Source organism: Stomoxys calcitrans, chromosome 1 (genome assembly GCF_963082655.1).
Source record: "Stomoxys calcitrans chromosome 1, idStoCalc2.1, whole genome shotgun sequence".
NCBI lineage: Eukaryota > Metazoa > Arthropoda > Insecta > Diptera > Muscidae > Stomoxys > Stomoxys calcitrans.
In genome coordinates this window covers 271,538,073-271,680,669 of record NC_081552.1, presented here as the reverse complement: position 1 = coordinate 271,680,669, position 142,597 = coordinate 271,538,073, and the positions used below count along the sequence as shown (strand labels likewise).

The window sequence follows — 142,597 nt, the reverse complement described above, 5'->3', positions numbered from 1 at the left end:
AAATACTCGTACACATGGAAGGAGGAGATAGATGGTCACATAAAAAAAGACAACAATACCATGCACTATACTATAAAATGTTTATGAATTCAGATACAGTGGCGAAACTTGTGGCGAACCCAACACAATTCGCTATTTCTCTTGACAAACTTCAAAGGTTGATACTCTCTTCGTCTTTTCACACGAACAACTGTCAAAATCCATATCAAAAAATTAAAAATGAACGAGTAAAAATCCAATAATCCAATTAGGCGGGCCAAACTTTGGATAACCATGACCTCAGGTATATATATTCACCACATTTTGACAAAATCCAGTGAAAACGGGCCATTTATGAACCCGTAGCAGCTATATCGAAATGTGATTCGAGCTAGGCCGAACCCAGCACGGACGTCGAGTGTCTAAGTAGTTGACTGTGCCAAAATAAAGCGAAAACTCGCAATAAATGACCCTTATGTGGGCTCAAGACCGGAGATCGGTATATATGGCAGCAATATATATATATGATCCGATCAGAACCATACTCGGAAAGGATGTGAAGCAAATTCGTTTCATAAATATATCAATGTATGGGTGAAGGGGAGATCGGTTTATATGGCAAATATAGTCCGATCTGTAACATCGAACTATATATCTAAATGTTTTTATTTTACCTTCACATATTTATATAGCTAGTGTTGTTAGTAATTTTTAACCTGCTAATATAATAAGTCTGTTAAATTTTTATCAAGGTATACTGTACCCATGCACGGTGAAGGTAGACATTGGCCAAAAGTCAAAACAAATTAAAATTTAGTACTTGCTGCCAAATATGTATACATAAACTCCTAAGAGGTTAAGCTTCCCCAAAAACCAATTAAAGTTTAATATTTGGTACCAAATAAGTATACAATAATAATTGTAATTGATTCATTGAGGCCATCGTAGCGCAGAGGTTAGCATGTCCGCCAGACCCAGTCCGCCAGTCCGCGAGACCATCAGAAATAATTTTCAGCGGTGGTTTTCCCCTCCTAATGCTGGCAACATTTGTGAGGTACTATGCCATGTAAAAACTTCTCTCCAAAGAGGTGTCACACTGCGTCACGCCGTTCGGACTCGGCTATAAAAGGGAGGCCCTTTATCATTGAGCTTAAACTTGAATCGGACTGCGCTCATTGATATGTGAGAAGTTTGCCCCTGTTCCTTAGTGGAATGTTCATGGGCAAAATTTGCAAATTGATTCATTGTAGCGGTACTCTTGAACAATAGCACCAGAAGTGAGAAGAGATCTCAGTCCCTAGGTTCTCAATGTTGACACCATGTCCACTCTGTCCTCCAGCTTTCACCCACCCATATAACATGAACTTCTAGATGGCAGTACCAGAGTTCCCATCAATCCAAGACTGTGTTGCTGGGAGCTAATGCTCGCAATCAACCTCAAGTGTCGTCTCAGGTATCCGATACGAAACCTCTTCTATACACTACCTTATGCGACACTTCCACTTCAGTTTCTTATCCAAGATCATCCTAAGTATTTGACCTTGTCGGATATCGAAATCGTTCTGTTGAGGAGACGTGGAGCGTCAAATTGTAGCACCTTCGTCTTCCTCTTGAACAGGCAGATTTCGGCCTTCTGTGACCTAAGATTCTTTGAGCAGAATGTAGGTGTCAAGTGTCGTCTCAGATATCCGATTCGAAACCTCTTCCATATGCTACCTTATCCGACACTTCCACTTCAGTTTCCTGTCCAAGATCATTCCTAATTATTTGAGCTTGTCGAATATCGGACGTCAAAATGAGACAAATTGAAACTACCAAAAAAAAACTGTTTCCAAGTTATTGCCTGTTAGGACGAAGATCATAAAATTTTACAATTTTTGTTTGTTTCTCTTTCGAGACGAGCTCAATGATCGGAGATGCAAATGGAACAGGAAAGCCAAAGATAGCAACACACACCAACCACTGTGGGACGCGTTTCGTCTTTGGTTAGAAGACTTTTCAACCATATTAGGTGTGATGGCTTCAAGGGCCGTGCGTTGGCATGTTGTATTTGAATCGTAATAATAGCGAAACAAAAGTAAAAAATCATCATCTAAATACTAAAACCGAAAATAATTGAACAGCCCAATCTTACTATTGTATAAAACTAACATATCCGCACAGATAGATCTAATCGGGCTATAAATAGTGTTTTGGCATGTGATGGCAAGTTTAACACTTGTTTTATGACTAAACGTCGCCCCCGATAGGTCCATTCCTGGACGCAGTGCGAATACAATTTTCCATAAAAAAAATTGGGAGTGGTTTTAATCTATTTCAAGGTTACAGAAGGGTTTAAGAATTTTTCGATTTTGAACCACAGAGAAATTTTTCCCATATAAAGGCTGGTACCATATTCGTTTTCCACAGTTGAAAACACGCATTTTTCATGGTTACTTTTTTGAAACTACAAAAATCTCAATGAAAACATAATACTTTTATGAAGATTTGTTCAGGTAAGTAATAAGGGAGTGTCCTACTGAATGCAATCAGCAAGTTTTTTTCCTTCAATATCTACTCTGTACCTATGTTTTTTTTCACGAGCTATCCATTTTAGAAGTATTGTATCGATAACCATCTGGCGCTGATAATCTCTTCACACTCAGAAAAAAACATTTTTTGATATCAGCAAACAATGTCTGTTGATTTTAAATGGAACAGTTTAACCTTTGAAGGAAACACTTTCAAATTTGTGAACGCCTAAATAAGAGTTGAGGCATATAAGTTAAGTATACCGATCGACTCAGAAACACTTTCTGATTCGATTTAGCTATGTCCATATGTCTATATGTCTGTGTACAAAGTACAGGTCGCAGAGCTAAAGCCTGATGAAATTGGAATATAGGTTCACTACTGGTGAATTGCATAGAAATCGGCTCAGATTTGGATATAGCTCCCATATATATATATATTTATATATATCCCCGATTTTCACTCACTATCGACACTCCTGGTGATTTTCATACAAATCGGCTCAGATTTAGATATAGCTCCCATATGTATATATCGCCCGATTTTCACTTCTACAGCCACTGCAAGCGTATTTATTAACCAATCTCGCCAAAATACTGCATAACACTTTTCTCTATACGTATATATTAATTCGATTTTAAGTTATGTTGCTAAAATGGGGTCATATGTAAACCGATCTCTCGAAATTTGACAGGAAGGATTTTCTTGTGGCTCTAGAAATTACTGATACATATCATAGAAATCGGTTCTGATTTAGATATAGCTTCCATATATATGTTCGTCCGACTTTGAGTAATATTGCAATAATGGGATCATTTGTCACGATTGTCAGGAAATTGACACATATAATTCTCCTGTGAATGTGTTTAATTTTATCAAAATCGGTTCAGATTTATATTTAGCTTAGCTACAGAACCGTACTGTGTAAGAGCTGTCAAATGTGACACCAAGTATTTTGGGACACTTGATGGACAGAATAGTTACCATCCATCGTCTATCACATACAGTTGATAACTCACCTCACGCTTATTTGTAGTAACCAATGTGGCTGAAGTTTTGCTAGCAGATAGGAGAATCTAAAAATTTCTTGCAGCGAATTAAGCGGCAAGTTCGTTCGGATAGATATCGGCAATGTCTGGGGGGCCTGATGCCATGATCGCACAATCGTCCGCATATGATACGATCTCTTTGCCCTCTGGAGAGAATGGAGTGAAGGATAGGCCGAGGTTGAACAGTGACTGAGATATCACCCTGCCTTGGGGATCTCCTGTTTCACTCTGTGGTGTTTCGACTTCTTATCCTTAGATTCCACATACGGCTGGCGACCACACCGATAATTGTGTGTGAGAAGATGCATATACGACTGACGAGCAAACAATTGCAATTATTTGCAAGCCTATGTACTTGCTCGGGATTATTTTCTTGTGTACGTACACATCAATGTACAATGGTGTGAGTATTTTTGCCCATCACTTATCTATACGCTCAAATACTCACCCTTTCTCTATAGTTGGAGAGACACAAGAGAACAACTATTTGTCCAGGAAACGAATCATTGTTTGCTGTCATCGAAAAACGTTTGCCATTAAAGAGATTTTACAACAAAAAAAGTTCCTATTACCGTAGGCGAATCTGCAAAAGAATTTACAATAAACTTAGTTAGTTAGTTCAATTATGCTACGTTTATGACCAACGTTGATATGTTGAAGCGAAAAGTCACAAAGTTACAATAAAAGAAAAGTATTTTGTTTGTCACAAAAATGTCCCTAACTTTTTATTTTTTTGCCTACACCATCAGCACGACTTTTATAAACTGTGACCAGTCTAAACATTAAAAAATTATGAAATTTCTCATTTCAAAAATTCTCATTTGATAAAGACAGGCACAATTCACAATAGAAAGACTGTGAAAGATTTTACTATTCCACGTAACTAACCTGGGGTTCGACCCCAGAATACTTTCGAGCTGCCATGGGTACACGCACTATCGCACATTTTAGTGTACGTAAACAAAAACATGATCCAGCGGGTTTGAATTTGTTTCAGTTTCTGTAGCAAGGGACCACAACCTCTGGCAAAAATAAGCGAATAATCGAAACTCTAAACTAGTATTGCCGTAGAGATTAGAGTGGCCCACCGTCCGTTTAGTATGCTTCAGTTCGAGTTATTGTTTTACGTTGGGATTGTGTTACAAAAACAATACGACAAAACATAGCAATACAAAGTTTATCTGTTAACAATCTCCACTGCCACTGCATCACCGTGCCGATTGCTATAGAAAACACTCCATTAAACACACATACACACACACACCCAAACGAACGTGCACACTGGCAAGCCAACAGATATACACACATGTGCATGTGCATGTCCATGTCCATCACGAGCCAAACAAACGATAGAAAGATTATTCCTTTTTTTTGGGACAAAAAGTAAAGTTTCCACAGCATTGTTCGAAAAAGTCCGTACAAACAAAACTAAATGCCAGCTAAGTTGGCGCAAAAACAGAAGGATGCCACACGGAGCACGCCAATTCACAGGACCCCTGAATGGATGAACACATAGACCCAAACCACACATACACATTTGCAAAAAGTAGAAAACCAAATCGACAACACAATGGAACTTTTGAGTTTCCCACTAAATATGTTGCTAAAGTTAGCACACACACACACACACATACGCTTACATCCCTACATATATGCTATGTACAAAAACAATGTCGGCTTTGTACATAAGAGCGGCACCAATGCCCAATCTTCTCCCATTGCGAGTCGCACATCTCGAATGGCGTAACGAATGTTTACGTTGAAAATGGAACAAAATTCTCCGACGGATAACAACACGACGAGGAGCTGTGAAGACAGCAGCCAAAGCCAAAACAACAGCACCAACACCACTTCCAGCTACACCAACAAGAACAAGGATAAAAACCAAATGAACACAGTGTAGCAATAAAACTTGGCTAAAGCCACACCAACAGCCAAACCATTTCATGTCGTTCAGTCGCAGGAGCAAAAGTATCCAAGTTCAACTGATTGTGGCCCACCAACCCAAGCTGGGTAGGTAGGGTAGGTATTGAAGTGAACAACTTAACGAGTGCTAAGCTTCCTGCCAGAGCATGTGCTTCCTCCGCCTGCAATTCAATCCGACAGGATTCAATATTCCTGCTGGAACTGAGTTCACGTCGATTCAAATTTGTTAAATTTATTCCAGAAGAAGAAGTAAGACAACCAACTCCAGGTTCAAATCGTGGCGAAAAACCCAAATCCTGGATGTAACGGACAATGATGTGTTGAGAATTTCAAGCTAAACGCCGGTATACATGGTGAACGAAAACGATGCATTCGTTTGGCTAGTCCATCACCCATTTTATACACACCACCATGGGATGGGGAGTATACTTATCCAATCCTTGTTTTTGTATTATCAATTTGCAAACCCATATATTTAGTATATGCACGCCATAAACGAAATTTTCGCCAAGTAAACTTCTTTCGGAAAAAACGTTTTGCCTTTGTTTACTACTCCATGGCAAGATATTTCATAAAAAATTCATGCAGGAATTTGTGACGAATACAATAGTTCGGGCAAATCCTTGCAGAATTGCAACAATACGGCTCAATTATAAGTGTATATCGGACGATGCATAGCCACATCCTAATCTGAACTGATTTTGATAAGAGAATTCTAAGTGTCACATATGAAAAAATAATTCATTAGCGATAAACGAAAATTTCGCCATTTAAACTTGTCATCTAAAATTACAATACCTGTTATGCCAAATTCATCCACAAATTTGTGACGAATTCAATATTTCGGGCAAATCCTTGTAAGATTTGAATAACTACCGCTGTATTATAAGTGAAAATTGGACAATGCATAGCTACATTCTAATCTCAACGGATTTTGATAAAACTCTTCAGAGTACTGAACAGTCATAAAGAATGCTATGAGCCAGGATCGTTTCGTGAGGATCGTTTAAAACATTACAATATGTGGCAACATTACTTACACGCAAACAAAAGAGAACTTCTTTATGGGTTGTTTTTTTATTTTTTCATGAAATTATGGTCATTCAAGCGATAGTCAGCGCAGACGATAAACATGGAAAATGCCATATTTCAACTTTTGCCTTAGGTATCTGGAAATAATTTGGAGGCCATCGCAATGGTTAGTATGTCCGCCTATGACTCCGAGCGCCTGGGTTCGAATCCCGGCCTAAATATCGACAAAATTTTCAGCGGTGGGTGTCCCCTTACTAATGCTGACTAGGTTTGTGAGGTATCCTGCCATGTTAAAGCTTCTCTACCAAGTGGTGTCGCTATGCGGCTCTCCCTTCGGACTCGGCATAAAAAAGGAGGCCAATCCAATCGGACTGCATGCATTGATGTGAGGGTAGTATCCCCTGTTCCTTAATGGAATGTTCATGGGAAATTTAGTAGTTGGTAATCTGGAAATGAACAAACAAACAAGGTCAAAACACCAGCCTGGAGAAAATGAAGTCACAACTCAGTTGAATGTTAATATAGAAACATGGCAAAGAAATTCACGGAAATTCAAATAATTTTATGGATAATAGATTCGTGATACTTTTCATTCGACAAAAGAGAGTTTCCATCTCAAAGTTTATATTTTATATACAGCGGTCAAAAAAAGTATTCATCATTCAATGTTTTTTTTATAATAAGTCTACAAAAGACAATTGGAATAAAAACATATTAAACTAATGATGCAGTAGTGCTTGTGTGATATATATGTACACAATTTCATTGTTTTTAAAGAAAAAAATAGTATTTATTGGAACAAAAAGGGCCATTTTACAGCTGAACACAAAAAATTAAACAAAAAAAGTATTCATCATTGCAAAAAAACAAAAAAATAAATAACATAATTTAAAAAAATTAATACTTTGTTATTCGACCACCGCGTCTTATAACTTCTTTTAAACGGTTTGACATCGATTGGACTAATTTAGCGGTTATATTTTGGTCTATATTAGTCCATTCCTCCATTATCACCTGTTGCATTTGACTCTTGCTCGAAAAATTGCGCGTTCTCAATTTGCGTTCGAGATGTTCCCAAAGATGTTCAATTGGGTTCAAGTCGGGACTTTAAGGAGGAGTTTTAATGACTTTGGGGCAGTTATACAGCATCCACATCTTGGTATTTAAAGCAGAATGTTTGGGGTCATTATCTTGATAATATTGAAAGTTATTACCAAGCCCAGGTTTTACAGCACTATCTTTTAAATTCCTCTTTAAAATGTCATGTAATGTAATACTTATGATCCATTACTCCATTAATAATTTCAAGATTTCCCGCTCCTGAAGCCGCCATACACCCCCAAACCATTAAACCACCTCCACCATGTTTTACAGTAGCAACTGTGTTTCGTTCTTCAAGCTCTGTATTTGGTTTTCTGTACACTATGACCTTTCCATCGCACCCAAAAAGATTAAACTTGCTCTCGTCTGCAAAAATGACTGTTTTCCAAAATGATTCGGGCTGTTTTACATACATTTTTGCGAAGTTTAGCCTTTTCACTCGGTTTATTTTATTTATAAAGGGCTTCTTACGTGCAGTTCTTCCTCTGTAACTATGCCTTTTGAGTGTATTTCGAATTGTTTGTGTAGTAACTTCCTTCCCTAAATATTCCATAGTGTTTTTACGAAGAATGGTCGCATTTGTCTTCGGAGTTTTCTGAACTTGCCGCACTAGCCAACGCACATCTCCAACTGAAAGTGCTTTTGGTCGACCAGATCTTGGTTTATTGTCAACAGTTTTCGTTTCTGTCCACTTTCTGATGATGGATTGTATAGTAGATCGTGGTCTATTTAATATTTCACTGATAGTTTTTTGAGTTAAACCATTCCTGTGGTGTTTTATTATCAAAACTTTTACCTCATCAGAAACCTCGTTTTGCTTACGACCCATTTTGACAAAAACTATATTTTCAATGAAATTAAATATTTGCTGTCAAGGGCAAAGCCTCCTTTACTAAATAAAACAGAAAAGGGGGATTCCCAAATAATATTTGAATTTGACTTTGATGATAGCACATCAATGATGAATACTTTTTTTGTTCTGTTTTTGGTGTTATTATATAAAATTGCATTTTTTGCGCTAATTAAATTTATTTTTTGAATTTATTTTAAAACATATTACGAAAAATAAACTATTGCATAAAACTGCATTATTTGTTTACTTTAAATTTTCTTCAATTACCCAAAATAAGTGAATTTATTATCAATTTTGCTAATGATGAATACTTTTTTTGACCGCTGTAGAAAAATTGATTTATACATTTTCCATTTCCCTGAAATCATTTTATGCTATATTTACAGCATATGAAAATGGAATGCAACAAAAAGCATTATGTCGACCAGAAAAAGGAACCGCAAACGGATGGTTTGAATTTTAATATGTCACATAAAAACGACAAAATTTCCAAAGAAACCCTAAATATGTTTAAGCTACCTACTAAAGTGTACACAACAAGAGTAACAAAGCAGACAGCGACTGTTGCTAAAGGTCGCATAACCCACGGTCGCATTAATTTGTTTCTCACTAGATCGTTTATGGTATCTTGAAAATGGATGAAAATTGATTGAAATGCAAAAATCAATAAACAAATAAAAATCTTGAATTAACACAACAAAATTAAATGTCCAGTTTATTATGCGGTCACTCCATGTACATTAAAAGTAAAATAAATGGTTATTAAAATAAAATGTCTATTTATTAAAATACCAAATTATAACAAATTAGATACAATAATAAAATAAAAAAAAAAAACTATAACAAAACAAGTGAAAAGGCATTAAGTTCGCCCGGGTCAAACTTTGGATACCCACCTCCCTGGGTATATATAAACCACCTTTCGCCATAATCCCATACACGCAAAAAATAAAATTTTTACGACAAACTAAATACTTTTATCGCGAAGTTTTGCTTTTATTGCAACTGTGTAACGTTTCGCTTCAACATATCAAACGTAAGTCATAAACATAGCATTGTTGAGAGTAACTAACTTTGTTTAACGTAAGCCCATAAACTCCTTAATTGCAAAAGTGTTTCGATAGCCGCAAGCGATTATTCGTGTACTGGGTCAATAACTATTATCCTGTGTCTCTACTACTAAAGAGTAAGGATGAGTATTTAAGCGTATAGATCAGTGGTTAGCAAAAATACTCACTCTATTGAACATTACTTTGTACGTACACAAGAAAATAATCGCAAGCAGACCATTAAGCTGTTTTGGCAGAGCAAAGAGCAATCAGTGTATAGAGCAGTTCGGACGAGTGTAAACTCGGAAAGTGACAATTTTGAAAGTTTAGGTGCAAAAATTTTGACATTTGAATTCTACTGAAACCAGCTCTTTTTAAATCCGGGATCCAATATAGCAGCCATCCTAGTTACTGACCGTAGCTCATAAATTGATAGACGTTTTTTGATTTTGCATATTTTTTCCTTGCAATGTTTGAAGTAAAAGATTTTCCACTTTCAGTAGAGCCCATACGCCATGGGTATAATCAGCGAAAGAGTCACATATTTTCCACCAGAAATCCAGTTGCTTGTTGAAAAAATTAAAATATTTTTTCCATATCTTTTAAATAATAGATTTCTTCAGCCGTAAAAGGTAGCGGTGCTTTAGAAGTTGGTAATAGAACTGTAACGATGGCATCATTTGTTGCTAAAATTCGCTGGATCATTTGGTAGAAACAGTTGTTGTTGTTGTAGCCACATGGCTATATGTGGAGGTGGAGTTGGCGATACTCATCTAGCTCCTACAGGTGAGCAAGCTCGTTCCTGTCCCAAGGACCGATCGCCGTGGGAACATGGTGGCCATTGGTTGTTTAAATGCGCCAATAACTCGCCTTGTCATATCAAGTATCAAAGGCAATCAGGCACCGGCTCACTGAGACTCTCCGCACGATACTGCTAATTGTCTGAGACTGCAATTGCAGCTACTCCGTATAGAGCATCCGCAACCTGTGGACGCGCCCGGTAGATAGCATCTAAGCTTCTCGTGATAACAGTGAACACCACACAGATCGGAGCTCAAAGTTCCAGCCTGTGTGGTGGTCACAGTTATCTCGCGAAGCCGCTATGGTGTTTTGCTTGAAAAATCTGACGGAAGATTTCGCTTTCAGCATTGAGCTGGCATTATCCGTAACAATACAAACGGTTTTTTGAGTGCATTCCAAGGGCTTAAAATATCATATCAAAGTGTCTGCAATATTTTGAGCCGAGTTGTTAGTTGTATTCAATAGTTTTCTTGTGGCTATTGACGCTCTGTTCTAATCGTAATCATACCCGAAATGGAATTTGACGGTCAAAAAGCTGTGGTTGGCTCTCGATGTCCACAAATCACATGTGACAGATATATCAGAAATACCTTCTAGCATTATTGTTAATTTAGCTGAAGTTTCCTTGGACATATGAAGCTTCGGCACATCTCATAGGTGTGTTTTGCTTGGGAATTGATCGGGGATCCAATGCCTGACAGTAGTTTACAAAACTTTCTTTTTCAGCTATGTTATAAGGCTGCACATCGTTGGCAGTCATTTTCGTCAAAGCCTTGTCAATGTGATTCTTTCGCTTTGAGTTTATGTCACACAAAACGGCTCTTTTAAAGTAAGAAGCTACAGAATGCATCGATGATGTACAACTTGTCGATGCGATATTGTCGGCATCCGCCGAAATAGCTGGATTGCTGGATCTAGGACATACATTTCCATTCCAGAGTGGTATTTTTTTAATTGATCGTGCAAATTTCAAGTATTTCCGCTGGTTTTGTACTCCTTTCCGCAGTTAATGCACTTTACAAACTTGTTGTAATCTTTTAAAGTATTTTCCTATATGCAAGATTTTAAGTTCCTTTCTCCGAGTCCGTGGTGCTGCAATCGCATGCCTGCCTTTCAGCGTTTACCTTAAATTCAGCACATAGTCAAAATACTTCATAACAACTTTATGGGCCCAAGACCTTAAATCGAGAAATCTTCGAACTTAACCTGCTTATGGACAAAAAAAGAATCTGTGCCAGTTTAAGCTCAACATTTCTATTTTTAAAGACTATAGTGTGATTTCAGCCGACAGACTGACAAAATGACGGACTTGGCTAGATCGTCTTGGATTTTTACGACGGTGAAGAATATATATAATTTATACCCTATAAATTGATATTTCGATGTGTTGCAAACGGAATGACAAAATGAATATATCCCCATCCTCCGGTGGTGCGTATAAAAAGTAACTGCAATTTAAAAAATAAATAACGTGTTTTATTTATAGTGAATTAAAAGCACTATTTGAGCAAAACAAGCCATAAAAGTCATCCATGGTTTTATCGTAACCTATGTCTCATCTGTAATTTTACCATAGACAAGCTCTTTGGGTACGACAAAAGAAGTTAACTTGTCGAAAATGGAGTTTAAGGCTAATGAATTACAGTTTTGCGTGTATATATTGGAGTTATATCCAAACCTGAACCGATTTTTCCAGTCTTAATAGCATTCGTCAATAGGCAAAAAAGTGCCTATATCAAATTTAAAGGTCCTAATTGTAAATTTGTCCATGAACATTCCATTAAAGAACAGGGGCAAACTGCTCACATATCAATTAATGCTGTCCGATTCAAGGTTAAGCTCAATTTTATAGCCGCATCCGAACGGCGTCCCACAGTGTGACACCTCTTTGGAGAACTGATTTTGACGCAAGAATCTCAAAACAAAGATGTCATATATTTAAATCACCTTTAGGCGGTGAACTGATAAAAATTGCGATTTGTACACCAAAAAAATTAAACGTTTGGGGCATTTTTACCACAAACAAAATAATTTTATCACGAAGTTCTTTTCTATTGTTGCCGAGTAATGTTTCGCTTCAACATATCAAACGTTAGCCATTAACGTAGCATTAATGAGCCTAGCTAACTTTGTTTATTGTAAACCCTTTAGCAGCTTCGCTTACGGCAAAATGTCCTTTCTTTTGTTGTAAAACCAAAAACTTTTTAATTGCATTGCTTCGATCGCCGCAAACGATTATTCGTGTACCGGGCCAATAATTATTTTCTTGTGTCTCTCCTACTATAGAGAAAGAGTGGGTATTTGAGCGTATACACCAGTGGTTGGCAAAAATAAGCACACTGTTGCACATTACTTTGGACGTATACAAGAAATCCCAAAAGCAGGCCCATGGGCTTGCAAGGCGGATTTAAAAAGGTGGTCTCACGCGAACAGCCGCCGAGGTTTGACGGCGGCTTGCTTGCATTCTCTTTATTGTCATCTTTTTTCTCGTATATTCTCTGCTCATGTATACACACCCCCACACAAATTTCTTTGTGTGTGTTGGCAAAACGTCGAAAAGCTTGATGGCAAGATGGCGGATTGCACCATATGACTTGTAGTTGTTGTACAAATGAGACCACCTTTAAGAGTTTCGCCATGATAGGCTTGGAAATATTTGCAATTATGTGCTCGTCGCTGGTATAGACACATTCTCACACACCACATTTATAGACGAAGCAAAGAGCAGCCAGTATGTTGAACAGTTCGGTCAAGTGCGTAACTAGTGCTAAACTCGGAAAGTGGCAATTTTTAAAATTTCGCCTTTAGCCCAAAAATTTTGATATTCCTAATGACAAAAATCATTAGGGCAACACACAAACGGCTGGCAGGTACAAAAAAACATAACAAGAATTTCTAAGATAACATTTACGCGATAAAGAAATATCGATACCAAAGTATTTAAATTTGCGAAAACAACAACTCCCATAAGTATTTTTTTGTTTTATTTATAGCATTAGCAATCCAACGATCCGCTTCGCTACACCCGTTTTTGATAGAACTTCCAAAAACCCAGGTGGTCACTCAGTTTATAAGATTATGAAGTTTTGTAAAAAATGCGTATAAAATTTCAGAAATTGTCCCCTTCTGTAAGAAAGTACCAAATAGTACCAAGAATAACAATACATCGGAAAAATATATATTAAGTCGCCCAATATATATTGTCAAGGTATAAATGAATTCCAATTTTGAGCGCTTTAGCTCAAGTCGTAAAGAAAGTACCATTTTGTATGTTTTAGTACCTAAATATACGATTTTGGAAAAAAATCTACTCGTCGCCCAAAATTTATATTCAAGGTGTAACTGTATCCCAATTTTGAGAGCGCCAAGTCACTCGGTAAAGAAAGCACCATTTGGTGTGTTTAAGTAACTAAATGCACTAATTAAAAACAGATCTTCTAACCGCCCAATATTAACTGTCAAGGTGTAACCGTATCCTAATTTTGAGTGCTTTTACTAAATTCGTAAAGCATGTACAATTTTGTACGTTTTAGTACCTAAACGTACGATTTTGAATAATTCTCTGGTCACCCAAAATGTATAGTCAAGGAGTACTTGTATCCCAATTTTAAGAGCTTTTGCTCACTCCGTTACGAAAGCACCATTTTGTACGTTTGAGTACCTAAATATACGAAAAAAATTCTTATAGTTGCCCAATATAATCTTTCAAGGTACCAATTACACCACAATTAGTACATTTTCTTCCACATATCGTATTTGTATGTTTCTCAACTTTCATAATTTTAGCAGCCCCCGTTCGCTGTAGGCAAAGATCAGCTATTTTGAATATTTTGGTACCAAAATGGAATGGATCATTTAGTCACCCATTATATGTTTCTTTCTTGTACCTATATGATCGCCGTGATCGGTCAGTCAGTCACGCAGTCAGCAATCAGTCAGTAACGCAATATTTTTTTGATGTTTGACGAAAGATGCCACATGGTGACAAACTTTCGGGAATGGGGCGCAGCATGATTGTTGACTTGAGATTAGTTACTAAAAGAACAGTGGAAAGTACAGCTGCAATCAATCCACACCGCAATACAGCAGCTTTTTGTTAACACTCTGTCAACTAAGCAGCGTTGAGCGGAGTGGATCTACATAAACCATTAACAAAAGTACATATTCGATAAATAGAAGCTAATGAAAACATGAGTTGGCACCAAATACAATACGAATTGGATCTATCTGTTTCCAAACAACATATCCCACAAATATTGAAGTAATATGTTGGCCTTTCATAGCAGTGCAAAGTTCATAAGCTTTCATAACTCAGCGCTATGAAGGCACACGAAATTTGATTACTGCAATATACAAATTTTTGGGGAAGAATTCGATTTGTATAATTTTGTGACGAAATAAACTTCAATATTGATGGACCGATGATCGGTACCCTCGACAAGACTGCTGCAACTAAAACCATAACGAAGGATCCCTTATGGTATTTGGTGCATTTGGAACACTGGGGAAGTTACAAATAGGCTTTGTTCCAACTAAAATGAATGCAGAACAAAAACATAATTGAATTTGCTGACGAATTGTGTGGTCTTTCCCATAAAACCATAATGCCTTTATGTTGAACTGTTGAACGGTTGAAAAAGGCACATTTTAGATCAAGAAACGAAGCTTTACAATAGCGGCCCACCATGGATCTCGATTTGAATCACGCTGAAGATCTCTAGGGCATACTATCTACAGAGGTTTTTTTGTAAATTACAAGCCATACAGAACTCAAACAGGCAATGGTGAAAAAATAGTACAAATATTATACAGCAATCCAAAAAAATTTCTTAATGCACAAGGACAATATCGTACACTGAAAAAAGTTTGCCCAAAATTTAAGTTTTTTCCTTATTCGTGGGATTTTAGCAATGAAAACGAGCCAAAGAACCAAAGCTTTGAAATGAAGATGCTATCTTTAAATTTAATATCCTATATATTAATGGACACGACCATCCATTTCAAATTTGCTCACTGATTCATTTCTATTTTGTTACATAGATGACTGTCCAATTACTATTTTTAAAAATTCTTTCTTTAAGCTTAACATCTTAACCTAAAAAATTTAAACATTTAAAAAAGCTCCTTTTTGCGTCTTTAACTACGGTTCACCGTTGTCTCGTCCCAAGGTAACTTTCCTAACTTTCAACAATATTTTGATCTCCATTTTACATTTTTGTATTTAATACCTAGACGCAAAGCAGAGGATTTATTATCCTACCATTTAAAATAAAAAACCTTTAATATGAAGGAAAATATTTTTCATCAAAGGGAATGTTTCATTAAATAGTTGGAAAATCGGTGATCTTTTAAATAAGTTTGCTTATCTTTGGCTCGATTCATTAAAATTAGGACAAACATTTTTTCAGTGCACTAAATATTTAATTTAAAATAAAGATACATAACAATATATCATGAAAAATAAAAAAAAATAGTTATGAACCAATAAATATTTTCTTTAAAACAAATTTTGACATAATTTTTATCCTATCAAAAAAATTCCAAATGCTCTCTACACTCAACCAAATTTGTTATTCAAAACAGCAAATGTGTTTTCTAAAACAGCAGTTTTTGTCTGATGAAAATGGGAAAGCAGAGATTACTACTGTTTCAGCAAACATTCGGCTGCTGTACTAGCAAACATTTCTTACTGCTATTTCAACTAACAAAATCTGCTGTATTGAGTACACAAGTCTGCTGAAAAGAAATTTGTATGCTACTTCAATGGTTGCCTGTTACATGTTTTGATTACTTTAGACATTTTTTAGAATTTGTTTAGAAATGTTGTTGGAAGAGATGATTCTCATTTGCAGAACATTACTGTAAAGAAGCTACCTGATCCATCTATTGGTATACATTTCAAAATTTGGCTTAGTTAGGTGATGGCCTTTTGTATCTAAATTTAAAGAAAAAAGGTTATGGAAAGTATGCATTCAGTGGTGATCATAAACATCCAATGAGACACACACATTTACATTTGTATTTTCTTTTTATACCCACCACCGAAGGATGGGGGTATATTCATTTTGTCATTCCGTTTGCAACACATCGAAATATCCATTTCTGACCCTATAAAGTATATATATTCTTGATCAGCGTAAAAATCTAAGACGATCTAGACATGTCCGTCCGTCTGCCCGACTGTCTGTTGAAATCACGCTACAGTGTTTAAAAATAGAGATATTGAGCTGAAACTTTGCACAGATTTTTTTTTTTTTTTTGTTCATAAGCAGGTTAAGTTCGAAGATGGACTTTATCTTGATATACCCCCCATAGAGACCGATCCGCCGATTTTGGGTCTTAAGCTTATAAAAGCCACATTTATTATCCGATTTTGTTAAAATTTGGGGCAGTGAGTTGTGTTAAGCCAGTCGACATCCTTCTTCAATTTGACTCGGATCGGTTCAGATTTGGATATAGCTTTATTGTCTGATATCGCCGAAATTTAGGGCATTGAGTTAGGTTATTCTTGCCGAAATCTTTCTGCAATTTGGTCTAGATCGGTCCATATTTGGATTTAGCTGTCATATAGACCGATCTCTCGATTTAAGGTTTTGGACCCATAAAAGGCGCATTTATTGTCCGATGTCGCTGAAATTTGGGACAGTGAGTTACGTTATTATTTTCGATATTTTTCTGCAATATGGCTCAGATCGGTCCAGATTTGGATATAGCTGCCATATAGACCGATCTCTCGATTCAAGGTTTTGGACCCATAAAAGGCGCATTTATTGTCCGATTTCGCCGAAATTTGGGACAGTGAGTTGTGTTAGGCGCTTCAACATTCTTCTTCAATTTGGCTCAGATCGGTCCAGATTTGGATATTGCTGGCATATAGACCGATCTCTCGATTTAGGGTCTTGGCCCCATAGAAGGCACATTTAAAATCCGATTTCGCCGAAATTTGGGACAGTGACTTATGTTAGGCTACCGATGTCGGTATCGTATATGGTTCAGATCGGTCTATATTTGGATAAAGCTACCAAAAAACTTATATTTTTTCACAAAAGTAAACAATGACTTGTACTTATTAGACCAATACCTTTTACTCCTGAGATATAACATTTTATCATCACGCTTATGTGATATATGCACAGTCTTTTTAATTTTAAAATAGATTGTACATTTAGGACAGAATCCCAAGTTAAATTTAATGTTGTAGCATAATTCTAGCTCAAATTTTTGCCAATTATAATCAGATCTAAGTTGGTAATTCAAACTCTTTCAGATTATATTTGGATATATTTCGATGTTATGATACACAACTACATTAATTAAAATCCTTTCATATTGTCCAATGATTTTTGTCATTGTCATTTTCCGAGTTTACCATCCGCTCATCACTGGTGTACACGCCAAAATACTCACCGTCTCTCCCTCTATTAGGAGAGACACAAGAGAACATTTATTGATCCAGTAAACGAATAAACGTTTGCGGCTAACGAAACACTTTTGCCAACAAAAGAAAGGTACTTTTACCGTAGCCGAAGTTGCTACAGGGCCTACAACAAACAAAGTTAGTTGCATTCAATAATGCTACGTTTATGGCTACCATTTAATATGTTGATGTCTCAAACGTTTTATTTTTTTGCGTATACCTTACGCTCAGTAAGGAGAAATGTTAAACAGCTACGACCTCCCCAAGAAAAAAAGATTCGTTTGCCGGAAAGATATGTCAAACGTTTAATCTATTTTCGTGTATATTCTTGATCGTCTTGACGTTCTAAGCCGATTTAGTCCATCTGCCATTTTTTTTACTCGGGTGGGCAAATTTACATTTGCAGTGTTTCAAAACGAATGAATTATAAGAAGGTATTTTGGTCAACAATGGGTTTAAAGCCATCGGCGATTTAGCAATGTGCGCATGCCTTTTTGTTGTAATCTTTAGACGGCTCTTTGCTCAATCAAAATATGAAACAAATTTTGTCGTATGTGAGAATGTTAATGAAAGCTTAAAGAATAGCACGGTTTCATTCTCAAACACAACATTTTTACATTTTTCAATTTTGGCTGAGCAAAGAGCAGTCAGTATGTTGAGTAGTTCGATCGAGTGCGGATGGTTAACTCGGAAAGTGACAAATATTAAAGTTTCGCCTTAACCAATTAACGACGAATGGGTAGAAAAATACGCAAGTATAGAAAAATGGATTGACGCAAAGGTCATGTTTAAAGGAAAAATTGGTTAGTCGAAAGTAGGCAATTTTTTATATCCAAAAAAACCTAACAAAAAATGTTCTCAAAATTCTTAGGAGCGAGATTTCTGGAAACCGTTATAGTGTCTTGTTGCATTTTATAGTTTCTATATAAAAAAAACTAATTTATGGCGATAGGCGTACTACTTTAGAAACATAGTGGTTTATTAAATAAAAAGAAAACTTGCTTCTAATTTTTTCAAGTCAATATAAATGCTCTAAGTAATGAGCGTATGCAACTTCATCAAAATCGGACAAAGGAATCGAGATTCAGGCGTTAATAGGTTCAGGTGGATATTAAATTCGATTTTTTCAATTTGAATTTTCGTTTTCAGAAATATGCAATTTTTTTCATTTTACAGATTACAACAATTCTAAGAAAAAAATAAAAATTTCTTAATAATTCTTTTTGATTTTTGCAGGTGATAGCGTATTTAAAAAACCAAAAATGCAAATGTTGACCGTGACTGCGCCTCAAATGGTCCATCCGCTTAGTTCAATTTTGGCATACTCTCTCCAACATTTCAGCCGGTATCTCACGAATAAATACTTCAATGTTGTCTTCCAATGCGTCAATTGTCTGTCTGTATAGAATTGAGCTTAAACATAGCCCCACGAAAAATAGTCCGAAGGCGTTTAATTTATTTATTTATTTCAGTCTATGGAAATACCATTCCTTACAGACTATTGCTTAATAATAAATTAATTCAACAATACTTTTAAAATCATTAATACCGATTGAGAAATTCAGATTTGTTAATTTAGAAAAGTTTGTTAAACTCTCTTAGTGATCTATCCATGAGTCGCCTCTCAATTGTAACGCGTGCTGTGTGGCATGTGGCACCGTCTTCTTAAAACCACATGTCATGCAAGTCAAGCCCTTGCATTTTGGGCAAAAAAAAAGTTGGATATCATCTCACGATAGCGCTCACCATTCACAGTTAGGTTCTGATTCCCATCATCTTTGGAGAAGTACGGTCCAATGATGCCACCAGCCCATAAACCGCACCAAACTGTGACTTTTTCTGCATGCATTGGTAGTTCTTGCAATGCTTCTGGCTGATCTTCACTCCAAAATCGACAATTTTGCTTACCGGCGTAGCCGTTGATCCAGAAATGAGCTTCGTCGCTGAACACAATTTGAGCGCGAGGAACTTTCTTAACAGAGCACGTATTTTGATAATAAAATTCAATAATTTGCAAGTGTTGTTCGTTTGTAAGACGCTTCATGGTTAAATTACAGACCAAACTGAAGATGTTTGACAGTGAAACAAAACACGAATCGTGCGTGAGCTATTTAAACCAATGTTCCCAAAAAAAATAACTAAAAAATCACCCTTTACAATTGCGAAATATCGGCAAATAAAGGAAGATTAATTATGCAAAAAGACCTCGAGCTTGATGAATTTTTACTCATTTTTGATTTGTTGGAAAAACCTGTCAAAAATAAGGTCAGCCTACCAGCCTACTAATTTTGGTAAGGACCTACCAAAAACGTAGAAACTATCAGCAAAGAACTTGGTGGATGCTATCCATATTTTTTTACGACAAACAAAATACTTTTATCGCGAAGTTTTTCCCTTATTGTAACCGTGCAACATTTCGCTTCAACATATCAAACGTTAACTAGAGATGTAGCTTTATTGAATGTAACTAACTTTGTTTATTTTAACCTCTTTAGCAGCTTCGCCTACGGTAAAAGGAGCTTTTTTTGTTCTAAAACCAAAAACTATTTAGTTGCAAAGGTGCTTTGATAACCGCAAACGATTATTCGTGTACCGGACCAATAATTATTCTCCTGTGTTTCTCCTACTAGAGAGAAAGAGCGAGTATTTGAGCGAATAGACCATGTCATCTCGGGTATATATGTAAGTAAAAAACCATGATGAAAAATGCATAATTTATGCACACTTAGCAGCTTTATCGAAATATGGTCCGATTAAGCATAAAGGGAATAATAAAAACAATTCACTGTAAAATTTTGTTGAACAAAATATTGGTCATTTTTTTGTTGAACAAAATATTAGTCATTTTTTTGTTGAACAAAATATTGGGCATCTATATCCAAATATAGACCGTTCTGAATCATATAGAACACGGATGTCGAAAAACCTATTATAAGTCACTGTGTCAAATTTCAGCGAAATCGAATAATAAATGCGGCTTTTATGGACCAAGACTTGAATCGAGAGATCGATCTATATGGCAGCCAAATCCAAATCTGTACCGGTCTGGGCTATATTACAAAAGGATCTCGAAGTTCCTAGCACTCACTGTCCAAATTTTAGCAAACTCGGACAATAAATGTGGCTTTTATGGGCCCAAGACCTTAAATCAAGAGATCGGTCTATATGGCAGCTATATCCAAATCTGGACCGATCTGGGCCAAATTGAAGAAGAATGTCGAGAGGCCGAAATCTGACAATAAATGCCCCTTTTATGGTGCCAAGACCTCAAATCGAGAGATCGGTCTATATGGCAGCTATATCCAAATCTGGACCGATCTGAACGAAATTGGAGAAGAATGTTGAGTGGCCAAACACAACTCAGTGTCCCTAAATTTCAGCAAATTCGGACAATAAATGATGCTTTTATGGGCCTAAGACCTTAAATCGGGGATCGGTCTATATGGGGGCTATATCAAGATATAGTCCGATATAACCCATCTTCGAACTTAACCTGCTTATGGAGAAAAGAAAAGAATTAGTGCAAAGTTTCAGCCCAAAATCTCTATTTTTAAACAGAAAGACGGGCGAACACAACTATTGTAGATCGTCTTAGATTTTTTCGATGTCTCCAAGGAAGTCGTTTATGCTCCAGCTTCACTCCTTTATCGATCCCGAAAGGTCGGCTCTCTTTTCCATTGAAGCGGACTGGAACTTTAACATTTCCATACAGCTCCTTAAATAGTGTCACGATCTTTTCAGGGATGCTCTTATTCAACAGCGTGTTCCACATTGAAGTTCTCGAAATTGTGTCAAACGCACACTCGAAGTCTATGAATAAAAGGTATAGGTGTGTATAAAGTTCTGCAGACTATTCAATGATTATGCGCGAGGAGTTAATGTGGTCGGCACAAGAACGCCCTGGCCGAAAACCTGCCTGTTCCTTCCTCAAAATGCTGTCAAGTGCAGGCGAAATACGCTGCAAAAGAAGACTTGCCATCACTTCATTTATTGCGTTTAGCAATGTAATCCCCTTCCAGTTTTAATACTGGGTGAGGTCACCCTTCCTTGGGATTGTGACCATGATCACTTTCTTGCATTCCGTGGGGACAGCGTTTGTATCCCAGGCCTCTCTGATAATTGAGGTGATCGCTTGAGCTATGGGGTGTGCCCCATACAGTTCAACAGGTTTATTTGGCAAGCCTGTTGAAGGTCATAGGAGAAGTCGTTGTACAAAATTTCAGCCAAATCGTATAAGAAAAGCGCCCTCTACAGGCTCATGAAGTATAATCGGGAGACTGGTTTAGGTGGGAGCTATATTAGGTTATGAACGGATTTGGCATTGTTTTTGCCACACTTGGCATAGTTTTTGGAAGTCAGAACAAAAGACTTCATGCAAGATGAGTATATAACGACATTTGTTTTGGTGAACATTTGAAGAATTTCGCCATACACGGCTGGAGAGCTATTAATTCACTCATAGAAAAAAGTTTGCTGAAAATAACGAACACTGTCTGCTGAATATTAGTAGTTAATTTTGGGAAAAGAATTCCACACGATCCGCTGGACTTGAATATGTTGTTTGCAAAGACGAAATTCCAAAATTTGTCCTTTTATAGCTCAAACACCTGAAAATTTGCAACATATGCCAGCATAGTTTGCAAACAGATGCCATTTCTCAAGTATTTGACACATATAAAACTCCCAATTACCGATCAAACGCTGAAGAATCAACGCAGGTCTTTATTTAAATGAGAATTTTTATATACACAGAATTATTAAAATTAATGGTTTGAGCAAATCCCCTTAATCTGTTTCAATCTTTAATAAATTAAAAAAGACCCTAAAATTATTGGGGCGTTATTTCCTTTTCTATTTGGGGACTTATTTCATTTTTTGGGGAATTATTTCATTACAAAATTGGGGGAGTTTTTTCATTTCCAGTTTTAGGGAGTTATTTCATGTGGAGTTAATTCGTGGAACCGCAAACAAAAACTTATATTTGCAAGAATTCATCGCAAAAAGCATGTACTTTTATCGTAAATAAAGTCCAACGTTTTTCCCAGAAGAAATTTACTGGACGAAATTTTACTTTAGGTGAAACGAATTATTTTTTTGCGTGTGGTGGGCGAATGGTACAATTCGAACAGCCAATCGTAACCCTTTATACACGCTGTATCCAACTTTTTAAACATTTAAATCTGAATACAACAAACATTTTGAAAGCTCCACTCGAAAAGATATCGCTTTGTTGGAACCGGAGAGCGCGGAAGGATGGGTTCGAATGAATGATTTTGGGGCTGTTTAATCGAATAAATGTTGACAACAGCAACAACAATTATCTAAGCAGGCAGCCTTCAGCACACAATCATGCTAATCAAGTCCAGTTTAGCGAACGATTATGTGTTTATTTTAAACGTGCTGGCACAGTCCAAGGGTAGATACAGCCAAGCCAAAGCACGTCCCCCTACAGACTGCCCCGCAACCATGTCGATGTTCGGCTGCGACGATGTCATCGTCATGTTGGGCCGTCTTCGCCAGTGATACTTATAAAGTTCTCAGCCTGTTAAAGAAAGGCCATCCATCCATGACATTCATAGGGTCATACTGTATAAACGCGACTGGACAGAGGCGCAGTTGCTGCGGGGTCTCATACATCTTTGGCTCACCGCGGCCATATCATTTCGGCTCACCTTCTGAGGCAGACAAACCTTGACTATCCCACCACGACTCTGGCCACTTTGGATGCATATACAGACAAACGCGTTGCTAAATTCAAGCAGCAGTCTGTCAGTCAGTCACTGGTAAATGTTATTCAAGTGTTTGGTTATAAATACAAACAATGTATCCGTATCCGCATCCGTATCCCTCTCTGGCCCTAGTAGTTAGTAATGGTTGATTCTAAACGAGTGGCAGCTACTGCCACCGACGCCGATGTGTTCTGGATGTGGAACGGACGGTTGGTTGAACGAAAATAGTCAAACGCTGTCTGCCACTGCGTCAGAACGACTCATAATGCCACTTCCACGCAATGAATGCCATGCGGCAAACGTCAAATGCAACGTCACATACGGCCACTGCACGCTGCTTTGGTAACAGGAGCCCAGGTTCCCCAGAAAGGTTCCAAGCAAGTCAGCCAACCAAGCCCTTACACAACCCCCCCCCCCCCCCAATCCCCTTTTTTGGCCATTGTTTGCAATCGCTTGTGTGTCGTTGTTTTTGTTTTTCTCTACTAAACTCGACTGGTTGCGTCTCGTTGTCGTTTTCAACTTCATTCTCCACATCCCATGCCATGTACAAACATAACTTTGCACACACTCAGCTGGATGGGTGTACGTGGACGCCCATAGCCAGCAATAGAAGATGAGAGTCGATTATTTATGTACTAAGGCGACGAGTATTTAGGACTCCTGCTCCATGCTTTTATTGGATGCAGTTGATCTCGATGCGTTAGCAACAGTTGTAATAGAAAACGATGGATGCTCCAGTGCCATTACGAAACCACGATGGAACGGGACCCTAAATGTTAAGGTTATTTAAAAGAAATGCATGTTTCATTAACAACCTGATATTGCCGACAGATGGCACATAAAAGTGTTGCTATGGCATCAACTTTGGCAGTCCATTTCTTACAAGAATTTTCATTTCCGAATTCGGAACGTCAAGCGATCCCAAATCGTCAAGGTAAAAGGCTAAATATATAGAACTTGGGATATGTTATATCCCATACACAAAATTTCGTAAATCAACTGCTTTTAATTGATGAAGAGTTAGTGCGGTGGCTATATTAGCGCGGTGGCTATGTTATATTGGCAGACTCACTTAGAAAATATTTGCCCCTTGTAATACCGAAGTGACGACACATCAAAGCCGCTGGGCAGAATCCAAACCACGACCCAATCCCTAATAATTTATAATATGGGGTGTCAACTGGGATAATCAAGAATAACAAGTAAAAAAGGCGTTAAGTTCGGCCGGGCCGAACTATGGATACCCACCAACTCGGGTATATATGTAAATCACCTATCATCAAAACCCGGTGAAAATTGCATAGCTTATGTCCCATAGTAGTTATAACGAAATATGTTCCGATTTGGACCAAATACAAATAAATACAAGTCATTGTTCAACTGTGTATAACAAAATATTGGTCTTTTTAGTAGCTTTATAAAGGGTGATTTTTATGAGGTTAGGATTTTCATGCATTAGTATTTGACAGATCACGTGGGATTTCAGACATGGTGTCAAAGAGAAAGATGCTCAGTATGCTTTGACATTTCATCATGAATAGACTTACTAACGAGCAACGCTTGCAAATCATTGAATTTTATTACCAAAATCAGTGTTCGGTTCGAAATGTGTTCATTCACCGTTCAGCGATGAGGCTCATTTCTGGTTGAATGGCTACGTAAATAAGCAAAATTGCCGCATTTGGAGTGAAGAGCAACCAGAAGCCGTTCAAGAACTGCCCATGCATCCCGAAAAATGCACTGTTTGGTGTGGTTTGTACGCTGGTGGAATCATTGGACCGTATTTTTTCAAAGATGCTGTTGGACGCAACGTTACGGTGAATGAACACATTTCGAACCGAACACTGATTTTGGTAATAAAATTCAATGATTTGCAAGCGTTGCTCGTTAGTAAGTCTATTCATGATGAAATGTCAAAGCATACTGAGCATCTTTCTCTTTGACACCATGTCTGAAATCCTACGTGATCTGTCAAATACTAATGCATGAAAATCCTAACCTCAAAAAAATCACCCTTTATAAAAATAAAGCGATCTGAACCATAACAACATAGATGTCGAAAGCCTAACATAAGTCACTGTATCAAATTTCAGTAATCAAATTTTAAAATTTCGGCGACATCGGACAATAAATGCGCCTTTTATGGACCCAAAACCTTAAATCGAGAGATTGGTCTATATGGCAGCTATATCCAAATCTGGTCCGATTAAGGCCAAATTGCAGAAAGATGTCGAAGGGATAGACAACTCACTGTGCCAAATTTTAGCAAAAGCGGATAATAAATGTGGCTTTTATGGGCATAAGACCCTTTATCGGAGGGTCGGTTTATATGGCAGCTATAACCAAATCTGGACCGATCCGGGCCAAATTAACCAAGGATGTCGAAGGGCCTTACACAACTCACCGTACCAAATTTCAGCAAAATCGGATAAAAAATGTGGCTTTTATAGGCCTAAGACCCTAAATCGGAGGATCGGTCTATATGGCAGCTATATCGAAATCTGGACCGATCCGGGCCAAATTAACAAAGCATGTCGAAGAGCCAACGCTACTCACTGTCTCAAATTTCAGCAAAATCGGATAATAAATGTGGCTTTTATTGACCTAAGACCCTAAATCGGCGGATCGGTTTATATGGGGGCTATATCAAGATATAGTCCGATATAACCCATCTTCGAACTTAACCTGCTTATGGACCAAAAAAGAGTCTGTGCAAAGTTTCAGCTCAGTATCACTATTTTTAAACACTGTAGGGTGATTTCAACAAACAGACGGACGGACATGTCTAGATCATCTTAGATTTTTACGCTGATCAAGAATATATATACTTTATAGGGTTAGAAATGGATATTTCGATGTTTTGCAAACGGAATGACAAAATGCATATACCCTCACCCTTCGGTGGTGGGTAGAAAAAACAACAAACAAAAAGTTATACAAATTTTTCTCTACTGCCGTCCTATATCATCGCGACGGGTCCAAGTCCCCGGTGAAGGGTCTTTTGGGTGTGGGCGGCCACCCGGATACTTAATCCCTAATATTAGTATCAGATTCGTAATCTACTATCAAAGGCCTTTCATTTGATTATCGTACTGTCCTGCCATGCCAATATCTCCTATTTTGGGGTTTTTATAGTGGGCGGCCAACATACTTTGCGCTAAACATTTATACGACATTCGGTGTTTACTCTCAAGTATTTCTATTTGAAACCCTTTTAATATCGCCTTGTCCTGCATTCTATGACTATTTCATGAAAATCGATTCAACCGTTTTTGAGTCTTTATGTAACATACCAACAGATAAACTAACAATATGTAGAATAGTCTATAATAACAAGCAAAAAGGCGTTGAGTTCGGCCGGGCCGAACTTTGGATACCCACCACCTCGGGTGAAAAATACATTCTTTATTCCCCATAGCAGCTATATCGAAATATGTTCCGCTTTGGACCAAATACTAATAAGTAGAAGTCATTGTTCAATGGTGTATAACAAAATATTGGTCTTTTTAGTAGCATTATCTAAAATTAAACCGATCTGAACCATGTACGACACGGATGCCGAAAAGCCTAAAATATGTCACTGTGTTAAATTTCAGTGAAATCGGATTCTAAATGCACCTTTTATGGGACCAAAACCTTAAATCGAGATATCGGCCTATATGGCAAATATATCCAAATCAGGACCGATTTGGGCCAAGTTGCAGAGAAATAAATCCAAATCTGGACCGATCTGATCCAAATTTAAAAAGGGTGTCTAAGGGGCTAACACAATTCACTGTCCCAAATTTTGGCAAAATCGGACAATAAATGGGCCTTTTATGGATGCAATACCTTAAATCGAGAGATCGGTCTATATGGCAGCTATATCCAAATCTGGACCGATCGGGGCCAAATTGAAGAAGGATGTCGAAGGGCCTAACGCAACTCACTGTCCCAAATTGCAGCAAAATCGGATAATAATAATTATGGGCCTAAGACCCTAAATCGGAGGATCGATCAATATGGCAGGTATATCCAAATCTGGACCGATAGGGGCCAAATTAACAAAGGATGTCGAAGGGCCTAACGCAACTCACCGTCCCATAATAAATGTGGCTTTTATGGGCCTAAGACCCTAAATCGGCGGATCGTTCTATATGACAGCAATATCCAAATCTGGACCGATCGGGGCCAAATTGAAGAAGGATGTCGAAGGGCCTAACACAACTCAATGGCCCAAATGTCAGCAAAATCGGATAACAAATGTGGCTTTTATCTTAAATCGGCAGATCGGTCTATATGGGGGCTATATTAATATATAGTACGATATAGCCCATCTTCGAACTTAACCTGCTAACGGAAAAAAAAAGAATTTGTACAAATTTTCAGCTCAATATCTCTATTTTTATACCCACCACCGAAGGATGGGGGTATATTCATTTTGTCATTCCGTTTGCAACACATCGAAATATCCATTTCCGACCCTATAAAGTATATATATTCTTGATCAGCGTAAAAATCTAAGACGATCTAGACATGTCCGTCCGTCTGTCTGTTGAAATCACGCTACAGCCTTTAAAAATAGAGATATTGAGCTGAAATTTTGCTCAGATTCTTTTTTTGTCCATAAGCAGGTTAAGTTCGAAGATGGGCTATATCGGACTATATCTTGATATAGCCCCCATATAGACCGATCGGCCGATTTAGGGTCTTAGGCCCATAAAAGCCACATTTATTATCCGATTTTGCTGAAATTTGGGACAGTGAGTTGCGTTGAGCCCTTCGACATCCTTCGTCAATTTGGCCTAGATCGGTTCAAATTTGGATATAGCTGCCATATAGACCGATCCTCCGATTTAGGGTTTTAGGCCCATAAAAGCCACATTTATTATCCGATTTTGCTGAAATTTGGGACAGTGAGTTGCGTTGAGCCCTTCGACATCCTCCGTCAATTTGGCTCAGATCGGTCCAGATTTGGATATAGCTGCCATATAGACCGATCATCCGATTTAGGGTCTAAGTCCCATAAAAGCCACATTTATTATCCGATCTTGCTGAAATTTGAGACAGTAAGTTGTGTTGAGCCCTTCGACATCCTTCGTCAATTTGGCCCAGATCGGTCCAAATTTGGATAAAGCTGCCATATAGACCGATCCTCCGATTTATGGTCTTAGGCCCATAAAAGCCACATTTATTATCCGATTTTGCTGAAATTTGGGACAGTGATTTGCCTTACGCCCTTCAACATCTTTCTTCTATTTGGCCCTGATCGGTTCAGATTTGGATATAGCTGCCATATAGACCGATCTCTCGATTTAAGGTTTTGGGCCCATAAAAAGCGCATTTATTGTCCGATGTCGCCGAAATTTGGGACAATGACTTGTGTTGGGCCCTTCGATATTTGTCTTCTATTTGGCTCAGATCGGTCCAGATTTGGATATAGCTGCCATAAGACCGATCTCTCGGTTGAACAATGACTTGTACTTATAAGCATTTGGTCTAAATCGGATGATATCTATAGAGCTGCTATGGAGCATAAGGTATGCATTTTTCACTGGATTTTGACGAAATGTGGTTCACATATATACCCGAGGTGGTGGGTATCCAAAGTTCGGCCCTGCCGAACTTAACGCCTTCTTACTTGTTAAAGACTGTAGCGTGATTTCAACAGACAGACGGACTGACATAGCTAGATCGTCTTAGATTTTTACGCTGATCAAGAATATATCTTGATATAGCCCCCATATAGACCGATCGGCCGATTTAGGGTCTTAGGCCCATAAAAGCCACATTTATTATCCGATTTTGCTGAAATTTGGGACAGTGAGTTGCGTTGAGCCCTTCGACATCCTTCGTCAATTTGGCCTAGATCGGTTCAAATTTGGATATAGCTGCCATATAGACCGATCCTCCGATTTAGGGTTTTAGGCCCATAAAAGCCACATTTATTATCCGATTTTGCTGAAATTTGGGACAGTGAGTTGCGTTGAGCCCTTCGACATCCTCCGTCAATTTGGCTCAGATCGGTCCAGATTTGGATATAGCTGCCATATAGACCGATCATCCGATTTAGGGTCTAAGTCCCATAAAAGCCACATTTATTATCCGATCTTGCTGAAATTTGAGACAGTAAGTTGTGTTGAGCCCTTCGACATCCTTCGTCAATTTGGCCCAGATCGGTCCAAATTTGGATAAAGCTGCCATATAGACCGATCCTCCGATTTATGGTCTTAGGCCCATAAAAGCCACATTTATTATCCGATTTTGCTGAAATTTGGGACAGTGATTTGCCTTACACCCTTCAACATCTTTCTTCTATTTGGCCCTGATCGGTTCAGATTTGGATATAGCTGCCATATAGACCGATCTCTCGATTTAAGGTTTTGGGCCCATAAAAAGCGCATTTATTGTCCGATGTCGCCGAAATTTGGGACAATGACTTGTGTTGGGCCCTTCGATATTTGTCTTCTATTTGGCTCAGATCGGTCCAGATTTGGATATAGCTGCCATAAGACCGATCTCTCGGTTGAACAATGACTTGTACTTATAAGCATTTGGTCTAAATCGGATGATATCTATAGAGCTGTTATGGAGCATAAGGTATGCATTTTTCACTGGATTTTGACGAAATGTGGTTCACATATATACCCGAGGTGGTGGGTATCCAAAGTTCGGCCCTGCCGAACTTAACGCCTTCTTACTTGTTAAAGACTGTAGCGTGATTTCAACAGACAGACGGACTGACATAGCTAGATCGTCTTAGATTTTTACGCTGATCAAGAATATATATATATATATACTTTATAGGAAATGGATATTTCGATGTGTTGGAAACGGAATGACAAAATTAATATACCCCCATCCTGCAGTGGTGGGTACAAAAACAAACAGGGTTTTTACAGAAGAAAAGAAGACATGGCCCACCCCTTAAAATAAACACAAACACTGCACTGAGTGACTGAGCAGGTTCGTTCGCAACTCCCTTTTTTTAATCTCCACTTCAATCTGTACACACAGTAAGTGCGCTTCCATAGCTGTTCTTAGCCATTGTCAACATCATAAAGTAAAATATATATAGCCCCATACAGTTTGCATACAAAAAAAAAACAAACGATAAATACAAATCATTCGATAAATTCAAAATGCATAGTTTAAAGAAGAAGCATATGCAATTCGCTGTCCTCCGTATAAACGAACCAAGCCCATCACCCACCACTACAACACCCCACCCATCACAACAATGATCTCTATCTCTTAGACATCCAACTTTTATCTCTCATGCTCACACCAAGTGCTCTCAATTATTATTTGTTGGGGCGTAATAATGATTGCTATTAGTATACTCACTGACTTGCACCGATTTTCTCTCGTATTTTTACCAAACTACCGCTGTTGTAATATGGCTTTCCCACCCTTGTACCAAGAGTGACCTTTATGCAAAATTTCGAGTTTGTAGGTTCACCTAATTCATCTACTCTATTCGATTGCTCCTGAGCTCACGAGTGGATCTCGAACAGCGGATACTCGATTATTACCGCATTCGTTAACGAAACAAAAATTTTCGAACAATTTTACTCGTTCATGTATGCGGTAATTCGGCCCAGCTTACAGACGGATCCATGGATATCGCTAGACTCTTTAAAGTTGTGCAAATGAAGTAACTATAAAAATATCCTCTCACCCCATATGGTGGAGTGCAAAAAACCTGTTCACCTTTTTTCGGCAATGAAAAGACGTCGACTATACACTCAAGTCTTGAACAACTAATTTTTACTCAATCGGCTGTTATTAAATTCTAGCAAACTTAAATAAAATGAGCATTGCCAACGGATGAGACTAAAAATACCAAAGGAGAAAAGAATTTTCATGGATACACAAACACGAATGCAATTTCTCCCCCACATACACATACACAAAAAATACAACAAAAAAGAAAGAAAGATTGTGTACAAAATCAAAGGGTTCACTTTTGGGATACGATAGCTTAGGATCGAAGGAGCTTAGTGTCTTGTGAATAAAATTTTAAAATATTTTTATACCCTCCACCATAGGATGGGGAGTATACTTATTTCGTCATTCTGTTTGTAACTACTCGAAATATTCGTCTGAGATCGCATAAAGTATATATATTCTTGATCGTCATGTCATTTTATGTCGATCTAGTCCTGTTCGTCCGTCTGTCTGTCGAAAGCACGCGAACTTTCGAAGGAAATACTTCTTATTAGTGTAGGTCGGTTGGTATTGTAAATGGGCCATATCGATCCATGTTTTGATATAGCTGCCATATAAACCGATCTTGGGTCTTGAGTTCTTGAGCCTCTAGAGTGCGCAATTCTTATCCGATTGGAATGAAATTTTGCACAACGTGTTTTGTTATGATATCAAATAACTGTGCCAAGTAAGGTTCAAATCGGTTCACAACCTGATATAGCTGTCATATAAACAGATCTGGGCACTTGACTTCTTGAGCTTCTAGAGGTCGCAATTAATATCCGATTTGGCTGAAATTTTGCATGACGTACTTTATTCTTACTTTCAATAACTGTGCCAAATAAGGTTCAAATCGGTTCATAATCTGATATAGCTGCCATATAAATCGACGTGGGATCTTGACTTCTTAAGCCTCTAGAGGTCGCAATTATTATCCGATTTGCCTGAAATTTTGTACGACGGATCCTCTCATGACCATCAACATACATGGTCTGAATCGGTCTTTTGCTTGATACAGCTCCCATATAAATCGATCTCTCTATTTTACTTCTTGAGCCCCCAAAGGGCGCAATTCTTATTCGAATTGGCTGACATTTTACACAGGTCTCCAACAAATAATTTAATTGTGGTACAAACCGGACCATATCTTGATATCGCTCTAATAGCAGAGCAAATCTTTTCTTATATCCTTTTTTGCCTAAGAAGAGATGCCGGGAAAAGAACGCGACAAATGCGATCCATGGTGGAGGGTATATAAGATTCGGCCCGGCCGAACTTAGCACGCTCTTACTTGTTATATATGCATTGACATTTTGGGCTTTTGGGTTTTCTAACCTTTCCTGACAAAACAAAATAACATGTACATACATATGTACATTTTTATTTTTAGGTAACTAAATTAATTATTGTTAAATGTTGCAATAACGATCCTGTGCGGATGCTCGAGGAGAATTATTAAATTCTCTTTGTCATGTGATGTCATTAAAAAATGGGAATAAAATGTCATGAGTTTTATGAAAACTGTTAGTTGCGGAGAATGTGCAAGCGTTTTTTTCTGATTTCATGCGAATGTGTATAATTAAATCTGATCTCACAAAGTAAATCGATGGATCGGTTTATACGGGCCTTTATTTATGGACCGAGCTGGCCAGTGCTATTGGGCGCAGTACACCTTGAGTACCAATCAAAATAGACAAGTTGGTAACATTCGGAAGACACTGATGTTGGTAACATGTTAGAAGAACAAAGAAACAAAAATTTTAAAGTTTTATGACGCCTTTGTCATTTTTTTTTTTCAAAATTTTATTCGACGCCATGAAAAATGAGGTAAATTACATTCCTTCGGTTTTCTTTTATTCCCTCCAATGTCCATGTACAATAGCAAGTAAAAACATCATTTGGATTTTTTTCATTTCACTCAAATGATTTCAATCGCTTAATAATCTTAATAATTGGCATATGCAGACCTTTGATAGAGAAGGATTTTTTGTTTTTTTTTTTTTCAGGCAGTCCTTTGATAGGGAAGTATGTCCGCATGGGTTTCAACCAAAGAAAATTTTCAGCGGTTCTCATAAATACTAACGACATTTGTGAGATTAGTCGTGTTAAACTTCTGTACATTTTGGCTTCGCTCAGCGGCACATTATTCGGACTCAGTTACAAACACGAGGTCGCTTATGGTTGAGTTATAAACTGAAATCAGACAGCATTTACTGAAATAAGAGAAATCTCTTGTTCTCTAATGAGATGTTTATAAAAAAATTGGCAATTTACAAAACAAAAATCAAAGCGTTCTGCCCGATGCAAGTTTAAGCTCAATAATGCAAATGTAAATTTTGCCCATGAACATTCCACTGAGAAACTGGGGCAAACTTCTCACATATCAATGAGTGCAGTCCGATTCAAGTTTAAGCTCAACGATAAGGGGCCTCCTTTTTAAAACCGAGACCGAACGGCATGCCGCAGTGCGTCACCTCTTTGGAGAGAAGTTTTATTTGGCATAGTACCTCACAAATGATGCAGCACCTCGGATATATATGTGAACCACCTTTCTTCAAAATCCGGTGCAAAACTCATACCTTATGCCCCATAGCAGCTATATCAATATATGTTCCGATTTGGACCAAATACTAATAAGTAAACGTCATTGTTCAATTGTATATAACAAAATATTGGTCTTTTTAGTAGTTATATCTTAAAATAAACCGATCTGAACTATATACGACATGGACGTCGAAAAGCATAACATAAGTCAGTGTGTCAAATTTCAGTGCAATCGGATTAAAAATGCGCCTTTTATGGGGCCAAGACTTTAAATCGAGAGATAGGTCTATATGGCAGCTATATGCGAATCTTGATCGATCTAGACCAAATTGCGGAAATATGTGGAGGGGCTTAACTAAACTCTTTGTCCCAAATTTTCGGCAACATCGGACAATAAATGGCAGCTATATCCAAATCTGGACCGATCTGAGCCAAATTGACAGAGGATGTTGAAGGGCCTAACATAACACGCTGTCCCACATTTCCGCAAAATCGGATAATAAATGTGGCTTTTATGGGCCTAATATCCTAAATTGCAGGATAGGTCTATATGGCAGCTATATCCAAATCTGAACCGATCTGAGCCATATTGACGGAGGATGTTGAAGGGCCTAAGACAACTCACTTTCCCGAATTTCAGCAAAATCGGATAATAAATGTAGCGTTTATGGCCCAAAGACCCTAAATTGGAGGATCGGTCTATATGGCAGCTATATTCAAATCTGGACCGATCTGAGCCATATTGACGGAGGATGTCGAAGGGCCTAGGACAACTCACTGTCCCAAATTTCAGCAAAATCGGATAATAAATGTGGCTTTTATAGGCCTAAGACCCTAAATCGGACGATCGGTCTATATGGCGGCTATATCCAAATCTGAACCGATCTGAGCCAAATTGACGGAGAAAGTCGAGGGCCTTAACACAACTCACTGTTCCAAATTTCAGGGTAATAAATGTGGCTTTTATTGGCCAAAGACCCTAAATCGGCGGATCGGTCTATATGGGGGCTATATCAAGATATAGTCCGATGTAGCCCATCTTCGAACTTAACCTGCTTATGGACAAAAAAAAAGACTGTGCAAAGTTTCAGCTCAATATCTCTATTTTTGAAGACTGTAGCGTCAAGATATAGTCCGATGTAGCCCATCTTCGAACTTAACCTGCTTATGGACAAAAAAAAGACTGTGCAAAGTTTCAGCTCAATATCTCTATTTTTGAAGACTGTAGCGTGATTTCAACAGACAGACGGACGGACATGTCTAGATCGTCTTAGATTTTTACGCTGATCAAGAATATATATACTTTATAGGGTCGCAAATGGATATTTCGATGTGTTGCAAACGGAATGACAAAAGGATTATACCCCCATCCGTCGGTGGTGGGTATAAAAACAAAGAAGAAACACACATGCATTGGAAAATGAGACAGCCAGTAGGACAAAGTATAGACTTTGGTAAGTGTTGTATGCATTTCATAGAGGTAATTTCGCAATTTCTTCGATATAAATACAACTCATAAATGTACGACCTTGGAAGCCCGCACACCCACAGATTTCTAACGATGACACCTTACTAATCACAATGGACAAAATTTTCAAAGTGATCCTAATGCCCATAACCTACCAGCAAAGATTCTAATAGTAAATTGAAAGTCGGTGCGGATCACTTATCATTTGTAAACCAAAACCAAGTTATGTTCATCTTCATAGTGTTTATACCCTCTGAATTGTATCAGGCGAATTGTGATCGCCCTGTTCCACTCTACTTAAACATACTTAAATAAAAGTTATAATAGTTTCACAAGTTTTTGTTTTTAAACAAACAAAAGAAAACAAAACAAAACTCCAACTGGCAAACGAAGACGACAGTCGCAGAGAATGTGGACGAAAACCGAAAAACAAAAATAGAGAAGAGAAGCAATAAGTTGGGAAAAAATCATAAAATCTATAAAACTTCTTCATTACACGTTGCTCGCTTAGGACGCAACGGTGGAGGGGCATTCACATTCTGACATTCCCCACGCGCTCGCCTCCCAACCCACAGCACTCATCTCCTTCCACACCCTACATTTCTAACAACTCAAGAAGTTGGACTTTCAATTCCTTTGTTTAAGCAGCAAAGAGCAGAGGAAAAATTAAAATAAAAGCATGGCAAAAGCACAAAAACTTTTCCAGAACTTATGTGATGTACGGTAAGCAGAACGGTGTGTGGTGCGGTGCGGCATATTCTGCCAATGCTATGGCTTTAGTGTGTTCGTGTGGGTGTTTGCTCAGTTGTTGTTGCTCTGGCTGTTTTTATTGGGGATGTGTCGCTGCTGCTACTGTATCTCTGTGCTGCTTGGTGCCTATGGCAGCAATACCCAAACACAGACTCATTTACAATCGTATTTACGCTCTCGGAACATACCCTGTGAATATAGCGTAGTCACACCAACGACCGTCGTCACCCCAAATACCACCCACCCTCTCTGATGGAGTGGCCATCACCAAGCCACACCATCACTGGCATCAACATCATCAACCATCAGCCATGCCAAGGATTCGCTTTGGCCTGGCTGGCTTTGTCTCTGTTCCCGTCTGTTTGCCTGTGTGCGTGTGTGTGTTTGTGTGTGCTATGTATGTATATATCCTATGCATAAGTTTAAGAGTGTGTCTGTCTTCTGCTTCCAGTGCAGCAGCCATATTGTTCGACTGAATGAAACTTTTTCACGTTGACAGCATACAAAGTATCCTTAAACCGTAACAATAAAACCTAAAAAGGACGAAAAAAACATCGCAATATACCGTGCAGTAACAAATATGAAGACGGGAGACGAACATACACAGTCATACACACGCACATCTATTCCAAACATTGAAGGCGAAAAAATGAGCACACAAGCACATAATCTTACCCAAGACGAAAGAGCAAAAAGAAAAGGCACCATGCGCCCGAAAACGGGGTGGTGGTCGGAATAAAATCAACATTGTTCGTAGAAGTATACAAATCGCATGGCAAACTTAAAGACATTACCCGTCTCTATGTAAAGAAAAAAAAATCATAACCCAACACTACACATCCATGCTCCACCCCCCCCCCCCTCCCCCCCTACCACTTGGAGTGGGTAAAATTGTTGTACAGTAAATTTGTTTTACTTCTTTTCCCAAAACTTCTTAAAGGCAAGAAAAATATGAAAAGAATAGGATTGGAAGAGTGAATGCGCTCCCGCTACCGCTGCTGGCAAGGGTTCAACATTAAGAACGTCACCTAAGAAAAACTGCCAAATTCTGAACATTTTAGTTCACAATGAAGGCATCAATGGCTTTCAACCAACGATGGGCACACTAACATCTTTGTACATTTTTTAAAACTGCAGTCGCGAACAATTAGCGGTTTCGAGTGGGAGGACTGGTGGCACCGGCCTTTGTGTCTGGGATACTCAATATCAGAAGGAATCTTCAATAGGGCCTTTGAATAACCAAGGGCCGATCGGTCCAATGCACCGAAACGAGCTGCTCACCAATTACAGCTTGACAAGGATCACTGCTTCCATATGCAAACAACAACAACTTCACAACGTTCACTACAATATTGTTGTCCACCGCTGCACACTGCTCCAAGCGGCGAAAAAATTTGCAATTAGTCCATAACTTTTTATCTGTGGATCTGAGAAGTAAAAAATGTTCTACACAATTGAGAAGGTGGATCAACGCATTCAGGAAAATTGACTCATTTATGGCCAATGTGACCATTTTTTTCCTAAATAGAGTTTGTACGCTATTCGTCGTGTAACGTATTTAATGTTCTATTTTGCTGACATTTGTTATAATAAAGTTGATGGAAGCTGATGAGTAAGCTTCCACACCATGTACGTCCAAATCGGCCTTCATTTTCATTAAGCCAGTATAGACCGATCTCCGGAATAATAGATCATTATTTGGATGAAGCTCCCGTATAAAGGCTGGTACTATATTGGTTTTTCACAGGTGAAAACACATGTTTTTCACGGTTACTTTTTAGAAACATAAAAAAAATCTCAATTATAACAATACTTTTATGAAAAAATTTTCATTAGTAATGAGGGAATGTCCAACTGAAGGAAATCGGCAACCTTTTTTGATTCAAAATGGATTTATTATCTAAAATAAGTAATCATGAAAAATTTGGCTAAAAGCGAATATAATACCACTCTTAAGGGTACATTTCACTGTTTCACTGATTCACTTATACCGAGTTTGGTGAAGCCTAGAAGGAATTTAAAGTAAGACAAATTACGTAAATAAGGCGGTCGGTATTCGACGTCGGCGACGAAAACAAAAAAAATCGGCTTTTTTGAATACATACTTTTATTTTGACCGTTACTTAAAACCTTCAAGGTGGAGTTACATACTATGCATCTCTGCAAGCAAACCCAACAAAAGCGACGCGCAAAAGTTAAAGAATTTTCAACTTTGACGGTTGAACTCGAGAACTAGTGTTAAAAAGTTAAAAAAAAAAATTAAATTTTGCGCTTTGCAAAATTTCTTAGTTCTTAGTTCGGCCGAGACGAATCTTCGGAACCCACCATCATGGATACTGCTAACTGTGCTGAAAACTGATTTGGACCATTTTCAGCACAGTTATTGGAAGTCGAAACAGAACACTACATGCAAAATTTCAGCCAAATCGGACAAAAATAGCGGCTTGTGAGGACTCAAGAATGGCGCCCCGGTAGCCGAGCTGGTAGCGTGCTTGGGTTCGATTCCCACCAAAAGCCTTGATTTGTCGCTACTGTGGTATCACAATGCACTTAAAATTGTCTAAGTGAGTCTGTAAAGGACTGCCACTCTTACCTAAACTAAGACCTCAAGAAATCAAATCAGGAGATCGGTTTATGGAAGCTATATCACATTATAGACCGATTTAAACCGTACATGGCACAGTTGTTGAATGGGCTCAAGAAGTCAAATCGGGAGATCGGTTTGTATGGGAGCTATATCAGGTTATTTATCGATTCGGACCGTACTTCGCACAGTTTTTGGAAGCCATAACATAACACTACATGCAAAATTTCAGTCAAATCGGACAAAAATTGCGGCTTGTAAGGGCTCTAGAAGTCAAATCGGGAGATCGGTTTATATGGGAGCTATATCAGATTATAGATGCTTCCAAATGGGCTCAAGAAGTCAAATCGGGAGATTGGTTTATATGGGAGCTATGTCTACATCTGAACCGATATGGCCTATTTGCAATCCCCAACCACCTACATTCACATTAAGTATCTGTGGAAAATTTCAAGCGGGTAGCTTTACGCGTTCGACCGCTATCGTCATTTCGACAGACGGACGAACGGACATCGCTAGATCGAATCAGAATGTCGAGATGATCCAAAATATATATACTTTATGAGGTCCCAGATCAATATTTCGAGGTATTACAAACGGAATGACTAGATTAGTATACCACCATCCTTCGGTGGTGGGTATAATAATCTTACACCGTGATCAACCTAGATTCTTTGTATTCAGCAATTGATTCCCATTACCACACAAGAGACTTTATAATGTTTGTTTTACTACACTGTTTTTACTTCACTTGCTGAAAATAGTAAACACTGTCTGTTGAATATTAGCAGTTAATGTTGCTGCGATTGTAGCAGTAGTACTGTAACAGGCTTACTGCTGAAAAGTCTGCTGTTTACTGCTGCTTAATTATGAAGGGGATGTTAGAAGAAATAATAAAACACACATGTAATAAAAGAGAAAATTGGAAAACATTTTACGTTATGTGCTTGTAAAATTAAATGATAAGATGGGAATAAGAATTCATGAAATATTTGTTACATATTTGAGATTTTTTTACTTTCTACCATTTGAAAACAACAGAAAATGTTTGATTTTTTAGCAGAAAATTGCTGTTGTCCCATTTTCAGCAGATTTTTTGCTGTTACAGCAATAATTTTTTCTGTTGTTACTAACAAAGTTCTCCGAGTGTAAATGCGAAAATGGGTAATAAAAGCGCAATTCAAAAAATTTCAACGGAAGCCCTGACCAACTCTTCAGTGGTGGGTATAAATACATATTAGGCATTTTTAGTTGGTGGATCATTTGGTAGGTTTTGGTGGAATTATTGTTAAATTTTGGTAGGAAATGATTTCTTGAGAGGCAACACTGAACACGAACTGTGAAACATGGACGCATATCATCTATAAATTTACTGCATTACCAAACAGTCGAAGACAAAACATTGGCATAATACTACGATATTAGGGTTTTTATGCTAAATTTAGTACTCGTTGTCTCAAAAATTGCCAATATTCAGGTTTCTATGATATTCCCATAATTACGTGGCGCAAAGGAATAGTTTTCTTGCAATGAAACAAAACAAAAATTTCCAATACTTCCAATGTCACCGTGTAAAACTTCGCTTAGAATATGAGTAGTATCCTGTATAGTTTCAAAATGATTCTTTTACAATTTTATAGTTGGGATCCTTCAGTGGTATTGATGTTGATGTTCTTACTTTTACTTTACATTTGATTTTTTCAATAAAAAAATTCTTATTTTTCAAACACGAGAGTAGTGCAATCAGCGTCACGTGGCTGCGGATTACATAATGCAAATAAATAAAAAAAAATTAATAAAATATGTCAATGCATTTCTTATGGCAACGAAAATTGGTATTAAAACACGAAATTGGTATTAAATGTTTGGGTCAAATAACCTAGGGGGACGCCCCATCCCAAAACACACCCGGACGAACATTTTTACCGATTGGGACAATATGGGTATCAAATAAAAGGTATTTAAAAGTAAAGTACGAATTTCACCCTAAGTGTTCGGGGGTGGCCCCACCCCTAAAAAACCTAGCAAAAGGACAGTTTCACCGCTTTGGGCAATATGGGTATCAAATGAAAGGTATTTAAAAGTAGAGCACAAATCTGACATAAAAATCTATTCCTTGGTGTCTGAGGGCCTCCAAACCCCTAGCAGGGGATATTTACCAATTGGGACAATATGAATATGAAATGAGAGGTGTTTGGAATTTGAGTACACATCTGTTATAAGAATTTGGTTCAAGGTATCTACGTAGCCTCCCCAACCCCAAAAACTTCTTAAACGGGCATGAATGTCCAACGTCCCAAAATGGGTATCAAATAAAAGGTCTTCAAGAGTTGACTACGAATCTGGTATACACATTTGAGACAAAATCTGGGACCGACCCACCCACTAAATACCCTTCAATACGACGTGAATTCGAGCGGGAAGTATGTGAATTAAAAGAAAGCTCTATGTCTAGAGTGCGAAACTAATGTTGATATAAAGATTCATGAATCTGGGTCACGTCCAGCCGTCCTGCCTAAAGGACTCAAATAAATTGTCTTTTAGGTATTAGCGTCGGGGGGAGCGACCCTCTCCTCCCAATAAAAACAACACCAAAGTGTCATGTAGGAAGACTAAGAACATATTGTACACAAGTGAAAGGACATGTCAGAGGGCCATCTCCCCCCACTAACCTACCCAAATACAGGAGGACCTACGGATCTTTAAAAATGTGCTATCCCAAGCGGTAGCTTTGAAATATTATTTTGAACGTAGATAACCAATACAAAAAAAAAATTGGTGTAGATTTGAACGAGAACCGTAACGTATTATGGGGCTCAAACAAAATCTTTCTCTAGCACTGATATTATTTCAGAGTCCGGTCCTATGTTTGCCTACTATGGCAATAAATAATAGGTATTTGATAGTAAAAAACGAATTTGAAGTCCAGTTTTGAGGCCAAGTGTTTGGGGATCGTCTCACCCATAAACCAATGGCAATTGGTGCCACAAATAAAAGGAATTTGTGAGAAGAACACGATGCTGATAATTTAAAGGGCTAAGAGTGTGGGTGGACGCTCCATTCCTTACATACCCCTAAAACTGGATATATTTGTTAACTATGGCAAAAATGGGCTCAAATCTGATATATGTTATATAACCAAGGGTTCCAGGGACTCCTCACCTCATAAACACATATATACCGACTATAGCAATAACTAGCTTAAATGTGGTTCTTGGGTGTAGAGCATGAATCTGATTTCCACTTTCGGGGCAAAGGATTTGGCTACTCCAATACACCACCAGAACCAAGAGAATGAAGTAGATCTAATATCCAAACTATATATTACCCTATTTTCAAAAACACCAGATCTTGGAGATCTTGGGTGGGGCAATTTGAGCGAAATTTTGTTTGTTTATAATACCTCAAAAACAATAAGGAAGGAAGACCACTCCGCCACCAAAGCCCGGCAAATGGAAAAATAAACCAAATGAAAGGTATTGGAGACCAGGAGGCGAATTACCGCATACGTGATCGAGTACGTTTTTGTATCGAATGAAATTTCGTCACGTATCGAATGGATGTATAACCGCACTCGAAAGCTGTCGTATCGAAATTTTTCATGTGGCTACTGATTATTTTTTGCATCAGAGTTGATTTGAACATACATATGGTTGTGGGAAAACAAAACAACACAAATACACAAAAAAAACTAACATCTAACCGGCTTTTGTAAAAAATATGATTTTTTTACAAAAGCCGGTTATCGCAGAGAAATGATAGATAAAAGTGATCCAATGTCATTGCCGAATAAAGCGTAAATAAATAATCGAAATAAAACATATCATTAATAACAAATGCATGTTATTTATATTTACCGGGTAGCTGACAAACGACCACATTTTTTGTGTGAAATATTTGTTATTGATTCAAGGTATGAAAGTATGTGGAAATGTTTTCGATCACATTCACTTTTGAGCGATATAACCACAAGTTCCATTATCTTTTGTTCTGAGTCGTTAAAGAAACGAATTGCAAGCAGCACGAATGTAATCTGCGGTTATGTTGGCCCATTCCTGTACAATGTATTTCTTCACAGAATCCATACGAGCATATTTTGTAGTCCTTACCTTGTTCTCAAAAGTGGCCTAAATAAAAAAGTCCGTCGGATTGGCATGTGGCAAATTGGACAGCCACTCTGTGGATCAAATGAAGCACGGAACATGTTTTTTTCTTTTCTTGGTTTACACGAGCAAAAGCACGGTGCCGAGTCTTATTGCTACGTCCATGGTCTGCGACAGAAATATTTGTTTGCCCACGGCTCCAAAACAGCGATCAACATGTTTGATTGATAATAAATTGCATTTACTTTGATTAGTTTGAGCTAAACTTCAAAGGGCTCATGTCCACCGAGGTACCACCAAAGCTGCATAATTTGGCATCATTTGTTCTTTAGATGTTGCCTTCCCTTGGCTACAATTTGGAATTTTTTTTGCCAAATTCGGATGGCCATGAATTGAGTAATTTTAACCATTTATAGCCCATTTAAATTGCATAAATTGTTCCTAAATAGGTAAATGTATGTATTTATTTATTTCATATTATAATTACACTCAAAACCTACATTTTTACTTTTGTTTTAACTACATATTTATATCAAATAACAATTCTATTCGATTGCTTCAGAGCTCATGAGTGGATTTCGAACAGCTGATACTCGATTACGCTCTTATAAGTGCTTATTCGTTAACGAATGCGATAATGCCAAAACAAAAATTTTCGAACAATTTTACTCGTTCACGTATGTGGTAATTCGGCCCCAGAGCACGAATGTTGATGTTGTTGTAGTAGCAGTGTGTGGTACACTGAGGCGGCAGCCCTTGCCGATGAAGGAATTCATCGGGTCATGTTTACCGCGCCGGACATGTAGATCTACCTTAAGACATCTGGGCGGTGGACATCTATCCACACGATGATGGTTGGGATGGTCTCGGCGATAACAGCCCAAAAGGTATTGCTTAGACAGCATATAGTTATGTCTTCGCACTGGTAGAATCTTTGTCTCCTGATGGAGAGGACTGAGGAGACAGCCCGTCGCAGTTCGGAGGGCGACATTCTGACAGATCTGAATATTATTCCACTGTGTGTCACAAAGTTGACGAGACCACACTGGCATTACATAACTTACCACAGACCGGCCAATTGCTTTGTACGTGGTCAACAAGGTTTATTTGTCTGCACCCCAAGTGCTGCCAGTAAGTGACTTGAGGACCTTGTTTCTACTTTTGACTCGCAAATTACCGTGGCACGTGGAGAGAATGTGTAAGAGCCGCCAAGTATTCTGGGGCACTTGATGGTAGGAATCATTTTTCCATCGACCATCACAGTCAGCTCAGTATTCACCTCACGCGTGTGTAATGTAGTTGAAGATTTGTTGGCAGATATCTTCAGATTTCTTGCAGCGAAATATGAGGCAAGTTCGTTGAGTAAGACGTTCAACCTATCGTAGATGTCAACAATGGGTGGTGGGCCTGATGCCATGATCGTACAATCGTCCACAAATGATGCGATCTCTATGACGTCCGGAGGTGTTGGAATGGAGGATAGGTAGAGGTTGAACAGTGCCGGAGATATCACCATACCTTGGGGAACTCCCTGTTTCACTCTACGGTGCTTCGACTTCTTATCCCTAAATTCCACAAATGACTGGCGACCAAACAGATAATTCGCGACCCAGCGTTTCAAGCCTAGCCAAAAAGGGACGTGTTGGCGATGCCTTCGATAGGTCCAGTGCCATGAGGACCGTCCTATCACATGGCCTGGGCTGATTGTAGCCATGGCAAATTACATTGCTCCAAGTGTTCCAGCCACAAATTCCGCTTATGCTCGTTGACTACCCTGTTTATTTCCAGATTCAGCTCGCTGATTCTGGGGTTAATGGGGTCCATACCACGAATCCCATCACGCTCGTCTTCGAGTACCACTGCTAATCGGCCTTCTTATGATTGATAAACGTCCGGCAAACCAAACAGAACCAGGGTCCGGGGTTCTTTTCAATCCCGGCACGGACCAGAAGCATGCGGAGAAGGAGAAGAAAAAAGACGAACACATACACATTGTCCATAAAGTCTGCGTTCATGTGACAATTTCTTTTTTAATGATTAAAAAACAACAGAAAAAAAATAAATAAAGTTAAGTTTTGTTGTATATGTTGTTTCTTTTATATTTCTTAAATTAGAAAACAAAAACAAAAATTCAAGTTAGCTTTTGCTTTTTTGTTCTAACGGTACTTTTGTCTCATAAGAAGAAATTATGACAACCAAAAAGTCTGCGTTCACTTTGTTTTCTTCGAAAGTACCGGTACTTTTTATGATGCTTGTTCTTGTTTTTGATCAGTTTCAGTTCATTATCATAACAAGTGATAGTTACACGTGTTTTTTTAGAAAATTAACAAATTTGGAAACATGAAAACTAAAGGAAAGAAAATATGCATATCTGAAAGAAAAATAATTATTAAATTGTGGAAAAAGGGACAAAGTTTTAGAAATATTGGTGGAACAGTTGGAAGAACGTATTCTTCTGTCCAGCGCGTAATTAATAATTACAAAGAAACCGGCATTATAACTTCAAAGCCACGGCCTGGGCGTCCAAAAAAATTATCCGTTAGAGAAGAGCGCAAAGTGATTAATATGACAAGCAACAACCCTCGTATAACATCAACCAAAATTGTTGAAAATATTAAAACAATGTTTAAAAAAAGCATCTGTGCCAGAAAAATATTACATAGAGCTGGATTTCACGGAAGAGTTGCTCGAAGAAAGCCGTATATTTCAGTTATAAACAGACAAAAGCGGTTCGCATTCGCTAATACTTTCATCAATAAGCCTCCTGAATTCTGGAAACAAATTATTTTCTCCGACGAGAGCAAATTCTGTATTTTTGGCATTAAAGGTCGGCAAATAGTGTGGCGCAAGTCCGGGACTGAGCTGAGCTGAGCACACCATAACTCCACCATGGTGGTGGTGGAGTTATGGTGTGGGGTTGTATGGCTGCTAGTGGAGTGGGTCAATTAGAATTTATTAAATCCAAAATGGATAAATGAGGTTATCTCAATATTTTGAAAAAAAAAATTGAAACCAAGTGCTGCTAAACTAGGGTTAGCAACGACATTTTGGTTCCAACAAGATAACGATCCAAAGCATACATCGGAGGTTGTTAGGCTTTGACTTCTACATAACACTCCAAAGCAGCTTAAAACACCACCCAAACACCAGATCTCAACCCCATGGAGCATCTTTGGAATCTATTGGAGAAAAAAAATTCGTCAGCACGTTATAACCAGCTAGGAGATGTCACGAAGTGCCATGCAGGCAGAATGGTCGAAAATAACATCTGAGGAAACAGAGAAGTTGGAAAACTCCATGCCAAATAGACGAAGTGCAGTCTTAAAACAACGTGGCTATCCTACCAAATATTAGGAATGTGTTAATATGTTTTTATTTTGTATTTAAATAACTCTTTTGTTTATTTTTAATTACTGAACGCAGACTTTGTGGTGCTTATATTTAATTGTTATCATATTTAAATCGCTCTAGAGTGCTTAACCAAACATAGAATTTTGTTTTTTTTAATGTTAGGAATATGAAGAAACAATATATGTAAAAGAGTTGATTTGATTTATAACTTCATTTTGTGTTCTTTAACCAATCATAAAAGTTTGTCAGGTACACTGAGGCGGCTGCCCTTACCGATGAGGGTTCCATCGGGTCAGTCCGGTGCGTACAACTGGCTGCCATGGGGTTGGGTACCAAATACCTTTCAAATGAAAGGTATTTGGAGTAGAGCACCAATTTTATGTCCACATTGAGGCGAAATACCTGGAAGGCCGTACCAGCACCCCCAAACAAAACTTTTCCTGATCGTGCCAGCATAGGGCTCAGATAAAATTAGAGTTTGAAAGAAGGCACAGCAGAGCGGGCCCTGTCCTGCTAGTAAGACATAAAATTCGCCTTCAACTGCGGCTGCTATCGATTTTCGACTTCAGCAACCAGTATACGGGTGATTTACGTTCATTCTACTTACATTCACTCCATGTTTTAATAATAAGAGATTCACTTATTTCGAAGGGATTATAATATGTTTATTAAAAAAAAAACGAAACTTTTAATATGCCATACATACATGGTTCACATTTGGTACAATTTGTTTGTTTTTTATGCATTTAATGATTCTTTTAAGAAGTTTACATGACCTTGTATAGCCTACAATGCAAACAAAAAAAATTCTGTAGATGGTTGAGTGCGTCTTATTTTCTAAATGTAATAGAGTACAATTTCTCCAACTGGTGCTGATAAGAAATGTGTATGCAGATTTTTAGATTAAAGCATATCTTCCAAATAAATTAAAAAAAAAAAACGCTAAAGAAATGAAAAAATACCTAAATGTGCATTTTTGATTTAATTCCTTTATTTATTATAATTTTATATAAATTTCTATGAAAATAGTTTGTTGATTATGTTATCCCTATTATCTTATGATTAATTAATCACCCGAGAAAAACGCGAACGCGACCAAATTCCGCGGCGAACTTGGTTTAGGTACTTACGAAATCACGATAGTTTTTATTATACTAATTTAAGTTTTCTTATATACAATCGACGTTTAGTTGTGTTAGATTATAGTTTGAATCCGGGGCGGAGATTCATTTTATTTATACCCGACGCGAAACCGAAACATAAGTTATATCACACGTATTGATAATTTTGTTTAAAAAGTTCCCCATTATTCTTTGTCAGTTATTTGTTAAAACACAAAAATTTCATTCATATGTTCTTCTTTAGTTATATTTATTATAATATGTATTTTTTCCTTTTTTTTTTAATAATAGTTATAAAAAAATAAGTCTTTTGTTTTCTTTTTGCTTTCATCGTCAAAAATCAGATCGGAATTTACAAAGACCATCCTTAGAGGACTTCTTCATATTATGATTATTAACTTATAATGTGCTTCCTTACTAATTACATTTACTCAGTTTTGAAACAATGTGCCAAGTAAGTGACATCGACCACCCATGCATAATGGTAGAAAATGAAAGCAGTTTGTTTTGTGTAGCCACTAATGAATGTCGAAAAAAAATTATACATTTTTTTTTAAAATAAAATCTATAAAAAATATGTCATATATATAATACTATTCTTTGTTTTGTTCATAGTTGGATGAGAGAATTCTGTATGCGTGTGTTTGTCTGTGTGTTTATTTGTGTACTTTACAAATTATTTTTTATGTTTTTGTTTGAACGCGCAATATTACCAAATTTGAAGTTACGAGCGAACGAGCGAATGACGAGTTACGTACGAACGAGCGACGAGTCTAAACGCGAACGCGAAACCGATAAATCCCGAAACGCGACGATTTAATTTTAGGTGTGAGAACAAGAGCCAAAATAGTTCACCCACATCATATTAACTACATTAGCACTCTGACCCCATGTTCTCGCTTTGTTTCAGAGAATGTTTAAAACACATTCTTCCGGCAACTTATTCGTTGATTTTTATTTTTTTTTATTCAAATAAAGTAACGAGTTTATATGCGAGACGACGATTTCTTGTTATTAATACACTTCTTTGGAATTTCAAAGGACGAAAATGATGGCATGAGTTTCAACAGAAAAAAAAACTTCAATGAGAAAAAATTAAAGCAAAAAAGAACGCGGTCATTGAAGGACGTCTATGTACAAAATGTGTTTTTGTTTAGTTTTGTTTTGAGAATTACGAGCATGTCTGAGATGTCATTTAAGTACGTACGTCAGTAAACATTAAAGCAAAAGTCTTCCAATTGAGTAAAGTAACTTATGAAAATAAACTAAAACATAGTATGCTGCATACACACAAAATTAGTATATAAAATAAAAATGTCTAGCGTTCACTCGCATGTTCCCACTGGACCATTTTACGGTTGCATTCGCTTCGAAGAGGCGGTTCTACATTGTCCATGTCCATGGCGACTCTTCAGACTCTTTTTCTTGCGTTTTGTGGTATACACGCTAACCCTAGGCAATGCGTGATATAACATAGGACAATAAATGCATATGATTGGCAATTTACCACATCAAAGACCGCATGGGAGACTTCTTAACTCCCTCGAATTCTGATGAATGCAAATTATGTGGTGGTCATCTTTCGATTGTTCACTAAGTTCGCGTACTTTCCGCTACAAATTGGAACTACATCTATTTGAACAGCTGATTATTACTGTAGGAGGAAAACCTGAGGCAACAATTTGCAGCTTTGAGTTCTTTCAAGGACATCCAGTTACAATTTGTACAAATTTGTCAATATGCGAACACTGTTTTTATGGGGAATATAAATCCACATAAAAATGGGCCATTTGGCGGGCACTTCAAGTGGAACGCACTAGACGCAGATATTTTCCAAAGTACATTTACGCTGGAGATTGCGTTCCGATTAAAAATGATACTTGCATGGTTTTGAAAAAAGAAAAGAAAAAAAAAACAAACAAAACAAAAAAACAGTTCGCTGAATGAGATTCTAACGGAGAAATCACGGCGCGACTTACTTGTCTGTAGTTTGGGGGAGGGGAAAAAGCGATATTTGCATAATTCTAAAATATATTGCATATGTATGTGTGTGGGTCTAGTATGATGTTTGTTTGCTTCCTCAACTAAATATTTTAAAATAGTGAATGTGGTTAAGCTTCAATGAATGAATTGAAATGTTCTTTAGCTACATTTCATGAGACATTTATGTTTTTTTTTTGTTTTGTTTTATAATTAACCGTAGGTGGTAGTATTCTATATTTATTATTAATAATTTAATGTCTTTATGGTTGGACCGTTGTAATGTTAATCAATTGTAGTTAAATGTGTTGACGACGCAACAGCTACTTTCAATCCTGATTATGGCTCTAGGAGAAGACTTAACTTAAATGTGTGTCGTGCGGAAATAAAGTTGACAAAAATTAAATAATGTATGTGGTTTAAAACATATTATTCCCTTTCTTTCGTTTTTGCTCTTCATACGTTTTTTCAGCATTTGCCCTGTTATACCTTACCACTCAGAAAACCATTTTCTGAGTGTCCCTCTGTACTCGTTCAATTTAGATGCTGTACATGGCCACCAAGCGTTCGGATAACGTTGGAGGGAATTGATCCACAAATCGGCGCCAGTTTTCCTCGCCCACCTGAGTCTTAAACCCATGCAGAATCTAGATGCCGAACGAAGAAACATATAAAACAAAATGCAATCATTATTGGAAAGAGACCAATGAGATCAACGGGCAGGAGTGGTGGTTTTTACCTTTTGTATCATTTGGTGTAAATCTTGTGGCGGATTCACCCACGACGCTATAGCATCGCAGAAGAATATGAAATCCGGTACAACACCTGCTGGATTCACTGTGATCATATGACACATGCCACGAAATGCGGAATCCTTCTCATCGTTGTCCCTGATGTGACGCAAGGATGTGCACCTACATTGAAGAGAATCAATACTTTTAATAAAATCCACAACTTACAGCAAGACCGCTAATATTGTCTCCGATGGTTACATCTCAAACAAATAACATTCAATACAATTTAAGCACACTTGATAAAAATAATATTTAACTAAAATTAAATGCGTTACACACCACTGTCTTACAAACTCTGGCAAAAAAGGAGCCACTTCAACTGGGCACACATAACCTAGACGACCAATAGTTATTGCTATAAAAGAACAGAACGAAAATTAAAATTTTAAGTAAATTAAAAGATCATAAATTATGAGATCTCATATTAGTAGAGTGTGACTTCGGTGACCGCAACCAACAATTGGATGAAAACAAAGCACACACATGCTGAAGAAATATCCCTTTGTCTCTACAGAAATGAGATCCATTTAAAGCACAATTACAATAACTGGCAGCAAAAAAGGCAAGTTACAAGTTGCAAGGATGATGCTAGGTAACATCCACTAGTTATTTGAGAAATGTTTTAAACATTCGATTTATACAAAAACTTTAGCACAACTGGAATGATTTCTCTTCTATCTTCATTTGGTGCATTTCAGGTTCCATGTGGGTAATCGAAGTCACACTGTACGTAAGAATAGTATAATACACGCGCACATTGTGGCACCTTGTGGAAAAAGTTACGATTAAGTCCACCTTTTAGCTCAGAACTACGGACAATCGTAACAAGCTTTACTATTTAGTAGAACTTTTCATATATGGGCACTCTTAAGATGACATCGATAATGATTCTGGCAAAATTTAATTGATATAGCTTTCAATTCAATTTCACTAAGATTACTGTTAACTGGTCGGTAAAGAGTAAAAAAATATAAAGATATTTCATCCCTATGGTGCTACCTACGACGATATGTTTTTGTCATGAATGCTCTCTCTCTCTCTCTCTCTCTCTCTCTCTCTCCCTCTCCCTCTCTGCAACCATTTGACTAATTGAACCCTTCCTTCGTACTCAGCAAAAATGGCTTATAAGTGCAACGATTAGAAACCAGACGTTTTCGTTTCTTTCGTAAGAGTCGCCTTAAGGGGGAGAAAAACGATAGGAGGGAACATAAGAACGGAGCGACGGTGGCATCTAGAAGTTTGATATATCATATGACAAATACGTGTCGTCTGAAAACACCTTTAACAGCTAATCCTTGAAAACTTTGAAAAAATGCATACACATTTTTTTGATTTTTTTTAATTCTTTGCACGTTGTGCGACATCGTAAATCTGCAAATCAGTCTTAAATGAGCAGAGTCTTTATTAGAGGTTCCCAATGTATAAAGAAAATATCATGAAAAATTAAGACGAAGCTACACGTTTTCAATTCAAGAGTTTTATTCAGACAGAAAAAATGTATTCAAGAAAATTATATACGTGCAGCAGAAGCATACTACGTTAAAACTAAAAGTGTAAGTTTATATAAATAGCAGAGTGTAATTGTACAAGTAGTATGCACATTGAACACCCCTTCTCAATAACACAATGCTTATTTTGTTACCAAACCTCCAAGCTCTCGAAAATTTCTCAATTTTATATTCCCCAATGGCTCAGTTAGCATATCAGCAATCGTGTTACTTGTAGGGCAATTTTGGTACCTTAAAACGCCAGCATTTTTGTTGTTCTTGATATAAAAATATTTGACATCAATATGTTTGCTGCGGGGATTCATCTTTTCTGAATCCAACATCTTCCGACAGCTTTGATTGTCTCCATAAACAAGCGGCTTCTCCTCTAGTTGTTGTTGTAACCACATTTTCATGTGGAGGTTCTTCCCATGGACCCATCGCCGCGGGGACAGGGTAGCCATAGGTTGTTTAAGGCGCCAATAACCCGTATTTGTGCAAAAGCCGTTGCCGCCCGACCTCTCACTGAGACTCTCCGCTCGATACCGCTGATTGCACGCGACTGCCGTTGCCGCTACTCCGTATGAAACATTCCACTATCCGCCCGTTAGCTCGCAGCTACGCTTCTCGTGGCAGCAATGAACACCAATTAGATTGGAACTCAATGTTCCGTCCTGTGTGGTACTCAATGTTCAGGCCTGTGGAACTCCTCAAGTTCGATTTCAACATATTTTAATAATTTACATAACCAAATGCATTCTTGGGTTGCTTCTACAAGTGAAACTATCTCCGCTTCGGTCGATGAAAGATTGACAATGTTTTGCTTCCGACTAGCATAGCTAATGGTAGCTTGCCCAAGTTTGAATAGGTAGCCACTGGTTGATTTTCGATCTTTGGAATCCCCATCCCAGCCTGCATCTGCGTAGCCAATTAGTTCCATGGTTTTTGTTCCCACACAAAGCTTTGCATCTCGCGTACCTTTCAGATATCGAAACAGACGTATGACATCATTCCAATCTTTCTTCGAAGGTTTACTTATTTTCCGGGATAAAATGGAAATGGCAACTGAGATACCGGCCAAATCCAATGGCCATTCGCATTTATTCTCATTTTCGAAGTCTTCCGATTCATTTCTATCCTTAAAGTAGCCCGTATCCATTGGAATGGTTGATGTCTTTGAATTTGCAATATCGTATTGCTTTATCATTTTGTCAATATATCCAGCTTGAGACATGTAATAGAGTCCATCAGAATCTCTTTCAATTTCAATTCCTAAATAGAGTTTCAGTTTTCCCATATCCGTAAGTTGAAAATTCTTTGATATAAAAGATATCCCTCTTTATGGTCTCATTACATTTTGCTGCTACAATTATGTCATCAACATAGATAAGAACATAAATGATGTTGTTGTTGTTGTTGTTGTTGTTGTAGCAGTGTGTTGTACACTGAGGCGGCAGCCCTTGCCGATGAAGGAATTCATCGGGTCAATCCGGTAACGTACAACCGGCTGCCATGGGGTTGAGAACATAAATATAACTCCCATCAGCTTCTTTAACATACAAGCAATTATCAGCCAATCCCCTTCTGAATCCGAATTCTTCAAGAACTTGCAGATTGTTTGAGACCAAAAATACTTATATTCAACCGGCACACAAGATTCTCTTTTCCTTTTTGTTGAAATCCCTTGGGTTCATTATGGTGAACTATCAAATCATTGTAGGATGCTACCGCAAGTAGTGTTCTAAGTGTGGTATGCTTAACAACAGGAGCAAAAATGTGGTCATAATCTTTTCCGTATTTTTGGCAAAAACCTCTCGCTACAAACCTTGCCTTTATATCTCTAACTGCAACCTTTATATCTCTCACTGCAATCCGCCAAATGTTTGACTTTATAAACCCATTTGGTAGTTATTGCTTTTCTACCTTGCGGTAATTCTACCAAATCACACTTATTGTTGTTATACATGGATTGCATTTCATCTTGCCTAGCCGATATGCATTTCTCTTCTTCAGAAAGCGCCATTGCCTGCTCGCGTGTTTGAGGTTCGATATTGATGTAGACATGTTCAACTCATATCGCTTAGGCAATTTTCCTTTATTGGATCTTGATGACACTCTCCGAGTAACAGAATCTTCTTCTTCAGATGTCGATGAATCACTCGCTGTTTTAAATATATGGCGCTGTTCCTCAGCAGATTGAACTCGACTGATCTTCAAAAACGTCATCAGTCTCAGCAATAGGTTGAGATTCTGAGCCTGTACCGCCGAAAGACATTGATTCCATAAACATATTGTTTGACTCTGGTTCCTCTTTAAATGTTACATCTCGACTTATAGTAATGCTGTTATCGTCCGGATTACGATATCCTTTTGCCTTTTCGCAATAACCAACAAAAACATATTTCTTTGAAACGGTATCCAGCTTTTGACGATGTTATTTACATGTGCATAAAAACTAAACCAAATATTTTTGCATGCTGAAAACTAGATGTCGTTGGAAACCACCCGTCGTATGTCGTAACTTCGGTAGTACTTGACGGTAGACGAAGATAGTTGGCTGTATTGACCGCCTCAGCCCAATATTTTATTTCCATTTTCGCATCAAATAACAGGCACCTTGCCATCTCCATCAAACTTCTGTTCTTCCTTTCAACTACACCATTTTGTACCGAGGTATATGGTGCAGTGAGCTGATGGACTATTCCTTTATTCTTGAGAAACTTTTGCGTATGTTTGCCACAAAGTTCACCACCTCTATCCGTTCTGAATATTTTCTTGTGTTTGCCAAATGCAGTCTTTGTGTATGCGACAAATGCTTAAACTTTTTATACTGCTTCACTTTTATTCTTCAAGAAGTACAAAGTGCAAAATCTACTCTTGTCATCTATTAGCGTCAAGAAATCACGATTACCGTTTCATTGTTATCACGAGAAGTTTAGCTGCGAGCTACCGGTCGCGTCCACAGGTTGCGGATAGTGGAATGTTCCATACGGAATAGCTGCAATTGCAGCCGCGGACAATCAGCGCTACCGAGTGGAGAGTCTCAGTGAGAGGCCGGGTGGCACCGGCTCCTGCACATATACTGAGTGCCTATGATGTTCGATATGACAAGGCGGGTTATTGGCAAACTTGCTCACCAACAGAAGCTTGGCGAGTATCGCCACCTCCACATGAAAATGTGGGTACAACAACAACCATTACCGCTAGGGGTACAATTTGCATTGGACCACACAGATCACTATGTATGATGTCCAAGGTAATAGACGATGCTTTCCGAAAAGGTTTTCTTGTCATTTTCCCTTTTAAACACACCTCGCACTTCTTGTCACAACTTTAGTGGTCAAAATGTATTCCATTCATCAATTTCTTATTAACACCTGCCATCACTGCTTCCGTATCACGGTGACCAAGCTGTCGATGCCATGTATGGGTACACGAACTAATCCATGCAACATGTCTCTCAGCAACAATAAACAGATTCTTTCGCAATGTTGCACTTGCCAATAACTCACCTCGTAACGTTATCACGAACTTCTTAATTTTGAAACAGATGGCAAGCTTCCTTCAAGTTAATTAGAAACCGGTTACAAGCTTCCTTCAAGAGTTGGTATTTTTATCGAATCGCCTTATATTTAGGATTTCTCTAATCTTGAATAAAAATCCTCACCCTAATAAGTATCCAACAAGGATTATTTGCCTATACCACGTTTCTACCCGAAAAGTCAATATAGGACCTAGTTCATTAGGGTGATGACTTTCTGATTTTTTTCTTAAAAATTATTTCCTGATGCATGAATGAATGAACTTTTAACTATTAAACACTAAAATAACACTTGTTTCATTTAAATATTAAATAAGGTCACGCACAAACTACTTTGAAATTAAATTTGTGGGACATTTTTCAAATCATTTTGTGCGCGAGGTTTTTTCCACGAATCACCTTATGTGTAAGATCTTAAATAATAACTCATCAAAATATGAGGTTGTAAAAAAGTCATCACCCTAATATACATACGTATATATGTATATCAATTTCTTCTGGCCAGTTCGTGCCAAAAAAGTGCCCATATATGTTTCGCTAGAATCGCTGAACAAGTAAAAAATAAAATTAACATTTGCAATTGTAAACAAACAACGACAGACATGAAGAGACGAATGGACTTATTTGGTTCAAATTGATTTATGGATTAAACCCATTAGTAGTTTACTAACAAAAAAAAAAAAAACATTTCGCGTCCAAATTATGATCATAATGAAGCAGATTGACCTATATTAGGCGCATGCCCTACATATCGTCCTTTATAAAGGACGCTCTCCAAAATTATTATTGGTCGCCATTTAAATCTAAAAAATTCATTAATGGTTGAATAGTACGGTGGGAAGGAAAAAAATGTTCTTTCATTACGGATAAGCAGAGTTCTGATTTTGGAACTCAAGTACACAATGACCGCAATGAAAGCGGCAATGTCGAATTGTTGGTAGCGAGCTCAGCTAACCAGTCTTGTCGTGGATTCAATTGCCGCCAGAGGCTTTGGTCTGTACTACTGCGGTACCACAATGGACAAATCTGCTTGGGTGTGTATGATTTCCGACTGCCAGAAATTGCTAGCTAAACCAATGGTCGGACACATGCATCAGACCGTTGATAGATGCGTCTCTCCATCCAGGGACTCTATTTAAATCAAAGCAGAAACCCAGTTTTTATGCGAGCTACGGACTAAGTGTTTAAAAACTAGAAGTGAATCTCTGTATATATCCCTACTGACAGACTTGTTCCACTATAGACTTCTGAATGCAAGCTTAAATGTTAAATGTCTCAACAAAAAGCATTTTGTCGGTATGACTTAACCGACTCATTTAGACTACAGAGTGATACCATAATAGCGACCTAACAGTCGAACCCATGACAACCGCACTTGGTTATTGTTGTTGTAGCAGTGCGTTGTATTCTATCTTTCGTCTGCTTGATTCTATTGAGTATCTAGACTCAGGAACTCTGCGACTAAGATGGGGTGCGTCCAGAGCGATTTGGGTCTGAGTTGAGTGGGTCTGGCTGTGCAGTTAAACAGGTGACATGTAGTCCCTGGTCACTATTGGGTCACTGATTTTGGAACTCAAGTACACAATGACCGCAATGAAAGCGCCAATGTCGAATAGTTGGTAGCGAGCATTTTGTCGGTATGACTTAACCGACTCATTTAGACTATAGCCCACAGTGATACCAAAACAGCTACCGACCAGGACTTTGGTGGGAGTCGAACCAACGACAACCGCACCTGGCTATTGTTGCTGTAGCAGTGTGATGTGTTCTATCTTTCGCCTGCTTGATTCTATTGAGTATCTAGACTCAGAAAACCTGCGACTAAGATGGGGTGCGTCCAGAGGGATTTGGGTCTGAGTCGAGTGGGTCTGGAAGGGCAGTTAAACAGGTGACGTGTAGTCCCTGGTCACAATTGGGTCATACATCCTCCACGTCGGCATCAATACTTGCTGTTTAGGGGTTGAGGCGGCTGAACTACTCTGGTTTGCCACAGGAGATCAATTTCTTCAGGTGCAATGGGAGGCGAGCGTTCTCCAAGGACAACATTTACCCGGTAGTTGTTTACCGTATCTGCTAACGTGTCTGCATGAATGTTGTATAGACCCAATTGAAATTCCGCTTGATCCTCACGCTCTAGATTATGTAGATCTACCTTAAGGCTTCTGGGCGGTGGATACCTGTCCACGAGATGATGATTTGGATGGTCTCTGCGATAATAGCCCAAAAGGTATTACTTAGACTGCATGTAGTTATGTTTTCGCACGGTTAGGATCTTTGCCTCCTGCTGGAGGTGGTCCACATGAGAACATCGCAGTTCGAAGGGCGGCATTATGACAGATCTGAATATTATTCCACTGCGTGTCACAGAGCTGACGAGACCACACTGGCGCTGCATAACTTCTACAAGATCTACAAGGTTTCCTTGTCAGCATCCCAAGAGCTGCCGGCAAGTGACTTAAGGAACTTGTTTCCACTTTCTCAGTGCCGGAGATCACCCCGCCTTGGGGAACCCCCTGTTTCACTGTAAGGTGCCTCGACTTCTTAACCCTAAATTTCACAAATGACTGGCGACCACACAGTTAATTCGCAACCCAGGGTTTCATGCCTGGCGGGAGGGACGTGTCCAGTGCCACGAGGCCTGGGCTGATTGAAGCCACAGCAAATGTGTGCGGTGATGGCATGCAAAGCAGCTGTTGTGCTATGCAGTCTTCGAAATCCATGCTGATGCCCGGCAAATGGTATTTCCCCAACGAGGCCCGGAAGGAGTAGTGCCTCAAGCGTCTTGGCTACTGGTGAGAGAAGAGAGATCGATCTGTACGACTCCCCAAAACTCGGGTCCTTTCCCGGCTTCAGTAGCAGGTTCACTCTGTCCATCTTCCAGACATCGGGAATTATAAGAGTGTTCAAAGACAGGACAGTTGTAAGGTTCTCAACTTCAGATAGACCCAGATTCCTCAACATCAGTGTTAGGATCCGCCGGGACCCAACGCCTTGGATGACTTGGCGCCAAGGATGACATTCGCAACTTCGACCACGGTAAATTTTAATGAGTGTCCATCGGCTCGGAGACCACGGACACGGCGAATTGATGTGCTCCTAACCCTGTCACTCTTGAGATCCTCAATAAATTGGCGGTTTAACAACCTGGCGCATCATTTCGGATCAGTCACAGTTATCTCACCAAAAGTGACTGAGGTCCCGTCATCCAGTCTACCGGGGTTCGAGAGTTACTTAACAGTAGACCATAGCTTGCCTAAACCGGTACCTAAGTTACATTGCTCCAAGTGTTCCAGCCACGTTGACTACCCTGTTTATTTCCAAATTCAGCTTGCTGAGCCGACCCAACCGTCCTTCTTCTGATTGATAAACGTCCGGCGCTCAGAGGTTATGGATGGTCGGTCGATGGTGAGAACTATGGGGAGGTGGTCTGAATCCAAAGAAATGACAGCTTGCCAGGATGCGTCGATCAGGAGATCAGGGGATGCAATGGAAATCTCTGGCAAACTGCTGCACCTCCTCGTAATCCTAGTGAGGGCATCCACATTCACCGTGCCTTCAATCCACTCTGCCAAAGCTATGCCCCGCTGGTCGTTGTCTAGGGGAAAATTCCATGAAACGTCATGCGCATTAAAGTCTCCTAGAACTAGACGATTATGGCCAGATAATAGCCCTCTTATGTCGGACTTTTAAGCTTAACCATTAATTGGGTCACAACTATCAGGCAGCGGTATGTACACGTTATAAAGCTCTATATTGGCAGTACCGGAACTGACTGCTATTCCCATGTTGGGGTCACTAGCGCCAGGCGCAGGCGAGATGGGTCTATACTGCACGGAATCAGACAATCCGAAAGCCAATCCCCTACCTCCATTCCTTAAGCAATCCTTAGGTTGCACATTGTATCCGTGACAACTGCGCAGGCTACAGGTGTTTGTCAGCTTTGTCTCCTGGATCGCTGCAACCAATATGTTCTTCTGACTCATTAAATTAGCTATTTCGTTTATTTTACCACTGCAATTCAAATGCAAGAAAGACCCACTTCCCGGCACCGCATTGGTAATTCCAACATACTACTAACTCGGCTACCGGCGCGACCTAAAGTTAAAAGCAATCCCATGGCAGCCGGTTGTACGTACCGGATTGACCCGGTGGAATCCTTCATCGGCAAGGGCTGCCGCCTCGGTGTACAATACACTGCTACAACAACAACAACTTACTCGGCTACCGGAGCGACCTAAAGTTAAAAGTAAGTCACTACTGATTTACACAGGGTTGTGTAAAAATAAGATGTCGCGCTTTCAACAGACGTTAGGACTTAGAATGTCAGGTTGGCAAAAACCTGATTCTTTTAATGTTTTGCAAGCGATATACAGTGTCACAGAAAAGTCTACACACCCTACAGAAGAAACACATTTTACAGAACGAATTTTTGGCACGAATAACTTTTTGCCGAATGCCTATTGTTGCTAAAATCGTTTGCCATGGTACTTAGCAAAGCTACTCAAAATTTTTAGGGTAAAATCCTATCCCAACTTGTTTACTTTCTGTTTACGTAACTGCTATTTATGAAAAGGTGTGTAGAGATATCTGTGCCACTGTACATATGTATATGGACATGTCTCAAACATATAACTATCTATGTCACAGAATATTCAATTACATGGCAAATATGAATCCATTCTTCTGATTATGTCTGTAGTATGAACAAATTAAAGGAACGTATTATTCAAACACATATGTATATTGTACATAGACTCAGAGACAAATCTTCATTTTGTGGATCTATCTATGCATTATGCATTTTTAATAGAAAAAAACTCGGACGATTTGAAAGTTGAGTAATTTAAAATGCCAACTCTACAAATATATCTCAGAGTGAGAACATATAATCGAAATTAGATTTCCTGTGTATTAGATGCCACATTACCTGTATTCTCCAAAAGGGTTTTGGGTGTGTTCGGCCTGTTGATGATGATAATTAATTCCTTAAGCACAAGATGAATGTATTGTCTTGTTTCTTCTCCTAGGGGAAAATTATTTGAATTTTAGATCAATTTATTAGAAATGTTGGCAATGAAAAAAACCTACCGAGTTTCATACATATTTCACCGATGGCCCATGTGGCATTATTGCAAACCGAAATGTAGTCCGGATTCAGATTTTGTCCGAGTATAGGGAAAAATTCCGACATAAATGGATGAACGTGTTGAAAGCAGGCTTTGGTTAAGTCGCCCAGCAATGCGAACGATGACTGACGAACCTGAAAATTGTTCATAGGTGTTTTATGCGACTTGAATACACAGGATAAGGAAGATGTACCTCTGGAAGGACGTCCTGCATGCACTGATATAATAACTGCATTATAGTACTGTTTGCTACCAACGATTCGATGTGCCCGTCCAGCCCCTCAGCCAAACCAGAGAGTAAATCTAAGGCTACAATCATTCGTTCTTTATCTGGATGATCAATGCCAGGATTCTGTTTACACGCCTAAGAAAAAGGGAGACAAGTGTTAGGTGGATGACAGAGCCATTAAGAATTTACTCACCATGTCCTGGTTGATGGTTTGTTCAATTAGTGATATACATCTTCTGTAAACAGGGTCGCAGTAGGGTAGGAATCCAGATTGCAGAGCAGTTGCTATGCTCGACAAACATTCCAGTAAGGGAAATAGGTCTTTGTCGTCGTCCTTGAGTAAATTCCATTTTTCTATTAGCGGTGGCATCAAAATATCAATGTACTGAGGTTTATTTAAGTGATGGCCCACCGAATCCGCCAATGTTCCCACAGCGTCATAAAGAATCAGCAAATTTTTGTGTTGGTATTTTGAAAATGCAAATACCAAAGTTTGCAAAATGTACTCCAAATAGGGAACTAGTTCGGTACACGCTTCTTCTTCCAAGGTAGCAAAGGCCGAACAGGCGGCTTCTTGCACTCGCTTATTAGAGTCCAGAATACGCTTTAGGAGTTCCTCCATCAGCGGTTTCAAAAATTGATCGTGCGGCTGGTTAACCACCCAATTTGCATATCGTGACAAAGTCCAGCAAGTTATAGAACGGACCAGAGCCTTTTTATCCGAGAGACAACTTATTAGATATGGAATCAATTCGGGTAAGTGCGGAATCATGCCCTGCATGCACCCCTCTGCAATTGCGCCCAATGCAAGCACTCCACTTTCCTTAATAACCCAATCTTGGTGGAAGAGTGTGTCCTTCAAAATTGGCAGAACAATGGGCAGACAATCTTCGCGAAAGACATTTGCCAAAACATCCAAAGCAGCAGCGCTACACTTTCTTAAGTTCCACTCCGACAGTGAACTGTCGTCATCTATCCCATCATCGAAGTCCTCGTCGTCGTCGTCCACCCCTGCTCCTGTTTCATTAGATTTGATAGTGTGGGTTCTTGATTTGTGGAATCTTGGCCGTATATCCTCCTCGCGGTCAGGGACCATGTCATCTTCTTCCACGTTCCCTTTTAGTAAAATAATATCAATTTCCGAATAACGCATGCCCTTTACCAAGATAGGCGCCAACTGAGACAAATACGGCGTTAAAACTTCCTTGCAAATGCTTTGCTCGGCTAGCGATAGCCAAAACTCAGACGCCTCCAATGCAACTCCTTCGTCCGAATCTTGAGTTCTCATTAGCATATATTCGATAATTTGGGGCATGTGCGGCAGCAGGCGATCCATGCGAACCTCAAGCAGCATCACCAAACCATGGCAAACATTTTTACGCACTTCATGATCGTCGTCTGAAGACAGATTGAAAAGACTCTCAATGAATGTGTCGATATGCAGCATAAGGGCTTGGGAGCGTATCATTATAAATTGGTTTATGCACGCTATTGCATGCGAGCGTATTTTTGGACTGTTGTGGCTAAAGTATTGTAAAAATTTCGGTATCATAACATTCAAGGGACGATTAAGCGCTGCCGAATCCAACACTTCTGCGTGATCTTCGCATATCTTTTGCAAAGCACTAAACGCTCCCTCGCAAACATTATAATCCTGGGAGTCCAGCATATCACAGAGAGAAGGCAGAAGCTGTGGCCAATTGTGTAAGCCCCCATTGCTGGCTATTGTCGTAATCAAAATGCCCACCGTAGCTCGGATCAACGGCGATGGATCTCCAATCGCCTGCAAGCACTCGTGCTTTATATATTCAACTATTTCCGGACGTAGATTATTCCCATGGGTTCTTATATTATTTTTCAATATCAATCCGCTCAAAGAGCGCGTCGGCTCATCTTCGGTTTTAAGTTTCGTTAAAACATAAATCAAGTAGTTATTAAAGTCCGGATAGTGATTCAACTCTTCCAATTTCTACACATACCAAAATCAAAGATTATCGCTTAAATATTGGCACCAACAAATGTGACATACTGCTCTCATTCTTACCATTTGAACCACCATTTGGGTAGCCGTGTTCGGCGACTGTGATTCCTTAAGAATGGTAATGATTTGTTGCAAACCATCTGCTCGCGGCTCCCACGTCATTCTGATTGCTTTGTTTATCCCTTGCTTCTATTTATAAATTACGCCGATGTTTTGCCTGCAACAGTTATATCGTCCTGGAAATTTGAACAAAATTAATCGATACTGAACCTGATTTATGCATGCACTATGTATGAGAGGGAGGGTGCTCACAAATCTAACAGACATAAGTAAGAAACCGCAACAAACAATAGCTTGGAAACGCTTTTTGTATCTTCTCAATTGCCACTATTTAATAAAGTTTTTTTTTTTTTATCAAGCTTTTATCGCGATCTATATGTCATTCAGATCGAGTAATTTGTGACTATCGTCCTAAAGTGATACGGCCGCATATTGGAATATTAGTAATTGAAGAACATTTTTCGTCAATTATACCTTTCTTTTAGTGAAGCCCACATTGTCATGATCGATGTGTTAACCTACTTCGGGAATTTGAAGGAAAGCCATCGACAAAGACGTCCAAATAGCCCTCAACCCCTAATTGTCATGTTTGATCTACATGTTTTAGGAGTGGGTATACAGTATGCATTCTGCTCCCAAATGACTAAAAATGGATATCAGATTCGTGCTCTACTCTCAAATACCTTTAGTTTGAACCTCATATTGTCGCGGTGCAAAAAATATGTCCTGTTTGGGGGGTTGGGAAACTTCCAAACACTTGGTGTTCCACTTTGTGCTGATTGCTATACATTCCGGTTTGACCGGTATTTTGAGGTGTGGCGGCATCCCCACACACTAAAAACAAAATGTTTGTTTTTAAGGTTACAATAGGAGTGCCAACAACGACCCTCCCCCTTATCCTAATTTTCAAAAACGCCAGATCTCGGAGTTGGGTGCAACCATTTAAGCGAAATTTTGTATGCCACATTATGGTACCCCAAAAAAAAAAAACGAAATTGGTATAAAATTTTGGAGTCAAAAAAATCTGGAGGGAATCCCCATCTCCAAACCCACCCGAACGGGCAAGTTTACCGATTGCAACAGTATGGGTATCAACTGAAAGGTATTTAGGAGTAAAGCACCAACTTGGCATGCACATTTCACGCCCCAAAAAAACCCACCAACAGGACACTTTCACACCTTTGGGCAATATGGGTATCAAATGAAAAGTATTTAAAAGAAGAGTACAAATCTGACATAAAAATTTATTCATTGGTGTCTGAGGGAGGCCACCTCCTAAAACTTCCCAGCAGAGCATATTTACAATAATGATGTCAAATGAAAGGTATTTGACAGTAGAGTGAAAATTTGATATAAAAATTTATTCCTTGGTGTCTGAGGCGCCATACATGCTTACAAGTCTAAAATCGATTTGGCTTTAGAATCTTTTTTGTCTTGGATTAATTCCAATAAGTTAAGTGTGAATGTTGCAAAGACTAAAGCATAGTACTGTCGACTTTTTGCCCAAACAACCGTCGAAACGCATTTTAATAAATGGTGACGAAGAAAATGCGAACAAATTCCGCATTATTGCTTTAGATTTTCGGGAATTTATTAATAACGAATTACTTGAAATCCATCGAAGAACACGATTCAAGGAAGTATTAATACTAGTCTCCAAGGTATCGAGGGCTGTACGATCACCACAGAAAGCAAATAAAACATCATTAGCAAATAAAAATAATCTATTTGCTGATGATGGCCTATGGAAAGATCGTTAACAGAAAATTTAAAAAGAACACTGATCCTTGCGGAATACCTGAGATCAAGGGAATAAGACTAGAAATAGAATCTAGAATCTACCACATAAATACGACATTACTAGCCTTTATGCGGAATAAGAGAAATCAAACTGTCCCCTGAGTAACCTAATCAAAATAGCATATGAAACAGAATTAAAAGCCTTCGTTAGTCCAAGGAAACCAAGGAAACAAGGTTATAACAAAAGTGCTGTCGTACTAAGGCCCCCACGGGAAGCAAACGGCCTATTGAAAATACTAGCCCTGGCATGCGCCAATATTTGGTCTTTCATTATGTACTCACATACTTTCGACAAGCCCGGAAGAATAACGATCCGGTGTAAGTCATCAGGACAATAAAAAAACAAAGAGTGATTTTTTAGCAATTATCTTTTTGGCAACACTGGTGAAAACAGCTTACGCACGTTTCGTGTTTTGTTTCACTGTCAAACATCTTCAGTTTGGTCTATAATTTAACCATGAATCATCTTACAAAGGAAGAACGCTTGCAAATTATTGAATTTTATTATCAAAATGCGTGCTCTGTTAGGAAAGTTCATCGCGCGCTTCTCTCATTTTACGATGAAGCTCATTTTTGGTCCAATGGGTACGGCGAGTTCGGTGAACATTTTATTTCACGTTCGGAACCGGTCAATTCGTGCGATTTTACGCCTTTAGGGGGCTATGTTGAAGCTAATGTCTATACAGACAAGCCCGCTTCAATTGACGCATTGGAAGACAACATTGAAGTATTTATTCCAGAGATACCGGCCAAAATGTTGGAAAGAGTATGCCAAAATTGAACTAAGCGGATGGACCATTTAATTATATGGACCGTTCTATCGATTCAAATAAAGATTTCAGACATTTTCTGAATTTTACGTGTTTTTTTTTTCGAAAAACTATCCAATGTTTCTTAAAAACTCACCCCTTAGTTTTACACTTGGGTGTCGGCACACCACTTGAGCAATTTTCCCAGGGATAGGGAAAAATAAATTTGTAAAAATGGAATCAATAACATGCTAGACGCATTCACTAATGAAAGGAAACCCCTATTTAAGAAATACAACAGGTAGACCATCAAAACCCACGGCTTGCGACTTCATTGTGATCAACGCCAAAGTGATATCCTCCAAACGCACGCAACGAAAAGAAAAGCCATTATCCGGACGAATAAAAGCCTCCAAATCAAGGTCATCATCAAGAACCGCATCTGTGCTTGAGCCCGAAGCGAAAAAAAAACTATTAATTTCTCCTACATCACCCTCATATTGCATATCATCATCACCCTCATATTGCATATCATCATCACCCAGACCACCTAAACCCCTGAGTAACCGCCATAAACCCGTAGAACTCAGACGGCTAAAACATCTGAAATAATGTCTAATTGTTCCTTTCCGTATTGCTAACTTAGCTCTTTTACGAGATCTGCAGTAAATTGTCAAGTTCTCCCGACTAGAGCTATTCTTATATGTACAAAAAACCAAATCACAGACAGATATGACTGAACTTACGCGACTTGACTTCATCCAGTCATCACTGGAGCACCACACACTTCGTCTCACTATAGGAACACAATCAAAGAGATCGTTCACTAAGGATGATACTAAATAATACTTTTCATCGATACAAATACCATCATGCATACGCAGGTCGAATAGTGCTAATAGACCCGACAATCTGTCCCATTCTATATTCTCATAATCGTGATACTCGACAAATTCCACCTGAATTTCCAGACTTACATCAAAAATAACAAATATTAAGCAATGATTCGAAATCGATGGTCATATCACCGATCAGTATAACGAGTCATTGCGCAATTACTAACCAACATAATGCCAAGTAATGTGGAAGAACCGTGCACAGTATCATAGTGAGTAGGCTTAGAGTTGTGTAAAACAGACAAACCTAAACGAGAAGTATATTTAATCGCCGGCTACTATAGCATTGGCATATCTCTGAAGGAGGTTGTAATTAATTTCCTCAAAAGACTCCATATCACTCCCCCTGGTGAGTGTAAGTAAGCTACACCGAACAAAGTTTTTATGTTCCCGGATCATTTCTTATAAACTTATAGCCATCAATATCAACGGCAAGGTTGGACAAATCCGTTTTCAACCAAGTCTCCGATATAGCATTGACATCCAGCTGAGAACCTGACAAATCACTTTTCGTCAAACTTAGACGAATGGAAAGAAGGTTTATGCTTCGGCAATTCCAGTAAGCCATATTCAATGTACCATAATATTTCCATAAGGTCGATTTTATTTAATTATTGTTGCTAGTCACCGGACTCATATTTAAATCGAAAGGCATCATAAATCACAACAGAAATTGTAGAGGCGAACCAAACATACAATACACGAAAACAAAAGAAAATCATACGTGCATACCGCAAAGTACGTCATATATACCTAAATAATACACAACTTTGTTAAATTGTTAAAAGAAATTTATAAAAACACGAATAGAAAATGAGAAACCCATGCATAAGGTCCCCACAGATCGAAGCAACAGAAGGTTATTTTAAAGAGTTTAATCTAACCAAAATTCGATCCTAGCAAAAACTTGGTAAGCACATGTCATTAGTTTTTGGCATGTAAAATAATGGAAAACTCATTATCGTTAGATTTACTAGCTGCTAAAATATTGGGTTGCCCAAAAAGTAATTGCGGATTTTTTAAAAGTAAATGCATTTTTAATAAAACTTAGAATGAACATTAATCAAATATACTTTTTTTCACTTTTTTCTAAAGTAACAGCTGATAACTGACAGAAGAAAGAATGCAATTACAGAGTCACAAGCTGTGAAAAAATTTGTCAACGATGACTATATAAAAAATCCGCAATTACTTTTTGGGCAACCCAATATAACAAGATATCAACAGGAATACCATCTGTGTTACTGATAATAAAAATGTCATTACATACGACATTCGATGAAGCTCAAGAATAAGCACTTATTTGTAATAATAGAAAAAAATGATTTTATAACCTTGGTATTGATAAAAATGCCATTCAGAAACTGCGGACAAAATTATCTCATACCCATGGATGCTGTCCGTTACAAGGTTAAGCTCAGTGATAAGGGACGTCCATTTTATTGGCGGGCCGAATGGCTTGCGTCGTTATTAATATAAAAAATATTTTTGATTCAACGCTCGGCTGCGATGAAGGTTAAGTTTTAATTTCATTTGAATTATTCATATAAAATTTGTCTTCTTCAAAGAAATTGAGCATTGAGAACGTGGTGGTGGGGAAAGGTGCGAACATGTTTGAATCTTAGTAGTTATTTTTTAGCAACGTTCAACTAAGATGTCATTATTTTTTGACAATTCGTATGCAACAGCAGTCACAATATTTCAAGAACAGCTACAAGTAATATACGACTAATCGTATTTGCAAATTAAATTTGTATTCATGCAAAATATTGGCTAAACTCAATTGGCTCGATGGTTAACTAGTACAAACAAATAGAAAAACCGTCAGCTGCTGGCAGGCATAGGTTAGAGCAGTGCGCTATTTATATTCCTACAGACGGTCTGTGAACCGTTTTTTGAATAATTGTTTAACAGCTTTGTCAGCTTTAGAATGTTGATTATGTTTTACAGAGTACCAGTCTCAAAGTTAGTGCCTGACTGCTTTCGCTTTTGTCATTCAACGCCTGCCAATCAGGTTAGAATAGCCAGGTTGTTTAATATGCACTCTCAGAGTTTTAAATCATTCCAGCCAAACATACCACAAGAATTTATTCCTGCATCTTGGGACCATTTAATTTTATTTTAATATATTTTTTAATTTTTAATTTAATTTGCTCATTTATTAGTCAAGTCGTTAGGCCATATATGACTAGAACACTACAAAATTAACAATTCATTAAAGTTTTCTTAAAAATAAATCAGGAATTAAATACTACTCAAAAATAGTTAGTCTCATAAATTTAACTAATATTACCAAAAATAATTTATAGTACATATAATAAAAGTTAACATGAAAACTTCTCTTAAAAAATAAATAAGGAATTAAATACTACTATTTGTTTAAGGCTTGTGTTTTTCTTTTTTTTTTTTTTCATCTGCATCTTTCTTATTTTTCTAATTATTGATTATCATGAATACCATTCCCTTTTGTTCACATTTAAATTTTTTTATTTAAATCGGATACTTCGTTTACTACTTTTTCTCAACCATATCTTATTGAGTCAAACCTAGTGAACTGTAATTATTTTTTTTGGTCTTCTCATACCCTAAAGAAGGCAGCAAATTTCGATTGTATGCCGTGATCTAAATATGCTTTCGTATTGACAATTCGTTCGAAGCAAAAAAACGAATACGTTATCAATGCCAAATTAGGCCCCAGGATATTCTGTATCAAAGAATTTTATGTACGCCGTTTATCAATACCCATCGGGGTGACCCGTTCAATGAATAAGTTTTTATTTATTTATTTTATACGGATAGGTAGTTCGGCTGGGACGAATAGATTGAGTGTTTTGGCAGAAATTAATACGAAAAAGTGTATGTGTTAACCCTCGCCCTACCATACCCACTATGGTGTCCTTTTTGAAATTTTAGAAGAAAGTTCTTAAATTTTTGTGTTTTATATTTAATTTTGAATATTCTTTTAAAAATTTGTATGTGGTTTACCCATTCCCACACGTTTGTTGTTGTGGTAGCCAGATTTTCATGTGGAGGTGGCGATCCTCGTCAAGCTCCTGTAGGCGAGCAAGCTCGTTCCGGTCCAAAGGACCAATCGCCACGGGAACAAGGTGGCCATTGGTAATTTAAAGGCGCCAATAACCCGCCTTGTCATATCGAGCATCAAAGACACTCAGTGCTTGTGCAAGAGCCGGTGCCGCCCGGCCTCTCACTGAGACTCTCCGCTCGATAGCGCTGATTGTCCGCGTTTGCCGTTGAAGCTATTCCGCATGGAACATTCCACTATACGCAACCTGTGTCGTGACAGCACTGAACACCACACAGATCGAACCTCATTGTTTCAGCCTGTGTGGTGCTTACAGCTATGCCAGGATAGCTTTCCTGTAGCAAAACCATTTGAAGAAGCCCTTATCCATCTTGCAAATACTTTTTTAAAATGGTATAGTGTTAATATTCTTTGCGTGGAATTTCGCAATTGGAGAATTTTTTTAGTGATTTATTCTTCTTTCAGTGTACCTTGAGGTAGAAGTCACATGGTTTAACTCCATATTTCGATTTATTGGAAGATAGTAATACATGTTCGCTTATGTTGCTAAACGCCGAATTCCAGCAAAAAAATTACAGCAGCTATTATCCGCTCACTAATGCCAGTGACATTGTGAGTGGCATCCCATGGCAGCCGGTTGTATGTACCGGATTGGCTCAGCATAAGAATGGGATGACCACAGCTCGCCTCGCCAGGTTTTGACCCCAGGTCAGTGTGTTGTACACTGGAACGGCAGCCCTGACCGATGAAGGACTCCACCGGGTCAATCCGGTACGTACCACCGGCGGCCATACCCACGCGTTCATAATCTGATATAGCTCGCATATAAACCGATCCCCACATTTGGCTATTTGAATAACTGTTGTTCGCAGATTTTAACCGATTTCCCTTACTATTTTCATATGGCATTCTGTTATGGCTTCTAGCATTTATGCCGATTTAATACGAGTTTAGCACCATCCAAAATCCTATATTTCTTTTCGAATAGAACACAAAGCTGATGCGTTTCCTCAGTGATTGCCTCTTACATTGATAAGGAGACGATAACGAGTAGAAATTTACACAGCAATTTCTGTACATACATTTTCATAATTCCAAAAATAAAGTATTGCTGGTTATTGATGGATAGTATTCTATTTGCATAAGTAATTTATATTTTTTCCGAAGGCGATAGGCAAGACTTTCAAGACATTTGTAGCATGAGAATTAATGTAGCTGATCTGTAATTTGATGTATGCACAAAACCCACCACCCTTTTCTATCTCTTAGGAGACTCATTGCAAAAAAAAATTGGTCCATTTTGGAGAAATTGACACAATCCCAATTTGGCAATTATTACATTTATGTGTCGTAACTTACCTGCTGTACGTTGAGTGAATTGTCAATATATCTTTTTACACCTCCAATTCTGTTTGAATTCAATGCTTTTTTGCGAGATCTTTAAATATTTGTATATTCTTATATTGGCATATACCTAAACTTGCAGCAATCACACTTTTTCTTTGGTTATTAGCGATTATTATAAGCGAGATATTATTGGCGTAAAATCGATAAATGCCGATAACTGAAATAGACTTTGGGTGTGTGTCAATTAATAACAAATGCAGATTTTCATTTTAATACTTGATGTGTTTTGTTCATGGTACAATTAAAAGGCATCTTCATGGTCTGTAAAGGCTGGTACTATGTTCGTTTTTCATCGCTGAAAACACATCTTTTTCACGGTTACTTTTTTTAAACACTACAAAACTCTCAATGATACCAATATACTTTTACGAACATTTTTTCATAAGTAAAGGCTAGTACTAGGTTTTTTGGGGAAAAATTTCACTAAATCGTTCTTTAAGTAGTTTGACAAGGTTACCACAATTAATTTTTTTTTTTTGGGTTTCTTTGACCAAAATGATGTCATTTACATATAAAAATGTAATATGGCACCAACCAATTTATCAGCAGCTTACGTACATGTTTACACACAAATGTGAGAGTGTGGACCGTACTCAAATTCATATATGTTGTTGCAATTTCAACCAAAACCCACCCCTTCGAAAATGATAAATAATGAATCACAAAACTATTTAAAAAGAAACGAATTCAGCTTTTATTTGTAAAAATAATTCGATGTTGTAGTATTTTTGTTGGTATAAGTTAAATAAGCACAACTTTCCAAAAGCCTTTATCAGCTTCTTCCGCTTGTATAAAAATATTGTTGTTGTCAGAGCAAGACCAAAAGCTCAACACTTTCTTTCACAACCTTTTTTACTCCGTACAGATTTATTGCAATAGCTTGTTATGAAACAAACATTTATAATTTATTTATTTTAGAAGTATATTTATTTATATTTTTATATTAATATACAAATATTTTCTTATTTATGCATCCACAAACAATATTTTTTTCCACCCCTAGTATGTACATGTGAGCAAGATCACTAACACCAACAAACACTTAGTTACAATTAGAAGTTATGCGATTGCGGTTATTTTACGTTGTTGTCACAGTGGTTGTGCTCTTTTTGGGCGTCGGGAAATGTTAATGTCCCCTAGATGAAAAAAAAAGTTATAGCAAAACGAACACTTTTCATCAATATTTTCTGCTCATCTTTTTTATATGGAGTTGCACCGCAAAAACCGAATATAGTACCACCCTTAACGGGACGAAACAATTAAAGGTGGTCTCATTTGTACAACAACCACAAATCATATGGTGTAATCCGCCATGTTGTCATCAAGCTGATCGACGTTTTGCCAACAAACACAAAGAAATGTGTGTGCGTGTTGGCTTACGTGTGCGTACATGAGCAGAGAAAGATGACAACAAAGAGAATGGAAACAAAAAGTCTGACATCTTAATACCGTCAAACCTGGCCGGCTGTTAACAGCTGTTCGCGTGAGACCACCTTGTTAAATCCGGCTTGGGTCTAAAAAGAGAATTATAAAAAAATTAATTTATATACATATTTATAAAATGAATAGTAAAATAAACCAATCTTATCATTTTGCGTACTATACCACGAAATCAACATCCACACATGTTATCTTCCGACCTCAGCGCCATTTCCAAGTCTATATAATCTCTCTCACCCGTATTCACAAAACTTAAATCAGCTTTATACAGGATGCACTTATAAGGTGAGGTCATGCAAACAGCTGAGTACAACTTTTTTATTTTGATTTTGCATTAAATTTAAATGTCAAAGACTGGAAAACACAGCTGTGTTTTATTTTTTCTAAAATTTTAAAAAGGTATCCTGTTTGGTCCGATATTCCACACATAAGCAACAACACAATCCCATGGCAGCCGGTTGTACGTACCGGATTGACCCGATAAAATCCTGATCAAATTCTGCATTGTACATAAATTCTGTAATGTTAATATCGCGATGCTATTTTTAAGAAAGATCTATGCTTTTGCATTGTAGGTTTTGCATTAAATCTAAATTTCAAAGGCTTAAAAACACACACGCTTCTGGTCCGGTTTGCTAGAACCGCCTCCATAATCGGTCGCTGTAACCGGTGCATGGAGTGGGTACATTTCCGATCTCGCTGTGGCCTTACATCTTTACGGGAGTATAGTCATACTGAACATGTTGCAAGGTGTTATGCGAACATAAGCAGCAGTGGGTCACAATCGTCGTCGCCTTCTGCGTCCACGCCGTCGGACTATATGACCCCGCGACATCTCCGTGCGGCAATATACGCAAAAGCAGCATCCCAGCCCCAATATTGCCAGGCCAGTGCCGGGAAGTGTATCATTTTTGCAATTGAATTACAACGGTCTTCGTGGCAAGATCGACGAGATTTTGGATTTTATGAATCGGAATAACATATTGTTTACAGCGATCCATGAGATAAAGCTGACCAAGACCTGCAGCTTGCACAGTTGCCACGGATACAATGTGCTACATAAGGATCGCTCAAGGAATGGAGGTGAGGGATTTGCCTTCGTAATGCACCATTCCGTGCAGTATAGACCCATCTCGTCTGCGCCTGGCGCTATTTATTTGGCGCCTGGCAGATATTTCCATTGCATCCCGCGATCTCCTGGGCGACGTATCCTGGCAAGCCGTAATTTCTTTGGGATTAGACCACCTCCCCATAATTCTCACCATCGACCGACCACCCGACTTCATAACCTCTGAGCGCTGGACGTTTATCAATCAGAAGAAGGGCAATTGGGCTGGCGTCATAGAGTACACCCATCGCCGCTTCAGTGAACTGACATGCCCCTCGGATGTGCTAGTTGCCGAGAGGAAATTCCAAGACATCATTACCGCAGCAACCGATCGCTTTATACCAGCCGGTTGAATACCACAAATGCGGCCCAATTTCCCAGAGTAGGTAGTGGTACTCGCAGACGAACGTGATGGAATTCGTTGTGCGGATCCCTTCAAACCCAGGATGAGCAAGCTGAATAGGTACGGTGACAGGACCTCAGTCATTTTTGGCGGCGTAACCGTGAATAATCTGAAGAGATGCGCCAGGTTATTCAACCACCAATTTATTGTGCATGCCGAGAGTGACAGGGTAAGGAGGATAGCTATTCGCCATATCCGTGGTCTCCGAGCTGATGGACAGCCATCACAATTTACTGTGGGCGAAGTTACAAATGCCATCCGTGGCGCCAAATCATCCAAGGCGTTGGGCCACGACGGAATCTCTACACTGATGCTGAAAAAGCTGGATTTACCTGGGGTTGAGTACCTTACTACTGTCCTCAGAGTGATCCAGCCACTGAAGCCTGAAAAGGACCCCTCGTGGCACTGGACCTATCGAAGACATTCGACACGGGCAGACATGCCAAACTATTTGAGGACATCGCCAACACGTCCCTCCAGCCAGTCCTAAAACGCAGGGTCGCGAATTATCTGTGTGGTCGCCAATTAATTGTGGAATTTAGGGATAAGAAGTCGAAGCACCGTGAGGTGAAACAGGGAGTTCCCCAAGGCGGAATGATATCTCCGACACTGTTTAACCTCTACCTATCCTCCATTCCACCCCCTCCAGACGGCATAGAGATCGTATCATATACGGACGATGACATTCAGGCATCAGGCTCCCACCCATTGTTGACATCTGCGATAGGTTGAACGTCTGCCTCAACGAACTTGCCTCATATTTCGCTGCAAGAAATCTGAATATATCGGCCACATTGTTCACTACAAATACGCGTGACGCGAATGCCCAGTTGACTGTGATGGTCGATGGAGTAAAGATTACGACCATCAAGTGTCCCAAAATACTTGGCGTCACATTTGACAGATCTTACACATTCTCCCCACATTCCACAGCAATTTTCGATAAAGTCAAAAATAGAAACAAGGTTCTCAAGTCACTTGCCGGCAGCACTTGGGGTGCAGGCAAAGAAATCTTGTTGGAGTGGAATAATATTCAGATCTGTCAGAATGCCGCCCTCCGAACTGCGATGGGATGTCTCCTCAGTTCTCATGTGGACCACCTCCATCAGGAGACAAAGATCCTAACCGTGCGAAGACATAACTGCATGCTGTCTAAGCAATACCATTTGGGCTGTTATCGCAGAGACCATCCAAATCACCATTTTGGGGACAGATATCCACCGCCCAGAAGCCTCAAGGTCGATCGATATGATCTAGAGCGCGAGATTCAGCGCTACAAGAGAGAACCTCTGCATCAAGTGGGTCTAGACAACATTCATGCAGACACGGTATCAACTCAACTCCTACAGAGCAATTGATTGATGCCGACGTGCAAGATAAAGGGTGATTTTTTTGAGGTTAGGATTTTCATGCATTAGTATTTGACAGATCACGTGGGATTTCAGACATGGTGTCAAAGAGAAAGATGCTCAGTATGCTTTGACATTTCATCATGAATAGACTTACTAACGAGCAACGCTTGCAAATCATTGAATTTTATTACCAAAATCAGTGTTCGGTTCGAAATGTGTTCATTCACCGTAACGTTGCGTCCAACAGCATCTTTGAAAAAATACGGTCCAATGATTCCACCAGCGTACAAACCACACCAAACAGTGCATTTTTCGGGATGCATGGGCAGTTCTTGAACGGCTTCTGGTTGCTCTTCACTCCAAATGCGGCAATTTTGCTTATTTACGTAGCCATTCAACCAGAAATGAGCCTCATCGCTGAACAAAATTTGAACACATTTCGAACCGAACACTGATTTTGGTAATAAAATTCAATGATTTGCAAGCGTTGCTCGTTAGTAAGTCTATTCATGATGAAATGTCAAAGCATACTGAGCATCTTTCTCTTTGACACCATGTCTGAAATCCCACGTGATCTGTCAAATACTAATGCATGAAAATCCTAACCTCAAAAAAATCACCCTTTATATGTCCCAATTGTGACCAGTTTAACTGCCCATCCAGTTCCACTCGACTCAGACCCAGATCCCTCTGAACGCACCCCATCTTAGTCGCAGAATTCCTGGATCTGGACACTCAACAGAATCAAGCAGACGAAAGATAGAACACAACAAACAAAATAGTGTTCTAATGATAAAAAAAAAAAACAAAACACATTTGAAGAAGACAAGTTGTAAAACAATGTTTGTTTCTAAAATCACTTTGGCATTTCAATTTCCGGCATTTGCCACTCAAGGTAGTTTCGTTGGGGGTAGATTTTTGTTGTTGTGCTAATGACACTACCTCTTAATTGTACTATGAAATCTCCTCAAATAAGTAGTTTTGCTCACATTAAAAGTGTATGAGAAACCTCGTTGCAAATTTACATACGATTTATCATTTTGCTATCACACATGTATGTTATTTTCGTATGACATAACCTACAATTTTAAGCCAAATCTGATGTTCTTGAGCTGGGAATTCTGTTTAGCTTTTCAAACGGAACTCTGTTTATAGTGAGGCAAATGATAAAAAAAAGTCAGAGTAGCAACATTTGAAATAATTGCCTGCATTATTTTTGTATGCTTTATTGGTTTTAATGGTTCGTTTTTCTTTTTTTTTTTGCAAAAATATAAATTAAACATAGAAAACAATAAGTACAAATAAAAAACCTGTTTTAGTACGGAAACAAAAACCTTTAACTGCTGTTAAATTCCGCTCGCGGAACAAATTGAATTTCGGAAAGCAGAATAGTATACCAATCCTTATGCGTTATAATTGTTAAAGTTGTGAGAAAGCTGGTTAAACCATAAATTTGTGAAAACAATTTAATATGGGGTTTTTCATTCGACTGACAACAAAAACCGCTGATTTCTTTATGTTTTTGTTAAAAGGAATAAAGCACGCTCTAATCGAAAAAAAATTATATGTGCTATTTTGAAAAATGATTTTTCTACAATATGTCTGTTTCGTTTATATCACACGACATGTGCAACTCAACATGTACCAACAAGAGTTGTACACTGAGTCGGAAGCCCTTGCCGATGAAGCAATTCATCGGGTCAATCCGGTACGTACAACCGGTTGCCATGACTGATTGTTATGTGTACATGTGAAGCATACACCTGTTTTCACCAAACTATTACAATGACCATGCATCAGATGTACCAAGCAATCTCCACATTGCACAAAAAGTTGACTAATCGATTAGTCGAAAGTCGACTTTGGGACCTCTACGGTGCACTCACTACCTGTAAATGAATTTATCTAGCTTCCACTGATATCGATAATTATCAAATCCCACATCAAAGTTGTTTGGCATTCACTGGTATTTGGTACCACATCGTGATGCACCTTACGGCGTTGTGGTACCAAATCCCTGTGAATGCATACTTCTTCTAGTCGTGTAGAAACGGCCACATTACACTCCATTCCACTTTCGCGTAGAAACGGTCATCCTGCCATTTCACTTTCGAATAGAAACGGCCATTCCTCCATTGCACTTTAGCGAAGAAACGATCATTCCTCCATTCCACTTTCGTGTAGAAACAACCTCTTCTCATTCCACCATCCTCTTTCGTGTAGAAACGGTCATTCCTCCATTCCACTTTCGTGTAGAACGACCTTTTCTTCATTCACTTTTGTGTAGAAACGGCCATTTCTCCATTCCACTTCGTCGGGACTTGTTTTGATTTGATTTGAGAAAATTTGCCTTTTTTTTACAATACCTTGTATGAATCTTTTAAACAATAACTTTAATAAAAAATAAATTACAAACAAAACAATATAAATTAGATTCTGTAGAAGTAGTTCAAAGAGGAAACGAAACTGAATCTTCTCTGCTGTGAAACGTAAAAGGTGACGAAATACGAAAGTGAGTGTAACCAGATAAAGAAGAAAAAAATTGCAGAGTATATCAGCATTCATTCGTGTAATCGTGTCGCAAAAATTGTAGATAAAAGTGCATGTAATTTCCACGTTTAGTTCTCGCGAGTCGAAACAAAAGGATATCACCATTACAAAGTGCAAAGGTAGGTAGGAATACTTTCAGTACGTAATATTCCAGTATTCCTCCAGTCTTCTGTTTATGTATCTTCACAGCTGATTTTGCTGAAAGTTGTTTTTGTGTATTGTATCAAGTTTGGCACGGAAATCAATACATAGGTAGTCATACTTCCAAAACTCCAACGCATCACAATTTATTTTTAGTTTAAGTGCCCTTATAGCTGGGTCCTAAATATTCATCTCGTTCATCGCATGCTACAGAGTAAAGGGCAATAATTTAAAATTCCCATACCAGTCGGTCGCGATTTCAAGGCTAAATATAAATGGAGATGGTTAAGGTTTTAACCTTAACAAAGTGGAGGAAGTGGGAAGTGAATTTGTTGCTTTCTTCGCTCGCAGAGAATGTCGTTTGACGTCGGTTCGCCTTATATGAAAGCTGTTATCGATCGTCTTTGCAAGCAAGACGTTTTCTCCTCAATATAAGTTAATAATTTTTTATGAGAAATGTTGATATATATAACGATTCCAAAATAGACCCCTGTTGACGGAGCCAGAGCAATAAACCAAGCGGCCAAAACTGTAGCAGATTTCCCAACCATAACAAGTGTTTCTAGATTTTATTACAAAGTACATATGTAGGTACCTGAAATATTTTGCATTGCTCACTAATCTTAGCTTTTTGAATTATAGAAATCCTTTGTTATGTTGCAATAGCCTATTTTTTTAATTAAACTGGCAGTATGTGCTTACTTTGTTCTAAACACAGGCACGGTAAAGCTGTGAGCACCAAACAGGTTGGAACATTGAGGTTCGATCAGTGTGGTGTTTATTGCTGTCACGAGAAGCTTAGCTGCGAGCTACCGGGCGCGTCCACAGTTTGCGGATGGTGGAATGCTCCATACGGGGTAGCTGCACCGGCAGTCGCGGACGATCAGCGGTGTCGAGCGGAGAGTCGCAGGGAAGTTATTGGCGCAAGCCCGTTCCCGCGGAGATCGGTTTTTTGGACCGGAACGAGCTTGCCCACCTACAGTAGTTTGATGAGGGTCGCTACCTTTACATGAAAATGTGGCTAAAACAACAACAACAACAAGAAAGACAGGTTCGAAAGTTGTAAAAACAAAAGGCTTCCATTTTTTGTAGGCCTAGATATGCAAAGAATCCGCAGAGTAGGTTGTAGAGCCCCCCTTAGTTTTTTTGTTCACGCACATAATAGAGCATGTTCTAAACTTTAAAACTTTTTTCTGATAAATGAGATTTTAGATTTATTTATTCAAACCTGCAATCGAAGCTATTCGGTCCATTTAAGAATTATAACTGGAAAAGAATATTTGAAGTAGGTTAGACCACTTGGGCAACTTTAATGTTCTGGAAGGATTATTGGCCCGATCGACAACAAACACGTTACAATATTATTTAATCATTATTATTTTGCCAAATGGAAATTTTCAGCATGAGCACATCCACTGGAAGTACCTTGGGTGAGCCTGCTATAAATGTAACAACAACGGTATCGCCATCAGCCACAGCTGCCACTTCGCTAAAGCTACATTTCATGGAACAACCTGCTCCTCAACAAATATCCTCTGCTCCTATGGACCCCTTGAGCCATGTGGGTGACGGAATATTTTTGCAGACGAAAACCGCCCAGGGCTTAGCGGGAATCTTTGTTTGGGTGGCACTGTTCATTACATGTCAACAGGTAAGATTTATGTGGTGTTTCCTATTGCCGCGGTTTACTCATACCTTTTCTTACATTTTCTGCAGATTTATCAGCATTTACGCTGGTATACCAATCCCCAAGAACAACGCTGGATTGTGCGCATATTGTTTATAGTTCCCATATATGCAACATATTCTTGGATAAGTCTGTTGTTTTTCAATTCGGACAATGTTTATGTTTATTTTTTCACTGTTCGAGACTGTTATGAAGGTAAGATTCCATAAGGGTGTAGCGAACAAGAGTTCATACCTTTAAACGGCTGATATTTTATTTAATAATTATGATCGTGTCGAAGCATAATGTTCTCCTTTGATTCGGGGAATTTGTTGAACACGACTCCGGATTCGTACTAGGCCGCTGAACATAATGCTCCTTTGCTCCTTTTAGTGTAGCATTCGTATGTATGCATGATAACTGAGACTTATTTGATTTGACCTATTTAATACATGTAGCTGGAAGTCATCAGATGGCCCATATAAATAGAAATTACAAAATTATCTAAAGCTACCCTCTTACAAAAATAAAAATTTAAATAAAGAACATCGAGAATACAATATTTCATAGGTACTCCTTAAAAATAATTAAATAAGAGAAAAAATAATAATAATAATAAGAACATGCAGATAGCTGCGAATAAGTTTACCCAGGAAATAATAATTCTCTTACTCTCTATTGTCCACTAATAGGTGAAAATTCACCGATCTAGTGAAAATAACAAGACTGTGTATAACATCGCATTGCGTCATTTCTCGAAAATTTCATCGAGAAATGGCAGCTTTAGGGAAGCTTTAGCCGGAATTATTGCCTCTCCGAAGAAGGGTTTTTCGGTAAGTATGCGAAGATGCGTTAAAAACTCTTTGATCATTTGGAAGAGAGTTGAATGCCCTAGATGTTCATACTTAAAACGATTCTGCGATGTAGGGGCCGACCCTTGGTATCATTAATAGGTTAGCGCGCGTGGAATGGTAAAATGCAAAAGAATCCGCCAGAACATGTGAGGTACGATGTCTGGTTTACTCCGGTACATCCATCTCTGGCCGTAATTTGACTCAGGCTTCCGATGCGTTAGGCGAGCGTGTATACTTGAGCCTCAAAGAGGTCCCTTAATATGTCTGCGCTTTCCAAATCTTCGCCACAAGTAACGCAACATCATCAGTTTAGTTTGCCGATTTCTTACGATTTTAGTCGCCTATTGTGTTAAATATGGTATGGTGAAACCTTTTAAAATTACCTTTTCTTTTTAGCGTTCGTCATTTACAACTTTCTGTCGCTGTGTTACGAGTATTTAGGAGGAGAAGGTAACATCATGTCAGAGATTCGAGGAAAACCAATTAAAACATCATGTTTGTATGGAACATGTTGTCTAAAAGGAAAAACCTACACCATAGGGTTTCTGCGCTTCTGCAAGCAGGCGACCTTGCAGTTTTGCTTAGTCAAACCACTGGTGGCATTTATAATAATATTTCTGCAAGTGTTTGGCCATTATCACGATGGCGATTGGAGGTAAATTGTTATAAAATTATATATACTGACATGTACGGATTGGTAATACATTTAATGTGCTTGTTTTTTAGTGCTGATGGCGGTTACATTTACATCACTGTTATTTACAATATATCTGTTTCCCTCGCATTGTACGGTCTTTACTTATTCTACTTTGCTACTCGTGATTTGCTTACACCATTCGAGCCCGTTTTGAAATTCTGCACTATTAAATCCGTCATTTTCTTATCGTTTTGGCAAGGTAAGCCCTTATGACCATTACAACGAGAGGTTACTAAATATATTGGTTGTGTATTTCAGGCGTTGGTCTTGCTATATTGGAAAAGGCTAAAGTAATATCTCCCATAGTAGACAATGCTGGCACAGTTACGTCGGCTGGTACAGTATCTGCAGGCTATCAAAACTTTTTCATTTGTATCGAAATGTTATTCGCAGCCATTGCTTTGCGATATGCTTTCCCATATCAGGTAAGAATGTGTCAACATTGGCTCTTATGCCCATTAACGGAACTTTGCACCATATCCGGCTGATTGATCACAATCACCCAGCTATTTAACACCTTCACATAGTTTTTGGAGACCGTTCTGTTAATAAAGAGTTTCCTATTAATTCAATCGCAATTCTGCTTTTAGGTGTATGCCCGTAGTTGCATTGGCGATGGGCATGGCCGTTCAGTAACAATGCAATCAATTTCCAGCAGTTTAAAGGTAGTATAATAAACTTGCTCCAAATAATTATTTGTATATACGAACGTCATTTATACATTTCCTAGGAAACGATGAATCCTAAAGATATTATGACCGATGCTATACACAATTTCCATCCACAATATCAACAGTACACACAATATAGTTCAGGTAAGCTAAAGACTTGTACGGCTTCTAGATTTGTTGGTGTGCATGTAAAACTAATAAGCAATATTAAGTACATATCTACTAAATGGGTGCTTGTTCAAGCATCTTTGTAGCCTAAGACCATGTTATATCTCAATTTGTTTATCTTTTGCTTGAGCACACAATCCTAGCCGTTTTAAAGTCGTGTCACATTCATGTCTCACCTAGAATAAATTAAATGCTCAAGCTATGGCCAAACGTATTTTGTGGTTAAAGTATTTTTGATCTAGATAACGTCTTTGATATTTTGTAAAATTTAAAAAAATGTCCATAGGGCAAGTGCTCCTAAGTTCGGCATGTTCCAGTAAACGGCACTTTTCTTCTTAAACTCAACAAAGAATATGAAAAACTTTACATTAAAATAATGGTCAATAAACGGCAAAAATATTCTCGGCTGAGATTGTATACTACGTCAGAATCTCGTTTTTGGTGTTAGGGATTTCCATACACAAGGGCGCCGTTTGATGCCGCCGTTAAGGACCATAAAACATGCAGTTTTCTGTCTGCGCTCTTCAAAAATCGAATTGGCAGATCGGTTTATAATGAAGACATATCAAACTATTGTCCGGTGTAGCCTATCTGCGAAATTAACATGTCTATGGACCAAAAAAATGTGTAACTCGTTATACTCTTTCGCTCAATCTGCGGGTTCGATTACTGGCGAGAAATTTCGAAAAATAGCCCCTGTCTAAGAGCAATAGCTTTGTACAGATTGTTTTTTTTTTATCAATAGTAAGATTCATTTCGGTTAAAGTCATTTTTATGATTGTGGTACTAATCCCGCCGACACCGGATAACTATGAGCACCACACAGGCTGAAACTTTGAGCTCCGACTTGTGTGGTGTCCATCGTTACCACGGAAAGCTTAGCTGAAAGCTACCGCGCGCATCCACAGGTTGCGGATGGTGGGAAGCTCCGTGGGCAGCAGCGATTTTCGAGAGGAGAATCTCAGTGGGGAGTCAGTTGGCACAGGAATTAAATACTGAGCGCCAATGATACTCGAGATGACAAGGCGAGTTATTGGCGCCTTCAAATAACTAATGGCCAACTTCAGCGTCTGTTCCCAGGTTAGGAGCGGCTGGAGGCGAGCGTCTTTGAGCAAGCGGTTTCCCACAACGAGGTATACATGTGCAATCCCATAAAAGCCATACGGTTGGGGCGCTGGGCCAGTAACGCGCCCCCGGAAGACTATGAGAACTACTGAGAAACAAAGGAATAGTAAAAATGGATAAGAGGCTAGCCACAATCCACATAAAAGCCAAATTCTTCAACATCAACAAGGACAAGGACGAGCAGACCAAGGATATTTTATACGAGCGCCTAGAGAGAGAATATGACCGCTGCCCCGCCCATGATATTAGAATCATTCTGCGAAAGTTTATTGCGAAGATAGGGAAGGAAGACATCTTTGATCCAATAGTCGGAAAGTATAGCCTCCACGAGATAACGTTCAGTAGTGGGTTGAGGCTGATAAATTTCGCCGCGGCAAAAAACATGGTAGTTAGTAGCACCAGATTTCAACATAAAAAGCCTCCCCCAATAAACCCATGGTACGACCAAGAGTGTCGAAATGCTACTGAAGCCAAGAATGCGGCTTATAGAGCAATGTAGCAATCAGCCGCCGCTTTCGATACCCCTTACGTTTAAGCCACGTCTGAGTTTGGTATCCCTACAAAATTAATAAGACTCTGCAGGATGGCACTTGCTAATACGCGCTCCTCAGTAAGAATAGGAAAGAATCTCTCCGAACCATTCAATACCAAAAGAACCATTCAATACCAAAACAAGACACTGATACTGATTATATGGTTCTGAGGCATGGGTACTTGTGACGCAGATGAGGCAGTGCTTGGAGTATTTGAGAGAAAGATTCTTCGTAAAATATATGGACCAGTTTGCGTTAATGGAGAATATAGGCGTCGAGAGGAGTTACACGTATCAAAATACATCGGCTGAACTGAGTCGCATGCCCTTGAAAACCCACGTCATTGGACACTAAATTTCATAAGTCCACCACCAAAGAATGGAGAGAGAGAGAGAGAGAGAGAGAGAGCATCGATCTAAAAAACATTGAACTTCCCATATATCTGATCAAGCCATTTGTGCAAAACTAACAAAACTTGTGAAAGACAACGAGCGCTGTAGAAAAAAAACAAAACTTTGACTTTTTTGTTTGAATTGTTTGACATAATCAAAGTAAAAGGCGCATGGATGTGCAAAGAATATGAGAACTTCTACAAAGTTCTACAAAGGCCATGGCAGCCGGTTGTACATACCGGATTGAACCGATGGAGACCTTCATTGGCAAGGGCTGCCGCCTCAGTGTAAAACACACTGCTACAACAACAACAACAAAGGCCGCGGCAAACCTGCTGGTGCCAACACCATCCATCCATCCAAGCGAAAGAGTGCAATGGAAGCGACTGTGTTACACTTACCAACTCAGCGATACTTGGTTGTTTCGAAAGTAGAACGGACTCATTCGACAATAGTACAGATAGAGTCCTAGTTGTCACAAGCTCAAAGCTGGCGTCCCACGGAGCAGCTATGAACTGCCACCAGCTTTCTGCTGAGGGCATTGAAATCCTAATCCCAGGTCATTCAGGAAACCACAAGGCTATATACAAGGAAGCTGCTCGGGCGAAGCAGTACTTGGTCACACGCTTTTTCTGGACAAGTGAAGCATGGACCTTGACGACAAACAGCTTGGGAGCTTTGCATATCAAGCAGGAGTTCTCAAGAATGAATCCATGGAAATAAAGTTTACTGCGCTCAAATAAAAAGATGGTAACGCTCAGGCAAACGCAGAAGGATTTCAGAATGTGTTAGATGAGTTCAATTGCCGCTACAATAAGCATAAATACCGGCAAAGACAGGCGTTTTTGTTCAGATAACCAAACATCATGAACTTCTTTGTGCAGGAACTGATGAGCAATTATGATGAATTGAAAGCAGTCTTCAGAAATGGTAAAACTCAGATTGAGGTAACATGCGACTGGATAGACGACATATTATACAGCACCTATATAACCCATCACCCGGTTAACCGTCTTCAGCTCATAAAAGAAATATTTTTTACCCAATTTGTTTGGAATTTCCAAAAATGTTTTATAACCTTTTTATTCGAAAATGGTCTACATCAGATCATATCTTGATAAAGCTGCGACATAGATTGATCTCCCTATTTAAGATACTGAACTTTTTTTTTGCCGATTTCGCTGATATTTAAATCAATACGTTGTAGAGAGAAGGTTTGATCAGCATTACCATTCGAGTTAAAGCAACAAAATTGCCGACTGCTACATGTCGCACTTGGGAGAATTTACCCTAGGCGTTTTCAATTTCTATTATCATACGGCTAGTGTCCAATGCAATCATAGGACTAATCACAAAATTAATGTGAACCAAGACAAGGGCAAGATAACATTTTTAAGACTTTAGCTGTGACTGAATGTAACTCGAAGGGATCGTTTCAGCTAAATTGTACGTGCTTTCATATGTATAATATGCAAAATTTGATAATATTTAAGTCAATACTTTTCCTATCATGGAATCATATGCATGTTTATGATATAATTTGAGATATGGCGAAAAATAATGTATCGCATTTTTGTTCTGTTATTTGCCAAAATGTGTGCACATGCTAAAACTTTATTTATTTTTATCGTTTACACCTTTTATTATTGTTGTTTTTTCGCTTTTGTAAATGTCCCTCTCACCCATTTGATGTTGTCTCCTCTTTGAATGGAAGGGCATCTTTTCGTACATAGCTAACCGAAAGTATTTGGGAATAGGCATTTCATCATTTGGTTTCGGTCTTTATAAAAGAACTGGTAATCTAGGAAAAGGGCAACACATCTACATGCGAAATGATTCAATTATTACTCTTCATCGACTTTGGATACGTTGTGTACGTTTGCTTGCAAATTTCTCTGATGAAATTTTCATAATACAGTGTTGAACGTGTTGTCCAAGAAAAGAAATTAAAAATAGCCGGTGGTTCTACTTATTAACCGCATTGCACACCACAGTAAAACCTATGTAAACAATCTTTCACTTAAACATAAGTCACACACTTTCGCTCATTTCGTACGGCTTGGTATTAGTTTTCATCAAATGATAAGATAAATGAATTGACAGAATATATATATATTTTTTTTAATTTACAGAAGTAACCTCATCTCAACGGTATGAAAAACTTTAAGCTAAATACATTTTTGGTTACAAAAAAAAAAAAAGAAAAAGAAAAAGAAGAAAACCGGGAAATACGTTCATTTGAAATGCTTTCATGCAGCCAACATGCTTTCCAATCGGCGACAGACGTAACATTAATAGCACACCACATTTATATATATATATATATATACAATACAATATATAAGATTTATTAAGTCGAATAAGAAAACTTACAAAGTGTTACAAACTATACCAGAGCTGCCTTAAAAAAAATTCGCCCATAAAGAGAAACGCCGGAGGTTGATCGTTGCAACATTCCTCTAAGATATACATAAGTGTTACGCAAAGTGTTACTTAGATATATTTGAACCAATGACTTCAATGCATTTTCGTCATACTTTGACTTGACTAGAGCAGCACAACTTTGGTTTTACTCCCACGAACCGCTTTATCCGAGTACTTAACTATTACGTGATAATTAGAAATACTTCTCTGATTTTATTTTGGTTTTCCATATTTTTATTTGAATTTCGCTCCCCATTAATGTAAACATCAAGTACCTTTAGTAATTGTAAAGCATTAAATATCATAGGTTTATAAGCTTATATTTCGTTTATGTACTGTATTTTTATATTATTTCGATTATAATTTCTTTGCCAACTATTGCACATTTTTTTGAATTTGAAATAAAATTAAATGTCGTAAAAACTTCTCAAATAGGGGACAACTTGTCTTTACATTTTGAACCACATAAACTGTTAAGCTTTTAACTTTGAATACTTTGTTCGCCTGAGTTTCTTCCGACTCGAAAGAACCTACAAAAAACGAATATGTGTACTTGTTTCCATTTTTCACATGGCTCAGCCCTAGGAAGTGGCAACGTAAACATTAGAGAATTTTTATTTTAAATTTGTTGTTGTAGCCCCATTCTCATGTGGAGATGGCGATCCTCGTCAAGCTCCTGCAGATGACCAAACTCGTTCCGGCGCAAAGGACCGATCGCCACGGGAACAGGGTGGCCATTGGTTATTTAAAGGCGCCAATTACTCGCACTCAGTATTTGTGAATGAGCCGGTGACGCCGGCTGCGACTGCCGTTGCACCTACTCCGTATAGAGCATTCCCTGATCCGCAACCTGTGGAAACGTCCGATAGCTCGCAACTAAGCTTCTTGTGACAGCAATGAGCACCACACAGGCTGTAACATTGAGGTCCGATTAATTTTTTTAGTTGATGTGTTTGCTTATTTTTCAAGGCGAGCTTAATGATCGAAAATATTTTTGCAATGGAAAATGAAAGCCAGAGGATACCGACCTCTTCGTTGAGGAGGTCATCATCAAAAAGTGTGGGTGCTTGAAAGGCCTTGTATGTATATTGAAAGAAGGACTTCATCGGGTCAATTCGGTATGTAAATTGGCTGTCAAGGGAGGTCCCTTAACATTGAGCTTAAACTTAAATTATTACGAAGTTTGCCCCTGTTCCTTGGCTCATTTTGGACCACTACCCCATCTTGTGGTGTATTCGCTTTGAAACTTTGCAAATAAAAAAGCTTTCGGTTACCTGCTAAATAAAAGGTACACTCGGTGTTTTTATGTAGTATAGTTCCCGAGAAATCGGGGTTGGAAAAAAGATAAGGCAAACACGTATTTACTATCAAAAATAACATTGAAATTTCCTTGGCTTATTTGAAAAGCATACAATAGGCACCAGTCAACCCTTGGAAGAATTACTACTTTTATATTATTCTATAGAGTCAGTGAGTGCAGTCTCTAACAATTCTTCTTAGCGCAGCAAGCGAGAAGAAACCCTTACTTTCCACTATTCCGATTGAACAACAAACACATCAACATTGCCAAACTCTTTTTGTCGTGCACTTGACCATTGTTGTGTTTAAGCTGCTGTTTGCGCTCTATTATTTTGATCTATAAAATCTTTCCGTGATTTTTCAAACATCTGCGAGCTCGAGATCATATTCAATGCTTTCTATTCAAAAAGGAGCATAGCAAAGAACTTGTAAAGATGTTTGAAAAATCACGGAGAGATTTTAAGGAATAAAATAAAAGGGCCCAAACAGACAAATCTCTAAAAATTGCTTTTCCAATATAAGTTAGTAATATGCAGCGATTACATACATATAAATGCTCGCCAAGACACTGATGCGAAAACGCTACACTTGTCTAAAATGGGTTTATGAAATGTTAATGGGCATATTTGCATGTATAACGAAGTTGGTGCGAAAAATGAGTCTAAGATAAGAATACAACACGAACCAAGTTCGAATCTTTGCTCCAAAAGCCGTCCCTTTCTAATGCATATATGTTCCGTTGTAGCGATGGATTTTTCCTACAATTGGTGTTGATGGGTTTCAATGGTCAGTCATCGCAGCCGAATCGAGAGATGAGGGCAGCGGAATGACGGCAGAAGTTAGCGATGGCTTTGCTAAGCTCACAAGCACACCGAGAAAGCGATCCGGCACACGACGAAGAAGACAGGAGTTTGTAACGACAGCGAAATCGGGCGAAAGTGCAGGATGCTGGAAGAGAGAGAACTGACATTCCAAGCACTTCTACGGAAGCTGTAAAAAGAATCAGATCTCCCGAAGAGCATAACACTGCTAAAATGCTGAAGAAGAAAAAGAGCTCCCCGCTTTCAAGTACTCTGGGAAAACTAAGCCAGCCATCCTGCAATGGAGACACCAGACAGTGTCCTGCGGAGGTAGACAAAGTCGGAACAGGAACGAAGGAAGCGCGCACGGCCCCTGATTCTTCATGGAGGACTGTGAGGAAGGAGGGTACATGAAGGAAGGAGGCCACAGCCATCACGGAAGAGGAAGATAGTCACTGAGAATGACAAGTGGCAAGGAAGCACAACAGAGGTCCCAAGTGGAGGATCTGCTTAACGATCGGATTTTCGAACATGTGTGAACTCTGTAGAGGGTCCACCCATACAAATGATGAGCTGAGCGAGTATAAAGGGGACATCTTTACGCTGCGGTTTGCGTCGGCGGAAGTATTGATGCCGTCAAACAGCTCGTCAGAAGAAGGGCGCAAAGCTCGACCTGGTGGAGGATCAACCAAGTGGAGGATCTGGTTAACGATCGGATTTTCGAACATGTGTGAACTCTGTAGAGAGTCCACCCATACAAATGATGAGCTGCGAGTATAGAGGGGACATCTTTACGCTGCGGTTTGCGTCGGCGGAAGTATTGATGCCGTCAAACAGCTCGTCAGAAGGAGGGCGCAAAGCTCGACCTGGTGAAAAAGATGGACATCCCCTAGCTCACAAAGGAAACGGTCTTCATCAAGAAACGGGGCAGTAAAGATGAGCTGACTTATGCAGTCATCTATATCGGCTGTGCATCCGGTAGGATTCGACCAGATCATCGGTCCCAAGTGGAGGGTCTGGTTAACGATCGGATTATCGAACATGTGCGAAACTCTGTAGAGGGTCCACCCATACAAATGATGAGCTGCGAGTACAGAGGGGACATCTTTACGCTGCGTTTTGCGTCGGCGGAAGTATTGATACCGTCAAACAGCTCGTCAGAGGGAGGACGCAAAGCTCGACCTGGTTAAAAAGATGGACATCTCCCGGTTCACAAAGGCGACAGTCTTCATCAAAAAACGGAACAGTAAATTTGCGACGAAACACATGTTGGGATTCTTGGGCAAGCAAAACCAAAATTTTGTCGCAGAGAAGTGGGAAGTCTTCCACAGTGAGGAGAAGAAGGAAGGAACTCTCCTTGTGGTTGGCATTGATCAAGTCTCCCTGACGAGTTTGGCTAAGACTAAAAGCATTGCGCACTACGGGAGTCAGGCTGTCTTTTTCAAGCTTGGGATAGGCAGAATAGAAAGATAAAAAATATTCTCTCAAAACCCATGTCCAAACTGAAGCTTTAGTAGAGGACATGGGAGTGAGAGCAGAGACAACGGAGCACATGTTGAGGCTTTTGAGAAAACCCTATTTTCCACTGGATATGAAGGAACTCAGGGATACGCCGGAATCTTGGAATAATGATGTCGATCGAAGGTTTATTATTACGGAATTTATAGTGAAGGAATCTTTGAGGTTTGAGTTTCAAACCATTTAAGTCACCCGGACCTGATGGAATATTTCCGGCGTTACTACAGAAGGAGGCAGATTATTTGGCGCCCCACCTGGCCAATATTTTCACAGCGTGCCTGTGACTTGCATATACTCCGAAAGCCGGGCAAGGGTTTCGTCCTTTCTACTCAAAACCATGGAACGTATTGTGGACACCATGATAAAGAGTATGACATCCAGTGAACTGCTCAAATACAAACAGCAAGATATGTAAGGGGAAGATCGGTGGAGACTGTCTGCACGAGGTTGTGCATAAAATAGAATAATTCTACGATACCAAAACGTACACACTGGCGGTATGCGTTGACATCGAGGGAGCTTTTAACAATGTGCGGACCGACAAACTGATCCAATCCTTAGACCAGTACCGGATGGACCCGGTCCTTAGAGACTGAATAGACCATATGCTAAAAACAGGTGGTTAAATTGTGTGTCCCATGATATAAATATAAAGGAGAAAGTGGGATTTGAACCCGTCTGCTAAGCACACCATGTTATAATACTTCTAAGAAGTAAGGACCCGAACCAGCAATGCAGAAGGGCCGAAAGGGTCTTACATATGGCATATGACTGGGCTACACGATTTCGATGTATGACAAGGTCAAATCCTTAGGTGTGATCTTGGACAGGAAACTGAATTGGAAATGTCACATCCAGGAGCGTACTGAGAAGGCTCACAGATGTTGGGCACTATGTAGACGGGTCGTAAGCCCAAAATGAGGCCTGAATCCGAGGATGGCCAGAGGACTGCCGTCAATAAACTTGGTTAACCCGAAGCCTTTTGGGCCGGCGCAATCCGAGTTAAAGGGCGTGGGCGACGAATGCGCATGCAACCCTGTGGAACAGCGAAACGGTTGGTAGGACGGCCAAAATCCTATGGGGAGATCCAGATAGTGAGATGACGAGGCTATTACTGAAAGGAAGTAAGGAGAAGGTCAGTATAGCTATTGGTATCATAACGAGACACATAGGACTACTTTGTATTTAGAGCGCACAACAAACCGATTACTGACTTTGGTGTATATCCATAGTGGCATGGATATACACCTAACCTAACTTTCAACAATGTTGCATTTATCGTAAATTTTCAAATGGCAATGTGAATATATTTTACAAAATCATCAATAAATCATAAACAAATAAATATGTGTATGTGTATGTAATCGCCACTTGCAAATTGAATTAAACCTGCGTATCTGTCTATTCACAACTAGCAACATGGAATTCTGCTTTATAAATATCAAAATTTGCTTTACTACTGTCAAAAATCTTACTAGCCCCCGGGCTGCTCAAAAATTTTTCACCACACTAAACTTCATATTTTTACAAACCCTACAACTTTGCTATCAATCGGCATACAGCCAAAGCTTCTTTTGTTGCGTCAGAAAACGTTCTCCAACTATTTACTGGAGAGGGACACAGTCCTCTGTTCCTCGCTTCCGAGCAAATAGTTGCACCAGGCAATAAAGATGAAAGCCCGCCTGTTGCGTGGCCGCACCCAGGACATTTCCACCTGCCACATGCAAGAAAAAAATTTTGCGTGGAAGGGCCTTAAGGGTGGGCCTTTACGCCTTCGTGGCGGCCTCAAAACCACGCTTTATTCCCAGCCCCTATTTTTTTTTTGGTCGCTGGAGGGGTCTGGGGGAACTACTTGGACACCCGAGCAGCTGGACCACAAAGTATAGCGTTGGAGGTCCGCCGTGTCCAAATTTATTGTCGCTGTATGGATGTGGTGAGGCTGATATATATATGTCCATGGAGCCAAGTGGTCTTGCCGTTCGGGGCAATTCTGAGGGTAAAATATCCATACCCGTGGGATGTTTTATCCTCACAATCGCAATGGAACGACTGGGACACTTGGATCCACTTTGACATGCTTTTATTTAGTGCCTTTGTTAGGGCATGTTTGCTTGATTTTTTTTATGCGCTTATGGCGAGAGGTATTGGTTCTTGTCTGCCGTATTATGATTACCTCCCCGCCATGCGCTTATTGTGATGTATGTATGTTCTACGCATGCCATTGAGTGAACATTACCACCGTCAAACGTGTGAAATGAAAAATCTTGTCCAAGGAAGTTTCGAATTCACAAATATGGTCAGCAGGTGGTGTCCACTCAATTCCATGCGTAGAAAGTGTGCCTGGAAAGGAGAAAGGGAGATATTAGTAGGAATAGATTAATAGAATAGAAGCAATGGTTTATACTCCCTGACGGCTGCGTTTTAATGAGAGAGTCCACGTTGACATTTGGCAATTTGACAGCGGCACGGCATTATCGGCCAATGTTGCCACTCATTACTACTCGTAGTAAATTGTTGGTAGTTAGTAGGATCCGTAGAGTACGGTTGATAATGACGTGTAGTAGGTTGATTCATTCATAAATTCGGCGGTTATAAGAGAGAATTATTTGAAATCGAGGCGAATTATTAGAAAAGGCCAAATATAATAATAATATTGAGAATATTTAGTAGAAATGTCGGACAGCGTCCAATATGTCGGCTCGGGAAAAATCGCCATTGAATCAACTCCGGCCTATAAAAGGGCACAGAAGGGGGAAAAACGCCATGAGTTTGTGAAAAAGTGGTGCTGAGCAGGCACGTATCATAGAGTGTCGAAGTAAGTGTTACAAGAAAAAAGGTGAAGGTGTTAATAGGACATAGAATAAAGGTTAACATCCTTTTTTTTTGTGATTAAGGTTATAAGACCGGAAAATAGCGTTGTATGTCAGAAGAATATCCATCTTTGTGTTTTATTGGCAAAATCGCCTAAATAGAAAAGAGGTGCTGGATTGGATTGTGCTATACACCCCTGTGCGTCCATAATAAGGGAAAAGGATCCATATTACTGTGACCGTTAGTGAAATTCACAAGGTAGGATCATTCCTCTTAGTGCATATATAGTACGGTCAACAATTTATTAAGGAAAGTGGAATAAAGGAGTCCGTCTTTCCTGGTGTCCGCCATTACCGACACCATTCAGTGGAGGAACTCCATCTGTCAGCCACTGGCGTCACCACTTTTGGATTTTTAAATAAAGTGGTTGAATCACCAATACAGCGTTGTCCGTGAGAGCAAAAGCTCAGCACCACAACAAAATTGAAATTCCCAAAAGTCTAAGCCTTTTGTTGTTTTAACCATCTGTATTTTGTGGCCATCCACATATATTTATGTTTGGCTCCAGTTATGTGTTTCTCTTGATGAACGCATAGATATCATTTTTTTTTTTGTGTGTGTGTTTGGATTCTGGCTTTTTATGCCCACCACTATATTCGCACACCAACACAAGCGTCGACGTCCAACTATAAGACGATATTTTTAATTTTTGGCCGCATCATACCATCAAGATTGTCTCGCATGCTACATACATTGACGAGACTGCTGCGGCATAATTTTGGCACTTAACAAAACGAACAAGCCACACAACAAAAAGAGCCACAACGATCATTATGACCAATATCATTAGAATTTAAGTTATATATTTATATTCATGTTATTTTTAGGTTCAAATTTAAGTTTCTTTGATTTATTTATTTAATTTATTGATTTACATATTTTTACCCTTTTTTTTTTAATTTTGATTTTTGTTTTAACATACCTTTTTTTTACACTGAAAGAATTTTGTGATAGGGCCCCCAAAGATTTTTTTTTTGGTTTTAAATATACATAATCATTAGTTTCCCTTTTGTGTGAAACGGATTAATACTTACCCTTAGAACTTACCTAAGCGAGCTCCTTTAGGCCAGGTTAGGGGGAATTTTGATTAAAAGGCTTTAGTTTGACTAATTAGTCAGAAATAATTTATTAAGAATTTGAGGGTTCTAAAATCGTTACGTTTCAGGTCGACAAGACCATTCGTTTTGCTTATTATCATTTTTATTAAACTTTGATTCCTTGACAAAACAAACTAAGTAAAGATACCAAATAGATTTTAGGAAAATAACGTATACTGGTGTTAGTGTTAGTTTTATATTAATAAATATGTTTATATCTTGAATGTTTAAAACTGAAAGTATGATGCGTTAAAGTTAATTGTTGAGGGGAATGTAAAGTGGTAAGTTAGGTGATGTGGGCGGGTTCGTGGGGTCACATGAATATGATGGAATGTTGACCAAGGTAGGGCGGGCGGCCGGAGGTCATAGGACGATCTCCCAAAACAAATGGAATGTGAAAGTTCAGGTGTAAGTAACGTTTTTTTTTTGTGTTTGAATGTATATCGTTTTTTTTTTATTGTCTACGGGCCTAGGGCGAGGATATAGGGTTGGGACCTCCCCAGAGATGTCGACGAAGCTAGCCGGTGCCCGGAAAATATCCCCAAGCTGCAATAGGCACACGTAACAAAATGGCGCCCAAACAAATGTATGGCGGTTTAAAAGATCGCTATCGGAATGTAGGAGTGTAGATCACCTAAACACTGTGCAATAGAACACTAAATGAGTGCAATAGCCCAACGTTTATATTCAAAACTAAAAGTAGGCGAGTTTCAGGGTTTCGTAGCCATTCTTATGAATATATATAGAACCGTTGTACGAGATTCTGTAACTCTATTACTTTAGGGTTAGAATAGAGACTACCAATACAAAAGATGAGGCGCGAAGTGACATACGGACTGTTATAGGAAGCCGTATTTGCACACGTTAATCGGAACTAGAAATGATTAGAATAGTTTCAGCCTGAAGTTTGAAGTGACCCTGTTTTGGACCAAAGGAATAACCGCTTTAGATTTTATCTAGAGGTCAGCTGTATTCCAAGGAGAAGAATCAGGCGTGGATAGGGCCATAAAGATGGCGTATCAAAGCACTACCCAAACCGTAATTTTTATGTTTTCCGTTTTTGTATAGCTAATGTCTTCTTTCACATTCCATTGAGTAGAGCCGAAAAAATACCCCACACATCACATCCCGCTTTACAATCCTCTCATGTATATCGAATTGTTAAGAGTTTTGCGTTAAATATTGTGTTGTGCGTTCTTGAATGCCAGATTTTTTTTTATTTTGCGTGTGAAGTTGTCATTGTTGGCCAGTGTCTCAGGAAGGATATTGGTGTTTTCCATTGTTGTCTAGCGGCAAGTTATGGGCATTGAGACCCGAACACAGGCTGAAAATAGAAAGAGGAATAGGCCTGAGACATTTGATTTAAATAGGTCATTACAAGTACAGGAAAAGAGATCGAAACAGAGAACCGAGATGAGTGTAGCGCCTGGTAATGTTGACAGAGCTGGCCAAATTACGGACATGTCTCAGACGATAAATGCGCCACCGTCAGGAACCAATTCAGAGGCCGGATCTCAGGTACAAGCTGCGATGGCACAACAGCCGACAACGTCCCAGAGTCGAAGTCAGATACAGGGTGAGGCAGGAGGTTATCAACGGGCTGTTGAGAATCGATTTCAGTCGGTTCAGTCAGAGATGAGTGACATAAGGAAAGCTATTGGCGATTTGTCCAAAGCGGTCACTCAGTTGTCCCAGATAGCTTTGAATCAGGGTAGAGGCGAGAATACACCTGTGAGCACCCCGGCTATGGCACCAGGACGTCCACTTAATTCCGAGAGAGCAGGGGATAAACCCACGGAACAAAATACCGTACCTGAGGCACCTGAAATTCAGAGAAGGGAAAATAATGTCATTCGAATCAATAAATTAGGATTGATGTTTGATGGAACCACTAATGGCTTAGCAGTTGAGGAATTTGTCTATAGGCTAGAGTACTTTCAATGGCAGTACAGAATTCCATGGGCCGAAGTTATTCGAGATTTTCCCCTTTTGATGACTGGTCGTGCTGAGTCATGGTATTGGCTGTTTCAAAAGACACACAGGTTTCATAATTGGGACGATTTGAAGCATAGCTTACTTAGCCAATACCAATCCTCTCGTTCTAATTTTGAGATTTTGACCGATTTAGCCCAACGTAAACAAGACATGAATGAATCAATCGATACTTTTTTCCATGTCATGGGGCAAATCAGGGCCAAATTAGTGCAGCCCATATCTGAGTTCGACATGATAAAGATCATGAAGAAGAATGTGAGGGAAAGTATTGGCAGGATCGTTTACCCAATACAGGTCTCATCTGTCGAACAGCTCAGAATGGAATGCAATGAGGCGGAGAAGAATTTCCCCAGACGCGATAACAGGAATGTACAACCTTCTATGCGTCCCACTAGACATGTCAATGATATTTACATGGATATAACTGAGACGGGGTCTGAGGATGATTATGACGAGCCCAGGGTGCAGGAGGTGGCTGCCGTCCATTATGAAAGGAATTCCAGGGCACCTATGACATGTTGGAACTGTCGCCAACAAGGACACTCTTTTCGAGATTGTGAAGAGGCGGTTAGGACCTTGTTCTGTTATAAGTGTGGTAACCCTGGTACGACAACACCAAGGTGTAATGTTTGCCAGCAGGGAAACAGGAACAAGGGCGTGGAAAATTCAGGGGGACCACGTCCGTTAGAGAACCCCTTCAGAAAGTGATTGGGGAGAAATCTAACCCTTCATATAAAATAGATATTACTAAGAGAGTGTTAACGTCGAATAAGAAGATTGTCCGTCCTGATACTAGACATTATGTACCTATAGAGATAAGGCAAGAAAATTATGATAGAGTAAGAGAAAGAATATTTGGAGAAAGCGATAATAAAGATGAGACAATCAAAATTATACCCAAGGTACGGCAAAAGTTTAAGAAAAAGAGAAAGGAGATGAAAATTTTGCTGGAAGCCATTTGTAGAGCGAGTGACCAATCAGATCCTAGAGTATATGCCGAAGTCAAATTGCAAGATATTAATGTAAGAGGATTGCTAGATACTGGAGCCTCAGTGAGTATTCTAGGAAAAGGTTGTAGGGAATTGATGGACAAATTGGAAATGTCGTTTAGACCAATATTTTCCCAAGCGAAAACCGCTGGAGGCCAGGTCCATACAATTTTAGGCAAGGTTCAGCTAGGAATACAGTACAAAGATCAGATTAAAGGGATGGATTTTTATTTATGCCCTGATCTAGAGCAACAATTGTACCTTGGAATAGATTTTTGGAGATTGTTTGGATTGGCTCCTGATATCATTGATGTTAATGAATGCAATATTGAGAAGATAGTTAAAGATATGGTAGATGAAGATGAGAAATATAAATTGAACCCGCATGAATTGACTCCAATACAGCTAGAGAAATTGCAGAAAGCGATTCAAAGCTTTGATACTTTTGAAGATAAAGGTTTAGGCAAAACTCATTTAGAAAGACATACGATCACCTTAGTTGATGGCGCGGTTCCCGTAAAGGACCGTCACTATCCGATCTCACCAGCAGTACAGGCCATAGTATACGAGGAGATTGATAACATGCTCAGGCTAGGGGTGATAGAAGAGAGTGAAAGTCCTTGGAGCAACAGAACTACGGTCGTTAGGAAGCCAGGGAAGAACCGATTCTGCCTAGATGCCCGAAAATTGAACAAATTGACGGTGAAGGACGCGTACCCGCTCCAAAATATAGACGGCATCTTGAGCAGAATCGATGAAACTTACTACATAAGCAGTGTGGACTTGAAATTTGCCTTTTGGCAGATCGAACTCGATGCCGAAAGCAAGGCTTACACCGCATTTACAGTGCCAGGGCGTCCCCTGTATCAATTTAGGGTGATGCCATTCGGTCTCTGTAATGCGGCACAACGCTTATGCAGGTTGATGGACCGTGTAGTACCTCAGCACCTGAAGGAGAATGTGTTCATCTACTTGGATGATTTGTTGGTGATTTCCAGCGACTTTGATGAACACATCCGATTGTTAGAGGAAGTTGCGAAATGCCTGAGGGATGCCAACCTTACGATCGGCTTGAAAAAGTCGCAGTTTTGCTTTCGCGAATTGAAGTACTTGGGGTTCATCATCGGCGACGGTAAATTAAAGACTGATCCGGATAAAATTAAGGCCATTCGAGAGATAAAGGTACCCCGAAACCCACGGGAAGTTAGAAGCTTCCTGGGAACCGCTGGGTGGTACAGGCGCTTTATTAAAGACTTTGCCTCAATTTCGGCCCCACTCACGGATACATTGAAGAAGGCGAAGAAGTTTGGGATGACAAATGAGGCTATACAATCATTTGAGGGTCTTAAGCGAGCCTTAACCTCGGCGCCTGTACTACGCCACGCTGATTTCTCGAAGCGGTTCTTCATACAGTGTGATGCCAGTGAGTATGGGATAGGAGCGGTGCTGTTCCAGTTGAATGACCGGGGAGAGGAACACCCCATTGCCTTTTATTCACAGAAGATGAATACCTGTCAGCGCAATTATAGTGTGACAGAGAAAGAATGTTTGGCTGCGGTTATGGCGATTAAGAAGTTCCGGCCATACGTGGAGATGATGCCTTTTACTGTCATCACAGACCACGCCTCTCTCAAATGGTTAATGTCATTGAAAGATTTAACAGGAAGATTGGCTCGTTGGTCTTTACAATTGCAAGCATTTGATTTTGATATTGAGCACCGCAAAGGATCTGACAATGTTGTCGCCGACATGTTGTCTAGAGCCCCCACCTCCATGGACATTGAGGAGATCACAAGAGACGATTTATTGGATTTCGAGACGAATGAGTTTGAGAGTGAAGAATACTTGGACTTGATCCGGAACATAACAGCTAACCAGGATAGGTTACCCGACCTCAAGGTTGATAAAGGCATGGTATTCAAAAGGACCCTATTTGATCAGGAACTGGAGGAGGAATTCATATGGAAACTTTGGTTGCCAACTAGCCTCACTCATGAAATCATCGAAAAAGCACATAAATCTCTCACTTGCGCTCATGGTGGAGTGGCCAAGACCCTGGAACGGGTTAAACGATTTTTCTATTGGCCTCGGATGACGTTACAAGTTCGACAATATGTGAAGAATTGCCAAAGCTGCCAAGAGGCCAAATCATCTAATCGGAATATGATGCCCGGGATAGGTCAGGAGGTAGTAACTGAAAGACCTTTCCAGAAATTATACATTGACTTTTTGGGAAAATACCCCCGCTCCAAGAGAGGTAATGCCTACATCTTTATTGTTGTGGATCACTTCTCCAAATTTACCCTTCTTAAGGCCATGAAGGGGGCCACAGCCACAAACGTGATAAAATTTCTGATTGAAGAAGTTTTTCACAAATTTGGGGTGCCTGAAGTGATCCACAGCGATAATGGCGTACAATTCATTTCGAAAGCCTTTCAGGAGATGACGAGTGCTTATAAGATCACCCATTTGAGAACTGCGGTATATTCGCCACAATCCAACGCTTCAGAGAGGGTTAATCAATCGGTAATTACGGCGATCAGGACCTATCTGGCTGAAGATCACAGAGACTGGGACGCCTACCTCTCTGAAATTGAATGCGCGTTGAGGACATCAGTGCATTCGGCCACCGGTGTAACGCCTTTCTTCGCACTATTTGGATACCACATGTTTTCAAATGGGGCGGATTACAAGCTGGCCCGTAAATTGATGTCGATGTCTGATCATGAGGTGGAGGATTTGACAAGACCAGACAGGTTGGAGGTGATCAGATCCCGGATCGGCGATAACTTGCACAAGGCATACCAACGGAGCGCCGAAAGATATGACAGAAGGGCTCGTTGCGTTAAGTTTATACCCGGCCAGGAGGTATATAGGCGGAATATCGTGCAATCAGACTTTTCAAAGAATATAAATGCAAAATTTTGCAAGAAATTTTTGAAATGTCGGATTGTAAGACCTGTTGGCGAGAATATGTATGAGTTGGAGACGATTCAGGGCAGGCCAATAGGCATTTATCACGTAAAAGATATTAAAATGTAGTGCAATATAGAATTAGAATATGATTTTTCTCTCAGTGCAATATTAGGATAAGTTATACGGTTGTGCTTGTCCTAGTATAAGAGACATCTAAATCTATAGTGCAATATATGTATATATCTGTGATATCTGTGTTGTGTCGTGATTATTTTTTTTATTCACCCTTTTATGTTATTGTAATTATACACCGCCGTTCGTAATTTTACAATTTTTTTGTGATTATACAGTTGTTTTTTGTGATTATACACCCCTTTTTTTTTGTGATTATACAGCCACTTTATGTCTATTATACACCTCTTTTGTGATTATACAGCCACTTTCTTTTAATTATACACCTTTTTTTTATTATACAACCATTTTCTTTTCATTATGCATCTTTCATGTGATTATACCTTCTTGACCAGTCCACATTGATTGCTATCTTGACTTGACCTCGAGCTTAATTATTCATAAAAAGTTAACTTCTAACTATTAGACCTTCATGGATTTGTCTTCTTTTTTCCCGCGGTGTATTTTTTTTATGTACTTGCCGTGTGAGTAAATGCATTTTGATCTTACATACCTGGATACGTCGACGATCGTGGTTTTGGACGTCTGGAAGAAAGGCCACACCTGGAAAGAGGAAACAGACACAAAGTATCGGTTTCTATTAAAGATGCACAGTGTACTTCCCTAATGGTGGACTGCGGTATTGCCCGGCTGGATCTCAGGGTGTGGGAGTTCCCCACGTTGGGTCCTTTTTGCCACAAACCCGCGTTTGAGCTTGCCACACGCACACCATTCCTGACTTCTTGCCATCGTCAGGCCTGGAGTTTTGTTGCGTGGCCGCACCCAGGACATTTCCACCTGCCACATGCAAGAAAAAAATTTTGCGTGGAAGGGCCTTAAGGGTGGGCCTTTACGCCTTCGTGGCGGCCTCAAAACCACGCTTTATTCCCAGCCCCTATTTTTTTTTTGGTCGCTGGAGGGGTCTGGGGGAACTACTTGGACACCCGAGCAGCTGGACCACAAAGTATAGCGTTGGAGGTCCGCCGTGTCCAAATTTATTGTCGCTGTATGGATGTGGTGAGGCTGATATATATATGTCCATGGAGCCAAGTGGTCTTGCCGTTCGGGGCAATTCTGAGGGTAAAATATCCATACCCGTGGGATGTTTTATCCTCACAATCGCAATGGAACGACTGGGACACTTGGATCCACTTTGACATGCTTTTATTTAGTGCCTTTGTTAGGGCATGTTTGCTTGATTTTTTTTATGCGCTTATGGCGAGAGGTATTGGTTCTTGTCTGCCGTATTATGATTACCTCCCCGCCATGCGCTTATTGTGATGTATGTATGTTCTACGCATGCCATTGAGTGAACATTACCACCGTCAAACGTGTGAAATGAAAAATCTTGTCCAAGGAAGTTTCGAATTCACAAATATGGTCAGCAGGTGGTGTCCACTCAATTCCATGCGTAGAAAGTGTGCCTGGAAAGGAGAAAGGGAGATATTAGTAGGAATAGATTAATAGAATAGAAGCAATGGTTTATACTCCCTGACGGCTGCGTTTTAATGAGAGAGTCCACGTTGACATTTGGCAATTTGACAGCGGCACGGCATTATCGGCCAATGTTGCCACTCATTACTACTCGTAGTAAATTGTTGGTAGTTAGTAGGATCCGTAGAGTACGGTTGATAATGACGTGTAGTAGGTTGATTCATTCATAAATTCGGCGGTTATAAGAGAGAATTATTTGAAATCGAGGCGAATTATTAGAAAAGGCCAAATATAATAATAATATTGAGAATATTTAGTAGAAATGTCGGACAGCGTCCAATATGTCGGCTCGGGAAAAATCGCCATTGAATCAACTCCGGCCTATAAAAGGGCACAGAAGGGGGAAAAACGCCATGAGTTTGTGAAAAAGTGGTGCTGAGCAGGCACGTATCATAGAGTGTCGAAGTAAGTGTTACAAGAAAAAAGGTGAAGGTGTTAATAGGACATAGAATAAAGGTTAACATCCTTTTTTTTTGTGATTAAGGTTATAAGACCGGAAAATAGCGTTGTATGTCAGAAGAATATCCATCTTTGTGTTTTATTGGCAAAATCGCCTAAATAGAAAAGAGGTGCTGGATTGGATTGTGCTATACACCCCTGTGCGTCCATAATAAGGGAAAAGGATCCATATTACTGTGACCGTTAGTGAAATTCACAAGGTAGGATCATTCCTCTTAGTGCATATATAGTACGGTCAACAATTTATTAAGGAAAGTGGAATAAAGGAGTCCGTCTTTCCTGGTGTCCGCCATTACCGACACCATTCAGTGGAGGAACTCCATCTGTCAGCCACTGGCGTCACCACTTTTGGATTTTTAAATAAAGTGGTTGAATCACCAATACAGCGTTGTCCGTGAGAGCAAAAGCTCAGCACCACAACAAAATTGAAATTCCCAAAAGTCTAAGCCTTTTGTTGTTTTAACCATCTGTATTTTGTGGCCATCCACATATATTTATGTTTGGCTCCAGTTATGTGTTTCTCTTGATGAACGCATAGATATCATTTTTTTTTTGTGTGTGTGTTTGGATTCTGGCTTTTTATGCCCACCACTATATTCGCACACCAACACAAGCGTCGACGTCCAACTATAAGACGATATTTTTAATTTTTGGCCGCATCATACCATCAAGATTGTCTCGCATGCTACATACATTGACGAGACTGCTGCGGCATAATTTTGGCACTTAACAAAACGAACAAGCCACACAACAAAAAGAGCCACAACGATCATTATGACCAATATCATTAGAATTTAAGTTATATATTTATATTCATGTTATTTTTAGGTTCAAATTTAAGTTTCTTTGATTTATTTATTTAATTTATTGATTTACATATTTTTACCCTTTTTTTTTTAATTTTGATTTTTGTTTTAACATACCTTTTTTTTACACTGAAAGAATTTTGTGATAGGGCCCCCAAAGATTTTTTTTTTGGTTTTAAATATACATAATCATTAGTTTCCCTTTTGTGTGAAACGGATTAATACTTACCCTTAGAACTTACCTAAGCGAGCTCCTTTAGGCCAGGTTAGGGGGAATTTTGATTAAAAGGCTTTAGTTTGACTAATTAGTCAGAAATAATTTATTAAGAATTTGAGGGTTCTAAAATCGTTACGTTTCAGGTCGACAAGACCATTCGTTTTGCTTATTATCATTTTTATTAAACTTTGATTCCTTGACAAAACAAACTAAGTAAAGATACCAAATAGATTTTAGGAAAATAACGTATACTGGTGTTAGTGTTAGTTTTATATTAATAAATATGTTTATATCTTGAATGTTTAAAACTGAAAGTATGATGCGTTAAAGTTAATTGTTGAGGGGAATGTAAAGTGGTAAGTTAGGTGATGTGGGCGGGTTCGTGGGGTCACATGAATATGATGGAATGTTGACCAAGGTAGGGCGGGCGGCCGGAGGTCATAGGACGATCTCCCAAAACAAATGGAATGTGAAAGTTCAGGTGTAAGTAACGTTTTTTTTTTGTGTTTGAATGTATATCGTTTTTTTTTTTATTGTCTACGGGCCTAGGGCGAGGATATAGGGTTGGGACCTCCCCAGAGATGTCGACGAAGCTAGCCGGTGCCCGGAAAATATCCCCAAGCTGCAATAGGCACACGTAACACGCCGCTCCATTCAGCTGAACATCATCATCAACAATCCAGATCTATTGTTCCTTTAATATACCCCAGAATGCGCATAGCACCTTTCCAATGGTTCTCGTCGTAGAAGTTGTTGAATAGACATAAAAAATTAACAGATCAATACCCGAACGTGCATTTACATCTAAATATTGGGTTGCCCAAAAAGTAATTGCGGATTTTTTAAAAGAAAGTAAATGCATTTTTAATAATACTTTGAATGAACTTTAATCAAATATACTTTTTTTACACTTTTTTTTCTAAAGCAAGCTAAAAGTAACAGCTGATAACTGACAGAAGAAAGAATGCAATTACAAAGTCACAAGCTGTGAAAAAATTTGTCAACGCCGACTATATGAAAAATCCGCAATTACTTTTTGGCCAACCCAATACATTAAACCTCCAATTAGGTTATTGTAAGGACATTTGCGCATATAGTCCTTATAACGATTTTCTGACTTGCGACTTTTATACAATTTGCAGAAAATGATTTTTAGTTGAACGTAGAAAAATTGCCAAACGCTTCTATCTAGTGGGGTTTTCTTTGCTTTCCAATAGAATTTCGAGAATTTCGCCTATCCTATCTGTGTGAACCGCCAGATGTTCCCATGACTTAATGATTGGATCAACTTCTTGGATTCATTCAAATCCCAGTAGACGTAGTCGGAGAAACAACATTTTAAATAAAATCAATTAAATTTAATTAATTCATTAAAAGAAAATAATAAATTATTAGTTAGGGGTAGATCGAATCTGAATAGTTTTTCAAAAAAGGTTCTGCTTTTCACATGCCGAAATATTTGTTCTACTTTACTCTTAAACTATCTCAAGGCATAAACGTCGACTGGAATGAATACAACCATTACCACAAAAATATTAATCCTGAAAGGCTACATTCGCAATATCCCCCCGAAAGTTCGAGCTCATCTATTGAAAAATGTGTCCGGCTAAGACTAGAACACACCTACTTAATACACCGTCATATTTTCAACCAACGCAGTGCAGAGGAATGTCCACTATCTGAAGCTGAGACTATAAGCATAAAACATATACAGCCCTATTCTGAATAACAATTCCCTGGGAGTTTATTCCCTACTCCCTTTTCCCCTCTTCTGAATAAGAATTTACTGTGAGCTTTTTCCCTAATCCCTTTTCCCTTATTCTAAACAAACTTCGAAAAAGGGAAATCTCTCCCAGGGAATAAAGTAGCTATTCTGAATCGATATAAAAGGGAGAATGAGTCGATAAAACTTGGGAAAAATTCCCCCAAACAAATGAAAGGGAGTTAGGATAAAAAATTATGAATTTTATTGTTTTTATAAAAAAAATGGTACCACTTTATTACTTACGAACAATTTAAAGTGTGTGGAAATTAATTTTCACTTTTTCATCAAAATCAAGTAAAAATTTTCTTAGGTTCTCCCGGTTTAAATATGTCATGTATCCACATAGAAGAGAAGTTTTTCTCAAGTTTTTCAATTTTATTGACACTTGGTTCCGAGTCGGATACTAAAAGGAGGTCCCTTATCGTTGAGCTTAAAGTAGAATCGGACGGCACTCCATGATGTGCAAGAAGTCTGTGCCCTTTTCTTAATGGAATGTTTGTGGGCAATTATTCAAAGATGCTTGGCGCCACATTTGGCAGCATTTACTCCACAGGAGTAGGAATAAATCCACAAGTCGCTTTCGGCAGCATTATGTCCAGCAGCCGTCCTAACCACTATGAAAAGCGGTCGCCGCCCGGAAATGTCGATTAGATCTTCGAGTTCTAGCTCTATAAAAGTAGGCCTTTAGATAAATCGGCGCATCAAACAGACCACCACAGCACTAACGGCGACGAAGGAGAAGCAACCGCAAATATTACGATTCAACCTCGTTAACTCCTTTTGGCAAGGCTAAACGCCAACATGCAGGATGTGTGCCCCGCATGCAGCCAGGGACAACATGACACAATCAATTTATCTCTTCACCAGACCACTCCGGAAACATTTAATTTAGCCAACGATTGTTTGGATGAAGACGGAAAGTTGTTATCACAACACAGAAATATGATGACAAGCTGTAGGCCATAATTGTGCATTATTAAAATATAAAAATTAAAATAAACACTACAAAAGCAACACTAAAATGTTTGTAAACTTCTTTAGCAACCGTTATAACTTATTTTTGCTTATTTTTCCATTTTATGTTCCTTTTTCCAAAAAATAACAATCAAATGTTTAGCCAAAATAAAACAGCTGAAGCAAAACTGCTGTTTTCGAAAATTCGAAATTCCCTCTCCCATATTTTTCTCTCCCCATTCAATCAGAATAGGAGGAATTTATTCGAGGAGAAAGTTATTCCCAGAAAGTTTTCAGAATTGCGCTGATAGTTTTCAATTGTAGATGTGTTAAAGCAGCCCAACTTGTACTTTTCGGAAAAATTTGTCTACCAGACAAACTTCGAAATATCAATGCAGTAGAATCTCTCCTGAAATACTGTAACATATATCGCCCTACATAATATACAGTTATAAAAGAGATTAGGTCGAAAATCTTTGTTGTAAGATCCTAGTAACTTTTGTATTAATTATCATAATTTATTATGATTCAAAATTTTTTAAATAATAATAAAATTATATCTTGAAGTTATACCCCAAATTAAGGGTACTTACAAGAGCTTTCAGAATCATACACATACAAATTTCAATATGAGCTCCTTTTCTTTTTGTTTGACGATTGAAAGTGTAGTCCATTTTTAAAGCTTTTTCGTTTAAAAAAATTTTTTTTCAATCAAATCGGTGGGGTGGATCTAATGATATGTGCAATTGAGGTGAACTATAACCCAGAATAGCACATCCTACATTACAACAAGTAAAAGCGTGCCAAATTCGACCGGGCCGAATCTTATATACCCTCCACCATGGATCGCATTTGTCGAGTTCTTTTCCCGGCATCTCTTCTTAGGCAAAAAAGGATATAAGAAAAGATTTGCTCTGCTATTAGAGCGATATTAATATATGGTCCGGTTTGGACAACAATAAAATTATATGTTGGAGACCTGTGTAAAATGTCAGCCAATTCGAATAAGAATTGCGCCCTTTGGGGGCTCAAGAAGTAAAATAGAGAGATCGATTTATATGGAGCTGTATCGGGCTATAGACCGATTCAGGCCATAATAAACACGTATGTTGATGGTCATAAGAGGATCCGTCGTACAAAATTTCAGCCAAATCGGATAATAATTGCGATCTCTAGAGGCTCAAGAAGTCAACATCCCAGATCGGTTTATATGGCAGCTATATCAGGTTACGAACCGATTTGAACCATACTTGGCACAGTTGTTGGATATCATAACAAAATACTCCGTTCAAAAATTCATTCTAATCGGATAAGAATTGCGCCCTCTAGAGGCTCAAGAAGTCAAGACCCAAGATCGGTTTATATGGCAGCTATATCAGGTTATGGACCGATTTGAACCATACTTGGCACAGTTGTTGTATGTTATAACAAAACACGTCGCGCAAAATTTCATTCCAATCGGATAAGAATTGCGCACTCTAGAGACTCAAGAAGTCAAAACCCAAGATCGGTTTATATGGCAGCTATATCAGGTTATGGACCGATTTGAACCATACTTGGAACAGTTATTGGATATCATAACAAAATACTACGTACAAAATTTCAGTCAAATCGGATAAGAATTGAGCCCTCTAGAGGCTCAAGAAGTCAAGACCCAAGATCGGTTTATATGGCAGCTATATCAAAACATGGACCGATATGGCCCATTTAAAATACCAACCGACCTACACTAATAAGAAGTATTTGTGCAAAATTTCAAGCGGCTAGCTTTACTCCTTCGGAAGTTAGCGTGCTTTCGACAGACAGACGGACGGACGGACGGACATGGCTAGATCGACATAAAATGTCACGACGATCAAGAATATATATACTTTATGGGACTTATACTCAGGCGAATATTTCGAGTAGTTACAAACAGAATGACGAAATTAGTATACCCCCCATCCTATGGTGAAGGGTATAAAAAGGGTGGCCATTTAAGCATTTTCTGAAAGCTTATACCCGCTGCTACAAACCGATCAGTTTTCTAGTTTCAAAGTTATAAAGGCTTTACAAATAAAACGCTGAAATAGTTTTTTAGAGATAGATTTAGAGATTTTTACACCGAGTTTAGTAAAATGGAATTTAGAGTAGACACTGTTTCAAATTTTTTCGAAATCGGATAAAAAATGCTCCCTTTATGGGCAGCTATATCCAAATATTGTTCGATCTGGGGTGTAGAGGCCTTTCAACAATCACTGCTTCAAAATTTATCGAAATCGGGTAATAAATGCACATTTTTTGCCCTGATACAATATAATATAGGGAGACAGCCTACAGCTCGACAGCTATATCCAAATATTGTCCGATCTGCACCACATTTCTCAGGGATAGGGTCTACCAAACTCACTGTGTCAAATTTCAGCCAAATCGGATGAAAAATACGCAAATTATTTGCCTCAAGACTTTAAATTGGGAGATCGGTCCGATTTTATGAGATGAGACAGTAAGGCTTATACACAAAGAATAAGCAATTATCAAAAGTGTTTACAAAGTGTTTTCAATTACCAAAATATCTGGAAAATTATAAATATCGAAAATAGGTATTAATTGGGTAAATATGCACGCATTGCAAATTTTGCCGCTAGAATCCCATCTCTAGGCATTTCCAATATTTCATTCCAATGCACATTCGGCATGACATTTAGCTATGTAAATCGTATCTTCTTCCAAACTGGATGTATCACTGTGAACTATTCTAACAATATATTGGGTTGCCCAAAAAGTAATTGCGGTTTTTTCATATAGTCGGCGTTGACAAATTTTTTCACAGCTTGTGACTCTGTAATTGCATTCTTTCTTCTGTCAGTTATCAGCTGTTACTTTTAGCTTGCTTTAGAAAAAAGTGTAAAAATAGTATATTTGATTAAAGTTCATTCAAAGTTTTATTAAAAATGCATTTACTTTCTTTTAAAAAATCCGCAATTACTTTTTGGGCAACCCTACATACTTAAAAGTAACTGTTTTAGGCACTTTTTTTCATCACAATGAATGCTGCCCCCCAGTTGTGTTTTTATTTTTCGTTTTACTATACGATTTCCAATACTTGATTTTAGTTATAATTCCTATTTTATATATAAATAATTCTGCTTTTACTTAAATTTAAAATGAACCGTACCACATTTACTAATACAAAGTGTATAAATGCAAACATAAAATAACTCAAAGTGAAATAACTTGTTAATATTCTCCCCAAAATGCTTTGTACTGTGTAAAAATTTCACAATGATATTCTTTTTTTAATATTTGCTTTAATTTATTTTTTTATTTTGCTTTTCGAAATGCTTTTTCTGCGAAATCGACTTTTTTGAGTTATGCCACTCTTCAAGTATATGAACGATATGTATGTACTATATATATAGTACATACCAAGGTACGGCCTTTGAAGTCTCCACATCTACAGGGGTCTGACGATCGCCTCCTTAACCAAAAGAGGAAAAAGCGTCATAGTTCGTGTGTGGTATCCTCTGGCTTTCATTCGCAATTGCCTACAAATTTTCAAAATAGGAGAACATTGGAGAATTTTGTTTTGTTCGGAAATTTAAAAGTTTAATTTTCATGCAGACTGCTCTGCAGCATCTTTCTCGTCGACATAATTTTTCTGGACTAACGAAGTCTTTTATTTGCTTTGTTCGCCAGCGCAAAGAGGGCAGGTTCTTCAGCTGTTTGGTTTCATGCCAACGACAATTTCGCTATCAGTTGACCTCTAATGCATTGGGTAAGAGGTGCCCAGGTGTTATAGGACAAGTGAGCAGTATATTCGTCATATTACCCACCAACAAAAAAAGAAGAAGTTAGGTTTATAACTGAAATTTCCAATTGAAAAGCAAGTGATACAAGAGCAGACCTTTGTTTTTGTTTTGTATATTAATTAATTCATATTTGTCCCAAACGCAGTAAACATTATTTTTTATATTTTTCTTTCGCTAATTATGTGAAATAGAGCACGCGTTACATTGTTCTCTTTTCTGTCACCTTTTGTATGCAGAAACAAGAAAACATTTTCAGAAAATATTATTTCAGTCCTTTAACCTTTTATTTTCGAGTTTCGAGTAGAATATTTATGGTGGCATGTTTCGAAATAGTATTGAATTTGCCTTCATCTCTAATACTTATTTGAGAATATGATTGGAGTGTGTATCTAACTGCGAATGAAAAATCCCCAATTATCAATATGCAGGTGGTAAAAACTCTCGAGGAATTCGAGTTTCATCCTATGACCCGGACGATTTGAATCAAGGCAGTGTGAATGTTAACGCCAACCAACATCCTGTAGCCAACGTCGCATCAAAAACTCTTGGAAACCAACGCAAGTTCATGCCTGGAGGCCAACGTGTGGCAACAATAAGCCAGAACTACAATGAAAAATCAATGTTGTTAAGTAGCGATGATGAATACCAGTAAGAGATATTTTCTATTTTAAAGCTTAAAGTATATATACATAACTATTTTAATCGTAAATCCACATAGTCAAATCTTGTTGTTATATGTACTGTACTTTTTTTAAGTATTGTTTTAAATTTTTAGTTTTAGTCTTCTAGATTAATACACGTAAGACATCTGCATATGAATATTTAAGGCTTTGAAACTAAGTGAACCATATTTTTTATGTAACCCATGATTTTTTTTTAAATAATTTATTGAACATTATAGCTTTCTTATATTAATTGCAATCAGCATTTTTAATAATGACGCCAAGGTGGGAATGGGACATAAAAAAATTTCGTTTTTCTAAGAGAGTATGCGACATGTTGTACTAAGTGTAAGTTGTGACGCACAGCATTACGACCAAAAAATCGCATTGCCCTTTTGGGAGTAAAATATGTCGAAAATGCTGTTTGCGATCTTCCATAGGGCACCAAACAAAAACTATTTCAAAAATAATTAACAAAAATATCTCTTTGCGCTTTCTTTCTTTAGTCTTAAAATCATTTTGAGATTACCTGCAGGGTATTCGTCCAGCAAAAGATCATTAAGTTAAATGCTTCTATTCAAAGAATACCTTTTAAAAAGTTGGCAAACGAGATTAGTGAAATCGAATAGGATGCTTTACAACACCCATAACTAGTGCGTACGGTGTAAAGCACTCGCCTGAGTTGGAAACGGGGCTCTTTATTTTTAAGCATTTTATTATTAACATAGACTTAATATGAAATTATTTAGTTTTCCAATTATAAAACAAAAATATTTTAAGTTCGTGGAAAAATCTTGCGAAATAAATAACACATACAGTGGCTCAGTAAACTTTACGTACACATGTGTCTATCACTTAAAATGGTAATGCCTACACCATAAACATACAGATATTTATTTTTGGAAGGAGTGCGGCGAGTTTATATCGGAGAACGTTACAGTATACAGGGTTTATGCAGGGGATTAAAACGGTGGCCACAGGAAAGCGTATCATTGTGTCACAGGATATGTCCCAATGTCAGATAGGACTATGCCAACCAAAATAATAGGTCGATGGCTTAATATTAACATGCTCCCACGTGCGACGCAAGCAAGTACGAATGAAGTGTTTTTCAGTTTTAAAGCCGTTAGCAGGTCAATGCTAAAAGTTTGTCATTGGTCGAAAATATTCCGCAATTCCGGTCAATTGATATTGAGATCTCTTGCTATATTTCTCAAATCTTTCACCCAAAACGAATTCCTCTCAATTAGGGCTCTCGTTAGCTTCTTTGGCAACCGATTATCATGATAATGTAGCAAAACATTATTAATATATTTCAAATGAAGACCCATCGGATATATATGTGACTTTCTTCAACATTAGTTTCCAACATCAGTACATAATTTGGCGTATTTTTCGGCAACCGTAATATTTTTTTCATAAAGAAGCGTTGAAGTTTGTCTACTTCATAAAAATGTTTGAACCCCCATATTTGAGATGCGTAGCTCTGTATTGCTCTACAAACTGCTGTCAAATTAAATTCAAGTTATTCAATTCAAATTAAGAGCATCTTTAGCCTGCAAGTTTCTCTTTTTCTACATGCTTTTGAAAACTCCCAAATAATTAAATTCAGAGGTAGTTTTGACTTCTTCCCCTATAACACCACTTTTGTAGTGAGCTTTATCTTCCACCTCTTCTAAATATTAACATCTGAGATTTTGACATATTGACTGAAAGGTTCTATCTGTTGCAATAGATTTCCAACTTGTCAATCATTCGTTGCATTGTTTCTATATCATCAGAGATAATGACAATATCAAAAGGAGACTCCCAGTTCAAATAATTTATAAATTAAGGCTTGTCTGGACACATTGTCAAAAGCAGCTGAAAAGTCTACAAAATATGCATAGCCTTTCTTTCTCTCGTCTAGTTTAAGACTTACTATTGCAGACAAGTTGTATATATTATCGTATATGGAATAGCATCGTCTAAATCCTGCTTGAAATTCATTCAAAACATTCTCGGATTCTACCCCCTTCCATAACCGCTTGTTAAGAATCCCCATAATTTTCTTTGCAATACAGTTTGAGAACGCAATTCCTCTGTCATTATTGGGTTGATCACAATCGCCTTTTTTATATATTGGGTATATGATAGTTTTAATAAATGACTCGTCTACGTTTTCACCCTCCAGTATCTTATTATACTTTCTTAACAAAATGTTATGAAAATCTTCCGTTGCATTTACAAAGATCTCATATGGCACTCTGTCCTCGCCCGGAGCTTTGTTGGCTTTCATCTTATGGAGTGTTGCTCTCAACTCAACTATTGATATTGGTTCATCTAAATATTGGTTAAATCTAAAGGGATGTGCACATTGAATAGGGTTAACAACATGTATGGGATTCAATAGGTGCATAAAGTAGTCTTTAAATTCATCTGCCGATACGTTACTGCCAATTTGAAATTTTTGGTTTTTGACTTCCTATATACACCGCCACCATTCTTTAGAATTGTTTACAGTGTGAATCTTTTCAATCATATTGTGAAGATAGTTTTCTTGGCCATTCTTACAAATAATCTTGTAATGTTTTTGATCCTCTAAATATTTGTTTTTTCTTCAGTCTCACCAGTTTTTCTGTGTTTGTTGCATTCTAAATCATAACGCTGTTGTTTCAAGACAAAATTCTTCATAGGAACAATAACTTTGGCTACTGGCGACTTGTACCACTTCCGTAAAATTGCTTAATTTTAAGCATTCCATGTTTTTAATTTTATTTGTCTCAACCGACAATTTATTATGGTATTCCCTTTTCCGGTTATCCATCCAACGAATTTTTGACAAAAGATTCATGTTTTTTGTTTTGGGGGTAACTACTTTTACTCTTATATTTATTAATATGGGTATATGATCCGACCAAGCCCTGTTATCAACCTTAAAAATTCCACATTATTTAGAAGCTCATGACATACTCCGCATTTATCTATAAACGACTCTCCAACTGTACTTATAAAAGTAACGTTTCCAGATTCATCTCCGTTAGTTCTTCTGTTTAGAATTAACATGTTTTTATCAGTCATGAATTCAATTACTTGTCTTCCTTGGCGGTTGATTATTTTGTCTTCTAAATATCTACTTTCTAGACCCGATTGAAATGTTAAAATAAATGAATCATCAATCTCCAGTTTAAACTCTCCAATTCTGGCATTTAAGTCCCCCATTACAATTGGGTTTACAACATCATTATTTAAGAACAGGTTTGAGATACTTTCAAACTTCATGTCCCAACACGCGGCTCTGAAATAGGTCGGCCTCACTAGTGCAATTTGAAGCAGGTTTGCTTCGTCTGTCCTAAACGCATTTTACTCCTAGTATAAGACCTCCTGTTGCTCTTCCACATCTGCTAAAACGCTAAAAAAGCTACATGTGCTATTTTTCTTGATAATTTTTTTGTCTACCCACGCCACTTTGCGTATGTATATAAAAGAAGCGATTTAAATATTTGACTCATTCTTACTTCTTTTCGCAATGGATATGAGTGAAAGGGCATACAAAACCATCTTGATCAATGACCAAGTTATGCTATTAAATAACAATTTAATTCGTATAATTAAAAATATGTTCAACCTATGCATTGTTTACCAATCACTTGGCGTGATTTGACATAGAAAATCGAATTTCTGTGTGAAAAACTATTGAAGCATTAAAGTCAATACCATATTTAATCGGTCAATACCATAACCATTAATCGGTCAAATATAGGTCTATAGTTTTTCTGTGTAGATTTTTGGTACAATTATTAAGTAGATAACAATTAATGTAGGTCTGAAAAGGACGTATAGCCCAGTAAATCAATATATTAATGTGGATCTGAGCTGGACGAATAGACCCGAATGCCATGACCATCTGAGAATAAGTTTCAAAATATTTAAAGAGCAATCTATTTCCAAAAAGCCTTCTACGGTAATAAAATACAAATCCAACTTGACATACTTTGAAATACATACAACGCATCAAAGCACACATGCTATGACGTTGGTTTAATTAGCACCTCATCATTACAAATGGCTTTTGTATAAACTTTGCTATAGTAGAGAAGATCATGTCTATAAGTAAGTATAAAACCAGCGGTTTGGGGCATGCTCAAATAGTCTTTCTGAAAAAGCCAACTTGAATCCAAGCAATATTAGCAATTATGAAATTAACAGTAAGTTTGTATTGAAAACGTTTTGAAAACGAAGCCTTTATCTAAAACCAATGCCGCTTTAGGTGCTACTAACCATTGTGGCGGTTTGCTTTGGCGCACCTGCTGACATTGGCAGCCAACTTGACCATCCCTCTCCTGTCAACCCAACTGTTTTGATTGACTTGAAGCCAAAAGAAAAAATTACACTTATTTCCGATGCTAATGAGCTATCTAAATATAAACGTCAAACCATTGCTCCATTGTATCCCACTGTATTGCCGGAGGAAAAATTCCATCATATAACGAAGAGAGGGAACAATGAGGCAGTGAGTAAACGCGACATTCCAGTGCCATTAGTGGCAAAACACAAACACCCCGATGTCTTGAACAAATCTGGAAGTGATACAGATCCCAAGGATAAAGTCGAACATAAGCCACCAGAGGCGGATCTGAAGTTAAATGAGGATGTTGGTGAATCAAAGATTTCCCAAAAAACTGATGGTCAGAACCTTACCCGCAAGAACGACATCGTAAATAACCCATCAGATTTGACCAATGTGTTACCTCACGAAGCTTCAACGACCACACAACATCCAGTAATTAGGCCGAAACCAGTTCCAGTAGCAGAACTTTTTGCAAGGTGAGAAATTTCTCCATATTATTTAAGTAACTTAAAAGGAGGGGCTATTTTATTTTTTAAATGCTTTAATCATCTACCAATAACCATTGTACGTATATTCATTTTTGCTTTCAGACATCAAGATCACACTGCCTAATTGACATGGTCATCCACATACAGCTTTCGATTGGTGAAGCGGGCTATAATGACTTTTAATCATACACCATTTGTATTTGCGAAAATGATTCCCAATATAAAAACTAAATATTGTAACGTGGTTGCCTTAAAGTTTAATTTTTTATGAAAAACTCTAGAGCTCCTAGGGCTAGTTAATACGGACTAGTACTGCACTTGAAAGTCGAGTGATTCTTAATCTGTGAAGTTTGAGACGGAGCTTCATAATGCTTAATTCCCTCGAAAGCTCACACTCAGCACAGCAGTTTTTGTCTGGTGCTGTTTCAGCAAACATAGGACTGCTGTATTAGTAAACATTTCGTTTTCGTTTGTTTAGTAAACATCAGCAATCAAAATCTGCTGTTTTAATGCAAAAATTTGCCTGTTACTTGTTTTAATTATTTTAGGCATTTTTTAGAAAAAATGTTTGCTAAAACAGCAGTTTTTGTCTGCTGAAAATGAGAATGCAGACATTACTGCTGTTTCAGCAAACAGAGGGCTGCTATATTAGCAAACATTTCTTACTGCTATTTCTGCTGTTTTGAGTTCACAAGTCTGCTGAAAAAAGTGTTATGCTACTTTTATGGTTACCTGTCACTTGTTTAAATTTTGCTAGAAGAGATGATTTTAATTTGTGGAATATTACTATAAAAAAGCTACCTGATCCATTTCCAAATGTAGCTGAAAGATATCTGTACTAATTAACCTACACAGAAAAAATATAGACCTACATTTGACCGATTAAAAACTTTTCGAAGAAGGTGTTAATTGACATACAAATTCGATTTTCTTTGTATCACAGCAGGTGATCGTCCAATTGTTGACAGTAAACATCCGAATTAATCGTTTGGTTCCTTGGAAGCAGCGCAAAATATACCACACCCTTCCAATCCCACCAAACAGACAGCATAACCTTATTTTTGTGGATATCAGCCTTTGAAGTGGTTTGAGTTGATTCATCATGCTTGGACCATGATCGTTTTCGACTAACGTTGTTGTAAACAATCCATTTTTCATCTCCAGTTATGATTTGTTTTAAAAACGGATCGAATTCATTGCGTTTAATGTGCATTTCACAAGCGTTGATTCGGTTTGTTAAATGAATTTCTTTCAATACATTAAAATTGACGCCAAACAAACAAATATAAACAAAATTTCGCGCACTTTTTTTCTAAAGCAAGCTAAAAGTAACAGCTGATAACTGACAGAAGAAAGAATGCAATTACAGAGTCACAAGCCGTTGAAAAAATTTGTCAACACCGACTATATTACCGACAATTACTTTTTGGGCAACCCAATATATTGTAGTAAGACAATTTGTGCTCCACTTGCAGAATTCAAACAGCTCGTTTTTGAAAGAAGTACACCCAGAAAAATTATGCCCATAAAATAAAGTAAAAAAACTTATTTCAAACTAGTTAGCCCATTCTAATCTGATTGGGTAAAATTTGTATTAAAACGAGGAAAAATTGCACAATTTTTAGTAAGTTTTGCTCATCTGTAATAAGTGACAAATAGTTCATAAACTTACTTTTGGGATGTCATTTCACTTAACCAAGTTTCGTCTCAATAAATTAAATATTCCTACAGAAACCAACGTTTTTATTCACCCAAGATAAACATGCTGTTATTTTCAGTTCAACATTTGCTTCTTATGCTTATATTCTTCAAATTGATTAAATATTCGTTCAAAATTGTTTACGAGTTTCCCAAATTTGAGTAGAATTGAATAAAATTAATTCAACTACAAGTTTTTACTTAAAGATTTGTTTAAAATAAACTTACATATGTTGACATATTTGGAAGAGAGGTGATTAAATCCATTAACTTCTCAGTAATACCAAGCTTAGCCTTCATACAGTTATAAAGTTGCGTTTTAAACCAGTTGTTGTCAATCATGCTGTTATTTTGAGTACTAAAATACAAACACGTTTGTGACTTTGCTTTGTATAGGACTAAAGATGTTAGGAACCTAAAATAAAATGCCATTAGAAACCGTAAAGGTGCTGTGTGTGAAAAAAAATTGAACAACAATTTTTCCTCGTATATTTGCAAGAAGGAGTGCTTCCATACCATGCTGTCAGTGGCAACTACTAATAAAAAACAAATATGCTATGCCATTGAATATCATTGGCAGGGTCATAAACCTTCCAGAGCAATACGCATTTCGCGTATGTCGCCGACAAACACTCCTTCTGCGTGCACTCAAGTGTGGTGTACGCATTCTGCGAAAAATGTCGTGGAAGGCAATAAGCAAAAACGAAAGAGTGAAAACATGTGATATAAAACCAATAATTCGTATTTAATAAAAAAATCAGTTTTTACCATCGCATAAAAAATGTAAACAATAATGAACTAACCACCGTTTTGTTAGTGCAAATGCATGCACGAACATGAAAAATTGTAATGCTGTTGCAGACAAAGACGCCTGTTGAAAATATTTTTTATACAAGGTAAATTTGGTGAGAAATGCATTCCCTCTCTTGCTTCTGTTAAAAATATTTTTCTTTTTCGTCTCTGAAAAAAATAAGAGGAAGAAATATAATATGCGTCAACTGCAGCGATTTTGCAGAAATTTGGTATCATCACTATTGCTAAGAGAACATACAGCATTTTGGTGAGTATTACAATTTAAAAATTAAACACAAATTTTTTGTAAATCTACAGGTGTTTTTTTCTTTTTTATTTAACTTTGTTGCAGGACCTTTTTAAATTGAAATGCGAACTACATTTTGTGCAGCTATGGAATATATTAACGCAGATGTTTATACTAATGACTAAAGCCTGATGTACACCGTTTTTTGGTAAGTATTATACTAAAAATAAAACTATGCATCTATACTTAACACTTAAATTTCTTTTCAACCGTTTTTCTCTAAATCAATAAAGTATTGTGGATATGGCGTAGCGAAACTTCTATGAAAATAAATATGGTACTTTCCCCTTTGCGAATTTTTTGCAATTGGTAATTTCTCCAAAGCCACTGAGAACTAACAGTGTGAACTTTTTGTTTAAATCGTTAATATATATGAAATACAATACATATTCGCAAAGTCTAAATAAAAAATATTTTTATAAACAAAAAACAAGACTGGTATTAAATAAATTATTATGAAAACGAATACAATTAAAATAATTATTTCAGGCGTATTAGTTAAACCTAAACGGAATAGAAGTAGAGATTTTGCAATACATTTGTACAGATGTATTAACACACAGGAAAATTTCATTTCAATTACATACATTATTTTGAGTTCAGTTTGTTACACAATTGTTCATCTTATGTACTGAATAAGGAATAGTTCATTTCCATTTAGTTAACGTTAAACCTTTATGTAGTTCATATGAAATAATTGTTTTTTAAATCTGCATTAACTAAAAATAATAAATAAAATAAAATGTAATGTTTTTAGTGCCATATGAAGTTCAACTTTATTCGAAAGTAGTTTATTTTAACTCAACCATGGGTTCACTTTTTTTTGTGTAGCATTGCTTATTCTCTGTATGTTGGGTGGTAGGCTGTTCCAGAGACGAACACAATGCTCAATGCATTGTCGTTCAAAGATCAATCCATCAATCAATCAGAACAATGGTACAACTTCTTTGCTCAAAATCCAGATTGTCAATAACAGATTTAGAGATTTTAGAAAATGCTCAATTTGATTAGCCATTATTAGAGATGGGTATTTATAAATTTTCGAATATTTGGTAAATCGTATTCTTTGTATAAAAGCCTGACCTTCTGATTTTATAAAATGGGAATTTAGTTAAATATAACCGCTATATACACCGATCTCCAGACTTAAAATCTTGAGGCAATCAATTGGTCATTTTTCATCCGATTTCAATGACATATGGCACAGTGAGTTCTGGTAGACCCCTACTCATTTCTGTGAACTGTGGTCCAGATTAGACCATATTTGGATATAGCTGCCTTTTAGGCCGACCACCCGATCTCCCGATATAGGGTATTAAGGCCATAAAAGATCCATTTATTATCCGATTTCCTGTCAAATGTAGTCCATATAGACCGATCTCCCGATACAGAGTATTAAGCCTATAAAAGGAGCATTTTTCCTCCGATTTTGATGAAATATGAAAAAGTGTGTTTGATATATCTCTACACCTTTTTGTTGGGTTTATATCCATGCATGGTCCGATCTGGGCGATATTCAACAAAAAGGTGTAAAAGTCTATCAAAACTAACTGCACTCAAAAAAAGTGAACCCATGGTTGAGTTAAAATAAACTTTTTTTAAATAGAGTTGAACTTCATATAGGGCTAAAGACATTTTTATTCTTTTTTAGTCCATGTAGATCTAAAAAGTAGCAGGTAGTCTAACGTAAACAGCTGAATACAGTTTTTTCTCACGAAGTGCACTATCTGTCAACAAGTTTTGGTTGTGTGTGTGTATTATAGTTAAGAACCATAACACAAACAAAGGCGCAAAATAAATTAGTTGGGCATGCCAAGCAAAAACGGTTAATCGAATCCACTGCTTTAATCGACTTTACACGTCAAAAATATAATGTTAATAATGAGACAAGTCTCAAAGCCCATTTTTTCTGTAAAAAAGTCGACTTTTTGATCATCCAAAAAAGTCGAAAAGTTAACTTTTTGATAATCGAAAAATGTGGAAAGTCGACTTTTTGATTATCAGAAAAAGTCGAATAGTTAGTTTTTTGATTATCAGAAAAAGCCGACTTTTTGATTATCAAAAAAATTCGACTTTTCAATTTCCATAGGAGACTTCTTGTGAATGGTTGAAAGATAAAAACCAAAATAGAATACAAACGATATATAAAAAATTACAGAAATCGGGTACTATCTATTCTAAATTTCATCTAGACTTGTATGGAAAAGGGTCCCCTGGGAACTTAAACCCATGTATTAAGAACATTTTGGAATTCTACTCTACTCAATACCTTTCATTTGATACCCATATAGCCTCATTAGGTCAACTTTGGATAGATTGGAGCGTTTTACCATTTTGAGTTAGTTTTGGTTTGTTTTTCCCTGTAAAGATCACTTTTGGACCTATTACGACCATAGCTAAAAAATAGTGGACAAAAATTCGAAATTTTTAACTTTTCGATTTTTTTTTACTTCAAAGTCGATTTTCGACTTTTTTAGTAAGTAAAAATCGACTTCGACTTTGTTACACAAAAAGTCGATTAGTCAAAAGTCGACTTTTATGGCCCTTTTAGACGACACATCATGATCGTACTCATTATGTGTACGTGTTGATTACAAGTTTTGCCGAAAACGATTTTTTTCTTTGATTTTGTTTATCGTCTGTTTCACTAACTTTTTGTCACTGAAAATGAGTGATTACCGTTCGCCCTTGTGCTAAAACCAGCTGATTTCATAAAGGAAAAAAGATGTTGGAATGAGTGACTCGACTCACTTGACTCACAAAAAATGGTGAAACAGGCAGTTAATTTTTCATACTTTACTTCTGATTTTATAACTTTATTTGGTATAGAACGTGCTTTTCATTATCTGTGAATTAATGATTACACATTTCTTTGTAAACGGTAATCGATAGACGCCATTTATCGAAAAAATCAAATGATTTTGATTTTTCAGTCATGGCTGATTGTTCCCAGCAGGCCGCGTCGTCAAGATGTCTTAAAAGAAGGGTGCACGACCACTTTAAACCGTTGAAGGCAAAACCATGCATGGCATTTTAAGCGACATTGTGAACGAACATGTCATCATGTCTCATGACAATTCAAATGACAGGTTTGTTACGATGTCCTTTAGAGAGCGTCCGTTTTTCGAAGAAAAAAAATGTATAAAATATAAATTTCTCAATAAAAAATGTGCTGATATATTCATGGAGACGATTAGGAAATTCGTTGACAATCAAGTTTTTAAATAGACAATCTGTAAGAAACGTCAGCAGATATTCCATATCGGTGACAAAATTCAAATTGCCTTCAAGAAGTCTTTGAAGACAATGTCATGATAAACGTTTGGAATGTTGGGTTTTGTGTACATGTGACGCATACACCATTGTTTTCACCAATACTATTCATGGTTGAATCTTGACAAATGTATACAAGGTAAAATCACTAGCCCAGGATTCACTGAATAAGGTTAAGCCAAGCGATCACCCGACATACCATTTTTTTGTTTGTAATTTTTGACAGTACTTGGCATTGAGGATGTTTAGTTTTTTCTCTTTTTACATTCATTCTTTGTTTACCTTTTTTCCTATTTGGTGACATTTTCAATCGGCAGATTGACATCCTTAATGATATTCATGGTGCCAATCCACTTTATTATTGAGCAAGTGACCTAACCTTCTATTAGTGAATTCTGTCACTAGCCCAGTTGATGGAATTGGATAATTCCATAGTTGTCCCCTAAAACGTCAAATGCCACATTTTGTTCCTTTTTTTCATATTTTAATTGTTGTAATTTATAGTTTACAGGTTTTTAATCATAAATCTTTTGATCTTGTGGCTGCTACACATGATAATGCAACTAAAAACTAGAATTAGGAAGTGTGCAGAAATTTGACAGCCTAGTGGGGATTTGCGGCACCATCGCCACAGAGTTGTTTCGTTGTTGTTGGGCAAGTGAGCCAACCTTCTTAATTCAACCATGCATCAGTTGTACCATGTAAACTCCGCATTAGATCCCTATGTGGAAGCACAGACAATAGATTGATATATTGTAGATGAAGTTTCACTCTCTCAAACCAGTGGCAACCACGACAACGATTAGAAATCTGACGTTTTCTTTTGTTTCATTCTCAAAAGTCACCCAAGAGGGGAGAAAAAAGAATAATAACTGTGGAAAAAAAAAACAAGTAAACTAACAAAAAGGAGCCAACAATATCTAAAGTTTAAAAGCAAAAAATGTCCACAATCGATTGAAAACAAGCTAAATAATATTCGTTGTTCATACACAGCTCTCTTGAATTTCTCCCTTCATTTAATTTTCTTCGTATTTCTAATCTAATAACTCCGTGCCTCTTTAAAGAGTCGATGGTTTGCCTATTTTTTGTCTGTGGTTAGAAGTTTGAAAACCGAAACAGATTATAGGCAAAAAATATATTTAAATAGAAATAAATAAATAAATCTGCATTCCAAATTGGTGTCTTAAATTGGTTTTAAACAAAAACAAAAAAAAAATTGTCGACAGCGGACCCTTACCTGCGTGTAACGAACACTTGTAGAAAACCTGACGTGTTGGTACACATCTTATTTTGTAGAGACTTGATCATGTTGGCCAATATTCTTGTCCTCGCGGGAGTGGTGAGTATTTGGTTTTTTATCTGCGCTATGAACGACATACAGCAATGTGATTACAGCTAATTTTTCATGGAACTCTCGGAGAGTTTACGGCGCAGGATTGTAGAGAACTTGGATTCATCAAGGGTCAGTTAATGTGTTCTTCTTGCGAGAAACTCGATGACTTTGCTTTGGAATCACTGAAGTATGCATTTTTGTATTTCTTACGATTATTTGATAGAAGATTTTCATTGAAATTTTATTAGGCCCCATTGCCGCGAGTGCTGCACTCTGGATCAAATGCCGGCAGCATATCGGTACCCAAAAGCCATTTTGGAGGTTTGTACTTGCAAATTTAGAGCTTATCCACAAATACAAGCTTTTATTAAGAGCGGCCGACCCTCTAAATTTCCCAATTTGACGATTAAATACGTTCGAGGCTTGGATCCCATCGTCAAACTTTTAGATAAAGAAGGAAGGGTAAAAGAAACGCTGTCCATTACAAAATGGAATACTGACACTGTGGAAGAGTTCTTCGAAACCCATTTGGAAAGTGTAGCTAGTACCGGGGGCAAGCAGTCGTTTAGTGTGATTGAGGAGGAGGACGATGATTATCTTAAGACAAACCGTGTATAATGATGATCCGTAGAGAATAATAAGCTTACATGCAATTGTTTAAATTAATTGCAATATGAGGTTATCATTTATATTTTTCTTAGGCAATCATTTTGTTGTTTTTTTTTTTGACCACAAGTCGAAGATTTTATATAAATAAATGTATTTATAACTCGCAACTGTACCTTTATATCAAAAATTAGGCGAGGGAGCTTGAGCGTTATTGCAGTCCGAGAACTCATATCCTAAAATGCATATATGTATTGGGTTGCCCAAAAAGTAATTGCGTACTTTTCATATAGTCGGCGTTGACAAATTTTTTCACAGCTTGTGACTCCGTAATTGCATTCTTTCTTCTGTCAGTTATCAGCTGTTACTTTTAGCTTGCTTTAGAAAAAAAGTGTAAAAAAAGTATATTTGATTAAAGTTCATTCTAAGTTCTATTAAAAATGCATTTACTTTCTTTTAAAAAATCCGCAATTACTTTTTGGGCAACCCAATACGTTTTTTAGTGAGTCGAATATGGGTAGCAACCAACGTTCAGTTGAGTGGTTGCCAACTGACAACGTAACCGAAATAAAAATTTGTATAACAACTTTTGTCAATTGATGTCGGCGGATGTGCAAAATAAATAAATGAACCACCACAAAAAATGCAAGAAGTTGTGTGTACCATGAATAAACATTTTTTTTTTTTTATTTAAAGCACTCTTGAATTATCATTTTATTTATAAGCGTGTAAAAGATCATTTTAAATTGCCGTTTGCTGCTGTTCTCAATGGTGTTCTTTTGCAGCTCCAACCCCAATATTTTTTCAACACTTAAGGGCTCGCCTACTGGATTTATACACAAGGTAATTTGCAATAAATCTGATGCCGCCCGTTTAACGGAAATACGTACACTTAAAGAACAGCAGAAATACCGGCCAGCGTGTCATAGCTTTGGTAGAACAGATTGAAGGCTTCACGTTTTGGACGGCGGATGAGGATTAACCGTCATTTCCATTGACATCTCCTGAGTGACGCATCCTGGCAAGCCGTCATCTCTTTGGGGTCAGATCGCCTTCCCATAATTCTCAACTTCGACCGACCACCCGTCTTCATAACCTCTGAGCGCCGGACGTTTATCAATCATAAAAAGGCCGAGTGGGCTGGCTTCAGAGAGTACACCAATCGCCGCTTCAGTGAACTGATCAACCCCCTCGGATGTGCTTGTTACCGAGAAGAACTTCAGAGAAAACGTAACTAACGAAGTAACCGTGACTGATCCGAAGATATGCGCCAAGTTGTTCCACCGTCAATTCATTGTGCATCCCGAGAGTGACATGGCAAGGAGGAGAGCCATTTGCGTATCCGTGGCCTACGAGCCGATGGACCGCCATCACAATTTACCGTGGGCGAAGTAACAAATATCATCCGTCGTCCAAAGTCATTCAAGGCGTTGGGCCCCGACCGATTCTCTACACTGATGCTGAAGAATCTGGATTTACCTAGAGTTGAGTACCTTACTACTGTCCTCAACCTGTCTTTTAAGAATCTTAAAGTTCCCGGTGTCTGAAAAATGGACAGAGTGACCCCGCTACTCAAGCCTGGGGGAGTCGTATTAACTGATCTCACTTTTCCCACCAGTAGCAAAGACGCTTGAGGTATTACTCCTCCCGAGCCTCGTAGAAGAATTTTCATTCGCCGAGCATCAACATGGTTTTCGAAGACTGCATAGCACAACAACTGCTTTGGATGCCATCACCGCACGCATTTGCCGTGGCTTCAATCAGCCCAGGCAAATGTGCTTCTGAGTCGATCGGTATACTTATCAAAGGGTCTAGCTCTCTTCCTTCTGGGTGTTACAGACAAATGCACTAAGTTATAATACCCTGTACCATAGTAGTGATGTAGGGTATAAAAAAACGTAATTTATTTTTTTATTTTATTTCTTGCAATGCGAAGCCATCAGGCCTATAAATAATCACACTATGCATAAGACGTACTTTTTCTAACATAAGTTAAAAAACTACTCAATTAAAAATAAAAAACTCAAAAACTTAGAAAATGGAAAAAAAATGTTAACCTATTTAACACTTTCTGAATCTAGATAAAACTAAATAACAAATAAAAAACAAATTACTAAAAATTAGAAGCAGTAACTGATTAAAAAAAAAATCCTACTCAAAAAAGATCAACGTAATAAATTAAAAAAATTATTAAAGCATAATAAAAAAAGTAATACTTAAACCAAAATATACAAAAAAATCACAATAATACTTTTGGCTTTGAAAACAAATTATCAAGAATTATAAACAAAAGAGTTTGAAAAAAAATAATTAAAAAAGATCACTTAACAAAAAAAAAAGATTTAAACAAAATGGAAAAAAATAAGTAATACTAAAATCAAAAAATAAATAAATTACCAATAATACGCACGATAAAAACATTCCGTTAAAGTTGTTGACAATTTGACACAAAAATTAAAAGCGCTGAAAGTGTAGACGAAGACGATTTGATAAAGATCTTGTTGAAAAACTGAAATTCTTTAAATCCGTAGGCAAGGAGTTGTACAAACGTGCAACCCTTACAAAAAAAGTACTACTCAAAAAGTTATCTACCCTCGGAAGAACCAACTGATTAGTTCTGGTAGAATGACAAAAATTAAATTCATTAACAAGAAAAATTTAAGACCGACATTTCAATAACTTAAAAAGAAACAAAAGCAAACGATAATTAACATACGACGGGAAATCACAACCGAGAAAACGACACACATAGGGAGTTATATGAACACGACGACCTACACCGTAAACAAAACGAATCATATTGTTAAAAGCGACCTGAATACGATGCATGCTCCCTTGCGACGCACTGGAGTACACCTCCAGACAATATAAAATGGCCGGCAAAACTAATGCATGCGCCAAACGCTCCCTCACAAAGAGCGGTAAATATAAACTCGTGGTATACAGGCTTCTTAAAGAAAAGTTAACCTTAGACACCACGGAACTAACCATCGGAGGCAAACAACCTAACCAATTTTATTCGAAAAACGTTGTTAGAATGAGAAAAAATGCGTAACTCATGAGGAAGCCGGTTCCAACACATAATATTGTTTCTTATTCTGGGAATAATAAATCATTTCAAGCTATAGCAACATATTATGCTCCATTCGAAAGGGTCTAAAATGATCTTTTCTTTCCCGGAAAAATTTGGTCTTAGGACATATAACCTTGTTGTAGCAGGTTCAAGAAAATACCCTTTTTTGGTTTCTGAATATAACATGATTTCATACAATTTTGTAAGTTTTTATATCCACCATCAAAGGTGGATATAAAAATTTTGTCATTCCGTTTGCAACATATCGCAATGTCCATTTCCGACCCTATAAAGTGTATATATTCTTGATCAACGCAAAAATCTAAGATGATCTAGCCATGTCCGTCCGTCTGTCTGTTAAAATCAAGCTACAGTCTTTAAAAAAAGAGATATTGAGCTGAAATTTAGCTCAGATTAGGGTTTTTTCCATAAGCAGGATAAGTTCGAAGATGGGCTATATCGGACTATATCTTGATATAGCCCCCATATAGACCGATCCGCCGATTTAGGGTCTTAGGCCCATGAAAGGCACATTTATTATCCCATTTGTTGAAAATTAGGACAGTGAGTTACGTTTGTTAGGCCCCTCGACATCCTTCTTGAATTTGGCTCAGATCAGTCCAGATTAGGATATAGGATATATAGGTTTTGGCCCATAAAAGGCGCATTTATTGTCCGATTTTGCCAAAATTTGGGATAGTGAGTTTAGATACTTTTGCAAAATGGCACAGTTCGGCTGTCATATAGACCGATCCGTCGATTTAGGGTCTTGGACCCATAAAAACCACATTTATTATGCGATTTTGCTGAAATTTGAAATGTGCGTTGTGTTAGGCCACTCGACGTCTTCCTTCAATTTGGCCCAGATCGGTCCAGATTTGGATATAGCTGCCATATAGACCGATCTCTCATTTAAGGCTTTGAGCCCATAAAAGGCGCATTTATTGTCCGATTTTGCCAAAATTTGGGACAGTGAGTTAAGATAAGCCTCTCGGCATACTTCTGCAAGACGGCACAGAACGGTCCATATTTGAATATATGTAGCTGCCATATATAATTTCGCAGTATTCAAAATTATCTCGAATAAAAAGAGATGTGCCATAGATGTGCAATGTACTGCTTTATTTATAACCTTGGATATTCAAAATCTAGTTTAAATAATTTTAATAACACGTTTCCTGTACAGATATAATATTCGGTAGAATCTTAAATTGTGAAATTAAAGGCTTAAATTCATTAAATTTGTTTATCGATGGAATGCTTTGAATGTTTTATGCATGCTATTCCAAAATTCTGTTGAAATTTGCAAAATAAATGATAATTGTTTATGTTTCGAAATTCATAAAATATTTGTTGTTGAAAGACATAACTGACTAATTAAGGGATAAGTAACTAAAAAATAGGAACTGGTTTCCGCGAAACCTTTCTGCTGTATTGCCTGCTCGTTGTAGCATCTAGAAGTATAGCGTTAACTTCTCCTTCCGATCTTATTTACCTGGACATGGTAATGTCATTCTTCTTTGCAAACATTTTTCCAGAATGTGAATAAACTTTTTCACATTCAATTGATTTTAGTTATCTGGCGTAATTTAAAAGGTGCTTGGAATCATTGACATAAACAGATGTTGTTTCCTCCTTTGTTTTTATGTGATTTACCGGCCATAAGTTTATATTGTATTTCGCAGACTTTGATGTAAATTTTAACTATTTTTCTGACTATTATTTTCAATCAAATAATACACACCATCATTTGATTATTTTGGTATATCGGCGCCAATAGCTTTTGAAGATTCAATTAAAGCGTCAGCAGCGTTCACTTCATTGTTGCAATCAATTCCGTAAACTGTCAAAGTCATTCTTTACACGTTGAACGTTTCAAAACTTCATTGAATGCTTCAAATTTTTAATTTGCATTATTTGATTCGATTTGCGTTAAATCTTCCTTCGTTGACATAAAATTCTTTGATTGCTGCAATTGATCTAGTTTGTCAAGCTTTGCTTTTATGTGCAGCAGTTCTTCTTTAATTGTGCCAGCTGATACATTACTGTCATCGCATACTAGATGACAAATATGCTCTTCATCGTTGTCTTCGAGTAAATGTTCATATTGACGTTTATCTAATTTTGCACAAAGAACATAAAGCATTCTCTCTTTCATCTCCTTTCTGCATTGAGAACATTCAAGTTTTTTATGCCCTCCACCATAGGATGGGGGGTACACTAATTTCGTCATTCTGTTTGTAACTATTGAGCCTCTAGAGTGCTCAATTCTTATCCGATTGGAATGAAATTTTGGCACGAAGTATTTTTGTACGACGGATCCTCTCATGACCATCTATAGTCCGATATAGCACCCATATAAATCGATCTATTTTACTTCTTGAGCCCCCAAAGGGCGCAATTCTCATTCGAATAGGCTGACATTTTACACAGGTCTCCAACATATAATTGTGGTCCAAACCGGACCATATCTTGATATGGTTCTAATAGCAGAGCAAATCTTTTCTTATATCCTTTTTTGCCTAAGAAGAGATGCCGGGAAAAGAACTTGACAAATGCGATCCATGGTGGAGGGTATATTAGATTCGGCCCGGCCGAACTTAGCACGCTTTTACTTGTTTTTTTTTTATGGTGCGACGGCTTGAACTGGGCACTTTCGATGCTTCTCATTTAGACTTTGTTTTGTTTTGGTTGTTAGAAAAAATAACATAAACATCACTTTTTGATGAAATAATTTTCTCACGAATCCGTCGAATGAAATAGTAGCACAAATTTGGCATGAAATTATGATGGCATATCAATGACCTTGGGAAAGTACAAAAGGTAAGCAACCATTCTTGGACAATGCGAAACTTAGGCAAGTCCTTTCCGATTTGATTGAAATCTTTTGGTATCACTTCCAACAACTGTGTTAAGTATGGTTCAAATCGGTCCATATTTTGAAATAGCTGCTATATAAACCGATCTTGGATCTTGACTTCTTGAGCCGCTGGAGGGCGCAATTCTCATCCGATTTGGCTGAAATTTTGCATGAAGTGTTTTGTTATGACTTTCAATAACTGTGCTAAGTATGGCGCAAATCGGTATATAACCTAATAAAGCTGCCATATAAATCGATCTGGGATCTTGACTTCTTGAGCCTCTAGAGGGCGCAATTTTCATCCGATTTGGCAGAAATTTTTTACAACAGCTTCTCTCATGACCTTCAACATACGTGTCTTATATGGACTGAATCGATCAATAGCTTGATACAGCTCCCATATAAACCTATCTCCCGATTTTGCTTCTTGAGTCCCTACAAGGCGCAATTCTTATCCGAATGAACTGAAATATTACACAATGAATTCTACAATGTGAAATGATACTTTTAGTGCCTTTTCTTCGTCTGTAACAACCTTTTCAACTTTTTCGGGTTTTGCGTCCAAATCTCATGGAATGTCTGTGGGAAAATTTGAAACGTTCTCTTTGACGAATAAACTTCTATAAGGCTTCCCGTGACAAATCGCGGCAGGCACTAACTAAAAATTAAAAAAAAAACTTCACTTGGTGCCTTTTTTCGTCTGGCACTTGTTGGTGTTACCTTTTCTGGTCTTGCGTGACAGTGCGTTGCACAACCGATCGGGAATAACAAAAGTGCAAAACAAATAAGGAAATTGGATTTTTAATGGCTTTAAGATTTATTTGAAACAAATAACTTTGTTATTACATTATACATTAAAGGGACTCCTGTTTGTTCCACCCCGTTACTCGTTATCATTATAAATTATTAAATATTTTACAATAAGAATATTATACAGTAGATTTAAATTTCATAAAGAATGTTTTTTTTGTTTTTTTTTACTTATGTGGGTTTTTTATTTTGTAGTCAAAAAAAATATATATATATATATATGTATACTAAACAAATAAATACACATTAATAATTTCAATAAAAAAAAAGAAAAATATAGAATTTAAAAAATGTAATTGTATCGTTTTGCTTTGTATTCATTTCAAAAATGTATTGTATGTAAGCAGAGTTGTTTCAGTTTATCGAGGGATAAATATTTTCATTTTTCTTTTATTAATGTTTGATTTGAAATTTACAATATGTGTAGGTAGATATCGACTCGTTCTGAAGGACATAAAGCTTATTAGTTTTCGACAATGTTACATTATTTTTTGAAAATAATTTTCTATAACGCATATAGAGATTATATAACATTCTTCATTTGGTTTAGTTTTTTTTTTTTTGTTTTTTTTTTTTTTTTTTATTTAATGGTTTATCGTTTCTTGTTTTCCTCTTAATTTATTTGAAAATTCTTAATTAAAACTTAATTTGTAGGTTTCCGCGTAAGAGTTGAAGACGTTTAATGTAGACAATTTGTGAACTAAATTTGGAAGGTTTTTTTATATTCTTCTAATTGCATCGACGATTTTGATGTATTGTTCTTTTTAATGCATGTATACATAATCTTTTTAATACAATCCCATATACAAATTGTAGTGCATGTAGCGTACATGGCTTTGAATTGCAGGATGCAAGTTGCAACTGGCAAAGAGATTAGATAATTAGGCAAAGGACTTGCACAATTTTTCTCCCAAGGTTTATTGCCAAGCTTTGGAAATACGTATGTACCCATACAATTGGTAAGTACCATGTTTTAAGAACACCTTCCTGCCAAGGAACACCATTAGCAGCAGACTACGGTTTGGACACAATCAGCTAAAATGACATTATATTGAATAAATTTATCAGTCACTGAACTATGCGGCTATTCATAGTTTTCGATTGCCGTCTAGTAAATACCCAACGCCGGTCTTCATTCTCACAAACCTATATAAAAAGTAGGCATGTGAAGGATATAGTGAAGACAAGGAACACATACAGGCATATAAGCCACTTCAAACTTGATTCTAAAGTACAAATTTGGAATTAAATTAAATTACATTGTATGTATTATTCACAAAACGTTAATATCAACTAGACAATCTTAATTCCATGGCAGCCAGTTGTACGTTCCGGATTGACCCAACTAGACAAAAATAACGAATCGATTAAGTGTCTCGTGTTATTTTTATATTTAAAACAATGGCATTTCATCGAAAATGTCAGAAATAAAGAAGAAGACAATTGTAGTTACTCAATTTGTGTTCCACATCCGAAATGTCTATAACTAATTCTTATGTGATTTCTTCATCCATTCTCCAAAGGATACCTTTGGGGTTAAATGCGCCGCTGGGTGCGGTTGTTAACAAATTCCGCTATTTTAGTTTGTGGTTTCACAAAATTCATCTGCAAATCTGTTTTGAATAGTTCTCCGATAGACTTCCAACATCCTCCTTCTCCAGACGGAAGAAAGGCCCAAACTCTACTTGCCGTTTTGTACTCTAACTCGGCTGTGCTTGCGTATGAAAAATTAAAACCACGTCTATGGTTTAACGGAAATACCACTGTATACGTATATACAACACTGCTACAACAACGTCGGAAACATTGAATGCAACTGAATGCAAACTTTGAGATTCATTTGCTACATGTTTGTGATCCCCGACAAGTACTTGTAAGAAACAATATGTGTATGAAAATGTTCTGACAAGCCATAAATGCATAGTACTCAGATCAGAGATGGTTCGTATGACGACTTTCTATGTTTTCGACTGTCAAAAAGTTGTAAACGTCAACGACTTCATACATTTGTATAAAACGAACAAAAAGAAGTAGAAAATGTCATAAGCGACGAGAATGCTCTTATTCCGCGATTTCATATCATTGTTTCGAATGTGTAACATAATTATAATGGATATGAAAATGTCAAAATTTTAATTATGATGAAATCTTTCTTTTTGCGGAGCAGCAACAGCCGAAAAAGTTTAGATGTCATCATAATCACCAAATCAGAAATGTTTAAAACAATTGTACAATATCCATATTTCTTTTTAAGGTTAACGTGCGGCGTATGCATGTGCTAAACGCCAAAAGTACTAAAATTTTAATATTACACTGGGTTTTTGTGGACCGCACCTGGACATAACGTACATTTGATAATTACATATTCGCCACTACTTTCGCTGCAGAACGTGGTGCATTATGCGCAAAATAACGGAATATTTTTTTCACCTTTATCTTTTTAGCCGTCATGCGTAACTCTCATAGAAACCGATCTCCGACATCGACTTCTACAGCCCGTAGACTTCTCAATGCAAAAGCTAGCCCACATAGGTGCAAACATAGATACAGCCCCCACATAAACAGTACCCTGTTTTCATTCCTTTACCTCAACTGTCCAAGTGATTGTCCTCTAGTGGCCTAAATTACATAAGGTAGAATTATAACCTCCAACACTTGCATTAAATGTGACTCTAAGATGTTCATTTATTAATGGAGTCCAGCCGAAGCGGCAGCGCTATTTGGCAGTAGCCTTGACTTATTGTTGTTCCTCTTCCCCAACCTATGTTTTTACGTTCAAACAACCATCAGAATTAATGTCACTTTAAGGAACGGTGCAAGGTCCAGCTTGTTAGGATACCAAAATTTATGCCCCATCAGAGTTTCAAGCACTTCTCTCGATATTTCTAAATTTTTCATTTTTAAACAGAACAAATTAAAAATTTCAGCTATTGAAGTTGCCATATCGCTGTGCCAAAATTTCTAAGCAATATTAAAATGAAATGCTTATGTACCCTACATTATGTACTATTGTTTTTGTTTGTTGCAAAATAGCTGTGGACAAATACACATTATGTGCACAAGAACATAATCCTATGGGTTTTGAAGTAGTGTGCCCACGACTATCGTAAACACACACAGCTGTTGTAAACAAACACAAATTTTTAACAGAAGGTGGGGCAGTCGTTAATGGACGATTTTGATTAAATACTAAGAAAATCTCACGTCTTGACATTTACGTTGCGCTCGGTCTTTTTTTATACAATTCAAAACGACGCTGTTTAACTTTTATGAAACAAGTTGTTTGCTTATTCTATTTTAAATAGAAGCAAGAAACAATATGGCCTACAGCTCGATAACATGTGTGTTAGCGTACAATTTTTATTGAAAGTCTTTCGTGTGCCTGATTTGTCAACAGGAGAGGGCGTAAGGGCGAGAACCATTCTTAGAGTATTGTACAGTCGGACCTCGATTACCCGGCAATATCCATTATACGGGATAGAAAAGATTTATTTTTTTCGTTGCTTCGATTATCTGTGAGTATGCACACTTTGCCACAATATAATACTGACCAAGCAAAAAGAAGAAAAAAAAATCAAAGAAGGGAGTTTCCTTGTTTTGTGCAGAAGTTTTTAGGTATCAAAACCTAAAAGCCTTGGAAAGTGCCAAAGAACCAAAAGTGGATTCAGGAATTTAAGAATGGTCGTGTGTAACTATTTGAGGGAAGATGGGAAATTGAAGATGAAGAAGTTTGAAATGTGAATTGTTTTGTTTGTGGAAAATTGAATTAATTTACTTCAAGGGAAAACCTAGTTTGAGAACTGCTACAACAACAACTAATCAATGACACAAATTTATAATGGAGATGATGTTGTCCTATTTTGGAAGTGTTTGGAATATAGCAATTTGTTGTGCCATGATGTGGCAGTCAAAGATGGACATAAGATGTCAATGGAGAGACCAACTGCATTATTGTGTGCTAATGCTGCTGGAACTCTCAAGCGGAAGGCGTTAGTTATTGGAAAACGTGCTGGGCCAAATTCTTAAACAAATGTTTTATTCGTTATTTTTAAAGCCAATAAAAATGCTTGGCCAATATGCGCTCCGGCTGCTCTGGCACTCCAGACCAAAACAAATGTTTTTGCAAATATGTGTAGAAAGTTTCTACTCCATTTTGCGGGAAAATCGATTCTACATAAAGCCTTCTGTCCCGAGCTTCCGGAAAATCAAAGTCCGACTGTAATTGAGAAGATGCAAAATTCTGCCAATTTGGTCAAACCATTTTTTTAACTTTCACGTTTATTTATTTACATTGTCTGAGAAGGCTTTAGAATGTATGTAGACGATGGCAGTCGACCACAAATGTTATTTGATTAAATTAAAAAGTAGTCTGCCTAGTTGGTACGAGAGTTCAATCGAACATCGTCTGAAGAGTTAAAAACAGGAATTTCCTTTAAAGAGTGTGTTGATGTAAAAATTATAGCTAAGCATTTCTTAACGTGAAAAGCATTGAATTTGGTTTCTCTCACTGGTCTGAGATACTTAGGCGGAGGGGAAAGGAAGAGAAGAGGTAACGACATTTTTAATATGAATTATTTAGCAAACAAATTAGTTGTGACCTTTGATTATGTCGTGTGGATGGTTGTGTATTCTGCTGTTTTTTTTTGTTTGTTTCACAAACGCAAACACACACGCTCATTGTGTGGATTCCTGTTTTTGTTTTGTACCAAATGAAGTGTTTAGTTTGGGTACATCTTCTAAATTTCGAAGGAATTCGGTTAGATCGCTTTACGTATATGTATTGTATACAAACTTATTGTGTATATGTAGTTGTTTTACTTACTCTTATGATAGAAGTAGCTATAGTGTTAAGATGTGTAAAACTCATCTATATCCATATACACGTAGATATACACATACATACATATATATATATATATATATATATATATATATATATATATATATATATATATATATATATATATATATATATATATATATATATATATATATATATATATATATATATATATATATATATACATAGATATATTTATATATACATATTACTTACATATACACACACACATATATATATATATATATATATATATATGTTTATTACATATTAACTAACAATAATCGAGGATGTGTATTTATATAAAATTGCAAATACGAAACAAAAAAAAATCGACTGAAATTTCAGGCCACTATGGAGAGACTTTCAGATTTTATACAAATTTGTGATTGTTGCTTTTATACGAAATGAAAATGAATTTTGTGCTTTTAAGAAGGGTAGCTAGTTACATGTAGATAGAGTAGTTCCGAATGGTGGCTTGTAGGTGCTTTGTTGTTGATTTCGCATGATTGTGGTGCACGACGACGTGAATGTCTTAGAAGAAGAAATTGCGCACTTCATCATCTTCATTGTCATGAGATTCGCCGTCATTTAAGCCGCTTAGTATGTCGTCGTCGATTGAATCCTTATGCAAATTTATATTGTCGTCATCTTTGTCTCCCACTGTGTCACCGATACCACTACAACTACTGCCGCCGACACCATCTGTATGGCATTTGTTAATGACTAGTGTTGTTGCTGTTGCTGTGGAGGGTGGAGGATTGCCAAGCGCTTGTGTTACATCGACTGCTGGACCCAGTGGGTCGAATGAGTCCTCCAGAAGTATACCACTTTCAATAGCTGCAACAGCTTCCTCGTAGTATCAGTTAAGATCTCTACGAAAACTGTCCTCTATTGAGGGATCCGAAATCATTATGGGATTCTGATCGGACAGCATTTGCAAGCCGGGCTCGTCAATTTGACCCAAGTCCAAATCGAGATTATCGAAAATATCACGGGATGACGAATAGTCGGAGAAGATTATTTGCGGTATGTTAGTAGCCGTTGTGGTTGTGTGCGTTTGACTTTGTTGCTGATGGTGTTGGGAGTTATTGAGTGTCGCTTGGTCATGCTGCAGATGTTGCTGATTCTGGTTGTTGATGTGGTTGTGTTGGTGATTATTCAGTATGTGCGCCGAAGGAGAGGGCACGGGCGATATGCTGCCGCCCAACATGGTCAAGCCTGGTGAGGATACCGATAATGGCGAAGGCGTATGGTGGGGAGAATGCAATGGCGAGTGATGTGGAGAAGTTTGTACCGATAGTGATAGTTGTTGATGATGAGCAGGAGAATGCGAAGACATTGGTATTGGTAACGGGGATGACGGTGCAGGCGTGCAATGCGATATTGGCGACGGTATGGGCGAGGAGTTAGTCGATACTAAATCCTGTCTATCATTATTGTTCATCAGGCCCGTTCTACAGGGCGTGGGTCCGTTTGTGGTGCTTGCGGACGAGTTGTTATTCATGTGTTGGAAATGTTGCGAATTGCTGTGATGCTGCTGGCGACTACTAGAATTGTTTGCATCGTTCGATAGTGCGGATAAATTGTTGTTGTTGTTGTTACAATTTGATGTAGTGCTTGTGTTTTGTGTCCTAGTTGTGTTGGCGGACGAGGACGTCAAATCTGCAATATCGAAAAGCTTGTTGTTAAATACATGATGCTGTTGCGACATTTGGCCAACAGAGTTTCCCGTTGTAACAAACTCGCTAAAGTTCAGATCATCGTAGTTATTTTGCGGCGATTGGCAACTGTCACCCAAGTGAAACTGTTCAAAGTGATTTTGAAAAGCGGGATGGAGACTATTGTACCCATGGCTTGTCTCTATTGTGCCGAAAGTTGTCTGTTGCATTGCTAATGTTTGCATTGCCTGATTCTGTCGGCCGTTGCCACCTCCTGCGCTGTTGTTCTGGCAATGTCTGATGGGACTGCCAGGTGCACTTGTGTGTATATCGTTTGTTGGGCCAGAAGTCAGAAGGCCAGGCGAAGAGCCGGGGCTTGGGGGATTTAAGGGTTGACGGTAGTCAGTAAGATTACCCGTTGAACCTGCCGCTCCTAGTGTGGGGAGAGTGCTAAAGTTGGCATTGGGATTTTGTGCGGTATTTGGTTGCGACACATTAACTGGTGATTGCACCGAAAGATTTGTGAATGATAAATGCGGTGATGCTTGGTGATTATTTGCCGTCGATATTTTCGTAGCTGCAGCTGAAGAGCTTTCCTGTTGGTGATATGGTGAGGGCGGACCACAACCTCCCCCGCCGCCAGAGCCTCCTACATTAGGCGGACTAAATGGACTCGGCGATTGGTCCCTTTCGTGGCAACCATTATTGTGATTCGGCGACAAAACTGGCGAAAGTGTTTGCTGCTGTGGTTGTTGCATAAGCTGTGTTACGTTAGCGACGGGAGCAAAGTGAACAGATGTGAGGTCGGGCAATGAGCCCGTATTGGCAAAATTCATAACATTTCCCGGTATATTCGAGTTGTTGAACTTGGCATTGCATTGCGATGCCTGCTGCATATGGTGCTGTGACTGTTGCAGTTGTTGGCTTTGCAGATGTTGTTGCATTTGGTGGTGATGTTGTTGCGCTTGATGTTGCTGCTGTTGCATTTGTAGACGCTGAAGTTGCAATTGCTGATTTTGCTGGTGCTGTTGTTGCAACAGCGGGCTCTTTCTTCTTTGTGCCTGCGGACTATAACTACGACCAATATTTGGCGAATGAGATCTCTGACTGTGATGCTGTTGTGGGTGACTCGACGACGTCTGACCATGCTGGTGGTGATAGTTGGCATGCATTGCATTCAAGTCTTCTATTAAACTTGCCTGCGGCGAGGTTCCATAGTTGCCCTCACTCATATTCAATGTCTGATGTAACGCCGAATCGGAGTTCGATCTACGCCAGCTCGTATCCATGGGCGGGCTCAAGTATGTATTTTGCGTGCTGTGCTGCATACTGCTTAAAATCAATCCCCCAGCCGTGCTTCCGTATGGCGATCGATCTTGTTTTCTTTCTGAAGGCCTCCTCATCGGACCAACACCCATACTGCGGCCACGTGATTCCCTATACGCTGCCGGCGAACCAGCACTTGTTATTGTAGCCCCACCTCCGACATTAGCATCGGGGGAAGCACCTCCGACATTAGCATCGGGGGAAGCACCTCCGCCACTGCCACCACCCAAACATGTATTCTCATGAAGTGATCCACAATCCGATGCGTCTATGTTGTTTAACGCATTGTCCACCACCCGAGTCGCCTTCACCTCATTCATAATTTTCTCAAACTCCGCAGTGCCTTCAGCCTGTTTAAGCTTCTGCAAGGCAATTTTCTCGCTGAATTTTCTTGGGTTCGCCATTTTTAGATTATCTAGTTCGTAAAAATGAGCGCCCCCCTACACACAAAAGTTTCTTCAAATGCCCAAAAATGTCCCTTACTCCTTCAATCTACGAAAATCTTTCTTAAGCGCAGCTTAGGTATGCAGTCTAGGTAGGTAGCAACAAGCAATCACGCTGCAAAGTCAGGACTGCAAAATTTTCGGGTTCAATCACACATAAAGGGTGTAGCATATAGAACGCAACATGTGTAGTAAATCCATCCACGGTAGAAGCATTTTGTTGATTCACCATACAAACATAACAGCAATTCAAGGTATGAGCGGCACAAAAAGAGAAAAACAGAATAAGAAATATGAGAACAATGCTTTGTGGTATTCCAAATATGTGTAGATAGGCTAAATAAATAAAAACGATTAGCAAAACACTAGCTTTTCACCGCGAGTTGTGATTTCGTATTGACCAAAACTCGATTGAACGCACCACGCATAGTCTGTGAACAACAATGGACATATTCTATAATATAGTGTTTCTTTTCTTTATAGACGGTTGATGGTTTTTTTTTCTTGTGCGTTTCTTTGCACTTGCAACATATTTCGAAATAATTCGAGAATACAAAAATGAAAACATTTCCCATTACATTTTTAGATATTGCAAAGAAAAATATTGTCAAGCTTACTCCAAAGGATTTTGTTTTTGTTCTAGAATTTAGAACAGAAAAGCAAAAGAAAATATCGTCCTTGGAGATCATCCGCCACTTAAAGCAATTAAAGAAGTTATTACTAGTTTAAATACGTTTCGAAAGATGCACACTTCCACTGTTTATCTGCACAGCCGGGCACGTCTATGAGCACCACATGAGTTGAAACCCTCAGTTCCGATTTGTGTGGTGTTCATCGTCATAACGACTTACTGAGTTAGTCAGCTGAGAGATACCGAGCGTCCACAGATTGCGGATAGTGCGACGCTCCACTACCCGCAACCTGTGGCTGCAACTGCAATCGCGGAAAATCAATGGTAACGAGTCTCAGTGAGAGGCCGCTCGGCACCGGCTCTTGCTTAAATACTGAGTGCCTATGATACTCGATATGCCTAGGCCAATGGCCATAACGGTCCCGCTGTGATCGGTTCTATGAACCGAACCTAGCAAATATGTATACACAGCCAGATCAACAAACTGTTCAATCCCATGGTAACCGATTTTACGTACTGGATTGACGAATGATTCCATCGGCAAGTGCTGCCGCCTCAGTGTACAACACACTGCTACAACAAAAACACCAACAACAAACTGTTGAGTTCCCAAATATAGATATTTCACAGAACCCAGCAAGGAAATTAAGGTCAACAACATGTTGTTATAACAATAACTAAACGTACATGGCGCAACTATTTAACTCTAAGTGTGCATTGCAGAACATTTTGAGATGTTCTGTGGACTGGCAAATGGACTACTATGTTCATATTTAAGCAATATCTCCTAATAGGATCAAGTTAGGGGCTTTGCCTCGTATAATGCAATTTGAATATATATTTTAGTTAGTGATTTAAGTACTTGCATTTTCCATTTATAAATAACTTAATTTTTACATAACTTGCTGCGGGCCGCAACTTTAAAATTTCTATTTAGTTTTGAAGAGATGCCATCGAAACAAAAAAAATGCACTCCTCGGTCATAACAATTCCACCACGTATGCGCAAATTAGGATCAAGCCTTTAGTGAGGGTACGACTGACTAATTACGGGTGTGAAACATGTTTTTGCAAGGGGTTCGAACCCATGCAATCAGCAATATGGCGCCAGCATGTAGGCGACACACCAAATTAATGCCTAATGATTTTACATGATAATAATAATCGGTCTAATGGAAACGGGACGTACGTACGAAAATCATGTGTGTGAAAGTTCATGAGGTTCATGTCGCTTTGGTGTGAAAGATTGCGCTAAACGTTCGTTATCCTTTTCAAATCTCATAAGAGGTTAATGTCCATAGCTGATATAGCCTGACAATAAATGATAATAATTACAACGTGTATAAGTAGAGCAGAGCAGAGCAGTTCAATTATTGCATTCGTGTACTTACGGTTAATGTGTTTAACCACAAAAATGTGTTGTTCCTTGTGCTTTATCAGTGTCGGCTTGTAAATTGGCTGGTGCTCAGTTTTTTTGTTTTCTGAATGAGGACCAATCGAGTAGGAGTTCAAAATCTTATTGCAATAGTTCACCGGTCTTGTTTAAGTTTCCCACAATTTTCAACTACTCGTTTATGCATAATTATGTTGAGCTGGAACACAAATCGAGATAAAAGAAAAGTTCGCGCTTTTTTCCCTTTGAGCGCAAGGGTGAAACCATCTCACAACGATGACGGTGTGCCGCCGCCTCCTTCGTTGTTGTTGTATACACAGTTTTGAAACGCAAAAGAAAAACAACAGGGAACGAATAGCAAAAACAATAATAATAAAAAGTAAATACCACGAGTTAATATAAAGCGTTCAGCAGCGTTCTATCGTTGTTCTATCTATGTATGTATAGATGGATGAATAGATGTACGAACGTACGTACATAAATATAAACTACTACTGTCGTTGAATGTCGTTTTTCGTTTTTGTTGTTCTTCTATGTCAGTTGCGGTAAGAGACTGAGAGCGAGTTCGGGGAGTCGAACACGCGAAAGAGAGTGCAAAATCAACAAAAAGAAGACAAATCGAACTGTGACTTAAAAAAGCGATATGTGAACGAAATAAGCGACTACCGCAGCCCCTCGCAGACCATCGTCGAGCCCCTTCGTAGGCAAAGGGTGACAAACAATGCGAATAATTAATCAACTTTAAACGGCAGCTTTTGATTCGGCAATATCTTGTTGGGATATTTGGCCATTGGGTAGCACCTGTTTCGCAGGATTGCCCCAAAATCTGGCAACTATACGTTTAAATTTCCAAAAAACCAGATTTTAACAAACATGTTATTCTCATCGACTGCTGCTTCTTATATTTTTTTGTTTTTTGGTAACTTTAATGATTCTTTGCATTTCTTGGTGTGTTATCCACAACGCTGCTGAATATTAAATATGTTTTTGTTTTCGGGGCAGTTTACATCACACATAGGAAGTGTGTGACAAAAAACACTGCTCTACACACACTTCACTTTGGACTAATTTCTTTGGCCCTTTTCACGAGATGTTTATACCTTTTAGTTTAAGTTATGATTTCAAACTGGATTTCAGAGTCCATTTATGTCTGCATCTGCTCGGCGTTCAAAGTGGCAAAAATTAAATTCTTGTGCTGTTTAAGAGCAGATATTCCTGTAACTCTAATATTTTTCTTCTGTCATGTCTTTATTACACTCTATATCTATGTTCAATGCAGTGTTTGTTGGTATTGCTGCTGCGCCGTGCCTCTTCTTGTTTTTCTAATTGCATTTCTCTGATGGTGTTGTGTATTATTATTATTATGCACACACAACATTCCTTAACTTGCACATTTCAGTACGTCGCATGTACATACATATGAACACTCACACTACAGCATCGAGCGCTCAACACATACAACAAATTCTATATTTTCTTTATATGACAAATATTCATAACGCTTTTCTCTGAAGTTATCTACAATCGCGACATTGCCTCATATTCACTTCCATCCGTTCACTTCAATTTTTTTTATGGTGAAAACAGTGTCGTAAATATTTTACTTCGTCGTTTTTTTGCCAGAAAATTATCTTTTATTCACTCTATAGACCCAAAAAATAAAATTTCCTTTTACAAGGTAGTGGTGCCAACCAATCAGCTGTACGAAAAATTTTCTGCGAGGGTGACAACAACTGTCAAAGGTACCAAACAATGGAAAAACGTAACGTGTTGTACGTATCGTAATGTCACGCACAAATTACAAATAGTCGTCCCAACGCACTGTGGTCAGGCTTTTATGGAAAGAGGAGCCCAAGATACATAAAAGCCGCATTTATAAACGGATTTCGATGAAATTTGAAACAATGACTTGTGCTATGCATACCGATGTCCGAACCGAATATGCTCCAAATCGTACTATATTTTGATTTAGCTGCCATATGGACCGCTCTGCTGATTTTGTTTTAAGTCCATAATTGTTAATCCCAACGAACATCACTTTGTATTTTCATGCCCAGAACATCAAGAGCTTCTGCTTGCTCAACATCTACACCGTTGATAGACAAAGATGATCGTAACCGTTTGTGTGTCAACAAGGAGCACTGAGTCTTCCGTGCATTAAAATCTACTCGATTCATTCGACAAAGATGATCGTAACCGTTTGTGTGTCAAACAGCAGCACTGAGTCTTCCGTGTATTAAATTCTACTCGATTCATTCGACCCCACTCAGAAATGGCCAGCAAATCCTGACAGAGTGTATCGTCCATAACCTGCCTCTTGTCCTCAATCTGTCGAAGACTCGGCCTATGGTCGAATGACAGAGATTACTGTCATCCGCAAATGAGTAGATCGGATTCGATGTCTGACCCAACAGATCGTTGATGAAAATTAGAAAAAAGAAGGAGAAAGAACAGAGCCCTGGGGTACACCTGCGGTCAATTTGTGCTCATTGGATGAGAATCCATCTATAACGACTCGAATAGTGCGATCTCTGAGAAAGCTCGAAATAAATCGAACGAAGCCATTACCGACACCAAATGCGACAAGCTTTGATAGTAGTGCACCGTGACAGACCCTATCAACCTTCCAACGCGCCGGGAAGACTCCCGCACAGTAGGCAAGGTTGAAAAGGTTGCGTAATGGACGAGGGAGCGTCGAAGAACACTTGCGTAAGACAAGTGTTGATATGCCATCCAGGCCCGGGGATTTATTTACGTCTAGATTTTCAAGAACCCTTTTAACTCCACGAGTTCGAAAAAATATTTGGGGAATGATGCCAGATACATTTTCGATTCAGGGGAGTGGTTGATTACTATCCGGCAGGGAAGAGTTCCCTGCAAACATATCAGCCAACAGGTTAGCCTTATCAACTGGGTCAGTGAACGTTTGATCGTCCTTAACAAGAGTTGGAATAGATGAAGAACTACCCTTTACACTTTTCACGAACGAGTGACGCTGTTCGTAAAGAAATTTTTCGCGCCTAAGCACATTGGCACACGAAGATCCTGCCTGTTTTAGCAGCAGTTCAGTATTGGCATTTTTATCCAAGCGCCAATTCCTGAACGCCACCTCTTTCGATCTGACAGCATCTCTGCATGTATGGTTAAACCAACTTTTGTCGTCTGATTTAGCCGTTATAGTCTTAACTGGAATAAATGTCCTCATTTCATTTAAAATGATCTTCTCAATCATTTCAGCAGTAGCATTTATATCGTC

At 38.2% G+C, this 142,597-nt stretch overlaps 5 protein-coding genes across 10 annotated transcripts; 3 read left to right on the top strand and 2 right to left on the bottom strand.

Moving 5' to 3' along the window:
* Positions 1-46,576: 46,576 nt before the first annotated feature.
* LOC106089722 (transportin-1) lies at positions 46,577-70,259 on the bottom strand. The gene is made up of 9 exons (XM_013255678.2): positions 70,103-70,259; positions 62,259-62,431; positions 60,408-62,183; positions 60,179-60,349; positions 59,948-60,119; positions 59,787-59,882; positions 50,111-50,186; positions 49,777-49,951; positions 46,577-49,684 (listed from the first exon to the last, which is right to left on the bottom strand). The coding sequence occupies exons 2-9, from the start codon at positions 62,355-62,357 to the stop codon at positions 49,577-49,579; spliced, it is 2,673 nt and encodes an 890-aa protein (XP_013111132.1). The 5' UTR covers positions 62,358-62,431; positions 70,103-70,259; the 3' UTR covers positions 46,577-49,576.
* A 6,425-nt stretch (positions 70,260-76,684) lies between these two features.
* Positions 76,685-110,190, top strand: LOC106089723 (transmembrane protein 184B). Of its 6 annotated transcripts, none has more exons than XM_013255680.2 (10): positions 76,685-77,122; positions 77,193-77,255; positions 78,546-78,795; positions 78,861-79,026; positions 80,061-80,319; positions 80,391-80,560; positions 80,620-80,786; positions 80,952-81,026; positions 81,092-81,176; positions 109,245-110,190. In XM_013255680.2, exons 3-10 carry the CDS (start codon positions 78,547-78,549, stop codon positions 109,466-109,468), a joined length of 1,395 nt encoding a protein of 464 aa, XP_013111134.1. In that variant the 5' UTR covers positions 76,685-77,122; positions 77,193-77,255; position 78,546; the 3' UTR covers positions 109,469-110,190. The 6 variants fall into 6 exon arrangements, with proteins under 6 accessions (XP_013111134.1, XP_013111137.1, XP_013111135.1 ...); XM_013255681.2 differs by lacking the exon at positions 77,193-77,255 and having other exon boundaries at positions 76,688-76,965; positions 77,047-77,122; positions 109,245-110,189; XM_013255683.2 differs by lacking the exon at positions 77,193-77,255 and having other exon boundaries at positions 76,685-76,965.
* A 3,318-nt stretch (positions 110,191-113,508) lies between these two features.
* LOC106089716 (uncharacterized) lies at positions 113,509-114,557 on the top strand. Its single transcript, XM_013255671.2, has 3 exons — positions 113,509-113,665; positions 113,728-114,284; positions 114,399-114,557. Exons 1-3 carry the CDS (start codon positions 113,654-113,656, stop codon positions 114,418-114,420), a joined length of 591 nt encoding a protein of 196 aa, XP_013111125.2. The 5' UTR covers positions 113,509-113,653; the 3' UTR covers positions 114,421-114,557.
* Positions 114,558-121,157: 6,600 nt separating this feature from the next.
* LOC106089713 (selenoprotein F) lies at positions 121,158-122,475 on the top strand. Its single transcript, XM_013255667.2, has 3 exons — positions 121,158-121,705; positions 121,762-121,886; positions 121,948-122,475. Exons 1-3 carry the CDS (start codon positions 121,673-121,675, stop codon positions 122,315-122,317), a joined length of 528 nt encoding a protein of 175 aa, XP_013111121.1. The 5' UTR covers positions 121,158-121,672; the 3' UTR covers positions 122,318-122,475.
* An 11,755-nt stretch (positions 122,476-134,230) lies between these two features.
* Positions 134,231-141,008, bottom strand: LOC106089725 (transcription factor mef2A). Its single transcript, XM_013255686.2, has 2 exons — positions 139,340-141,008; positions 134,231-137,447 (listed from the first exon to the last, which is right to left on the bottom strand). The coding sequence occupies exon 2, from the start codon at positions 137,277-137,279 to the stop codon at positions 134,751-134,753; it is 2,529 nt and encodes an 842-aa protein (XP_013111140.2). The 5' UTR covers positions 137,280-137,447; positions 139,340-141,008; the 3' UTR covers positions 134,231-134,750.
* Positions 141,009-142,597: the final 1,589 nt, after the last annotated feature.

Coding starts and splice junctions, on each gene's coding strand:
- LOC106089722 (XM_013255678.2), bottom strand. CDS start 62,357: ATGACGTGGGAGCCGCGAGCAGATGGTTTGCAACAAATCATTACCATT. Junction 60,350..60,407: donor AAACCATCAACCAGGACATG/GTGAGTAAATTC, acceptor CCTTTTTCTTAG/GCGTGTAAACAGAATCCTGG. Junction 59,883..59,947: donor TGAAATATGTATGAAACTCG/GTAGGTTTTTTT, acceptor ATTTTCCCCTAG/GAGAAGAAACAAGACAATAC.
- LOC106089723 (XM_013255683.2), top strand. CDS start 78,547: ATGAGCACATCCACTGGAAGTACCTTGGGTGAGCCTGCTATAAATGTA. Junction 80,561..80,619: donor TTTCTTATCGTTTTGGCAAG/GTAAGCCCTTAT, acceptor TGTGTATTTCAG/GCGTTGGTCTTGCTATATTG. Junction 81,027..81,091: donor CAATTTCCAGCAGTTTAAAG/GTAGTATAATAA, acceptor TACATTTCCTAG/GAAACGATGAATCCTAAAGA.
- LOC106089716 (XM_013255671.2), top strand. Junction 114,285..114,398: donor GTAGCAGAACTTTTTGCAAG/GTGAGAAATTTC, acceptor TTTTGCTTTCAG/ACATCAAGATCACACTGCCT.
- LOC106089713 (XM_013255667.2), top strand. CDS start 121,673: ATGTTGGCCAATATTCTTGTCCTCGCGGGAGTG. Junction 121,706..121,761: donor TTCTTGTCCTCGCGGGAGTG/GTGAGTATTTGG, acceptor ATGTGATTACAG/CTAATTTTTCATGGAACTCT. Junction 121,887..121,947: donor TTTGCTTTGGAATCACTGAA/GTATGCATTTTT, acceptor AAATTTTATTAG/GCCCCATTGCCGCGAGTGCT.
- LOC106089725 (XM_013255686.2), bottom strand. CDS start 137,279: ATGGCGAACCCAAGAAAATTCAGCGAGAAAATTGCCTTGCAGAAGCTT.